This window comes from Arvicola amphibius, chromosome 4 (genome assembly GCF_903992535.2).
Source record: "Arvicola amphibius chromosome 4, mArvAmp1.2, whole genome shotgun sequence".
NCBI lineage: Eukaryota > Metazoa > Chordata > Mammalia > Rodentia > Cricetidae > Arvicola > Arvicola amphibius.
The window spans coordinates 60853897-60996300 of NC_052050.1; the positions used below are offsets into that span (position 1 = coordinate 60853897).

Consider the following 142404-nt stretch of genomic DNA (forward strand, 5'->3'; position numbering starts at 1 on the left):
TTTCCTGCTAAGCAAGGGAAAGCTGGGCTTTGACACCAGAGCTAGAGTGTGTCCTTCAAAGCCGTGTCCCTCCTGTCTCCTCCGTCTGCTTGGCACCATCCTAGACATTTTGTGAAGACTGGAACCATCTGTGAGGTGGACCACAGAACTAAGCCAGGCTTTACTTGGTTCTTGGTGCAGGGGGCAGGGACAGGTGCAGAGAAGTGGTCCACAAGGATTAGGAAGCAGCTGAAGTGGATGATGTCCTGCCCGGCTTTGGGCTGGCTGAGTGCCTGAGCAAATCTTAGAGTTTTGAATTCTATTTCTCCGTAGATCTAGCTAGCTACAAAAGGGATTGTCCTGCACCCAGTCACCTGCTCCCCACACTCCATCACCATGTAGAGCTCACCTGTATTCCCTGTTCACAAAGCTTTCCCAGTGCTGTCCTGCCTCCTGGTTTGCCTGTGCTGGCACTTGCTATACTTGGCCACCTCCTCTTAGCATTCTAAAGCTGTGCCCTTCCATACTATCTGATTTAGCCTCCAGCCTTACCCATATACATATACATACATATATGTGTGTGTGTGTGTATACACTATATATGTTATATTCATTTTTTTTTTTGGTTTTTCGAGACAGGGTTTCCCTGTAGTTTCTAGAGCCTGTCCTGGAGCTAGCTCTTGTAGACCAGGCTGGCCTCGAACTCAGAGATCCGCCTGCCTCTGCCTCCCGAGTGCTGGGATTAAAGGCGTGCGCCACCACCGCCCGGCTATATTCATTTTTTTAAGTCTCTGGAAGAACTGAGGTCAGGGATCTTGTGTTGCAGTCTATAGCATCACCAGCATCAGGCATGTTCACCAAACACTTATGAATGAATAAGGAAATCTATGAAAGAATGAGTGGAGGAGGGATGCATGGTTGAATCAAAGGCTCTGGGGGCTTTGGGGCACCCAGAGGAGCAGTGTTGGTGTAGAGAAGCTGTGGTTGGCCTGGCACTACCTCTAGGTTGTGGTGAGGGACACTGACCTGGGCTAAAACAAGATGGTAGAGGGTGTACATAAAGTTCCTTATGCCAGATGATGGTGGCGCACACTTTTAATCCCAATACTTGGGAGGCAGACGCAGGTGGATCTCAGTGAGTTCGAGGTCAGCCTGGTCTACAAAGCATGTTCCAGGAGAGCCAGGACTGTTACACAGAGTAAGCCTGTCTCAATAAAACAAACAAACAAACAAGTTACTTATATTTCCTGTCCACTGTTTGCAGTTCAGTCCTGTCTGCCAAAGGACCTAACTCCTAACTTCCTATCCCTTAGGGACCACCTCTCAGGTAAAGCTTGATCCTTATGATGGAAAGGAGTTTCAAAGCCAGTTTAAAGCAGAGTTTACTGGGAAGAAGGTTTAGAATAGATATATAAGCATGGGGATTAATAAAAAGAGGTGCTCAGAAGACACAGAGAGTGTGAGGGTGGGCTTCTCAGAGGAGAGCCACACATAAATGTCGGTAGCCCATATAAGCCATTTGGGTGACTCTCAAACTACATCTTAGAGGGTTGATGACTGAAGCCCCCCCCCCCGAAAAGCGAGATGGTAGGTTGGTTCCAGATGTTATTGTAATATGGAAAAATAAACCCATGGGTTGCACAAGTGGGGGGGGGGGTGTCAAGAAATATCTTTTACTGTAAATGGGGCTTGTGAGACTCCTTAGCCGAATCTGCAGGGTTTTTCTGTTTTTGCTTTTTTTCGAGACAGGGTTTCTCAGTAGCTATGGAAGCCTGTCCTAGAACTCGCTATGCAGACCAGGTTGGCCTCGAACTCAGAGATTCACCTCTGCCTCCCGAGTGCTGGGGTTGTTGTTTTAAAGTAAAGGAGTCTACCCCCAACCGCCACGGCGAGAATTGTAGGTTTGTAACTGGAAAAAGAGAAAGGCCATATACTATCAGGCCTTAAAGCTTGGCAAAATTGCTATTTTAATAGTCCTCTTTAAAAAATATCCGTATAAGAGGAACACTGTCTCTAGGTAGGCAACTTTCACAGCAAGAGTAACTTGTCCTAGAATTCTTGATCCTCAGCTGGCAAATGTGTTACAATCATACTCTGGAATGAGGGTCCTTCTTTCCGTAAACGTCCGTGTCTTTAGCCTATTCAGAGGAAGTAGGGTGGGGTGCAGCTAATGGTCCCCAAAGGAGCAGCATAGGAGCCTCAATCTGAGGGACATCGCTTGGAGTCCCTCTGTAACCAGCAGTCTCTCTCCAATAGTGCCCTGGGACTTGTAGTCCTCCGCTTCTTGCCATGGAAGTGCGCCCCCACGATGGCAGTGTTGGGAAAACTACATTTCCCAGAAGGCCAGGAGACGTTGGGGACACCAGAAAAGACTCCCGGCCAGCCGCGCTTCCTTAAATGCCAAGGGGCCGGCACCCCAGCCAAGTGCGGGGCGAGGTCCCCACGTGTCACCTCCTGAGGAGGTTCACGGGGTGAAGAAAGAAAATACGAGCCTGAAGCTGCACTTATGAGCAGCTCGGGGCCGGGACACGATTGCTGTGAGGCTTCGGCAATTCGACTTCAGGCAGGTATAACTCGCACAAACAGTTCCGCTCAACCGAGAGGGTGGTCGAGGCGGAGCCGGTAGGCGACCGCCTACAACGCTTGGTTGGGCGGGCTACCTGTTCCCAAGCAACGATGGGCAGGGCCGGGAGGAGAGGGCGGGCCCGCGATTGGTGGTAGTAGTAGTGGGGGATGCGGGAACGTGCACGAGTTGGTCACCTCTGTTGTAGCATAGGGGAGCCTCTGTGTCTTGTGATTATATAGCCCTGGGAGATTGTGCATGGAAGGCTCTGGGAAGTTGTGAGCCTGAGGATTTGCTTGTGAGTTCCTGGAGTTATGTAGTCGGAGTTGCACAGTCAGCGTCGTGAGTGTGTTCAGGGAGGAAGGCGGCTAACTGCATTTGGGTGGCTGCTGTGTGGTAGTGTGGCAGGCGTCATTGTCCTGGCTTCATACATCTGGCCCCCTCTTTTGGCCTCCTGGTCAGAGGAGTGGAGAACGCAGTGCCTAGTCGGGACGGGATGGAAGTGGTGGACCCCTGGCCACTTGAGACTTGGTTCGACATCCTGCACACTACTGGGCATCTCCCCAGGCTTCTGATCTATCCACGTCTCCTCTTCTGCTTGTTGCCTCCTCCTCCTGCTGCCTCTGATCCACTTCATTTGTTCCCTTTTTACATGGCTCCATGTGCACGTGTCATTTATTCGCAGGCATGGTCAATATCAGAACGGAACTGCTGAGGTCCAGTTTCTGGGGCAGGGAAAAGGCTGGCCATCACTGAGCTTTCTTTCATCATGTAAGGAGACTACAGGCATAGAAGTAGTTCTTGAAAGGAGAGGGAGCTGATCTGATATTAGAAGAGCAGGTGAAGGTTTGCCTTGTGTGCAGGGAAGAGTGAAAAACATAAGCAGTGAGTGATAAGCCATTGGGGTAGGCGTTCCTTTTGGAGAGAGCAGGCACCACAGGAGGGGAACATGCTCTTACCCACTGGTGTTAAGAGCATGAAGGACAGTTGAGGGGTATGGGTGGGCATGGATGTTGGAGAAGAGTTTGCTTTAGAATATTTGTACTGAAGAATATCCTCCGTCAAGCTAGGTGAGTGGCAAGTTCCAAGTGCATCTCCAGCCTTTGCTCTCCCCCGCCTCTCCCCTATTCCCTCTCTTCATCCCTTCTCCCCCCCCCCCCCCACTTTTTTTTCCCTTGGGCATGTGAGATAAGTGTCACCCCAGCCAAGGCCAGTGAGTCATGCTTTAACGCAGTGCGTCCAGCCACAGAAAGAATACTGGCTGGAGTGGTGGGTAACCTTTGAACTTGGGAGTGGGAAGATGTGAGGATACAGGCTAGAATGCAGGGGGTAGTGGCCACACTGTAGATTTCTAGCACTGCCCAAGGGTTCTTGGCATACCCCTGGATGAAGGAAACAAGACCTGTGTAGGCCTGGAGCCAGAGAGACGGGGAATCTGTCCTCCCTGGGGATAGCACCCTGGGTGTGTGAAGCTTTCCTGTCCTCTCCCTAACCCTCTCAGTTCTAGTGGGTTTTCCTATCCTGCATGCTCCCAGCCTCATACAGCTGGAGACCCAGGGGTGTTTCACGAGATAGGTCAGGATGACCCTTGTTGACTAACATCGTGGTTTTTTTTTTCTATCACAGCCTGGTCAATCCCATTAAGCTTCCTATTTCCACGGGCTTTTTTTCTTAATAAAATTAAAGTAATAATATCACTGTCTTAGTTATTTTATTATTGCTGTTGATAAGACACCATGACCCAAGTAATTTATAGGACAGTTTCTTGGGGGGCTTGCAGTTTCAGAGGGCTAGAATACACGACCACCATGGTGGGAGTGTGGCAGCAGGCAGGACAGGCCATGGCTCTGGAGCAGTAGCTGAGAACTCACATCTTGATCTATAAGTAGGAGGCAGAGGGAATTAACTGGGAATGGCTTGGACTTTTGAAGCCTCAAAGCTCACCCCCAGTAACACACCTCCTCCAGTAAGTCCAGGTGTGGAAACACACCCTTCCCAAACAATTCCAGACTGTGGAACAAGTATTCGAACATATGAGCCTATGGGGGCTGTTCTCATTTAAACCACGACATTATACAACATTATCATTGTGCTCTTATGCAGGAAATTTTCCTCTTTCAAAATCTTGGGGTGAAATAGTTAGTCCCTTGCCCAAGAAAACTTCAAGGTTCTTCTTCACCTTTGGATACTTGCGCTGAGGTGCTCAGTGCAATGGAAGTGTTGTGTGTCCCATATATAGTTTAGACTTTTGTGCTGGGCACGTTCCTAACGTGTTCAAGACCCTGAATTTGATCCCCATCATATCAAACAAACAAAAGCAGTATTTTTTTAGTAACCACATTATTTAAGGAGAAATATAAAAGAGGGGCTCAGTAGATGGCTTGGTTGGCAGAGTGCTTGCTTGCTGTGCACACGTGAGGACCTGAGTTCAGAGTCTCAGCATCCACAGGAAAGGTTGGGTGCAGCTTTAGCACTTGTAATCCCAGCTCTAGAGAAGTGCAGACAAGAGGACCTCTGGGGCTCTCTGGGCATCCAAGTCAGTGAGCTCCAGGTTCAGTGAGAGAGCCTGTCTCAGTGGGCTGGAGAGATGGCTCAGAGGTTAAGAGCACTGGCTGCTCTTCCAGAGGTCCTGAGTTCAATTCCCAGCAACCACATGGTGGCTCACAACCATCTGTAATGGGGTCTGGTGCCCTCTTCTGGCCTGCAGCCATACATGGAAGGAATGCTGTATACATAATAAATAAATATTTTTTTAAAAAAAGAGGCTAGAGCTAATGGGCCAAGCAGTAATTTTACTTAATACAGTTTCTGTGTGGTTATTTCAGGGCTAAGCAAGCCAGGCGGCCAGGTTGAAACAAGCGGCCCTCTACAACACTGAAAACACATGTTGTGACACCTAGGCTGAGTTGGTGACATTATCACCCACATTCTCCCTTGAGCAGAAAAGTTCTCACAAAAAGGGGGAAGATGGCTGGGCATGCAACAGTACCATCTGGACCCTCGTTCCTCAGCTCTGAGTATCCCAAGGTGATCTACAAACCTGGATGCCCTAAGCAGACAGCACCTTGAGTCTCAGAAGTGCTGGCACAGGTAGGCAGGCCCTTCTCAGCCTGTTTCATACAACTGCCACACCGGGGAACGGAAAGACCTAACATCTTGATTTAACCCATTTCTATTAATCTGTGTATCGCCATGTGGTAGTGGCTTACCAGGAAAGATTCAGCATGTCTGACTCTGGCGGCTCCATGGCGGCTCTCTCTCTGACTCTGCTTTCTTCCTCCCAGCATTCCGTTTAATTTTCCCCACCTACCTAATTCTGCCCTATTAAGGGCCCAAAGCAGTTTCTTTATTAACCAATGAAAGCAACACAAAGACAGAAGAACCTCCTACACCACGTCAGCTTTTGGTTTTTTTTTTTTTTTTTTTTTTTTTTTTTGGTTTTTCGAGACAGGGTTTCCCTGTAGTTTCTAGAGTCTGTCCTGGAACTAGCTCTTGTAGACCAGGCTGGCCTCGAACTCCACCTGCCTCTGCCTCCCGAGTGCTGGGATTAAAGGCGTGCGCCACCACCGCCCGGCTAGCTTTTGGTTTTTCATCTATCAGATGAGTATAGAAACAGCTATGGACAACACTCTTCAGAGGTCAAAGTCCTGGACTCAGGAAGCTGAGGCAACTGCTCAGCCCCATTTGTGATAGCTGTACCCAAGAACACTGCTGGAGACCAAGCTTGGTGGCAGACGTTGTGTGACTTGATGATCACGCTACTCAGCTTTTCTATGCTGTGACCAAATACCCTAGGGAATCAGTGGAAAAGATAAAAGGTTTAGTTTGGGTCACAGTCTCATATACTTCAGCCCATGGTCACTTTCTCTGTTACCCTTTGGGCTGGTGGTGGCATGGTGCATCATCGTGAGGGCATGTGACAGCATGCTCTCTTCATGGTGACCAAAGCAAAAAGAGAGGAAGCGTTTGTAGTCTCCACATCTCTTTTGAGATACCCCACCGGTGACCTACCTTCCTCCCACTAAGCCCTATCTCCTGAAGCTTCTGTTCTCTTAGCCGTCCCATCAACACATGGGCCTCAGGGGGTTCCGTCAGATCCAAAGTAGAGCAACCCCTTCATGGAAAGATGGTTGCCTTGCTGCCAAAATTGTTTCTAATTGTCTCTTTTTTTTTTAAAAAAAAAGTAATTTATTAATTTTTATTTCTGTGCATTGGTGTTTTGCCTGCATGTATGTCTGTGTGAGGAATTCAGATCCCCTGAAACTGGAGTTATAGACAGTGTGAGCTGCCATGTGGGTGTTGGGAATTGAACCCCAGAGTCCTCTGGAAGAGCAGTCAGTGCTCTTAATTGCTGAGCCATTTCTCCAGCCCCCCTTTCTTTCTTTCTTTCTTTCTTTCTTTCTTTCTTTCTTTCTTTCTTTCTTTCTTTCTCCTCTCCTCCTCCTTCTCCTCCTCCTCCTTCTCCTCCTCCTCCTCGACAGAGCCTTATGCATAGCTCTGGCTGGACTGAAGCTTGTTATCTATGTAGATCAGGCTGACCTCAAACTCACAGAGGTCCTCCTGTCCCCTGGCAACTGGGATTAAAGGAGTGCACCACCATATCAGGGTTTAAATTAGCCCTTTAAAACAGAGCATTGTGGTGCACACCTCTAATTCAAATACTTTGGAAGTTGAGGTAGAAGAATTTTGAGTTTTAGGACTGCCTAGGCTACATGGTGAGACCCTTTCCAAAAACGCAACCAAACTAAGGCAAACCAAGACACCTTTCACTTTAATTACTTCTAAAAGACTATGAGGCCATAATTTAGATGGTTATTTATGAACATTTAAGGACATACATTTTGTCTTTTAGGATTTTTTTTCCACTTAAAGTAGACTAGGATGAGAGCTTTCTTTGGTATTCTTTGTAACCTTGGGTAAGTCTCAGGTGCTACTTCTGCTTCTGTTGAGCCATGTGTGACTTCTAGCTTGGCAAATAACATTGATGCTGAGGGCTGAAGACCTTGAGCTCTAGGGGTGTCAGCCTCTTGTTATCCTTCGAGTAAATTGCTGGGTTGATTTGGTATTATTCTTTAAAGATTGCACAGCTGTGCTGATGAGAAATGTAGCTTTTATTTTTCTTGCAGTATCTTTACCTAGGGTTTTTATTAAGATATTGCTGTTCAGGCCTGGGGTGGTGTGCATGCTTTTAATCCCAGCACTTAAGAGGTAGAGGTAGGTGTATCTCTGTGAGTTTGAAACCAGCCTGGTTTACAGAATGGGTTCCAGCCAGAGCTAATAGTGAGACCTTGTCTCAAACATTATCTATCTATCTATCTATCTATCTATCTATCTATCTATCTATCTATCTATCTAGCATCTATCTATTATATACACACACAACATACACACATATACACACATATTAATTTATTGCTGGTTTCATAAACAAGTGAGAAACAGTCCCTCCTCTTGCATGTTCTGGAAGTGACCCTGTAGAATTGGTATTATTTTCTTAAGTTTTTGGTAGAATTCATCCAGTGAAACTGTCTGGACCTGGAGATTTTTCTTCCTTCTTTTGATAGTTTAAACTGTGAGTTCACCTTCTTTCATAGGCAAAGTACTATTATTTCTTCTTGAATAAATTTTGGTACCTTGTATCTTTCAAGAAAGGTGTGTTTCATCTTCATTGTTGAATCCATGGGCATAAGATTGTTCATAATGTTTCCTTATTGTCATTTTAGTGAGTCAGATCTGTAGGGGAATCCTTTTGTTACTGATGTTGGTAACTACACCCACAGTCATCTCTATCCCTTCTGAGAAGACACGGTTTATTCTGGCCCATGCTCCCAAATGATGCCAGCTCATTGTGGTGGGAAGCTGATAGGGTGGCGGCCCCTGTCCTCCGTGGCAGGACCTCTAGGCTGCTCCTTCCTCCGGTGAAGTCAGGCAGGAGCTGTTAACTTACTTGTGCCCTTGTCTCCTTGTTTCTCAATCAGTTTAATTAGAGGTTGGTCTGTTGCTTTCTTCCCCCAAAGAACAGGCTATAGGTTTGGTGTTTTGTTTTCTCCCCACCCACTAGAATAGGATTGATTTTTTGCTTCTCTCTTATATTTTCCTCCTGCCTATCATAGGATGGTCCCCACTGTCCAGTGCTAGCTTTGAATCAGCATCTTCTGGTTCTTGCTTTAGGATATGCCTTCAAGAGGTCTCCTCCAGAAGATGAGAGGTGACACATTTTTTTTGTCGTAGTTAGGATCTAGCAGGGCAAAGAGTCCAAGTGGCTTGACGGCAGAGCAGCCCTGCATACCTGAACCTTCACGCTCGTAGTTCACTTCTGCTCTGCCTTCTGTGCATGGGTAGTCTTGGGCGGCCATTCCTGTCATCTCACTTCAGTGAGGGAATCTGGCCTCAGATTGGTCCTGGTGGCTGCTGTGAACTCTGTGGGAATCAGGAGGAAGGTGGAGCTTCTCCCTTCACCGGATCCTACCTCAGATCCAGGCAGGCCTCAGTGTAGCAAATATGGTGGAAGGGATTCATTAATATTAAATGTGTCACCTACTCCTCCTGGGGCATAGACCTAGATGGAAATGTCCCAATACATGGTTCCCCTCTACAGGGCAAAGGGACTGTTCCTGGATCTGCTGACAATACCAAGACACTGGGACAGCTGGGAAGAGGGTATACAACCACAGAAGTCCTCTCCATGGCATAAAAGATCCTGTTCCTTCTCCAAGACAGCCCCATTCAGTCCCTTTATCCTTGATGTGTATGGTACGTGCCACAGAGTGGCCCGTTACTGTCAGGTGATCAGGGCAACGTTGACTGTCCTGTGCTCTTGCTGTTTGCTTGGATGTCACAATGTGGCTTGCATCCTGGGTGCTGTTGACCCCCTGCAAATCATTCCCTAACAACAGGACATTGCTCTGAAGTGTGGCCAGGTCCCCAGTGCAGTAGAATTGCTGCTATGCACCTCCCTCCTACCAGCCTGTGGGGGTTCTGCAGCTGAGTTCATCACCAGGGACAGGTGACCTGAGCTGTCCTTGGAGCCCAGCTCCCATTGCCTTCTGGTTCTGGTAGGTTGAGTCTCTTTAGCCTCCAATAGGCCTGTGCCCATGAGAGAAAATCTCTTCTTAAGAGTCAGGCTTCCCTGTTTGGAGCAGGTTGAAACTGGGAGGGGCCCCTCTCCTTTCCTGAAGTGGCCCAGATGGCGCCTCTGGCACTGGCTGGAGGCAGAGCCTAGGCAGGAGAGTCAGGGTTCCCCTGTTCATGTCTGAGGGATTTGGGGTGAATTTCGGCCGATCCAGTGTTAAGGGGGTTTTGGGAGGGGGGCCTCGTGTCTCGGGTGTGGAGAGCTGGGAGCATGTTCTGCTCTGGTTTCTGTTCAGCCCTAGTCATTGCTTCCTAGGCAGCAGCTGCTTCTCCAGGCAACACTAACCCTCAAGGTGACCTGGCTTCCAGGTGAACTCCCCACCTGCTGAGGCAGGCTGACCAGGGCACTGGGACCTGGCTGTGTGGCCATATTCTGGTTTGGATCCCTATAGCTTTAACTGAATGACAGATAGATGCCAGTCTTTGTTGGGCTCAACCATGTTTACTAGTCTTTGAGTGCCTCAGTTTCCCTCCTTTGTCTAAGCTCCCACAAAGGTGGAAGCAGCATGTTCTTCCCTACCCACTTCACCCATCTTATGGTGGAGTTCCAGGATCCAGAAACTGTCTTTTTTCCTTGTCCCCTGAGGCAGGTGGCATTTCTGCCCAGGATCCAGAAGGACTGGACTGGTCAAGGCTGGTGCTGGCCCTCACAGCCTGGGCTCTGCAGGTTTCTCTAGGCCTTTGTTATCTCAACTTCGGTGGGTCTAAAGATATGTCTTTTTTCAGGACTTGGTTCCCGGACCTTGGTGATGGGCTCTAGGAATGCTCTCAGGCCTGTCATTTTTTTGGTCGTTGACACCATGTACTAGGACAGGCTTCCTTCATGGTGCTCAGCACCGGGAGAATGACACTGAGTTGAATTCTTAACAATTCCTAAATGTTGTGAGAACATTTTTTGCCCCAAAGCCCTTGGGGAAAGTGTGTGTGGGGGGTTCCCACTGTAAGGGCAAAATGCTGCCTCTGGGTGCTTCTCCTCCACCTTGCTCCCATAATATGGTTAAGCTCACGGTTAAAAATTACATTGTTTTTATTCATTTTGCATATGTGTGGGCATGTATCCACATGCCACAGCACATATAGGGTCTTATAGGACCTGTAGGCCTAGGAGGTTCTTCTGTGGGAGCTTTACAGAGGCCAGACAGTGGAGCAGACAAGTAGGGGAGTAGAGTCTGCAAGGGAATGTGGGGGCTGGGCCTCGGGCCAGGTCCAGCGCCTCAGGCCTGCTAGCCCGCCCACCTTTGTCCTCCATGCCCTCCTCTACCCCAAACCTGCATACCTAGAACAAGCCCACCTGGGGACTTCAAGCTGCCTTGGGAAGTCCCTCCTCTCCCTCCAGCTTGGCATTTCACCTCTGCCAACTCTCGAAAAGCATTGATTCATCCTTCAGCCCTGCAGAAATGCATATTTATGAAGCATAGTATATGGGTAGCTGGTGATTTCAAGTCTTGCAATCTTACAAGAAGCCATGCCTCTGTGTCTGGAGGGGCCTGTTAGTCATGTTGTCTGTCCAGCTGTCTGGTTGCTTGCAAAACTCCCTCCAGGGGCTGCTTTAGCAATTTCTTGTCTCTTTCCAAAGCCAGAGTGGAGGAGGCCAGAGGGTGGCTCAGCCATGGAGCCCCTTGGAGTTGACTATTAGCCTTCAAATTGTATTGATGATGAAACAAGGACTTCTGTTCACTTAGCAAATATTTACTTTCTGCCAGCCTCGGCAGTCAGAAATGGAGACACAAAGATCAATAAAAACGTGCTCCTTAGCTTGAGGAGAGTTGCAAGACAGGGATGATAATTAGATAATCTCAAAGACTGCACCCCAGAAAAACAATAGAGTGTCTTGGTAAGGAATAGGGGACTGCTCCACCTGGGGCTTGAGGGGGTGTGCAGGAGTTGGTTCACAGTGTGTGGATGGATGATGGCATTCCTGGCATGACAGAACCTTTGTGAAAGGATGGGTCGTAGGTGAGGGACTGGCCGGCTGTGATGGTCCACTGTGTGGGGTGGTATAGGGCCCACCTGCTGGTGTGCCATGATGAGATGAGCAAGCCAAGTGTAGGTGAGGAGGTGTGAGTGAGGGTGCCAGCAGATGTGAGGTGCCATGTAAGAGGGCTCAGAAGGCCTTTGCTATGCCCTGCGGGAGCCATGAGCACAGGGTGGTGAGGGTAAGGGGGGATTGAGTGATTAGGAAGACTGAACAGACAAGACAATGAGACAGGGGTGTGGGGCTGTGGTGCCTAAGCAATGCAAGTTTTTTTAAAAATTTTTATTTATTATGTATATAATATTCTGTCTGTGTGTATGCCTGCAGGCCAGAAGAGGGCACCAGACCTCATTACAGATGGTTGTGAGCCACCATGTGGTTGCTGGGAATTGAACTCAGGACCTTTGGAAGAGCAGGTAATGCTCTTAAACTCTGAGCCATCTCTCCAGCCCCGCAATGCAAGTTTTTGACTGGGGCTTGAGATGCAGAATAGAAAGGCGGGGTTGTGAGATATAAGGACTTCCTGCTGAGTAAGGATATGTGGTCCAGCTGAGGGACTTAACATCAGCAATCTCTGGAAGTGGTCAGGCAAAGTCAGGACCCTTGTGCCTAGGCCAGCTGCCCTTCTTCTCTCTATTTTCTGCAGCGCTCACCCCCCCCCACCCGAGTGGTTTGGCCCTTGTGGTCATGGATGCTTAATACATGTCTCTCTCAGTGGGCTCAGATTCTAGAAACTTTAGGGCTACACAGCTCCAATCCCCTCCTTTTCCAATAAGGCAGCATGGTCTATTTTGAGGTCTGATCCAGTGGCTTTGTCTCGCATGAGTGACGTGTGCTCCGGGAGCATCTTTCCTTACTCTCTATAGCCCAAGGTTGTGCCCAGAGGCCCTGATCTCATCTAGGGCTTCCTGGGACTTTGTCCAAGGGCTCTGCAAGGCAAGCTTGCCGGCTGTGTTGCCTGTGTGCTCTTGAACCACCAGCAGCCTGGGATGAGGTTGTGCCTTCAGGCTCATTCCCTGTGGGTTCCTGAGCAGGTTCTGAGTCACTCATTTATCGACACCCGAGTGTACTCACTGAGGTGTTTCACACGCACGCTCCTACACCAGTGCACTTGCCCCTTGTAGCCTGTGTCTGTGGTCTCCACAGCAGGATGGTGAGCAGAGCCAAGGAGAGTTCACGGCACTTATTTAGTCTGTTTTAGTCTCACTGCTCCTCTCCCTCACTTGCTTTTGTTTTTGTTTTGAGACGGGCTCTCACCTTGTAAACTTGGTTGACCCGGAACTCACTATTTAGACTAGACTGGCTCATGGAGATGAGCATGCCTCTGCCTCCTGAGTCCTGGGATTAGGGCTGTGCACCACCAAGGCCAGCTCTGGTTCTAGTTAATGAGTAGTTATTTTTAAACCTCTTGATGGTTTACAAAGTAATTTCTATTGGAGATGCATGTGTATTAGAGCAGCAACAGTACAGTATCTGTAGTTTGTGGTGCCAGCTGCAGGTTCGGCATCTGTAGAGGCCTTGGTGTATCCCTCGTGGATATGGGTGGCTGCACACTGGGCTTGAGAATTTAGCATCTGTTTTGCCCACCTTTGGTTCCATATCCTGGCGAGAACTGTGGCCTGATTGGGCAAAGAGCTCTCAGTGGAAGACTTTACTGCCTAGTGACTTCCCAGTAGCCCTTGAGTCACACTGGGCCAATGTGGTCTGCATGGCAGGACTGAGTCTCCCAATAGGCCGTTACTTGGTGAAGCAAGAGCCTGGGTAGAGGTTGCTGCTTTCTCTCCAGGGATGGGCAAACTCTGGCGGGGGATTGCAGACTAGCGAATGTAACACATTATTTCCTCTCCTTGCCCCAGCGTGGAGGATGAAAACACTCTTTGAAAGAAATCATTCTATCCTGACACGAAACAGCTAAGCATGCGTGAGAGCAGAGTCTGAGGAAAGCCATAGGCCTGGTGGATGAAGCCTTGCTTGCAGTTTAGTGTGACTTTTATTTCAGCTGCCTGTGGGGAGACAACACAACACGCTGGTATCGTCGACACTTTGGGCCTTTGAGCTTCCTTCCTAAAACAGAAATTAAGGACATTTAGAAAAAGAGCCCAAGGACCCAGCAGCACCACCCAGTGCCAGAGCTTCCTGACTGAAGAAAGGAGCTGGTGCCGAAAGTGGCTGGCTGTTCCTCTCCTCTCCTGTGGGCAGAGGCTCCCACTCAGAGTTTGTTTCCATGGGACATATGGAGACGTCCTCTGGTTGCCTCAGTGGGGAGGAGCTGCCATCCTCCAGTGGGTGGGAGCCAGCATTGGAGGCTGCCAGGCATCCTCGAATGCATAACACAGCTCAGGACTGACACTGGGCCCAGGCGTCAAGCCCTGCAGAGCTTTGTGTACAGATGCAAATCTTTACCATTGTGGTTGGGGCTTCACACATGGCCCGTGTCTTATTTCTCTAGGTTGGGCACGTAGGTGGTTTGTTTTGGTGGTGCTATTGCAGATGGAATCCAAGGCTGTGTACATACTAGGCCAGTGCTCTGCCACTGAGTTTATACCCATCCCCCTGGGCTATCTCCTGGGACCCCTGGTTGTCATCACTGTGAACTGGAGGGGCGCCGCTGCGTTCTCTTTCATGCTGTGTGTGGAGTCACCTCCATCCCCAGCTGCAGCCACACTGCTCCTCCTGAGACTCCGGGAGAGGTGGCCATGGCCTGTGGCCATTAACTTTTACTGCTGTCTTCTGAGGCTGAGTTCCTCTTCCCATGTGTTTGGCCACCTGGGCTCTCCTTGGGTCTCCAGAGAATCCTCATCTGAGATTTCCATCATGTCCAGGGTTAGTGTCACTTCCTTCTGAGGAGCCTGGCTTGGGAGCCATGGCCATCCTGCATACGGTGCTCACGACACCTCCGCAGTCACTAGTCTAGCACCTTCTGACAGTTGACACGGCTGACTGGTTTCCCGCCTTTTATCTTCCCTCTCACGAGATTCAAGGCGCAGTGACTCTGCCTGGACTTGGATGTCCAAAGCTTCCTCTATTTTCCCAGAGGTCTTTGCATCCTGGGTGTTGCTAGACAGGTCTCCTGCTGATGGCAATTCTGTCCTTGCAGGCAGATCTCTTCGTTATGACCTGGCTGCTGGGGTACGTGGACCCCACAGAGCCCAGCTTTGTGGCGGCTGTGCTCACCATTGTGTTCAACCCACTCTTCTGGAATGTGGTGAGTACCATGGCACTGGCGCTGGCTAGCTGGTGAGCCTGGTGTGGTGGGGTTGCTGCTTTCAGCAAGCCAGGCACATGGACAGAGGGGTAGATGGTTCTCTGTTCTTTGCCTTCCCATGCCTGTCACTGTCCTCTTCCCTTCTCCCTCCCGAGGTGGCACTCAGTGAGTGTACACTGAGGGGAGTCTCTTGCCTCTGTGGAGGCCCTGGGTCAATGTCAGGGTGATCTGGGGTGTCCCATCTGCATGGTGGAGGGCTTCCACCTGCTCACTGGATGGCCTGGGCTGTCCAGGTTCTTTCCCGTTCTCTTTCCTGGGTTGCTCTATGGTAGCACTTTTTCTTGGAGGAAATTTTGAAAGTGGTTCCCACACTGGGAGGGTTTGCCTGATGAAAGAGAGGGACTAAAACCTGAAGACAGTGATATCCAGTTCATTATAGCAGAAGGAGATAATGGAGGCCTGAGTGCTCATTGAGGCAGAGCCTGGGATGCCCTGTGATTGCCCTGGAGCTGGTCTGTAGAAGGCTGTGCTTGCTGCCGGCAGCGCACTGTTCCGACTATTGACAGTTCAGCTGTGCTGGGGTGGAACACTGTATTCTTTTCATCTGGTTTATGGCTTGGATCTTTTTTTCCACCTGGGGTGAGGATAGCAGGGTGGTTGGGGGCAGGGATGCTTGGCTCAGAGCCACCACCTTCTGAATGTTTTGTCCCTGCACTCCTGAGCATACTGGACCTGCCTTAGGAGGGGGCTCCCCTTGCTCCTGAGAAACCTTGGAGTGTACCGCTAGAGTGTGCCACTGGTTCCTGATAGGCCTTCTGGCAAGACCACACACATGGTTGCCTTGTGCCCTAAGCTTGCCATATTCACTCCTCACTTACCCTGGGCACTCTCTGTCCCACCTGTGCATGCAGAGTCTCGATGCTGTGGAGCCAGCACACCAGGCTGCAGGACCCTGTAGGGGACAAATACTGATTTGAACCATGAGAGAATGTTTCCGTTGTTTTAAAGGAGTCAGAGGACACCAGTACAGGGCATTAAAGATTCTGCTGTCCTCACCCACTCTCCATTAGATGTGGTGCACACAGAACTCCCTGCAGGAGGCTGCTGGGCTCCATAGCTGGATGGAGCCCGTGTTCTCGCTGCTGGTAGGCCTAGGCTGATTAGCAATTGCCTGAGTGTGGACTGGGCTCCCAGCACAGGGAGAACAGCTGGCCAAATGCATGATGGGTACTGGGGAATCCTTTTAGTGATGTCCAAGTTCCCTTTGTTCATTTTCCAGTGACCCTTGAAGCACTATGTCTTTGCACACTTAATTTTGAAGCTGAGTTTGGATCATAGGAACAACCCAGTTTCAGAGAAAAGTGACTGACCTGTATCTGTGCATGCATTTCTTATATAAATGGTTCCTTTTTTGCCTCATTTTGAAAAGCATTAATCCTTGGAAGTATGTATAATCATTAGTGGAAGAATGAGCGAGCTCTTTAGGGTCAGTTCAGCATGAGAAAAATGGCAGTGTTGCGGTCGGCTCAGCTGAAGCTCAGAGGAGCTGTAATGGCACCTGGAGGCCGGAGGACAGGAGGCTGGAAGCCTAGCTCTGAACTTGGTGGGGACAGGAAGCTGCTGTGAGCACGCGGATGCTGGAAGAGTAGTGCAGTATCGTACTGACTGCAGCACTGGGCGTGGCTCGCTGTGCTCAGGCTATGTGCATTTCTGCAAGGTGGCGCTGCCAGGTGCCACCGTTCTTACCCTAGGAAATGTGTTGGAGGAGGGTTTTAGTCCCTTTCTGTTACTTTAATGCGGTGGTTCTCAACCTGTGGGTTGTGACCCCGTTAGGGGTTGGACAGAGGTTGCGTATCAGATGTCTTGTATGTCAGATATTTACATTATGATTCATAACAGTAGCAAACTTACAGTTACAGTGTAGCAGTGACAATAATGGTACGGTTGGGGGTCGCCACAACATGAACTGTATTAAAGGGTCGCAGCATTAGGAAGGCAGAGAGCCACTTCTTTAGAAGAATAACTGGTGCTGAGAACTGTAGAGAAGGAAGAAAGATGTTTAATTGGCCCAACAGTGTGGTGCCAGCATCCTGGCAACGGCCCCCTAGATACATCAAAGTATAACAAGGAAGCAGAAAGGAAAATGGCCACATGCACAAGAGGCCAAGTGTGTGTGAGTAGCTTCCCTTTATAAGAGAAAGAGCGGTCCTCAGAGACCAGCACCACTCCCGTGCCAGGGGTCTGCCATGGTCAACCACCTCACGCTTGCCCTTCTTAAGGATTCGAACACCATCATGCTGGAAACCAAGCCTTTGGCACGTCAACTTTAGTGGACACATTGGAGTCATGTTCAAACTGTATCAAAGAGATTCATTCTTCAGATACTTATTGAGGGTACCAGTAAGAGTGTATGGGCCTCAGCCCTGGTGCAGTGGCCTCCTAGGAAGGGCAGTGAGGAAGTGAAGATATAATTGATCCCTCAGGGACAAAGCAGGTAAGAGGGAGAGACAGAAAGGGCAGTCAGAGGAGGTCTGTCTGAAGGGCTGGCCTTTGACTGAAACAACACTTGCATAAGAGGGCCCTGGGTTTCTGGGAGAAAAGTTGCAGGACCTGAGTTGGTTTTATAGTGAGGGCAGTGGGGAGGCAGCCAGGGTGCGTAGAGGCCCAGATGGTGGCTCGCAGCAGAATTGGGGCCATGGAAGTGGGAGAAGGGGCAAGAAAAAGCCTGGCAGGATTGCAGTAGCAGCAACGTGCCAGTTCTGTGGACCTTGTGTGGCCAGCTGGCTGAGCTGGGCAGCCGAGGAAGGTAAGGTGTGAAGAATGAACGTGGCTTGTCTCAGGGACCGTGATGTCCATGGAGCTTCAGGAGAGGCCATATAGGTCTCTTGCCTGCTGCTCTGATAAGGCAGCATGAGTGAAAGCGACTTTTAGAAGACAGAGTTTGTTTGACTTATAGTTCCAGAGGGCTAAGAGCCCATCGTGATGGGAGGCTTGGCAACAAGGGGCAAGCATAGTGGCTGGAGCAAGAAGCCGAGAACTCACATCACAAACCAGAGGGAGCCACCTGAAAGTGCTGGGACACTAAATTCTCAAAGCCCAGCCCAAATGACACTTTCTCTAGCATGGCTGGTTCGCGTAGGCTTCCCAAGCAGCACTACCATGTGGGGACCAAGTGTTGAAGCCAGCAGAGGCTGAGTGTGGGTCTGTGCCTACGGTTGTAGAGTGGCTGTCCTGGGCTGAGCCCGGGGACTCAGGTTGGCTCTTGGGTTTGTCATCCAACTCCTGGGCTTTAGCTGGAGGAAGTACGTTGGCAGCCTTGGGCTGGGTGGAGCTACTTTGGGTTGCAGCATTGGACAGGTGGAGCCATCCTTCCTGGTCCACACCCATCTCAACCCTCTGTCCCCCCTCTCACCTCGGCCTCTGCATACTTTTTCCTCGCTTCTTCACAGCTGATTTGCTTCCTCTTCCCTTGGCGACCCTTGTTCTTGAGGCCTCTAGGAGCTCTCTTGTGTTCAGCCCAGATGAGGCCTTCCCAGCCCCTTTCTGCTTGGGTCTCTGGGGACTTTCTCACCAGAGTCTTCCTTTCCTGGGGGCCAGCTTTTCTGATTCCTCGCTGCCTTCTTGGTGTTCTTCTGTCACTGGACGTGTTTCTCCAACCCCTCATATTTTTGAAGCTGGCAGATATGCACGGAGGTCCCTCTGTACCAGAGTGGAGGCTGTTTGGGAACAGCAAGAAGTGTCAAGGTCATGAAAACTGTGGCCGGGCAGGGAGGAAGGGGCCAAGATGCTCTCAAGGGGCCTCACTGTGAGGTATGGCTTTCTGTGACCCAGACTCTGCTCAGAGGTCTAAAAGCCCAGTGTCTGCAACCCATCTGGGTGCCTTTAGGACCCAAGGGAGCTGGGCCAAGGTTTTCTCAATGTACTCTTCTTTCCCTGTCCTGTAGGGGAGGTATCAGAGGGAGGCCTGACCACCATCTCCTGCTTGGACACCAGGGTCTGTCTTCACCAACTACAGCCATCGGTAGAAGTCATCGTGTGACGTCAGACCTGGGTCTGTTGCAGGCACTTGCGCTGCTCTAGCTTCTAAGCTGGTGGGTGTCACAGACTCAGGATTACTGACAGGGAGGGCAGAAGTACAGTTCTTAGCCTGGCTAGGGGTTTTTGTATCAAGAGTCTTTTTACCTGCATTCTTGGTTACCCTGGGTCCTTACTAGATGTATGGTCCCTGCTTTTCTAGGGTTTCTAGAAGACTTTTGTCTCTGTGGTCTGTGGTGACCTTTGTCAGCTCACCTCCCTGATCCTTCCCCCTCTCGACCCACCTTTTCTGACTCTAGATTGCAGATATTTGGGGTCAGCTACAGAGTCCACTGTAGCGTGATCAACAACCCTAGCCCCTGCCCAGCTGAGGTCAGGAACACAGTGGACAGTAGCCCCAGTAGTCTGAACACCCCCCCCTGTAGCTCATGCATATCTTAGTGTGGCTGCTAGCACACTGCTCCTTTTTGTATCCCAGAGTGCTCCAAAGTGCTTGCTTTTCCACATTGTCCAACCTGCCCCACAGTGTTCTGGGTAGCAGCTGCTGTGGCCTGCATCTGAGGGGTCCAGCCCCTGTCTCCTTCAGTGCTCTGGTGAGCCTTGCATAGTCAGTGCTCGAGGAGTGCTGATGTTTTCATGAACATGTGCTGGCTTATCACTTGCCTTCTGTGATGATGGCATCCAGTGAATACATTCTGTATCCATCCGATACACTTGTGCACACTTGTTCCCTCTGGCAAACCTGGGAAGTAAAGCACTCATTACAGGGTCTATGACAGGTCCCAGGGTGATGGGGTAGGTGGCTCCATTCAAGCTCCAGTGGCCACGCTTTCTTGGTCAGAGCCCTGGAAAGCCAGAGCCTGGACCCCAAAGATGGCCTTGAGCTTGGACTGTTTACTTGGGGAAATGTCACACAAGCTTTGGTATCCTTGGCCAGATGGAACAGATTGCCAACAACAGGCAGCAGCCAGCGGAGACAGCCTGTTTGGACACTAGGGCCGACTGTGATGGATCATAGAGTCTGGTCCTGAAATAGTTCATCTCAGGGCCCTGGATCTGGAGTGAGGGGGGACGGACTGCTGTTAAGACCCTTTTCAGGGGGCTAGAGAGAGAGCTCAATGGTTAAGAGCACTGGCTGTTCTTTCAGAGGATGTGGGTTCAATTCCCAGCACCCACATGGCAACTTACAACTGTCTGTAACTCCAGTTCCAGGGGATCTGATACCCTCACACAAACAAATGTGCACATTAAAAAAAATGAAATTAAAAATGAAACAAAATCTTATAACTGGATATAGTGGCGCATGCCTTAATTCCCAGCACTTGGGAGGCATAGGCAGGTTGATCTCTGTGAGTTCAAGAAGATCAGCCTGGTCTACAGAGTGAGTTGCAGGACAGTCTGAGGTACACAATGAGATGCTGTAATAATAATAATAATAATAATAATAATAATAATAATAATAATAATAATAATAATATAAAGACCCTGGTCAGGACAAGTGGTATGGCAGGGCAGAGCTCTCACAGGTCCCTTCCACGTAGTCTTGTTGCTGTAGATCCAGCCACTCCCTGAGGTCAGTGAGCTGTTGTCCTTCCCCAAAGGGGGAGGGGCATACCCTGACCTTTCTGAGGAAGTGTTGCTTAGACCAGCTACCCAGAGGCCACCAGGCTTCACAACCACCGCAGAGTAAGTCCAGCTGCAGGCAGATACCATTTGAAGCTCGGGAGGTGGCTATCTGTACTCCAGAGGCCTCCCAGCGGCTCGAGACAATGGTCGCTGTGTCTGGGGAGCTAGTTTGAGAAAGGTCTTTCCCGTTTTCAGGACTTGGGAAGAACTCTCTGTGCTGTACACAGCAGGATATTTGCATCCTGGGCCTGGGCCTGATGGCACAGGTGCCTTGGAAGAAGTTTAGGGCCGCTGGACAGTAGGTGGCACTGTGGGCTAGAGGCCTGGCTTCCCTGAGCCCCAAGGAAGAAGAGGAGAGAATGGCAGAAGGAAAGGCAGGAGACAGGTGACAGTAAGGAAAATGGAAGTCAAAACGGAGGAAGAAGTGACAGTGAGGGAGACAGTGACAGTGGGGGAGGAGGAGAGGGTGAGGGAGGAGTGAAGGTAGGGGGAGGAGGTGACAGTCAAGGGGGAGGAAGTGAGGGGAGGAAGGAGGAGAGGGTGAGGGAGGGGGTGAAGGTAGGGGGAGGAGGTGACAGTCAAGGGGGAGGAGGTGAGGGGGAGGGGGAAGAGGTGATAGTCAGGCTTGAGGGAGGTGACAGAGATGAAGTTCCTTAGAACTGGAGTGGATCACAGGGTGTGGTAAGGGTGTGCTTTGTTCTGGTGGTGGCCAGCAAGGGCCCTGGCCCCTCTGTCCCTCAGTGCCTTTCTTCTATTATCACTCTTCTGTTTTCATCCCAGCCTGCTCTCCCTCTTTTCTTTTCTTTTCTTTTCTTTTCTTTTCTTTTCTTTTCTTTTCTTCCCTTTTGATTAATAAAAGGGTTATTTATTTAAAGGGAAAAACTTACAGATCACCGTCTTAGACAACAGCCCTCTGCACGACCAGAAAAGGAGTCTAGTAGCCAGAAGTGGAGCCAGAAGCAAGAGAGCTAGTGCATGCCTACCGCTGCTTTTTAAAGCAAAAGAGACCACACCCAAGTGGGCTGGTATCTTAAAGGCTATTGGCTGAAGGAGCGGAAGGAGCGGAAGGAGCTCCCACAGCACCTCCCTCTTTTGTTTAAGTAAGAGAGTTCTAAACCCAATACAAAACAATATACACTAGGAACAGATATTAAGTATAAGATTAGAATTACAATCAGCATAAACAATATTAAGCAAGGAACATATGCTAAATGTTTTAATAAACATTCTATCCTATGGAGTCTAAGTCTTGTATAGGAAATGGCTTGGCTAGATCATAAGAGAACGGTAACTATGACTATCTAATCTTCAACCCTGTCAAAGGCCTGAGAAGGGAGATAATATTACTTGAGCAGGCAGGAAGTACAATCAAGTAGCTTCCAAAGCGAGCAATATATGACAGAGACAATTAGATACCTGAGCAATCACCCAAAGTCTCATTTTGCAACGTTGAAGCAACCAACCATTATGAGTTTCACTCTCCCTCTTTTCTTTCCCTGTGAGGAGCCTCTCAGGTGCCAGAGAAGCTTACCCTATGCATCCTGTGGGGGCAGCCTAGCTTTGTAGTCTGGTGCTGCCCTTGCTGACTCCATTGGTCTCGTGAGGTATATGCACTGAGGTCTCATCTAACTGTGGAAACCTGCGTTTTACCCAGGCCTGAACTATGGTGGATTGTCTTATCATCTTACCCTGCTCTCCTGGAGTGAGCACTTGGCTGGGTAGGTAAGCTTGGCTACCAGAGGAGAAACAGGATAGACAGATGTACTCATCACACAGCTTCCAGAGCCTCAGGAGACAGCTCAGCAAGCGCCAGGTCAGGCCTGAGGGTTGGTAGATCAGATGGTGCGTCTTGAGGCAGGTGGAAGATGGCCCATGTGGACTTTCTAGAAGAGGAGGATTGGGTGATGGGGGAAACTTGAGGGGGTTGAGAAGTGAGTGGGTGAGAGGGCTTTGGTTCCCCTAGGGGATGAGCCTGCTTGCTGGCCTCAAATTCTGGTTGTTTCCTGCAGGCTAGTGAGAGTTGCGTATATGAGTGACAGGTGTCTCATTCACCTGGAGTCAGGACAGGGACATCGATGTGCAGTTTGGGATTCTTGTTCCATCTGGTTTAGAGCTGGCACATGGGACATGACCTTGTACCCACTAGGATCAGAGCTGGAGCTCGGGGATCAGCATATGGTCTTTCCTTGCCATGAACTCGAGGTGGGCCTGGCTAGTGCTACAGCTTAAAGCAGCTGAAGCGTTTCTTTGAGCAGAGCCAACTGGCTCATGGGGCAGACATTGGTTGTGGTTGCACCAGGCTCACACCAGCCAGCCACTAATCTCTTTTGGACTGATGCCACCTGATGCACCATAGCACTCCTCAGTCTCCCCTGGTTCTGTCTCAGCTGTACTCATGATGCCTTCCTCCAGAACCAACATAGGCCCAGCCTCAGGCTGGGCTGAGGATGACCGCTTCCATTAGCAGTGACGCGGCCATACCATTTGCCCCTCAATGTTGGCTGAAGTGCGGGATGTCTCAGGGCATTTGAGTGTGTAAGCTCTTCTGAGCTGGCAGGAGATGTGTGTATAGCTGGAAGCAGCAGCCTAGTCTCCCCACTGACCCCACCCACCCATGCAGCTGTGCTGGTGGCTCTAGCACCAGGGCTGCTTTAGAACTCAGCGCCCCAGCAACCTGGGGTGAAGTGTCCAGGCACAGCGTCTCACAGAGGGTGAGCTCACAGTCTCTGCCAGGATGGCATAGAGACACACAGCAAAGAATAAAAGGAAGGAAGGCTGGGCAAACTTGCTAAGTGAGGGTTGTCCCAGTAGCAGTTCGTGCCATGGCTAGGCCCTGGCTTCACTTAGAGTATGCTATCTGGGTGGGGCAGAAGACATCTTCCCTCCATAATTACTTTGATACTGGCTATTTTGGTGTATTTGAATAGTTTGTTGTTTCAAGGCTATCCTACAGCAAAGCATGGATGATATCAATATACCTGAAAGTTGAAGGATAGGATTCTTGACCGTGTGGTTTGATATAGATGAGCTCAGGGACACAGGAAATGTGGTCTTAGTCCTTGACTGTTTATCTGTATCCCTGGCAGACCAGGCTGTTTTCCTGCAATGCCTCCTTCCCTTCTCTCTTCTCCTCTCCTCTTTCCCTCTCCCCCTCCTTCTTCCTGTTCCTTCTCTGAAGAGTGAACCCAGGGGTTTAACTGCTGGCGTTTCTCCACTGAGCCACATCTGAGCGTCTGACCTTTAGAGACCCTGGCTGCTGTAGCATGGTCTGGGAGGTACATTCATGACCCAGATGTACCTCCAAAGGGGCACTCCTCCTGTGACGTCTTCCGGAGCCCTGGCCACTTGACTTATCACCATTCTACAGACAGATAAGTCTCTACATGACTCTGGGCCTTTGGACGTTCTATCCATTCTCCCTAAAGGAATTTCCACCATGTCCTTGCTTGATTACCCTTCCTCTCTTCATTGAGATCCCTGATTCTAGCCCTTAGTAAACATGGCTCCTTTAAGGTTTTCCTGCCCATTGTGGAGCTGAGCCCTGGCCACGGGAACTGTTAATGCTAAATGTGGATTGCTTTCTCCCAGGCTGAGTTCCCGAAAGCTCAGGGAAGGATTGGAGCCCTCCACAGACACCAGGGCTGAGTCTAGAATTGGAAAGGACAGATGGATCAAGGTTGCCCTCCTTCCTGGAGAGTGAGCCTGTCGTGGCCCCGGGGAAGAGTAGAGCCGAGAGTGATCAGCTTCTACTCTACTGAGAGCACACAGACTTTCTTTCTCCACCTGTAAAAGGGCCTTGCAACTACCCCAGGGGACCCTACAAGATTCTTTTGGTGATCCATGGGGTACGACCATGGCCCTTGCAGGCCTAGAGCTAGCTGGCCGTTCCTTCACTTCACTCCATTCTTGGGTCTTCTGTTGGGCTGGCAGAACTGAACATGTTTGTTGAGCAGAGTGACAGATCCATCTGTGTCTGCAGTGTGCACTGATCATGCCAGGTTTAAGCAACACTTCAGTCTTTGTAAGCATTTATCATTGCTTTGTGGTGAGAGCCTTCCACCTCTCTCTGCTTCTTTCCAAACTTGAGACAAACTGTTGTAAAAGAGAATTCTTTACCTTAGGTGGTCCTTCTCTGCCCTCCCGTTTCATCTGTGTTTTCTCCTCTTTCTCCCGCCCTCCTCTTCTCCGACTGTATCTGCTTTAGCTTCCACGTGAGTACAACCATGCTTATTCCACCTAGTGTAATATCCTTCAGCTATACCCATTTTCCTGTCAACAAGAGGGTTCCATTCATGTGTGTGTGTGTGTGTGTGTGTGTGTGTGTGTGTGTTAGAGACGAACCTTGGGTGTTCTTCAGGAACCATCCAGGTTTTTTTTCAGACAAGTTCTTTCATTAGCCTGGAGTTCACCAAGTAGGCTATACTGAGTTGGAGTGGCCAGTGAGCCCAAGGGATCTGCTCATTTCTGCCTCCCCAGCTCAGGGATAACAATGTACCACCATATATTCATTCTCTCTCTCTCTCTCTCTCTCTCTCTCTCTCTCTGTCTCTCTCTCTCTCTCGTTCTGGGTATTCAGTTTACTTTCTCATGCTTCTTTGGCAAACATTTTATCAACTAAGCTGTCTTCTCAGCCCGGAGTTCGTTCTTCTTTGCGTGGTTGACTAGTGTTATATGCCTCATTTCCTTGTTCATCCAGTCGTCATTCACTGATGTGAGCAGTGCATAAATGAACACGAGAGGCAGGTATCGCTCGGCTGTGCTGGTGCCATTGCCTTTGACTATATGAATACTGGTGGGTTTGCTGAATCTTGTGGTAGTTTTTCTTCATGCGTGTGCATGTGTGTGCATGTGCAGGTGGAGGTTGAGAGTTGACATTGGATGCCATCTCAAATTGCCGGTGGTCATGTCAGAGGAGCAGCAGATGGCAGCTGACTTCAGGGTATCAGTCCACCAGGAGGTGAATCCCTGATGGATGAATCTCAGAAAGGAAAGGCTCTGAGACCACAGATTTCACAATGTCTTTTGTTTCTGCTGTGTCTTTCCATGTTTGCTGCTGCCCTCTTTCTCTGGTATCTGGCATGGTGTGAATGGATGTGGGGAGATCCCCACTGCCTGTAATGTGGTGTGTTTATCTCATGGAAACATCCCATTCTACTGGACATTTTACCTGTTGATTAGTGTGAAGATGATTTCTTCTTAAGTTGTATTGTTTAATTGATAACAATAATGTTACCTTAAATAGAGTTTTGATGATAAAAATATGTACAAGGAAGTGTCTCACAGATAGAACATATGAGTTTCTATTGAGGAGCTGTATAGATTGTGACTCAGGTTAATCATTAAGAAAAACAGTTGAGTCCCAGTAGCCCAACTTGCTTAAATTCTTTTAACCTTCATATCAGGAGATGTGTTCACAGGTTTCGGAGTGCATCATAACTGAAACAAAACTTTGAAAATAACTTAAAGTTAGACTACATGTTTTTGCCAAATAACTTTGAGGTGAAAACCCAAGAAGGCAATCTGAAGTTTTAGAAAGGCACGTATTTGAATGAGGAACTCTTAAGGTCAGGGAACAAGAACAAAGCAGCCCAATTATCATTAACTGATGAACCTTTCTTGCTAGGATTGGTTGATGACCAAAGGTGATGATTAATTCCTTATACACATTTCTGCCCTCAATCTCCTGATACAAAAAACAAAACAAAACAAAACAAAATACTATTGATGAGTGGGTATGCACCCTAATGGTGTAAAGTAGAGCTGAGTGATTCTTTTTCATATATAAAAGTTTAGATTTGTAATCCCTTATAAGATTCCCTTTCAAGATAAGTAATAAAGCGATCGATCCTTTCTTTGTAACTGCAAAACGCAGCCTGCCAGTAATAGAGTATCTTGTTTGCTTACACAATGTTAATCTATAACAAGTTGCTTGGGTATGAGTGTATGCGGGTTCTTGGGATGATGTGTTTTTCACCTGTAATATGTAAAATGTTTAATCATGTAAGGGATATGGAAAACATGCTGGTTTTTATTTGTATTCATTCTAATCATTCGCTTGAAAAATAGAATGCAACCACATTGTAATTTTTATACTGCCTGAAAGATTTTGCTGGGGTGTATAAGCTGTAAGGGAACGAATAAAGACAGAATTAGAAGGAGTTAGAAGGAAAACATCAGGAATGAGAAAAGGAAATCACCAGGAAAATAAAGAATAGAGAATGTGGCTGGGTGGTGGTGGCACACGCCTTTAATCCCAGTACTCAGGAGGCAAAGGCAGGCGGATCTCTGTGAGTTCGAGGGCAGCCTGGTCTACAAGAGCTAGTTCCAGGACAGGCCCAAAGCTACGGAGAAACCCTGTCTCAGAAAAAAAAAAGAAGAATAGCGAATTCAAAGGAAGAATAAAGAAAAGGTCTGAAGGAAACCATCAAGAGAGTGTGGAGTGTCTCTCCCCCCCCCCCGCCCCATAAAATAGTCACAGTCTGTGCGGACTCTGTGGGTTCCCTTTGAGCCCTGCACTGCTGGAGGCTGGTCCTCCAGACAGCGGTACTCAGTGGTGGTGAAGTACGAGAAGTAGAGGGTATAGCGAGGGAGTGCTTTCTGCAGACCCATCTACTGTTTGTTTGTTTGTTTGTTTGTTTTCAAGACAGGTTTTTCTGTATGTAGCTCTGGCTGTCCTGGAACTCACTCTGCAAACTGGGCTGGACTCAAACCCAGAGATCCTCCTGCCTCTGTCTTCAGAGTGCTTGAATTAAAGGCATGTGCCAACACACCGTCTTATAAAGGAAGACGTTTAATTGGGGGCTGGCTTACAGTTCAGAGGTTTAGTCCATTATTGTCATGGCGGTAAACATGGCAGCATGCAGACAGACATGGTGCTGGAGAAGGAGCTGAGAGTTCTACATCTTGGTCTGCACGAAGCAGAAGGAAGACTGAGATTCACTGGCCAGACTTGAGCTTCTGAGACCTCAAAGCCTACCCCTCCACTCCCCCATTTCCCCACCCCATTCCCCTAACTCCTCCATCCCTCCACCCTCTCACCTGACTTACTCTGACCAAGAGGCACCTATTTCAACAGGAGTACACCTCCTACTGGCCACACCTCCTAATAATGCCACACCCTATGGGCCAGGCATTCAAATAACTGAGCCTACGAGGGCCATGACTATTCAAACCACCAAAAGCCCTAATAATGGTAGTGTCTAGGGGTCTCAGCCTGGAAGGGAGTGGGGCAAAGCAGCTACATAGATGGATATCCTAGTTAGGTTTCTAGTGCTGTGATAAACACTGACCAAAAGCAATTTGGGGAGGAAAGGGATTATTTTGCTTATAGGTGCTGCGGAAGTAGCTCCTACAGCATACGGGTCACGGTCAGTCATTGAGGGAGGCCATAGCAGGAGCTCTAGGCAGGACTGAAGCAGAGACCGTGGAGGAATGCTACTCACTGGCTTGCTCCATGGAGGAATGCTACCCACTGGCTTGTTCCCTAAGCTTTGTTTAGCTGCCTTTCTTATACAATCCAGGACTACCAGCCTAAGTGTAGCACCGCCCACAGTGGGCTGGGCCCTCCTACATTAATCATTATCAAGAAAATGTCCCACAGACATTCCCATAGGCCAGTCTGATGGTGGCATTTCCTTAGTTGAGGCTCCCTCTTTTTAGTGGCTTATTTGTGTTGACAAAACCTAACCAGTACAACAGGGAAGGATGGGATCAGTGGCTCCCCACCCCCGACAACCACAATGCTGTCATGATACTTACACTATAATGACCCCCTTTGTTTCCCTGGCATATTCTCAAGGGACAAAACTGATAGAATGAATATATATATATATATATTTAAGGGGATTTATTAGACTGGCTTACAGGATGTGATCCAGGTAGTCAAACAACAGCTGCCTCACACTGGAGAGGCCAGGAGTCTGGTTGTTCAGTCCACAAGACTGGATGTCTCAGCTGTCCCAGTATGGTGCTAGAGGCCTGGGAGATTCTTGGGAGCTGCTGGTCTCAAGTCTATGTTGGAGTCCCCAGTAAGGTTGGTTCCAATAGTGAGTAATGCCGTAGCAGCAGAATAGATAAACTTGCCAGTGATCATGGGGACAAGCTTGCAAAAAAACCCATCCTTCTTTTATATTAGGATATAACCTATTATGTGGGCTGCCTCCAGAAGGTGCAGCTCACATATAGGGTCAGAGAAGTTCCTTGACAGGCCTGGGTCACCCACACTAGTTGGAACTGGTCCTGCCTTCTGCTGTTCTCTACCTGCCCTTATTAATATCCTCAGCCACAGTGCGGCATGCACTCCCGTACAATCTGAGATGTGGTGTGCCGTGCTGAAGAAGGGTAGGGACATGGCCTGGGGTGGCAGCGTGGCCTGGCCTGGCCCAGATATGCTGAGTACTAGGCCCTGCTGTCACCAATACCTGTCAGAGCCTGGGTGGGGCCACACGTGCCCTGCGGTCCTATAAGGATTTCTACGAGGTTTTATTTCTGGGCTGGTATGTGCTTGCCTGTGTCAATGTTTTGAGTACCTGTAGGTCTTCCTGTGGGCAGGACTGCACATGGGACAGCCTCGAAAGGTGGTCATGTGGAAGTGATGACTTCTGTGTCTTCCAGCCTGCCATCTCTCCTGGCCACCCTTAGCCACTTGGCATAGTCCTGTCTTTCCGCTTCACTGGGCCTCTGAGCACACTCAGGCCTATTGTTCCCCTCCTGCATCTTAGTACGTGGGCCTGGGCAGGACTCCTGGCTTCTCAGAGCCTGGAGTTTTCTCATCTGTAAGTAGGGGTGGGGGGAGCGGCCTGGCATGTTGCTGCAAGACAAAGAAGGTCTTGGTGAGAAGGGCGCCCAGACCTGCATTGCAGTTGTGTGCCGAGCTCTCTCTTCTTGCCTCTGGCCTCTCTCTCACGGTTGGCAGCTCTCTGGTTTCCCCAGGACTGGCCCGTCCTCTTGCTTGTAGGATCCATACAGACTTCTATAGAGTGCGCTCACCGGGCACCCACCCTGTGACCTACTCATGGGTCTTGGGTGTTGTTTGCTGAGTAGCTGCCAGCAAGGCTGGAGCTGGATCCTGGGAACTGTGCCTCGGTTTCCTTCCCAGTGAACCAGCATCAGTGGAAGCTCTCCCAATCCCTGTATTGTGTGACATCATTCCTGGGGAGGTATGAACATATAGCTGCTCACACTAGAGAGGGAACTGATGACAGATCAAAGTACCGTGCCAATGTTCTACAATGTTCTACAGCACTGGTACCCCTAACACCCAACTTGGTGAACCAGTACATTTTCTTGGGGTTGCTTACAAGAATATGGGTGAAGGAGCAGAAATAACTCAAAGACAGCTGCATCATCAAGCTCACCGCAGCATGAGAGACAGCTCCTGAAAGCCGGGAACCTGGAGCACACTGCACAGCCTGCAGGCGGCTCAGCAGGTAGAGAGCATCCTTCCTAGGCAGCTTAGGTGGTCTGAGAGTTTTTCAAGCAGTCTGGCTAGTCGCTGTTCCTTTTAGGTTTTTCAGCTTCTCCTGGCTCTTCCCGGAAGCTCTGCTGGTCTGAGCCTCTTCTAAAACCCCCAGCTTGTCTGAGGGTATCTCTTAGCAATCCTTATGTATCCACACAGAGAAGGAGTGGCCTAGCAAGGCTGGTCAGTTTGAAGGACTTCCTGAGCTTGAGGATCTTCCTTACAGGGTGGAATGCTTCACCTCCTTTCGGAACATCTTGCTGACTCACCTCCCTGGAAACATCCTGTCTTAAAATCCATTGTTTCACCTCCCAGCACATCCTTTGTCTTAGGAGTGAAGGGGTGTCCCTCCAAGATGGAAGGTTTTAATTTTGGAGGAAACAGCTACCCAACACCCTGTCTAGCCTGTAGTGAAAGGTAATGAGATAACACCCCGAGGTGAGTACTCAGGACGGTGCTGGGCAGGCTCCGGCTTGGCAGGGGCAGCTGTGAACATCGTTTGCCCTGTTCCACTGGTGCCTAGTGTGCTGGTTTGAAAGAAAATGGCCCCAAAAGAGCGTGGCACTATTAGGAGGTGTGGCCTTGTTGTCACCGTGGGGGCAGACTTTTTCAAGCTTCCCTCAGCTTGACAGTCAGTTGACTTCCTTTTGCCTTTTGGTCAAGATGTGGCTGGCTCCACGTCTGCCTGCATGCTGCCATGCTCCCCATCATGACAGTAATGGACGGGACCTCTGAAACTGTAAGCCTCCACTTCAGTGAAATGTTTTCTTTGTGAGAGTTGCCATGGTCACAGTGCCTTTTCACAGCAACAGAAACCCTAAGACACTCAGTAAAGGTGACCTGGGTACATGGGTCCTAATGATCCCATGGGACCTCGGGGCCCTGAGAACAAGTAAGAGCAAATAAGGGTTCAGAGGGAGGGCAGGGAAGTGGGGGAGAACATGGACAAAAAAGTACCGAAGGGGTCTGAGCACTTCCTTGTCGCATCTGACACACGCCAGGCTGGGTTGGAAGGCAGTTATGGGCAGCGTGCAGGGAAGGGCAAGGTGGAGCTGCATGGATGTAGTGGGTGGAGGAGCCAGGTGCTGCCTTGCACCCATCATTGATGTGGGAACAGTGTCGACACAGCTGGCTGGTTGTATGGGAGTCATAGGCACCGTGAGACTCCACCAGTCACTGCACTGCACCTTGGCTCTGTGGCACTTTCCCTCATGGGTCCACTTGGTCACCAGCACTGACATTTGTGTTGATTTCCCTCTTCCACTGTGAGTTCTGTGGCCTCTTCTTTCTGGTCTTCCTCCCAGCCTTCTGGGCCCCATGTAGTAGCAGGTAGGGCTGTGGGCTCTGGTAGACTGGGCAGGCATTTGGGACAGCATCTGTTGCTGATTTTCTGTATATATTTGGGGAAGTTCTCTGCCTTTTCAGGGCCTCATTTCTTCCTCAGATGATTCTACCTGGGTGTTTGTTTGGTGTTAAGAATCAGATTATTTGTGCCAAGGGCGAGACACATAGGTTACTGTTTTTGAGGGGTGCTTTATCCTGTTGTGTGAAGGATGCAAGGGCCAGGAGGGTAAGAAGTCACTTTTGCTTTTTGTCCAGCTGGGTACCAATTCATTCTCGTGCTCATCCTCCAGTCTAGCCAGCGCCTCCTATTGCTCTACTTGTCTCCCAGCAGGAAGCCGACTACAGTGCCAATCATTTTGGGCCTCTGGTTCCTGGCCCTGTCCACCAGGAACTGTTCCATCTCTGTTGATTGGCCAACCTGGCTGATCCCTTGGCTGGTTTTTGGCCCTCTCTTGCCATCTGAGGTACCATTTTCCCTGCAAACCCTCTGGAGGAGCAGGGCTGGCTCTTAGCTCACCTTGCCATTCCACAGTCGGGTAGCCAGAACTTTCTCTAAGATGTTACCTGTTGCTGCGTGCTGTCCTGCCCTGTCTCCTTTAGCTCCCTGTGAAGACTTGTGTGCGTCCATTGTTCTCCCTCTGACATTCTCTAGCTGTGTCTTACTGTGGTTTACTTGTCTAGGCAGTCTTGCTCTGTCCCACAGGCTGGCCTTCCGCATTCTGTACAGCTGGGAATGTGTGTGCAGTCTGAGTCTGGCTCATGGTTTTGCTCATCCAGTGCCCATTTCCTGGACATTTCCCCATGGAAAACACCGTTCTGGTAGGAGTTGTGGATATCAGACATGAACAGGAAGTCAGCCTATCTGGGGAGTCTGCTGATTGGCCTCCCTGGCCACTGAGTTCAAAGCAAGATGAGCCTGTGAAGCTGCCAGCTATCTGGCCAACCTCTTGCCTAGCTCTGTGGGCCCCAGCGTTTTATCTTCCATGTCTCATTTCCGTTTCCCTCCTGTTTAATGCGTGTGCTTTTGTCGGCTCCTCGCTTTTTATAATAAACCGTGGGACCAAGAAACAAAAGTTTCAGAGCCTAGTGTAAGATAACTGGTTGGGCTTGTGCTTGACCCACTTAGGGAAGCTGGGAAAGCAGCATGGCTCTAGCTGGCTGTGTCTTAGGTGGAATGGAGCTGGGCAGGTAGCCTGGGCCTGCAGCAGGCTACTTAGAGGTCAGGAAGGGGCTTCTGTGACTGCAAGGGTAGAAGTATGGAAGGAAAGGGGCTAGGGAAGGTAGGGGAGGGCTTGGGCATTAGAGGTAAATTATGCCTCCCTTGAACCCCTGGTCTTCAGGATCTGTGGTCTTGCTCTCTCCCTATCCCGCTCTTCTCATCTTGAAGATGAGAGCCCGTGGTACTGCCACAGTGCCACTGGGCTGTCCCTGTGCATCTGGTTCCCCATTAGCACCAGAGGACCTGCTGTAGAGTCTTTCTGGCCAGCCAAAGTGTGCCCCTCGCCTTCTCAACTTCCCCTGCTTTGTGGGACTCATCTGGCTTCTGCTAGGAGAGACAGGCTGCTTCAGAGTCCCTGCAAGTGTTTAGAGGCACACAGGGAGCCAGCAGGAGATGGGATTAGCCCTTAGCATGGCTAGGTAGTCTGATGCCTTGGGCACCTGCTCCAAGCCTTTCTTTTGGGCGGTGGGCTGTGCTGAGTTTCAGTGGCCAGCTTGAAGTTTTAGGGATGTGAAGCTGACCAGGGCCTGGCCATGCTCTGGGGAGTCCATGGTCTGCACAGGTCCATTTGTCCCTGAACTCCTAGGTTTTTTTTCCCTTATCCTGGTGCCTAGAGTTGATCCTAGCCTGCCATTTGTGGCTCCCATGTGGGCGTCATCTGCTCTCAGAGAGGGTGAGTCCTGAGGGTGGGTGCATGCACTGTGAACACATGGAAACTTTGTGCCCTTCCTCCCTGGCCTTTCACTCTTTGTTGTATGTATTTTAAAAAGTCTGGCGAAACCTCACTGACTGTTATTGGTGAGACTCTACAGTTCAAGGGCTCTTTGGTAGAGGCCCCAAGACTCACAGCACGTGTCTGCTGGCTTTGACTGTGGCCAGAACCGGGGGAAGCAAGCTGCTAGTGGAGTTGGAGTGTGCTTAAAATGTAGTATTGATGCCTCTGAAGCTGACAGCTTTCCCTGAAGCAGGCAGGATGTGGTTGGGAAATTCATAAACAGGGGTGTATTGACATCTGTTGCTCCTTTGTGGACTGTCAACAACTTCACCATGTTTGCGGATGGATGAAAGGTCTGACTTCACAGCCTGTGGCTCCAGAGGGCAGGCCCAGGTCTTCTAAAGCTGGATGCCTCCTTTCCTCTGAAACCTAGCCTCCTGCGTGTGAGGTTCTTTGGAGAGAAACAGTGTAGATAGAGGGGAGAACGGAGGCGGGGCTGAGGACACTTGGTCTCTGATAGCCTCAAGGTCCGCTCCACAAGGTCCTGCTCTGGTTTCTGCCTGACTCCTCCAGGCCACAGGTCCAAAGCCCACATTCAAATCTGCTTTAGACACTCGCTCTGGTGCTCCTCACCTGCTGCCTGGGTGTGTGCCAGGTGGGAGGGAGGGACAAGTGCTTATGAGATGCAGTGTGTTCACCTGTCATGGCCAGGAGATGGCTTTTTCAAGATGGCAGCGGGTGGCAGGAGAATCAAGGAGAGTTATCTATGCTTGACTCTCTGGTATCATTTGAACCTGATGTGAGTGACCTGATGTCTCTTTAAGTGGCTCTTCAGGGAGGTGGCCGTGCATGGGAATCTGGGAGGTGTCTGGGTCAGTCTGGTACTGGAAGTCGGGTGGACATGAGGCTCCTCAGTGTGCTGAAAGGACATTGGTGTCCCAGAGTGAGGGCTGGCCTGTAATTTCATCTGAGGTGTTTCTCTGAACCAAAGGGACCAGCATTCTACCAGGGGACCCACATGGTTGTTGATGATGGGTACCCATGAGTGTTTCCCTTTCTTCTTCAGTCTCTTGAGTCCTCAGAGCCTTCCCAAGGCGGCAGGGAGCGTCACAGGCAGGTGAGAAGACCGGGAGTCCTAATGTGTGCGTCTTATATGTCCACAGCCTAGCCTAGGTTAGCCACCTTAGGAGTATGTTCTGTTCCTACCTGCTGGCCTGGTGACAGGTAAGTGACGGGTAGAAGGGGCAGCTGAGCCTCCTTTCCTGGCCTGGGGGTGCAAGCTTCTGAGCTGTGAGGGGTCCTGTTCTGTACCTATTTTTTGTCTTTGCTTCTGACTTTGTTCCTGGATTGAGAGGCAGTAACTTTAGCTCCTTTCTGGCCTTGGGTACTAGGTCTGCAGAGAATACAGTACGTAAAAGCCTTCTGAACCTCCAGCTGGACAGGTGCTCTTCACACTCAAGTGTTTCCCTGCAGAGAGGGTTGTAGCAGGGGATTCTGGGAGCTAAGGAAGGAGCTGGGCTGCTCCAGCTAGAGACTATCACAGTGTTACCCCGGACCAACCCAAGCCTATTACCCCCACCCGTGGCTCCTGCTGAGCGAAGAGGCCTCTGGGGGAGCAGCATGTTCTCTGTTCAGAAGACAATGTTCTCAGGTGGATTTACACCTCTTCCACCGGGAGCTTGGAAAATGAGGTGTGAGGTGCTAATTTTAGACCTTTGGTCTCCATGCCAAAATGGCAGCAGGATATTTAGAAAGAAATAATGACGGCATGGCCTGGTCTCTTGTTAATTGTGGGTCACACACGTTTCCATAAAAGAAACAGGTCCATCAGGATTGCATGTTGCTATGGGGGGCCTCTCAGCATCTGGGCCTCTCAGTTGCCTGGCCTGGGGTGACTCTGGGCACCTAGGTTAGCCTAAGGTCCCTGCAGACAGCAAATGTGTTTTTGTGACAGAAGCTTTTTTTCCTACAGTGACAGAGCGTGGAGACAAGGTATCCCAAGTGCCTACTGCAGCCCTTTGGTGTAAATTCTTAATAGGAGACGAAAAGGACAAGAAGTCTGAGCAGGCAAATGAGGTCACTTGTTAGCCAGAGCTTCCGCACACGGGCCGGCTTCACATCTGAGAACACCCAGCTTTTAGTGAACTCTCAGGCTATTTTGTCCTGTCTTCTGGCTGGCAGTCTTTCAAGAAGCTCACCACCCTCCTGAGTTCACCAGGTGCCCTTGGCCCCAGCTCTATGTTGGTGAGCCTCTTGCCGCTGTCTTCAGAAGCCTGTTTGTGCTCAGCACTCCTGACCCTCATGTTACTGCCCAAGGGCCTGGTGTCCTGCTCCCCTCCTGTCCAGTGCTTTGTACCACATTTCCCGCCTCCAGGTGACTGGTTGTTAGAAGGCAGTGAGAAACAAAAGCAGCAGGAGCTGAGACAGGACCATCTGTCCCCTCAACAGTGCTCACCCTCGTAGGCACCCTTGGCAGGACTGAGAGCACAGACTTGTGGCAGCCCTCAGAAGCCACCATCAGAGCTGCTGCTGGCTCCTCGGGTGGCTGACTGCCAGTTCCCATCAGGAATAGTTTGTTGTGTTTAGTTTTTCTACAGTAACTGCATTCAAAACTTTAAAGTAGGTAGTACCTGTGTGTGACTAGTGCCACAAGCTATAGGTGAATGTGTCTCCTCTGAATCTCCCCTGCACCCTCTTGCCATTGTCTAGGGATCCTTCTTAGGTTTCATCTGTGTGAGGTGTCTCAGGGCACAAAAGAACTGCCAGTTGTCTGTCTGTCTGTCTGTCTGTCTGTCTATTTATTTTTGAGATAGGGGTCTCTGTGTAGTTCTGGTTGCCCTGGAACTTACTCCGTAGAACAGGTTGGCCTCAAACTCAGTGATTCACCTGCCTCTGCCTCTCAGTGCTGGTATTGAAGGCATGAACCACCACACCTAGCTACGACCACCTGCTTGATGTGGCAGAGTCTTGTGCGCCCTTCTGGGTCTTTCCCTCCACACATACTTGGGTATGCTGAAGTGCCAGCTGTGATGCCCCTGCCCCCAGGCATCCCATGACCCTCAGTGGGTTTGGAGGTTGTTCACTTGCTATCTGTACAGCCTCTTGGGCATGGCTGCCCATCAGTATTTTGTCACAAAGTTGCCCTCTAATTCTTGCCTCATTCCCTCCCTGGTGGCTCTTTGACGCGTTTCCTACTATAAACAGTGCTGATGTGAACTGCCTCATGCCACCCATGGGCCCCGTGGACAGGCCTATGACTGGTCTCCAGTAGACATGGAACTGATGGATGGCAGTGACATTTGCAGGGAGGGGATTGTGTTTGTGAAGGATGGAGACCCTGTGTCCTAAAGTAGGCTGCTTCAGTGTGGCGCATGCAGTCTGAGTGTCACAGGGGCCTCCAAACTCTGTCCTGTCTGTACATTTGCAAAGCACTGTGGGGCTGCTTAAACCTGACTTGATAAGCGGTACAGCAGACCTATGCCGGATCGTCCCCCAGAGAACCCGAGCTGCAGCAGGCTGTGACGAGGCAAAGAGCATGCTGTTCTGTCACATTGTGTGTCCCCCGAGCATCTTTGTCCTCTGAACCATTTTGGTATGTGTGTGCGCGGTGGTAGTGGGGGTACTAATTATCACAGAACATGATATTTAGGATTTAGACTGTACCCAGTGAGGAGAGAGAGTCCCTGTGCCCAGTTGCTGCCAGCCTCTAGCTGTCAGACACTGCTTTCAGGGACAGTCACACCACTCTGTGAAGTGGTGTGGAGATTGGGTTTCTGTGAACAGGCTGCCTTTTTCTGTTCCTCATGGCTGTGGGCCAGGGTACATACTCCCCATGCTCATGCTACCTCCCAGCCAGAGGAGTGCATAGTCTCTAGGAGGAAGATCACAGGCACAGGATGGCCACACAGGCACCAAGTAGTTGTGCAAGCACCACTTGGGCATGTGGACACAGTAGCTCTGAGACTCCTTCAGTCTGCTGTACTTCAAAGCTAAGGAACCCTCATCTCTAGCAAAAAGGAACCCTCGCCTCTTTTGCCCAAGCCTGAACAGCATGTCACTGCTGTAATTGTGACCTCTGACCTATGTCTGTGTGGAGCTGGTAGTTGTAGGAAGCTGGGTGGAGGTGTGAGAGTAGTCCTCACTGTCTCTGGTGTGTTTTAGAGACCTCAAAGTGTTCTAGAAGAAGAGGTTGTTTTTAAAATGTGCTTATCACTGCAGAAGGTTGGGACCATGGCTTGGACAGAGTCCATTGCAGGAGGAAGTCATCCTACTTCTGGACATTTGCTCAGGGCTTGGGCATCTTATGGTCCAAGAGCTCCCTGCCTGCTGCCAAGTCGGCCCTGCCACCACTCTGTGAGCCTGTGTCACCATATAACCCAGCAACACCAGTGCACCATACTCAGCTGGTGTTTAGTCTTGACTACCAGCCTGATGGGATGTAGAAAACGAACCTCCATCATGTCTATGAGGGTGTCCGTGTGGGTGTCTGAGGGTGTCCGTGAGGGTGTCTACAGATCCTTGAGGTGGTTGAAGATTATGTATCTAGGCAGAATACAATCTCTATGTATCTAAAGATCCTAATTAGATCAGCCACTTGGTACTGGTTTTATAGGCATGAAGGATGCAAGATTGACGGGGGTCATTGGATGTTGAGCTACACACAGGTCCAGAGAGCTGCTATGGCTAAGCAATGTGTGACAGGGTCAGAGTACCTGCAAGGGGCCCCAAGAGCCCATTACATGAAGCTCTGAGGTGAAGCCTGACCTGCAAAGGAGATCATAGGATTTTGGGCATGACATTGGGTACCGGAGGATGTATTGGGCTTAAAAGTAGACACAGTGTGCAGGGCCGGAGGCAGCTCAGCACCTCTAGAAGGACATGCCCTCAGTTGGTATAGATGGTCCTGTAGCCCTTTAAGTTATAAGGCCCACAGTCGTGTCTTTCTGTTCTTTAGAAGGGCAGGAAAGCAAAGCTAAGCCTAATGGACCAGGGCCCGGGTCATCACAAAGTCAATGAAACGGTATCAGCATTCCCAGGACTGTCTCTGTGAGAAGAACGAGACAGCTTTTATTGTTATGCCCTTTCAGCAACCAGCAGCTCATTGGGAATTTCTAACCTGCTTCCAAAGTATGAGCCCTGGGGGCCACCAAGGACCCATCCTGCCATGATACTCTTCTTGGTCACGCTTCCCTACAGGAGAATATACTTGGAGAGTGTAGGGTGGGGACTAGGTTGAAGCAGAGCCAACAACTCAGCCTTGAGGTTGGTGGCAGGCTAGCAATGGTGAATGGTGGCTGTGGCTGTTGGGTGAGCAGGCACCAGGCCACCCTTCTGAATGTCTCTTGTAGCTCACAGTTCTGTGGGTGCTTCTCCTTCCTTGGTGCCATGGCCGACCTGGCTCAGATCAGAGCGCTGCATGCTGCTTACTTCCTCACAGCCACAGCCCCTCTGCCAGGCCACAGGCAAGCAGTCCCCGTCTTCTGCCTGCTTTCTAGGTAGGATTAGGATTCTTCTTATGAACAGACATGCCAGCAGGTTGCAGCCACAGGGCCTCGGCCAGGCCACAGGCGAGCAGTCCCCACCTTCTGTCTGCTTGCATCACACTGTGCTTTCTGGATAGGTTTAGGTTTCTTCTTATGGACAGACATCCCAGCAGGTCACAGCCACAGGGCCATTCCTGGGAGCAGTCACAGCACGAGCCACCCGATGCTGGGTCTTGCGTTCTGAGTTTTGGCCTAATGTCTTCCACTTGACTCAGCCCACTGACAACAAAGCTCCTGGGCTCCTCTTGTCCTTCCTAGGGGCTGGCACATCCTTGACACCTTCATTTTTCATTCCTGAACAGTCCCTATGCCATTTTTTTTTCTCAAAATGTTCTCTTTTGTGATAATGAGCTTTTGGTGGTGCAGGAAATGCCCTTAGTTTTAGAAATGCTATGATGAAATAATCTAACAGAGATAGATGTCCATGATGTCAGCAAATACAGAAAGTTCTATGATTTTCATTCCAGTCCTTGGAGGTTGGTTCTTTCTACTTTTATGTGGGTTTAAAAATCTGTCAATGAAAAGAAATCCCTTTCTACCTAAGAAAAAGTTTGTGCTGGCAGGGCAGGACGAGGGCCTGTGGGACGCTACTCTACTTTGGCTTGCCCAGGTCTACTCTTCCCACGTCTTGGTCCTCTCCAGGTGCAGACTTAATGGAGCAGCAGGGTTGTCTTCATTGGATTCACAGAAGGAAGTTCAGCTGGGGCCAGGTTCCCATGTGCTGGGATCACAGGCAGCTACTACCGTGCCGATATGACATCATTTCCGTTCTGACAACTTCCCCTGTGTCTCTGAAGAATCTTCCCTGAAGACACTGTTGATGGACTGTCTGGTGGTTTGTCCTTTGTTGTCCCCAGTAGCTAAGATTTGTCATGGTTGTTTATTTGTGTGTATACATACATACTTGTACCACAGCGCATGTCTGTGTGAGTGTGCGTGTGTGCGTGTGTGCGTGTGCGTGTGCGTGTGTGTGTGTGTGTGTGTGTGTGTGTGTGTGTGTGTAGGTTAGAGGACAGTTTTTGAGAGTTGATTCTCTCCTTCCACCACGTGAAACCCAGAGATTGAACTCGGATTGGTTAACTTGGTAGCAATCCCCTTTACCCATAGAGCTGTCTTTCCCGCCCAGCCATCGCTTTAAAATAATCTAGCAGAGATGATTTTAAGAACCTTGAGTTTGTTAAAGCAATCTCATAAGTAGCCAAAAGCCTGACATATAAACAACAGAAAACATGAATAATTTTAATAAATCATAAAATCTTGTGGTTTTGGTCCATTGTGAAAATGGCACTAAGAGCAGAAAATATTCTGAAGAAGAAGGTCTTGGTTTAGACATAATGAAATATATAAGTAGTTTTATATTGATATTTTAATATTAGAACATTAAGACTTTTGAAAATAGGTGAATCTTATTTCATTATTTCCCGAACTGTAGGTTTTTATCATTAGAAGTGGATACCAATTTCTCTCTTGTATTCTTCTTAGCTTTGGTCTACACCAGAGGTAAAAACAGACTAAATTATCCGTATAAATACAAAAAGACTCAACAGCATCAACTAAGTGATGTTTAAGTTTTAAAGTCTGAGGAGCTGTTTATGGTTGCAGACTGCTGTCCAGCTTTCCGGGTCTCCGGCAACAAATGTCCAAAGAACACATGTTACTTCTGAAACAACCATCCACCTCTACCCACCGTACATCTCACGAGCAGAGCAACTGATCAGCCTCCCTTCCCAGTGTCCTCGGGACTTTCTGGTTGTGAGAGAGTGGGTGACGCAGAAAGAAGAGCCAACTTCTAAATGTGTTCTCAGCGTGTATCACTTCTATCTTGAATTTTTCAAAGGTTGAATTGCATTTAGTTTTAGACTCGCAAGTATTTTTAAGGTTTCTATAAAGACCAAAATTTAAAGAGAATCGGGTGACATTCTTAAGTGATGATATTCATATAATTTTGGCAAAATGGAAACTTAAGACATTAGTTAATTATTTACCTTGAAATCTGAACTTAAATCTGAAAAATTATAAACACTTTGAAATGAGAAGTCAAGGCCAAATCACAATTATATTTCTAAATCATTTGATAGGTCAAAACTCCGAGTGTTTATGGAGGAAAAGGATGTTTGCAATCTGGATGACCTGAGTCTGATCCCTGGAACTCACTGTGGAGGGAGAAAATGACTCTCAAAAGCTGTCTGTGCACACACATACACATATGCACACACACATACACATATGCACACACACATACACATATGCACACACATACACATATGCACACACACATACACATGTACACATGCACACAACATATGCACCATGCACACGCACACACAATGATGATGATGATGATTATACTGGCTATTTAAAGTCTTTCAAGTTAAAGTCAGGTTTTATGGGGGAAGTTCCAGCTTTCTTCCCTAAGATGTTCCTTGTTACCAGAGATATTTCTTTTAATTGGTGCAGAGGGAGAAGGAGTCTGTTGCTCTCTTTTAAAAGACTAACTGCTGCCAGGCAGTGGTGGTTCACACCTTTAATCCCAGCACTCAGGAGACAGAGGCAGGGGGATCTCTGTGAGTTCGAGGCCAGTCTGGTCTACAGAGCGAGTGCCAGGACAGGCTCCAAAGCTACAGAGAAACCCTGTCTAGAAAAACCAAAAAATCAAATAAATAAAACAAAAACAAAAATCACTAACTGACAAATAGCTAAACTGCAGAGTTTTTAAAAAAAATAAAAAGAAAAGACACAGGATAATGAAGATAAACAGTCTTTTCTGAAAATAGCATTTTGTCCTTTAAAAATGCTAGTCCCTTCTAGTGAGAGTCCACACACAGCCTATCCAGTATCCAGCAAGTATACAGGACACAACAGGAGAGAGCCCAGCTGCAAACATAGAAAACTGTCAGCATAGACTGGAGTAAAGCCAAGTGTTCAAGCAGTCAGGTTCCAGAATACCATGGAAATAAAACCATTTGAACAAAATGGAAGTGGAAGGGCTGTTCAGGTGAGGGTGGAGAAAGGAGCGCTAACTCCTGGTATTGTTACATTAGAAGAAAGGAGATGGGCTCGCCACTGGCAAAAGCTGAAAAGGAAGAGTCAGCTCCTAGATAGATTTTGGGTGTTGAAACCTGTCATATGTTGTTGGTACCAGTAAATACATACAGGAAACCTTTGGCAGTCATGAGTTCAGAAGCAGGTTTGTGGGAAGGAGCAGATGGGGGTTACCCTCAGGAGAGCTTTGTTAGGAGAGAGGCTTGTGAACATGGGCAGCAATGAGGGCCTTGACATAGGTAAGCGTTAGGAGCAAGGGGAGGCATCATGCCCGCAGTAGCATGAGGGGACCTTGCAGGGAGAGAGCCTTTCTTTCAAAATCCTAGGAGGGGCTGCTTTAAGAGTGATGTCATGTTTAGACTACAGGGGTCCTGAGGGAGAGAGCCTTCAAATCCCCAGATGTCAGGTAGAACAGCATGGCCAGGCAGCCATTTTGGAGCCTTGAAAACCAGAGCACAAAGGGGCTTTCTGACCATTACAGGTTTCCAGAGTGGGTGGGCAACCTTTATACCGCGAGCCCATCCTGTGAGACTCCTGGCATGGAGGCAAGCACCAGGTGGGGCCGTAGTCAAGAGTTGCCTTTGTCCTAGACAGCAGAGAGGATGCTGGGCCTGTTTTTCTTGAGTTACAGCAAGTTCCTGTCTTCCTTTGTCCTAAGGGACAGACTGTGGGTGGCAGTGCCTGATTTCTGGGAGAGAGAGGCAGCTGGAGGGTCTGTTACATAATGTATTGTATCTATCCTAAGAACATTCTTCTTACAAACATGAATAATATTATGCTCATTAGCCTAATAAGTGAGACTTTGGTCCTCTGAGAACAATACTGGTTTTATCTTGATTATTTTACCAAGTACATACAGGAGACAAGCATTAATAGGCTTAGGTGCTTGAGGATGAACCCTGTCTATAACAGAACAGACTAAAAATTAGCAGGTAAATAAAAATAAACACATATAAAAGGTGCTTTGCCCACCACGATGGCAAAGCCTTTCCTTTGCATATGTTCTATACAGTGTGAACTCATTCTTTGCATACATTGTATACAGTGTGAACTCATCCTTTGCATACACTGTATACAGTGTGAACTCATCCTTTGCATACACTGTATACAGTTATTTTTGCATACATTGTATAAGTTAATGCATCCTTTGCATATGTTGTATACAGTGTGAACTCAATCTTTGCGTACAATGTATACAGTGTGAACTCATCCTTTGCATACACCGTATACAGTGTGAACTCATTCTTTGCATACACCGTATACAGTGTGAACTCATCCTTTGCATACACCGTATACAGTGTGAACTCATCCTTTGCATACACCGTATACAGTGTGAACTCATCCTTTGCATACATGGTATACAGTGTGAACTCTTCCTTTGCATACACCATATACAGTGTGAACTCATCCTTTGTATACACCGTATACAGTGTGAACTCATCCTTTGTATATACTGTATGCAATGTGAACTCATCCTTTGCATACACCGTATACAGTGTGAACTCATCCTTTGTATACACTGTATGCAGTGTGAACTCATCCTTTGCATACACCGTATACAGTGTGAACTCATCTTTTGCATACACTGTTATATAGTGTGAACTCATCCCTCTCATCAGTGCTCTGAGTTCCCGGGAGAGACAGATATCAATGATATCTCCATTTCCCTTCCCACATTATGGTTCCCCTTGCTGAAAGAGTCTCTCATCCCCTTCCTGTGGTTGCCTACAGATCCTCGCTGCCAGCATCACCTGCTTATCTAGCTTTGCACTCTAGATAAAAGAACATTAATTTCGCCTTTTCCCTTTCTGTATCTTGGGTGCTGACAGGGAACATTCTCTCTCTGATGAGCCTACTCCCTCCACTTGCGTCACATAGGCTTCTGCCTTTGAACCTGATATTGCTCTTCCAAATTTCAACCAGTCTTTGAGCTTCCTTCTGGGTCCATTTCCAAATCTATCAATGAGCTAAGAGTCTTCAAAAGGAAACTAATTCCTGGTAACACACTTAGATATTATCATACCCTTTTTTTTTTTTTTTTTTGGTTTTTCGAGACAGAGTTTCTCTGTGGCTTTGGAGCCTGTCCTGGAACTAGCTCTTGTAGATCAGGCTGGCCTCGAACTCACAGAGATCCGTCTGCCTCTGCCTCCCGAGTGCTGGGATTAAAGGCGTGCGCCACCACCGCCCGGCTTATCATACCCATTTTTAAATCCTGTAACATTATTTACAGCAAAATGTGTTATCTACTAGTAATTACCCCAGTAACAAAATTAACTCATTTCAACATTGGCAAAATATATGTGTATTTCATATGGATCAATGCCCAGAAATTCTAAATAAATTTTATATTTTAAGTTTGCTAGTAAAAAGCAGTTTAGATATTTTCCTGACCATTTAGTAAAAGCACATATTAACTCTTGTTAACTAAGTAAGGTCTTAGTTTATCGCTTTTTGGTAAGACTTAAAGATGTAGCTTTTATTTGTTATGTACAGAACAAGCTAGCATGGATCCTCAATGTTATTGTTTATAGGGATTTTTTTCTTCTATATTTTTATTGTAAAAAGGAAATGAGCAATGTTTTTTGACAAACATATATCCACCATTTTTATATTATAGCTTTAATGAAATCTCATATTTGTCACTTGTATATTAAGAATATCTGTAAAGAGAAAACCATAGCAATAATCTAACAAAATATTTTTCTCCCTGCCTCATTTTCTAGAATATTTGTGAAAACATCAAGCACCAACATTCTTGTAGATGGAAGTTTCTGTTCTGCCCAGTCCCACAGCCATTCAGTGAAGAAACACATGGAGGCTTATGTTAATTATAAACTGTTTGGACAGTTAATTCAGGCTCATTATTAACTAGCTCTTACAATTTAAATTAACCTATAATTCTTGTCTATGTTTAGCCATGTGGCTTGGTACTTTTTCTCAGTGAGCCATTCTCATCTTGCTTCCTCTGCATCTGGCTGGTGACTGACTCTGCCTTTCCTCTTCCCAGAATTCTCCTAGTCTGGTTGCCCTGCCTATATTTCCTGCCTGGCTACTGGCCAATCAGTGTTATTAGACCAATACGAGTGACAAATCTTTACAGTATACAAGAGCATTATCCCACAGCACATTTCTTTAGCAATGACACTCACAACTGGTACTCCAAATAGTTAGCATTTTACATATGAAGTTAAAGTTCAGCATTCTTTTTGGTCTCAAATTCAAAATTTCCAAGTTTTTGCATCATTATTCCCTCTTTAAAGGAAGAAGCAAACAAGCAGAAATAGAAAAGTAAAGGCTCCTCTAAACACTCATATTAGTTTATACACATACTCATACAGGGTAGATCTGTGTATCAGGCTGGATTCTCTAGAGAACAGAACTGTTAGGATGAGTTAATTAAATAATTTTAGCTTACATTTAATGACAACAGCTAGTAGCAGCAGGTGTCTCACACTCTAGAGGCTGAGAGTCTAGTAGTTGCTGGGTTCTTGAGGCTAGGGACCCTGGCCGTTGGAGGAGTTCCACAGTGGTGGTCTCACATCGGAGAGGCTGACAGCCTGGTAGCTGCTTAGTTCATGAGGCTGGGCACCTCGCCACTTCCATTCTAGCACAGGAAACCTGGAAGGTTCCTGGTGAGCTGCTGCTGGTCTGTACTCAATGACAGAAGCCTGGAAACACTGGTTGTGATATCAGTGAAGGAATCATCGTCAGTGGCAACAGAGTAAATCACTGCAGTGGAGAGAGGGAAGTCAGGTGAGCAAAATGCAAGTTGTCCTCTATCTGATCATCCTTTTTATCCCCACTGCTAGCGGAAGGTGCTGCCCACACTTGGGGTGGATCTTCCCACATGAAGCAAAGCAATCAAGACAATTCCTCAGAGGAGACCCCTTACCAAGGCATGGTGGTTTGAATAGGAATGACTCCCATAGGCTTATATATTTGAATACTTGGTCATTAGGGAGTAGCACCACTTGAGAAGGATTAGGAGGTGTGGTCTTTTGGAGTAGGTGTGGCTTTGTTGGAAGACGTGTGTCACTGAGTGTGGGCTTTGGGGTTTCAGAAGCCCAAGCCAGACCCAGTGGCTCTGTCTCTTCCTGCTGTCAGTGGATCTGGATGTAGAACTCTTAGCTCCCTCTCCAGCACCATGCATGCCTGCATGCCACCATGCTTCCCGGCTTGCTGATAATGGACTAACCCTCTGAAACTGTAAGCCAGCCCCAAATAAATGTTTTCCTTTAGAAGAGCTGCTTTGGTCTTGGTGTCTCCTCACAGCAATACAACACTGACTGAGCCACCAGGTGACTCTAATTTGTGGCAAGTTGACATTAAAAAAAGAAATCAACCATTACAATCTGGGACCTACTGCTTTAAGTAACCAGGTGGATACTCCGGGAGAGTCAGGCCATGCTCCTTCAGTTACCACGGAGGACAAGGACTTGACAGGCGCCTCTGTGACAGAGCCCTCAGGAAAATGAGCCAGCCCCTCCCCCTTGCAGCTGTAAGATACATGTACTCTTACCTCCTGTATGTCTCTGTGGCCCTTGGCACACAGGGTAGTCCAGGCTAAGTCATGTGGTACAGAACATCTCCCAGCCCTGAAAACCTGTGAGGGTCTGAAGGCCCCTTTGCCCTGGGATTTGAAGGCGATCCTTCAGTCTCCCATCACATATTTATGATAGCTGTCTCTCCTAATGCACTTCCCTCCAGGGCCCCGTCTCTCAAGGATCTCTTCTGAAGGCTGCCTCCTGTGAGCTGAGAGGCAGAGCAGTGGCTGGCCGAGCTGAGCGGCATCCCTGGTTCTGTTTTCCTCTAGCCAGCCTGCTCATCAGCTTTAGGAAATGGTTAAAGAAACCACTCACTCCCTATGATGTTCAGGGGTCAAACTTAGTGCAGTCAGAATTGAAAAAGGCCTTGAAGTATCACACTGATAAACATCCAAATGAAGAACAAAGGTCTAAACAGGCTTCTAAAGCTTATGAAGTTCTCTCTGATTCCAAACAAAGGGACAAAGGAGTGATTCAAAAGGGCAGAGCAGGTGGTAGCTTCAGCACCCCATGGTCATTGCCAGTATGTTCTTTGGAGAAGGAGGAAGGATGCAGACAGGGAAGAGAGGGAGGAATGGTGTGCAGAGGCTCTCGGGGACCTCAGAGGACTTGTGTCATGGTGCAGCAAGAAAACTGACTTCGGAAAAGAGTGTGACTCGTGCTGGAAGTGAAGGCCGAGGTGGCAAGGAAGAATAGTTAGTAGAGGCACTGGCATGCAAATAAGGATTCATCGGATAGGGCCAGGAATGGCAGTGCAAGTTCAGACTGTCATGGAGAACGGCTCAGTAGACGCACGTAAAAAGATGCAGTGGAAGAAAGGTGCTCTGAGAGCAGCCTTTAGAAGTTCATATTGACAGAGCATGAAGGACAGCCAGAGGATAACGTCCATGGTGAGGGAGACCTCAAGCCGGACTGCAGCCAGGAAGGACCATGCCTTTTCTACTTGAGGAGGAGAGCTTTACATGTGTATGGACTTGGAGCTGATTAAAGCATTGTGTGGCTTCCAGAAGCCAGTGTCCAGTCTTGACAGGTGACCCACAGGCATCATCTCTCATCCAGTGTTGAGGATGGAGATGTTAGGTCCTAAGTGAAGCCATGTCAGTATACTGTGGACCATGAGAAAAAGAATGTCTAATCATTGAGTTTAAGGTAAACATCACTGGAAATGGTTCTATCTTCTGATAAATTCTCTTTGCTGGAAAACTCCTTTCTGAGAGCAAGGATATAGAAGAGACTGGTGAAATCCTTTAGGTAGAGCTTGCGAACTCTCAGCCAAATCAAAGCCAGTGCCATTAAAATGGAGAAGACTGTAAGGATGGTGAGCATCACTCCAGTGGTGGCATTCTGCGTCAAACCTCTCACTGGGGCCAGTGAATAACACTCCCTGCTGGCATTTTATATGCAGTAGTGAAATGGATAGATTTATAATCATAATATGCTTGCTATTTGGCTATTGTTTTGGTTTTAATACTCAACTATAGTAAGCGCTCTGACTTTACCTTGTCTATACACTGATTGCCGTGTGTAAGAAGACCAATACCTGTAAAATGGCTTTAAAAGCTCCCCAGTGTCTGTTAGTTACACCGTGCCTGACTCAAGTGTGCATGAAGAAAATCTTAGGCTGATGCTCGAGATGCATGTGTTGACTTCAATTGATGACTCTTCATTGTTAAGCTATGAAATTAAAAGTCTTGTTTGGATGGTAATCAGAAGAAATTAAGTAGAAATATGTCAGTCTGGTTATATGATGTGGATTCATGGTGACACCTCAGCTGTTGCTTGAAGGTGGCATAATACAATTTACATAGAAATGAGACCTTCCTCAAGAAGTTTGTCAGCATAGGCTGTTGCTTAAGTGCTTGTATTTCTAGACTGCATTCCCTCTGTGGCACCATCTTCTCTCTCTCTCTCTCTCTCTCTCTCTCTCTCTCTCTCTCTCTCTCTCTCTCTCTCTCTCACACACACACACACACACACACACACACACACACACACACGTTGGCCAGTCCTGCTACATTCTCCCCCACCCCTTTGAACTACAATAAGCCTTTGAATAGCAAATTCCAAAGCTAAGTACCTTAGAAATCATAGGGAAGGGACCTGTATGTGGAGAGGTGATTTGTGTTCTAACCCAGGAAGATGTCCCAGATACGTCACCACCACTCACTTTAAACCCCTTTGACTTAGGCTGCTGAGTAAGTGCAGTTTCATGTTGGTAGCACAGCAAATTGTAGGCAGCTTTAATTGTATGTATAAAGTTACATGTGTTCGTATGCTTAGATATGGATACCAGAATTTAAGCAGTCATTGAAATGTATGTCCAACCATCTTCTAATAAACTGATTCAAAAGCCCCCAAAATTGTGGCAGTAATTGTAATCACAATTTCTAGTGCATAATGAGTTCAAAGAAATGCAAGTGGCCAGAGGGATTTTTTTTAAACTTAGTTATTTTTAGGAGTTCTGTGGCAAATATTGGTTTTGCCCCATTGATGTTGTAAGAAACAGTCTTATGTTTGTGAGGGATTAATTAGCTCTAACTCTCCCGAGGGGTCATGGTCACAGGAGCAGGAAAGACTTAATATTTTTCACCGTTACACACAAACACCCTTTTTTCTGTCTCGAATGAACTGTCTAGAGAACTTGGTGGCTCAGACGTGAGGCTCACACTTCTCCTTGTCACACAGCAGATGTCTCAACAGTTGAGCAGAATCACAACTTTGCCTGGAAAAGCCTTCTTAATTGGCAAGGAATGTCTTACAAATAGCCAAATAGTTCCACACAAGAACCCCAGCAGTTCAGCTGAGCCCCAAACAGACAGGAAGGCAAAGCCTGAGTCACACTGCTGGGGAAGAATCTCCACCAGCCAGACTTTCTGACGAATTCAAAACAAATTCCAGATCCTTGTTTATCTGCTCACCAGATAGAGATGTAAAAAGCAGCTGAGGCCGGCTAAAGTGGGGAGATGAAAAACTGCCCCCAAGTAAATGATTCGGCAGCTGCTTGAAATGCTGTTTTCATGTCCGCCCAGGGTCAGCTTGTTGCAGGTGGCAGACACCCCAAAATACATCTTCTCTTCCATCAGGGTTGCCAAGATTCTTAGGGTTATTAAGGGTCAAAGGTGGGGTCCTGAGAGCCCCAATAAACTAAGTCCAACTGCCAGTCCTTAGTAAGCCAATTCAACAAATCAGTATATCAAAAAATACAAAAAAAATTTAAAAGGAATTATTTAATATGACCACACTGGGAAGAGGGACAAAGAGTGCCTGTGGCCCTTTCCTGACAAGTCCATTTTCAAGGTGAGGTTAAGGCTTAGGTCAAGGGCCAGAGGACCACACAGCTAAGCCATCCTGGCCATGGTGCATGATCCATCATTGTCCCTGTTCCAGTCTCTTCTGTAAGATGGCCTGAAAATTATCAGCACGTGACATCTCTTTTCCAGAGACAAGCTCTCCCTGTGGCTGGCACAAGGCTTCTTTTCTTCTTTTTCTTCTCCCAGCGTGAGATTCTTGGAAATCCCAGCCCACTAAGGTCTTCTGTTCACAATCTGAGAGCCAAAAGGAGTGACCTAAGTGTCTTCATGCCTGCCAGGCTACAGGCTGCAAAGTGGCCTTGCTCCAAACAGGTTACAGAGGTTTGGACAGATGTTATCCAAAGGCCCATGTGTTGAAGGCTTGGTCCCCACCCAGCCTGTGTCACTATTGGGTGTAGTGGGACATTTGAAGGTTTGGACCAGCAGGAGAAAATCAGGTCTTTTAGTGGGACTCTAGCCCCCTCCTCTCCCTGCCTTGTTTCCCAGCTTCGTTCTGCCACACGTACCTGCCACAATGTGCGGTAGACCTGAAGCCACAGGCCTGGCTGATCGTGGATGGAAACTGTGAGTTGAGACTGACCATGGACAGGAACCTTGGAAGCTGTGAGGTGAAACAACCCTCTGTCACTGCCATCAGTCACCTCTGGTGTTTGAGATCGTGTTGGGGAACTGCCTAACACAGCAGGAATGCAGCCCAGGGCACACAGACCCCACATGGTGGCTGCCCTGTGGAAACTGAAGACACTGGGTGGCTTTGTGGACTAGGAAATGCCTTCTCTCAGGGCACGTGGACCTGGGGGTCCATCTTGGCCATGCTCAGGAGGAAGGCAGCCCTGGAACTAATCCTCCCAAAACCCGGTTCTGTACCACTTGGTGGAAGAAGCTCTGCAGATTGGGCGTTGGCCTGGGGTGTGGTGGCTCAAACGCCTGTTTGGGCACCGATTGTATGTGTGAAGGATGGCCTGAGGTATCACAGCCTTTAGGAAGGTGGCCCTGGGTCTCCAGCAGAGGGTAAAGATGTACAAGAATAGCTCTATTTGGCCTGAGCTGGCTCTGATGTGTAACATCAGTTATTGACTGCACTCAACCCTTCTCCCAGGTGGCTGCCCTGCAATCTCCTCATCCAGTTTGGCAGAGCTGGTTGCAGTAGCAGGAGGCCATAGGACTTAAGTGTGGCATGAGGCTGCTCTTTCCCACTCTGCAGCTGGCTGGGTTTCGGCAAGTTCCTGAGCCCCCAGTGCCTTTGTTTCCCCCTTCTATACATTTTCATATTTGGCAGAGGAGTCTATTACCTGTCTGTATCCATGAGGGACACTTACAGACTCGTCTGAGCTGTGCCAGTCCCCTGTTGTGTCCCCACATGACCGGGAACAAGGCTGTGTTGTGAGGTGCCTCCAGATAGGAGCTCCATCTTGAAATTCTCCTCCCTCCAGTGACAAAGCTTCACATTGTCACTAGGAACTGCAAGTCACCAACTACATTCTCGGCCAGCCTCAGGCATTCTGTTTTGGGTCAGAAGAGTCATGAACTGGGCTTGCCCTTTGCTGAACACAGTCTGGTCATGCAGGTGTCTTTTGCCCCCCTGCGCAGACTTAGTTCCTTGGTTCCTAAGTAGTGTTTTTCCTTCAGCGACCCTGAGGAGGCGCTATATTCAGTTCTGCCCCTTTGGGGTCTACCCATAGTAGTGTATCTGACTGTGGTGAAGGGACAGGCTCTTTTGTACTGATGGTGTGACAGTGTGACAGCATGCTCACATGACATCTGTAGACGGAGAGCTGGAAGAGGAAGCATGGCCGAGTGATGGGGGCACCTGAGGCAAGAACTTCCCAGCCATGGAAATGGCTGTAGGAGTGAGTGGTTCATGAAGTGTATATGTGAGGGCCTTAGAGCATGATGGGAATGACTCAGCTCTTCCCATAAACTCCTGGGGGTGGATCAAAATGCAAGTTCTGAGGCCATGTTCTGGTGGAGCCTGGGAGTCTGCATTCTGACAGGCTCTGTGGTGATGCTGACCTGGGAATCATGCTGGGTGCAAAGGGTTTTGAGAAGGGGAGAAGGCCAGCCTAAGGGGAAGCAGCTGCAGAGAGCAGAGCTGTGTCCCAAGGCGCAGTGTCAAGATGTTCCAGCCTGGATGGTCTGTGGGGATGGTGTCCAGGGAGCGGCCTCCGGCTTATCTTCTTTCCCCACGGCTGCTGCAGGCATTGCAACTTCTTTGCATCTCAGGAAGACGGTGTGCATGCTCTGACTTCTTCCACTCGCCAAAGTCCACTGAGGACCAGAGACAGACTTGTGTATGTGATGAAGCCCCAGGGCCCTGAGAGGTACCAGGAAGGCCAGAATTGTGGCTGCTGCCTTTTATCTTCTGTGAAAGATGATCCTGTCCAACCACAGAAGCCCCGCTCTGTAGCTGTCCTAGTCTTTGCTGTGGCTCAGTGTTCTCAGCTGGCTCCGCTCAGGAGGCCGAGGCCTTTCTGGCTCCTGGTGCTCAGAGCAGGCAGTGTGGGGCAGATGGGTGCAGAGAGGTGGCAGCAGGTGAGATCTGGGGTAATTCTGGGAAAATGTGGTGGGCCAAGGATGCCAGGCAGATGCCTCAGCTTACCTGAGCTGGCCCTCTTTATCCTAGGCCAGCATCGCTCTGGCTGTGACATAGGAGCCCACAGTTATTGCCCCGCCTCACCCGTTTCTAGATTAACTGCAGGAGCTCCTCTCATTCACACTGCTTTCACCTTAATAGCAGGATTAGCTGTGCCCTTCTGCCCAAGTGTTGGCTTTCAGGTTGTTTCGCTGGCCCCTTCTCGGGGGCAGCACCTAGCAGGCTGTGCTTAGGGCGAGCCCAGGACTCTATGCTCAGGGTGCCTGACCACAGAACCAGACCCAGCAGCTTCGTCTTCTGGGGAAACCTTTATGTCTGTCAGAGACTCTGGTTTCTCTGGACAAAGCTGACCGAACAGCTTCAGGCATCTGGGCAACAGTTTCTTTGTGTCTAGCGCTGTGTATTCCTTCTCTTGACTCCTGCGCTTTACTCTCTGAAGGTCAGAATCCATTCCTGGAAAACAGACATCACAGTAATTACCCCTTGAGGCCCCTTGTTGCTACTCAACATCCCTAGTTTCAGAAGACTCTTGAGACCCAGTGAATGGCCTCCATGACTTGTGAGATCTGGCAGGGGACCAGGCTCCCTGTGGAGGAAGGCCCACCCCTGTGGAGGAAGGCCCACCCCTGCGGAGGAAGGCCCACCCCTGTGGAGGAAGGCCCACAGTGCCGGAGTCTTCTTATGCTGCAGCTGCTACTGTTGGTCTCATCATCTCTTGTGAGCCTTTCCTCCTGGGAGCCAGACCTGCTAGTGGAGACCAGTAACCCTCAGTCACTACCGACCCTGTCCCTACAGAAGTTTCTCTGCTCCCTCAAATGATGAATGAAAAGCCTGGGTCATGGGGGTGTCCTCCGTACAGAACAAGGGTTCTGCAGGTTCTGGGCAGGCACACTGTAGGGATGGTGGGAGCAGATACCATAAAACTAAATGTTTGCTTTCCTGGAAGTGGTTCTAGCCCCTGCTTTACCTGAGCGTCTCATATGAAAGGGTCATGCCGATCAGATAGCTCTGACTCCGGCCACTGGTTCTGGGGTTCTGGTCAGTTGAGGGTCAGCCAGTGTTTCCTGACATCTTCGTGATTAATGGTTCATCTGGGGACTCAGCTTCTCTGGTCCTCTGATAGGTCCATTGTTGGTGTACCACCTTCCCCTCTCCTTCACACCACGAGCTCACCTGAGCCTCAAAGCAGGCACTGGAGAACTGTCTACTTAGGATACATTGGCAAGGATTGTCCCTGTGCAACCTGTGGCCTGGAAGAAGCATCTACTGCTTTCCTTTGAGTCTCTTAGGTGATGCATATGGAATGTCCTGACTGCCTGGCCAGGGCTCAGTCTTACCGTGTAGCTATCCGGGACTTTCTTGCCTGTCCTGCTGGGCAGGGCTGGGTGGTAGTGGGTAAGTGGGGCATAGGAGCCTTGGTGGAGAAGGAGAGCACAGTCTTGCTTGAGGTTTCCTTGACTTTAAGGAAGGACCTCGCCACCCCTGCTTAGCAATCGTGGTAACAGCTCTATAGTTGCACTCAGATGAAACTCCATAGCCTCACAACTCTGCATTGCACATGTCTGCTGCAGCTGTGCTTAGCAGCAGCCTCTGGGTCAGCCTGCGCCATGTATCTATCTATACTGTGGAATCCCTTGCAGATACCCAGGGAGCAAGTCACGAATCTGCTCACACATCACAGGGACATCATGTGATGCAAGGAGCCACAGACCCCATGACTGCATTTCTGGAGCACACAAAACAAAAAAGGGGTAGCAGCCCCAGGCTAAGGACTGGAGAGGGGACAGACCTGGTTATTCCAGGGATTTTTCAAGGGGTGGACAAGTCCATTCCCTGTCTTGGCAGTGTGTATATGACTGCATTTATTTGTCAGAATCCTTAGACCCTGTGTATCAAAGATACATTTGCTGGGCATGGTGGTGCATTCCCGTAGTTAACAGCACTCGGAGAAGGATCGAGAATTAGAGACCAGTCTGGGCTATATTGCAAGACTCTGTGTTAAAAAAAAACTGAATTTTGTCTCGATAAATCTGACCTTAAGTTTAAAAACAACACAAAACATCGTCCTCAAAAAATCTGCCTACCTTTCTTCAGAAAAGAAAAACAAAAAACAAAATAAGCCTGCAATTAAAAAACAAAGTCAACCTGTAAGCCGATTGCAGTAGGCACCACTGGCTTGATGGTGATGAATATGTGACTGCCCTTTGATTCCTGTGACAGGCTGCTTAGGGCCAGGGCCTGGCTGCTTATCAGGGCAACCACTCCATTGTTCACCAGATACTTGCAAGTTTCCTTCACAAGGCAGGCTGAAGTCCATGTCAATATTGACGATAGAGGCCACCGGGTTTCACCATATTTGGTTAACAGTGGAAGAGTCATCTCTAGGATAGTTTCCAGTGGCTTTGCACGGGTGGGCTGTGTTTTATTTAGAGGAAAGAGAGCAATCTAAACGAGCTCGTCTGAGCTCAAGGTCACTGTGCTAGAAAAGCCACAGGTGCAGATGAAGCTCCGTGCAAACCGTTCACTCTCTCCTTTCCTTTTCGGTGGGTTAAGCAGGAATCTTTTAAAAAGGAATATGTGCTTGAGAGCTGGAGAGAGAGCCCAGTTTGTAAAGTACTTGCCACACAATCGTAAGGACCAAGTCAGATCCCCAGCAGTGAGATGTTAGGAATGGTGGAACACACTTGTAATCCTAACTCTAGAGAGCTAGGCAGAGAAAGGCTCGTTGGCCACTGGGACTCACTCATCACCCAGCCTATACTAACCAGTGAGCTCTAGGCTAATTCTCAATAGACAAAGGTGGACAGTGTCCGAGGATCTCCAAATGCATGCATGTATATGTGCATATACATTCGCCTCACATACACACACACGGTATATGTTGACTGGTGTCAGTAGGCCTGTGGCCTCCATGGTACACAGTCCTCTGGAGGAGTCGAGGAACACTGATGGAGTGGTGTGGTCCCTCAGCCGTTCATTCTCCAGCATCCCACATCTGCCTTTGTAGGACCTGAGGGACCTCAGGGCCAATGATGCCCTCTTGCAGAAAGAAAATGGGCTGGGAGTTAGGATTAGCCAGATTATGGGCACCAGGAACCAATGTGTTCTCCTTCAGAGGGATTTTTAAAAGTTTTTAATTTGTGTATATGGGTGTTCTGTCTGCTTTCATATTTATGTACCACTTGCATGCCTTGAAGGCCAGAAGAAGATGCTGGATCCCATGGAACTGGAATTATGTCAGTTGTAAGCTGTCATGGAGGTCCTGGGGATTGAATCCAGGTCTTCTAGAAGAACAGCCAGTGTTCCTAACCACTGAGTCATCTTTCTAGTCCCCGAGGGCTTCTGGAGGTGGCAGCTTGGACAGAAAGATGAAGTCCTGCCTCAGTACAGCTCTATGACCTTCTTCCAGGTCTGCAGACGTTCCCCAAGCCACCTGAAGGTTACTTTTCTTGTACCCATGTTAACCCTTGTGCAAGCTATCCAGATCTCAGATTCCCTTCCTAGAGGAGGCTTAGGAAAGGTCTGGCAGCGGCCTGCAGTCCCCACCCATAGGTCAGGTGCCTGGGCTGACAGATACCTCTTTAACTATCTGCTTGTCTGCCTGGCCAGCCCCCACAGCAGAGCTGTAGGCCCCAAGGTCTGTGGAGCCGAGACCTGCCTCTGACTTCCTTCTTTCATCTCTCCCTCACCTCATCTTTCCCCGGCACCCCCAGACCTGCCTCTGACTTCCTTCTCTCATCTCTCCCTCACCTCATCTTTCCCGCACCCCCAGCCCTGCTCTGGTTTGCTTCCTGCTGCTGTGATAAACACAACTTGGGGAAGAGAGGGCTTATTTCAGCTTCCTGTCTGTAACTGAGGGAGATCACGGCAAGAACTCAGGTAGAAACTGGAGAAATAAGGTTGACCATCTTGCTCACTGGCCTGTGTTGAACTAACTTTCTTTCTTTTTTTTTGGTTTTTGTTTTGTTTTGTTTTTTTGTTTTTTGAGACAGGGTTTCTTTGTAGTTTTGGAGCCTGTCCTGGAACTAGCTTTTGTAGACCAGGTTGGTCTTGAACTCACAGAGATCCGCCTGCCTCTGCCTCCCAAGTGCTGGGATTAAAGGCGTGCGCCACCACCACCCGGCTGAACTCTTATTCTGCCCAGATCCCCCTGCCTATGAAGGTGTTGCCCACAGTGGGCTGTGCCCTTCTGCGCCAATCATTAAACAAGACAACTCTTTGAAGACATGGATACAGGGCAGTCTGATTAGGATGATTACTTAACTGAGGTCTCCCCTTTTCATGTGACTCTGGGTTTTGTCAGTCTTACAAAAATACTAACCCGTATATCCTCTGCCCCAGAGACAAACACCAAAGCCGGCGACAGAGAGAGCCATGACTGATGGCCAGCTGAGCAGTTAGCGGAGTGTTCCTGCCCGAGGCTGGTGTTGGGACCAGGGCTAGCTGTGGAGAGGCAGATGAATCCATGGATCGGCAGCTTCAGGGTGCAAACTCTTCAGCTTTGGAGGGTTTCCAGGAGGATAGTCTGCATGGTTGGAGTAATGCGAGGGGCCACAGGATCTCAGAGCTCATGGGCGCTGGCTGGTGGGAGAGAACGCAGGTTCATGAATTCTCTCTTCTACTATGTCTTCTACAAGGGGGCCAGTGGTGCCCGTGGAGCTCTTGGTGGGGTGTGATAGTATCCCCGGGCCCCACCGCTCCAGAAGGAAGATCAGCAGCACCTAGATGGCTTTTGAAACTTAGGGGTGGTCCCTTGCAAGGCCTGAGTTTTTTTTTTTGGGTAACCAAGGACAGAGCCTGAGGTCAGTCAGGGAAAGGTGCTCATTGCCTATGCTCACCCCCAGCTCCGGCTTGCTGGGTTCAAGAAGACTTCTAGGACCCTGGGTGATGCCTGAGTACAGCCTGTGCTGAAGGCTGGAGGACAGCTCTCCTGGGGACTGAGTCTGTGTGGACCCCCACATCACAGCAGGAGCCAGGCAAGTCAGGCCAGAAGGGCTGTAACTGGGACCAGACCCTGGGGCTGATGCACTTGCTTACTGCCCTTGAACAAGTCCCTTTGTGAAACACACTGCTATCCCTTGTGGGGATGGACTCAACAGAATATTCATTCGTGCTTTACACTAAGTATAGTGACAATGTGGGCCTCATGGCCGCTGTTACCACCTCACCAGGTCTCTTGTCACAGATAAAGATGGTGCTGGGGGCTGTGGTCACATGGAATAGAGTGCAGAAGTGGGGAGATCATCACCATTTCTCTCTGTGTATGTAGGTGTGTGTGTGTGTGTGTGTGTATGTAGGTGTGTGTGTGTATGTAGGTGTGTGTGTGTATGTAGGTGTGTGTGTGTATGTAGGTGTGTGTGTATGTAGGTGTGTGTGTGTATGTAGGTGTGTGTGTATGTAGGTGTGTGTGTATGTAGGTGTGTGTGTATGTAGGTGTGTGTGTATGTAGGTGTGTGTGTGTATGTAGGTGTGTGTGTGTATGTAGGTGTGTGTGTGTATGTAGGTGTGTGTGTGTATGTAGGTGTGTGTGTGTATGTAGGTGTGTGTGTGTGTGTATGTAGGTGTGTGTGTGCGCGCGCGTGCACGCGCATAGTCTGTGTCACTCTCCACCTTAGTATTGAGAGCAGGTTTTGCACTGAACCGGGAGCTCACTGATTTGACAATACTAGCTGACCAGCAAATTCGGGGATCTTCATGTCTCCCCCTTTCACAGCTGGGATTGCAGGTGCACACAGCCACACTCAGTTGTTCTTGTTTTTCATGTAGATGCTAGGGATCCAAACTCAGGTCCTCCCGTTTGCATGGCAAGCACTTTACAAACTGAGTTATGTCTTCTGCTAGGGCTGTGAGCACACCCAGCCCCTCAAGTCTCCATGAGTATTTTGTGAGGTCCTGCCACCCCGTTCAGCTGCCCTCCATCTGCTTTCTGTCAGTAGACAACACTTTACATTTCAGAAAGGTTTTTTTTTTAAATAAGTGGAATTATCCAGGATGTTTTCAGCCCTGTTTCTTTTACTCTGTGGTGGTGTGTGATGGTCATTTTTGTATGTTTCACTAGTTCCTACTGCACAGTACTGTCGTGTGTGTGCACACTTCATGCTGTCCCTGGTTCCTACTGCACAGTACTGTTGTGTGTGCACACACACTTTATGCTGTTACTGGTTCTAAATTCCCGAGCCTTGAGGAGGAATTTGGTGAAGACATACCATTGAGGACTGAGTTCTCTAGAGTCTATCACACTCTCTACATTGCCCAGGTGTGGCTCTCTCTGTTAATTCCCATCTACAGTAAGAAGGAGCTTCTTTGATGTGGGTTGAGCAAGGCGCTGATCTATGGGCATGGCAGTATGCCATTAGGAGTTGTTTTATTGCTCTGTTCCTTTAGTAGAATAATAGTATTAGGTTTCCCCTAGGCCCGTGGCCTTAGTAGTCTCAGGTTCTTGGCTACTTCAGCAATGTTAGGCATGGATTCCAACTTGTGGACTGGGCCTTAAATCCAATCAGAAAGTGGTTGGTTACTCCCACAGCATTGTGCCACTCTTGTGCTGGTGTATCTTGCACGCAGGTCACTTTATAGATCTCAAGGTTTGTAGCTGGGAGACATTGATGATTATCTTTTCTTCTGGTAGCATGCAAGGTACCGTGAATTGCTAGTCAGTAGGGGTGAGGTTTCTAGTTAGGCACCAGATCATCTTCTCTGCATTTGATGGCATATGTAAGTGTTGTCATCATAGGTCCTTACCATCAGCTTGTGGAAAATAACCAATAGCCTTGGCAATAGTCAGTGATGTTTGGAAGTTTCCTTGGGCCCCTTTGGCCATCAACTCAACAAGATGTAACCGGTTGCTGGCACTGAAGGTTTTACTTGATGGCGTAAGATGTCTTGTTGGAGCAGCATCACCCCTGTTATTTGGTGATGCCATTTAGATCCTTCCCACACGTGCACATTTTAGGATGCTTTTACAGTAGGTTTCCATATGGTTTCGTGTTAGCTATCCCTCCTCATCGTCTCTCTTCTACCCCTCCCTATTTAATCCTCCTAGCCTAGTCCCTCCTTTGTCTAAGAACACATTCTATCACCCCTTCCTTGGGAGAGGTTAGGAGTACCTAACCTCTGTGGTTATTTAGATTGTAGCACACATGTTGAAGGCTGAAAAGCTAACTTCCACATAGAAGAGAAATTATACATTTGTATGTTGGGATCTGGGCTACCTCAGTGTGATTTTTTTTCTAGCTCTGTCCATTTACCTGAAAATTTCATGATTTCATTTTTTTAACAGCTGAGTGATACTCCATTGTGTAAATGTATCATATTTTGTTTATCCATTCACCCATTGATGGACCTGTAGGCTGTTTCCAATTTCTGGCTATTATGAATAGAGCAGCAATGAACATGGCTGAACTTGTGTCTCTGTAGTAGGGTGTTGAGTCCTTTGGCTATGTGCCCAAGAGTGGTACGGCTGGATCTTGTGGTGGATCTATTCCCAACTCCCTGAGGAACTGCCACACTGATTTCCGTAGTGGCTGTACAAGTTTGTACCCCCATTAGCAATGGATGAGTGTTCCCCTTTCTCCACATCCTTGCCAGCATGAGCTGTCATCCGTTTTATTGATCTTGGCCATTCTGACTGGTGTTAGATGAAATCTCAAAGTAGTTTTAATTTGCAGTTTCCTGATGACTGGGGGTGTTGAACAATTTAAAAAAGAGTTTCTCAGCCCTTTGTGTTTCATCTTTTGAAAATTCTCAGCTTAGTTCTGCATCATATTTTTAGAGTGGGCTTTTTGTTTTCTTAGTGTTCTGCTTCTTTAACTCTTTATAAATTTTAGATATGAACCCTCCCTTTATCAGATATGTAATTGGTAAAGATCTTTCCCCATTCTATAGGCTGTGCTTTGCCCCAGTGATGGTGTCCTTTGCCATACAGAAGCCTTTCAGTTTCATGAGGTCCCATTTGTTGATTGATGCTCTTAGTGCCAGGGCTGTCGGTGCCCTTTCAGAGAGGCTTTCCCTGGGCCATGAGTTCGAACCACATTCTCCTCTGTCAGATTCAGGGCATCTGGCCTGAAGCTGAGGTCCTTGATCCATTTGGAGTTAAGTTTGGTGAAGGATGATAAGTAAGGGCCTATTTGCATTCTTCTGCATGCAGCCAGCAGTTTCTTTATTGTTTTTCTTTAGTTGCTAGTACTTTTAGAATCATCCGGAGAAACGATCCCTTAACTCAAAATCATGACGCTTTATATCACTGTTGTCCCATTAAGAATGTTCTGGTTTATGTCTCATCCTCAGATATGTCATTATTTTGAGTTAAATGTGTAGAAGGTGCAAGTCAGGGTTCTGCTTTGTTCTTTGTGTGTGGCTTGTTGGCGATGGTGTGTGCTGTCAGCAGCCTGAGGAGCCCTTCCCCTTAGGGACCTCCACTCAGATAAAGCTGAGTTCTTGATTGCCACAGAAAGGAATTTCAGGATGAGCAAAGTTAGTGAGCTTATTAAGTAGAGATAAGAGAAAACACATTTTTCACAGTTAAGGGCAGGTATGTGTAGAGAGAAGTGGGAGAGAAGGAGGGGAAGTTATTTATTGGGTTAAAAAGACATTCTATATGCAGGACAGGGTGTGGGTTCTCAGAACCAGGTAGCACTTGGTGTCTTCACAATGACTGTGGAGAGGCTGGAACGGTAGCTTAGTGGTTAAGAGCACTGGCTACACTTCTGGAGGACCTGGTTTGAGTCCTAGCACCCATGTGGGAGGTCACAACAGCCTATAACTGTAGCCCCAGGTGATCCAGTGCCCTCTTCTGGCCTCCCAGGCATACATGGTGCATGGAGGCAAAAAATACACACAAAAATAAAAATATAAAAAGTCTTTTAAAATATAAAAAATCTTTTAGAAAGTGAGATAGCAGTGTTTTCTTAAAATAATTGTATATAAGATTCTATGCCTTTTAAAGTCACATTGCTTAAAGGATGTAATTTACAACAAGGTTGAAAGAGTAAACAAAATTTAAGTCAAAATGCATGAGCAGGTTTACCTGTTTTTTTTTTGTTTTATGTTATAGAATCTCCTCTTGTACATACAGCTGTGAGGTGACTTTGGTGGCACACTTTATTTTCAGGACGGGAGAGACAGATGTGCTGGCGTAGACTCAAGGCCGTGACACTCGGCCCAGATGAACACAATTGCTGTTTCTAGCAACGTGGTTTGAGGTGTCTTGGAAAACACTGTCTCTGTTGGCTTCATTAGCTGTGTTGAGGATTCTTGACTCTCAGCCAGTAGGAAGCTCAAATAGATTCCAGGCTGAAGGGCTTGTCTTCCCATGGCCCCTTAGCTCTCCCCGACTTCCTTCCTGCCTCATCCCTCCATTGCCTCAGCACTGTGTTGAAGGGATTACTCTCTCCCTGTTTGTCTGGTTTGGTGCCTGGTGAGGAAGCAGTTGGTGAGTATATGAGAGTTTTTCTGGATTCTGTATGTTCGTTTTTATGCTAGCACCATGACATCCGTGTTGATGGCTGTCACTGGCAACAAGTTTGAAATCAGGACGTGTATGTGTTCTCCAAGTCCTCTTTCTCAAGATTGTGTTGGCTGTTTGGATGCCCTTCCATACGAATGGTTTATCCTATTAATTTCTACAAAGAAACCAGCTGAGATTCTTCTGTGCACCCTTTTAAAAGAACACTATATGCCGGAGTGTTCCGACAATGATTGTGTAGGCATCTCCCTTCCCACTTGCCGGCAGAGTCATTCTCAAGGGTGGGGCTGCCCATGACTTCTGATGTACTCGGGAGTGAGCTCTGTCTTCATGGGATGCTACAGACAGTTCTGTTGCCAAAATTAGAATCCAGATAATCTGCCGGACTTCTTTAGGGTTTTCCCTCCTGCGCGCTCTCTCCCCTCTCTCTCTCTCTCTCTCTCTCTCTCTCTCTCTCTCTCTCTCTCTCTCTCTCCTCTCTCTCTCTCATCTGTGTGTGGGGGCAGTGTCTCCCCGCATTACAGGACCATAGCAGGTCTGCCTCCCTTGCCTTTTGCTGCAGCTCCTTAGGTGGAAAGTGAACTCAAGCAGTGGGCTGACTGGAAATGGCAGCCAGTACTAGATTAGCTAGGGCTTTGTGCCCTGGTTGCCAAGTGTGACTGAGACCCTCTCCAGGCAGCCCATTGCACAAGTGAATCTGCACAGGGGGAGGAGCCTGGCTCCCCAATCAGTTTGGTGGAAGCAGAGGATAATTTCATCAAAGGTTCCAGCTGGGTTCCATGACAGTAGCTTGTAGAGGATTCAAAGTTCCAAGGCGGAAAATATCCCCTGGCAAGACAAAGATGGGCCTCAGAAAGGAACTAGTCTGTCAGTACCTGAATGGCAGGCGGTACTGAGTGTTGGGAATCGCGACTGAGAGCAGGGCCACATCAGGCTGAAAGCAGCAAGGGGGCATGTCGGATAGGGAGGCCTGGGTGAGACCTTGCTCTCTGGCTCATGAGAGTGATGAAGGGCTCTGGTGGGTGCTGCTGAGCTCCCACTCCACACACCCAGGCAGAGTGAGGAGTGATGGTCCAGACCCTGCCAGGGTGTGTGCTGTTGTGCATCAGCTGGCTGAATGCACAGGTGTGTGCCAGCATCTGTCCTGGGCTAGGAAACATGCACATACAGGGTAAGCTTTCTCATGATTCTGTTCCAGTCTCTCTAGAACTATTGGGACAAGGGACACTTGGTGACCTTGGCAGCCTCAGCTGTGCCTACCACTCCTCTGGGCCAGAGGTGTCCCAAATCCAAGCCCTGCTCTAGAACCCTGAGCATCTGGTGAGAGAATGGGTTGTGGAACACTAGGTCCCCCACAGGGAGTCTGGGTTTCTCTGGAGCCTGCCTTGGGCTGAGGGAGGCAGGAGCCACGGGTCCTCAGGAATGTCTCCTTCTCTTACCTATTGTCCTCTTCATGTCATCGTGCTCCATGTGGGGGAAAACTACGCCCTTATCTCAGAGACCAGAATGAAACAAACGACACCTCCCCCAGTGAGCGTCATGCTCCCAACACAACTCCAAGACTTTCAGGTGCAGTGATTCCTTGTTCCTCACAGTGACTCTGAGGCAGATTGCTAGTAGTTCCATCTTACAGAAAGGGAAGCTACAGCAGAGAGACAATGAATCACCTGTCAAGGCAGTGTGAGAGGAGCTGGTGCTGGAGCCCGGAAGCTAGTGCTCCACATACCCATGTTCTGCTGTGCGCCGTCTAGATGCCTAGCAGCTAGTTCTTCAGTGAACACAGAGAGCCCGTCTCTTTTCCAATGGAGCACTTAGAATATTCACCTTGGGGCTGGAGAGGTTAAGTTAAGACCACTTGCTGTTCTTCCGGAGGACCCAAGTGCCGTTACCAGCACCCACGTCACGTGGCTTCAGCAACCTGGTACTCCAGTTCCAGGGGCTCCAACTCTCTCTTCTGGCCATTCACACACGTCACACCCACCCACCCACATCCACAAAGGAAAATTAAGAGTGAACCTTAAATTAAGAAAATTTACCCTCACTAGCCATTCCTTCCACAATTTCTTGGAGCTGTGAAAAGTAAGCAAGAGGAGGTTTCCAGAAAATAATCTAGTCCCCAGAAGCAGCACTGCTGGCTTTGTAGCTCTCGCTGGGTTGGAAGAGCCAGCCAGCTCTGATTAGTCAATTCCACTGTGCCCAGTGGCTCCCTGCGGGAGAAGCCCGTGCTGCTGTTTTCAGTAATGAGACACATTTGGCTTTAATCACACTCATGGCATAAAAATAAGAGCGCCATCGCTGCTTTTGTTTCCTTTTCAAAGCACTTTACTGACTGCCAGTTACTGACCTGTAACAGACCCCAGGTAAATGGTGGCTGTGTGGGTGGGATGACACACGAATATAAATGGTGGATGTATAGGAAGGTGGAGAGATGGATGCTTGGGGGTGCAAATGCATGGTTGGCTGGATGGATGCGTGGGTGGGTATGGATAGACCGCAGGTGGATGGGCAGGGTCTGTGTCAGTAGATGAACAGAGTGGATGAGTGGCATCGTGGGAGGATATTTCCTGTAGCCTTCTTGAGCTGGAGACTGACTCTGTGCTCTGGGCTATGAGCACTACAAGTACACTCACAGGATATCCTGCAGGCCCTGGCCTTCTTTGGTCCTACCCCCGACAGAGCTGCCAGCATCCTGGGAGAGGGCACTGGAAGACACGATTCTCTGTGACGGTAGAATGAATAGAAGTATCTATTTCCCAAGCACTTGCCTGGTTCTGAGCTAAGCATGTTTATAGATCTGGAATCCCCCAGGAACTATGATCGGTGCAGTTATTTTAGCAGAGAAAATGGCCCAAGGTCACCTCGTTTGTAAGGACTGACTTTACACACCAGGCATGGGTCTCACACCTTAATCCCAGCACGGAAGCAGACTCCATGATCCATGATCCGAGCATGTTGGAAATCAACAGCAGAAACAGCATTTCCTTGCTTGCACTGGTGCCTCCTGGTGCCGTTTCCTACATCCAACATCCTAGCATCTGTGTGGCAGGGACAGGTCCCCATGGGCGTCTGAAAGTTCCTGGCTCTGATGTCATACATTCGCACTGCATAGGATCATCACGAAGACAGTTTTCTTTCCTGTGGGCACTGACCAGGACTGTACTGCACGGGGTCTGGCAACAGACCAGGTTCACATATGAGGCCTGCTGGAGGCTGTGTGGGCTTCTGGCATGCATGAACAACAGCAAAGGCTGATGGGGCTTCGTAAGGGCTGGCCACAGTGGTCCCATCATAGAGATTTTCATCACAGTGTAATATGAAACTTCAAAATGCTTGATTGTTGGATAAAATATGCTTCATCTTTTTTTCTTCTTGGCAATGCCAAGAAATAGGACCCAGCACCTTGTACCTGGTAGGCAAGCACTCTACCACTGAGCCACACCCCAGCTCCAGTCCTAAATGTATATTTTTAGTGCTTTGAATTTGACCAAAACTCACCATGAGCTACTAGTTAAGACCCCTGTCTGAGGTAACACCAAGAGCAGAGTCCTGGAAAGTTCAGTGAGGGTCATCCCTTCTGGCTAAAATGGCAGGTGTGTGCTACCGCTATGGCCAGACTGGCATCATTACCATGGCCAGAACACCTTCCTAACCTGAGCAGGACCAGGAAGAAAGAAGAGAGTGTCCCTGCTCATGTACCTATAGACCCAGGGAAGATACAGCATTCATACCCCCTGGGAGAGATACTTGTGCCAGAATGTTCCTGCCCATCACCTGGTCTGACTCTCCCGCCGTGCAGGGAGGTAGCTGAGTCAGCGTGGTAGCAGACTGATGACCGCCACATCCCCGGGTGAATGATCTCACGAGTGCTAATGGGCTGCTTCCGAAGTGCCCACAGGATTTCCTGTGTCAGCAGCTGTCACTGCAGCCCTGGCTCCTTGCCTCTTGGATGAAGTGTGTAGTTCAGCATCCAGCAAAAGGACTGCAGAACGGAGTCACCCTGGGATCCGGGAGTCTGACTTGATTGGCTCAAATGAACAGATTTTTGATCCAAGTGATGGGGTTATTAGTGGTACCTTTTTCCCATTTTTTATGAGGCCTGTGGTGCCATTTTGTTCAAAAAGTACATTCCTCACTTGCTCTCTGACAGGCTAAGTGACAGGTGGGGTTGGCAGTGTGAGGGAGGCCCCGGTGTGACAATGCTCAAGGGGCCCTCCTAAACAGTAGAGCTTGGGTGTCAGGGACCCAGGGCTTGTCTGGGCTTTTCTGGGCTCAGTTTGCTTGACTACAGGGTGGCCTCCCTCCTGCTGCCTGAGAGTATTCTTGTAGTTTAGGGGTGTATACTGAAGGGCTCATTAAGCCAGGAGGAAAGACCTGCTGCCTTCAGGGGATGAGGAAGGGCCTGCAGGGTCCATATCATTAGCTGTCAGTCTCAATCTCTCATTTGACCCAACAAGGATGTGGCTTCTAACAACTTCCTGGAGTACGTTGTCCACACAGTGAAGTGTCCATACCCCAAGTGCACAGCTTCCCCAGCCTTGACAGATGTCACCACCGTGTCATCATCAGAACCCTTCCATTCCCTTTGGCTTCTTCCTAGGCCATTCCTAATGCCTTGTTCGCTGGTTCCATTCAATCGCTATTGGGATTCCTACTCTTCTTCCTTCTTTCCCTCCCTCCCTCAGGGAAGTCCCCCAAACTGTGACTCTCCATCCAGGATCTTTGTGTGATGCAGGTTATGGGAGGGTCCCTTAGGGACAGAGATAGTTGTCGTGTGATCCCATATGTCCTGAGACTTTTATATCTGAGGATATTATCAACTGGGAGGAGAAATATCAGTGACCCAGAGATGGGTAGCCCAGTGACCACATGTGTGCTGGCTTGTCTTATGTCAACTTGACACAAGCTAGAGTTATCTTAGAGGGGGGAGCCTCAATTGAGAAAATGCTTCTATAAGATCTGGCTGTAGGGGATTTTCTTATTAGTGAGTGACGGGGGAGGACCCAGTCCATTGTGGGTAGGACCACTCTGGACTGATAGCCCTCGGTTCTATAAGAAAGCAAGCTTAGGCCGGGCGGTGGTGGCGCACACCTTTAATCCCAGCACTTGGGAGGCAGAGGCAGGCGGATCTCTGTGAGTTTGAGGCCAGCCTGGTCTACAAGAGCTAGTTCCAGGACAGGCTCCAAAGCTGCAGAGAAACCCTGTCTCGGAAAACAAACAAACAAAAAAACAAACAAACAAACAAAAAAGAGAGAGAGAGAAAGAAAGCAAACTTAGTAAGCCTTGATGAACAAGCCAGTAAGCAGCATCCCTCCATGGCCTCTGCATCAGCTCCTGCAGGTTCCTGCCTTGCATGAGTTCCTGCCCTTGCTAACTTTGGATGATGGATGAACTGTTATATGGAGTGAAATATCCTTGTGTACCACCACAGCAATAGTAATGCTAATTAAGGCAACAAGCAGACATGCTGATTAGGCTTTTGGATAGAGAGACTTCTAGGCCGGGGTCTAAGGGGAAGTCTCCATTTGTGGGCAGACATTTCCCATGCATTTGGCTTGTTTTGAGACCAAGAAGAACAGTGACCCCGCAGCTGATGTTTTACTCGTAGTGTCACTAACAATGGGTTACCAACCCTCTGTCCCATCCAGAAGGTCCCTTGGCCGACCTCAGGAAGCTAAAAGAATTCTCATTTGATCCTAGCAATTGCACCCTTAGAAGAAAGATAACACGTGGTAACACATGCCCATAAAAAAAAAAAAAAAAAACAGACGTGAGTGCTCACTGCCAGCATTATTCAAAACAGCCCAAATGACATTCCCTGTGACTGGAAAGGTGACCAGAGTCCATGTACCTGCCGTGGGGCTGTGTGGAGTGCTGGAATGGCAAGTCTCTGGAGACGGAGAGCAGGCTGGTGGGGAAGGAAGGTGGGGTGGGTATAGGCTTTTCTGTCGGGTGATGGAAAGGTCTGGAAGAAAGGCACAGTTGTTGTGGCACAACTGAAAAACCCTTTTGAATTTCGTTCCACAGGGACACATGAAGTGGTCCCAAAGCGTATGCTGAAGTGACTCTAGGCCATAGGCATTTGGGTCATGGAACCTCCCCAAAGCCCTCCTTCCTTTTTCCTCCTAAGAGAGAACCCAGCGTCCCGTGGGGCTGAAATGAGGGGTACCTTCCAAAAGGTCTAAGGGCTGTTTTCCTTCCAAGAGAACTGGCAAACTGCACCAAGAACTGGTGAAGGAGAAGGCCTGGGAAGGAGCCCCTCCCCCTCCTTCCCTTATATGGACTCTGAGGATAGCGTCTCCAGGGATGCCAGAGATTCAGCGGCTCTAAGCCAATTAATTCATCAGTACCTGGAGCTGGTGAGCCCTTCCCCACTAATCAGCTTCCCCAAATGGCAGGCCAGTTTGGGAAATCAGCTGGGCAGCAGGCAGCAACTGTAGGGCCAGGATGGTGACAGATGCAGCAACTAGCCCTTGTGTGTTGTGCCCCAGAATGGCGGGACTGAAAAAGTGCAGTTGCTATGAGACATGGTTCAGTCTCTCCTCAGCAAATTAAAATTACTGGCAGTGTCAGCAGTGTGGGGGCTTTGGAACCCCCAATGGATATACGCTTCTTATGGCAGCAGTCTGGTCTGGGCAAGCCGTAGTAAATTGAAACTATCACAAATCATAAATAAAAAATTTCTCTAGGGGCTTGTGCGTTGACTCAGCAAGTTAAGGGGCTTGTTGCCAAGTCTGGTGACCTGAATGCGATCCCTAGAGCCCACATGGTAGAAGGAATGAGCAGTTGTCTTCTGGCTTCCACATGAATTCCATGGTATTTGTGCATGCATGCATGCCTGCCTGCCTGTGTGCTTGCCTGTCTGCGTGCATGCGTGTGTGTGTGTACAGGTTTCCATACCTATACACGAACATAGTAATAAATGTAAAAACAAAAACAGACGAAAACCCCCAGTGAATGCATTTTTTTGCTGCGCGTATGCGTGTGTGTGTATGTGTATGTGTGTGTGTGTACAGGTTTCTGTACCTATACACGAACATAGTAGTAAATGTAAAAACAAAAACAGACGAAAACCCCCAGTGAATGCATTTAACACATCTAACCAAATAAGTATCTGAGCTCGGCCACTCTTTCTATAACAGGCCAAGCTTGGCAGAAGCACAACCTACTTTATGATAAATTGTTGACTAACTCATGTCATTTATTTACTAAGTGTAGCGTCCCCTTCCCCCCCCCCCCCCCGGCCAAATTCTGCCTGCATAACCCACTGTAGAGGAGCAGCCAATTCCCCGATGACCGATGGAGCTGTACCTCAGACACTGGTCAGCACTGTGAGCGGATCAGATCACATGGCACTACTCTGGGAAGAACTGAATTCACATTTAGAGTGTGGGCTCTACCAAAAACATCACTTTTGTACCATTCTAAAACTGAACAAGTTCCAAGTTGAGTTGAGGGCCATCCATGCACACATACACAGACACGGGGATGGACACTCGGACACACACATACACATGCATGTGCACAGACACATGGACATGCACATGTGCACATACATACATGTGCACACACATATTCACATTCAGGACACGGGAGGGTGGATAGCTCACTCTCATCATTAGGCATTCAGAGTGTATGCTCTTTGGCATCCTCCCCACCCCTTCCTCCCTTCTCTGCATCAGCAGAGAGTTCATCTGAGCACCTGGGTCAAGCACAATGCCCCAGGAACCCAGTGGGGCAACCCTGGCAACTTGCATGGAATGTGTGCAGGGAACTCAGGTCTGCAGAGAGTTGAGAGCTGCCCACTTTCTTCTTCTGGCTACTGAACGCAGAGTTGAGATGTGACTAGTTGGAAATGAAAGGGTTCTAAGGCTGAAAATTATACATGTGCAGTCTGTACCTTGGGGCGAGGCCAGGCTGAGCGCAGAGTGAGGGTAAAGGACCGCCTCTCCTTTGTCTTGCCCCTTGAAACAATCCTGTGAGAGCTCCTGGTGGTGACAGGAAGAGGCCTGGGGCCCCCATTTCTGGGCTGGATCTTGTCTCTTTCTGAATGATAGGAGCCTCTAGAGCTGCACGAGATGGGTTACAGAGCTTCCAGGACTGCCTGAGAATGGAGTCCCCACATTTAGGCACGACTGCCAGCCTGGTAGCCACCCCAGCCTGCCTACACAAGGGTTGGTGGAGATCCCGTGAACAGCCCTGAGGTGTAACTGACTCCCAGCTGACCACAGTTGCTGTGCCCCTATCGTTTGCCTTCCTTGGAACTGGGCCTGCGCACCCAGACCTGCTTCTTCCACCCTCCCTGAACCCCAGCAAACACCTCACCTCTTGCTTTTATTCTCGGCCCTTCATGCAGGTAGCAAGGTGGGAGCAGAGAACTCGCAAGTTGAGCAGGGCCTTCGGGTCCCCCTACCTAGCCTGCTATTTCCTGGGCAGCAGCATCCTGCTTCTGAACGTCCTCCGCTCCCACTGGTAAGCCCTGGGCCACCATGAAGGCAGTTGTCCTTGTGAAAGTCATGGTCAGGAGAGGGAGGCCAACAGGTCCACCAATGTCTGGGAGTTCTGTGTCAGAGTGTCCAGAGAGCATTGCTCCCAGAGGCCTCAGGCCATTGTCAGCCACCTGAACCTTTGCTGGCAGAGGAAGCCTGGTGATTTGGAATATGACATTTCATTGTCCAGTGAGAGGAACAGCTTGAGCAGAGGGGACGACATCTGGGGAGAGTCCCCTTGCTTATAATGCCAGAGCTCTCTCTACCGCACGCCAAGATGGAAGACAGACACTGTAGCCAGGAGGCCCTAGGGGCAAGGACCATCATTCAGAAGCCATTGGCCTCTCTGTTGACTTGGGACATGTTGCCTTCCTACCGTCAAGGAAAATGGCTGGAGCAGTTGATGATGGGGGTGGTGAGGCAGGGAGCATAGGCTCCGCAGAGACCTCCCTTCTTGGTGTGGGCCTAGCTGAGCTAACACTGCACCACGGGGTCTCAGGCTGTGCAGGAAGGCAGCAGAATCTATTGTCCAGATGTGGCTCAAGACTAGCACGGCTACTTCTGAGCCTTGGGTCTGCTTTTCAGGTCCCTTGGATTTCATCACAGGCCTTGTGCATACATAGGCTGGAAGGGAAGCCTGTGTTCTGCTTTAGGGAATAAAGAAGGTGGAGGGCAGAACAGTAACTCATTCCTGGCTTCATGTTGCAGTTTAGAAGTTGAGCGTGCAGAGGCTGAAGAAGTGCCCTGTGTGGACCGGTCACTGAGGCCGATCCCTTAGATAGGACGTGCACACCTGGCCTGGCCGCTCCACTTAGCCTGGCTTGGCTCTATAGGTGCATGATGTACCTATGAGGTGGCCATCTAGTCACCCGGGGTCTGGTGTGTGGGAAGCCAGGCAGGCTTCATACCTCATACCCACATTCTGTAAGCTGACCCAAGCTTCCCCATGGCAGGATACTGTAAACTCAGACCCTTGGATTTTTTCCCCTCCTATCGGTCAGGAGTGTGGGGGTGGGGCAAGGGTCCCACTCAACTTGTCTCTCTGCCAGAGCCCAGTCTATGCCTCCTAGACCTGAGGGCTTGGGCTGCTCATCATCTCCAGTTTGGACAAAAATAAATGTCACTATCCTTAGAGGGAGCAGGTCCTTTGACACCTATCCTGGGTTGGCACATGAACACTCTTGTAGGGTGGCCTTTTCCATCCCCACAACAAAGTAAAAATGTGGCTTAAGGCTGTACCTCTGATTCCCCATGCCATGTGACTGGTCCTCCATTCTGCTCACTATTCTCTAACCTGATGAAGTCAGTCTGGTCTGGGAATGCTGTCGATATGAACTTAACCAATCAGTTATTCCCTTCCTAGGCTTCTTTAGAAATGGATGCCACTAGGTACCTGGTAGGAAGGCATCTTTAGGCTCCTCAGACAACCTAGAGAGCCCATTTCCATCCCAACCCTTAAAGGATCCTATCAAGTCAGAGGTTGTTCCCCTGCCCAGGGGTTTTCAACCCTGGGCCATTTCAAACCTCAGAGGGCCATGCTGGCCTGCCTTGGTCTCCAGGGGTCAGCCTGGTGTTTGCTTCTTTTTGTGGTGCTAGAGATGGAACCCAGGCTTCATACTGCCAGGCAAGTGCTGCTCTGTCAATCTACATGCCCACTCTTGTTCTGGATGCTTCCTCTGATTCCATCCTCATCGTCTGGGAGGCAATGCCCTGTTGTAGGAGACCACTGGTTCGTTTCGGATGCTCAGACCCAAAATAACCACACTGTATTAATTAAAATCACTGCTTGGCCCATTAGCTCTAGCTTCTTATTGACTAACTCTTACATATTAATTTAACCCATCTCCATTAATCTGTGTATCGCCATGTGGCTGTGGCTTTTGAGTAAAGTTCTGGCATCTGTGTCTCTGACTCCGCCTCCTTTCTCGCAGCATTCAGTTTAGTTTTCCCCACCTGGCTCTGTTCTTTTGCCCTATCAACAGGCCAAGGCAGTTTCTTTATTCACCAGCGATATTCACAGCATACAGAGGGGACTCTCACATCAACGACCCCAGGTGGTGTGTGCCTTACTGTGTCAGCATGGTGGGAGAACATGTATGTGTGCACTTGAGCCAAGTCTGCTTGCCTCTTGTGATGCCAGGACTCCACAGGGGTTGGCCAGTCCCTAGGACTCATGATTTAGCAGCTGGCCTGCACTAGCTGGTGGTCTGGGAAGAGACCAGGGCCGATAAGCTAACTTGTTATTTGGAGGTAAAGGCGAAGTCTAGACTCAAGGGAGTGATTAGCAAAGAACTGTTTGCTCTGGCTGGGCCCTGGCTGGGTTCTGGCTGTGTCTTGAGTAAGGAGGGAACCTTCTGGATTGGGAGGCATCCATTGAAACCCCTCCCTTAGCAGCCTGAGCTGCAGTCTTCTCATGGGCCACAGGCTAAAGAAAGGACTCTGGGTAGTATGGATGACCAAGCAGGCTGGGCACCAGGGAACCACTGGAACCTCTTCTCCTAGCTGTTTCTTACTGGAGGTCCCTGTGCGTGGCTGGAGAAGCAGAGACGGAATCTGAGTTGAGTTTTCTGGATCCCAGGAAGGTTGGGGGTGAGGGGAGGCCAATCAGAATGGTACCCAGGTAGAGCTGAATCTGTCCTCTCAGCTGAGGCCCCAACACAGCCTGGAGTGACCGTGCTGTATGTCGTCTTTCACGCGGTGAGGCTGAGGCTCCGCTTGTTCACCGGCCAGCTCGTGGCCTGCCTCCAGCCCATATTGCCGCCCCCTCCTCCCATGTATAGGAGACCCTCTGGATGCTGCTGGGCTCAGGAGTCCTTGGGAAGATGCTTTGGTTAGTGTGGCATGGTAGCCATAAACTCGGGGGTGGTATAGGGAATAATGTGATAAGCTGTTGATTTTCTGTATTAGGAAATAAGCCCACATGATGTCTCGTTCCCTGGTCTTGCATGGCCTGGCTGGACTGTGAAGAGCAGGTGAAGAGAAGCCTGAGATGGAAGCTCAGGCCACCCTGTGCATGGCTGCCTGCAAATGCAGCCTGCTGGTGAGGCTGCGGAAGCCTAGGGACAGGAGGGAGCCTCTCTGGAGCTGTGCACACCTCAGGTGGTCTGCTGGGAGGAGCAGAGTGCAGGAAGCCTCCATCTCATTGCTGAGGGAAAGTTCAATTCAGTTTAAAAATTAGAACTCAAGGGGCCAGAGAGATGGCTCAGTGGTTAAGAGTGCTTGTTGTTCTTCTAGAGGACCTGGGTTCAATTCCCAGCACCTACCATGGTGATTCACAACCATCTGTAACTCTAGTTCCAGGGGATGTGACTTCTGGCTTCCACAGGCACCATGTATACAAGTGGTGCACAGACATATACATGCAGGCAAAACACCCGTACATATACAATAAAATAAAAATTTACATAAAAAATAGAACCCAGAGGCAGAAATGAATCTCTCTCACTGGCATACTGTGCGGAATTGCTCTGAAGGAAAATGGCTCCTGTTAGCCTCTGCTGTGGAGGTGGCTGCAGGGCATTTGCTTCCAGTTAACTCTCCCTGTGGAATGGACGTATAGCCAGCCACCTAATTAGGCATCAATTTAGTAAGCTTCCATGTGCACATGGTGCGTGGGCCACTAGGCTAGAATGCACCACACACACACACACACACACACACACTCCACCTCCTCTACACGCATGCCATCTCAAAAGACTGGAGCAAGTGACCCATGGTGCACTTTGCCTCTCTGCCCCACTCCTCTTCTAACCACTGGGGAAAGGCCACCAGTGGTGTGACAGAGTCACGGTAGACGGGCCATCCTTGGGCACAGGGGCACTGAGTCTTTGAGGTGTCTGCTATGGGCCCTGAACCTTGTCTGCAGTCTCCTCCCTTCCCAGCTGGGTCAGAAACGCTGGTGGGAAGGAGGTGTCTGCAGGTAGATCGTAAGACTCAGCCTGAAGGTCTGGTCCATGTGTCTTTCCCACTGCACGTGTGTGAGAGGGAGAGCAGGAAGGGCTTGAGACTGGCAATCTAATTTTCCATGGCCTCAGCAGCAGGATCTGCAGGGTGGAGGAGTCATTGTGCTGTCCAGAGAGTGCGCTGTAAGTGCAGCAGCCTCTCACAACCCTAGGTGTGAGTGATGGCACCTAGCTCCATGGCAGCTACAATTACAAACCCATCTCAGAAGTTCACCCTGGAGCTGCAGGAGAACCCTGAACCAAGTTAGCTGAAGATGGCTGAGTTTGCCCTGACGTTGTGCATTGTTGGTCACAGGTCACCTGTGGGTTTGCCCTGACACCATATACTGCTGGTGGCAGGTCACCTTCCAGCCTCTGCAATGGTGTTTGTTTCAGACCCTTGTCCTCCCTCCTTTCTCGTCTATCTCCTGACCTGTGCTGAGAGCCAAAGCAACTGTGTCCAAGAGCTGAACATCAGATCGGTGGGGAGAATTCGAATGAGGCTATGTTTAGTGTGACCCAGGAATAATATCACAGCAACCACCTTCTCCAGAGAGTGAAGGATGTATTCTGCTAAAAGAGCCTGGGTGATGGATGGGTCTCTAGTGACTAGGTTAATGAATGGAAGGAGAAAGGACGGATTGTTGATGGGAATGTGTACGGATTGAGGAAGGCATGAATGGATGGGGGTGGGGAGTGGGTAGCGAGTGAGTGGGTAGATACATGGATGGACAGACAGATGGGTGGGTGGATGGGTGGACAGATGGGTAGGTGGTTCAGTGGGTTGGGGGAACCTGTAGAGAGAAGTATATGCAGTTGTGTGTGAACAGCAAATCTCCATGTCTCCTCTTAAGCCTTGTGACTGTGGACAGAATGGCAATGTGTTTGTACCCGAGTGCTTGCCTTACACATTCTTCTTTTGTACCGTGTTCATATTCAGCACTTCCTCTCGCCATTGCCCACACTCCCTCCTGGTGAGGCCCAGACCCCTTACCAACCTGCTTCCCTAAACCCTCCACCCTCTTCTGTGTCGGTTGCCACAGAGAACCCAATCCTCCAAGCCCACCGACTCTGCCATTGTTCACATGAGTCTCTCTGCTCAGACTGGCCTTTGAAGAGGGCCTGCGGTCACTTGGCACAAAGCCTAGTCGAGGAGGACATAAGGGCCTTTGATGGGACTGGAAATTTAGGCCAGTTGCCCAGGTCTGGCTTGACCTAAGCAGGGGCTATGGCAAGCAAATCAGCATGGGCACAGCCTTCCTCAGGCCTAGATTTGTAAGGAGAATGGTAGCCATCACCACACATAACCCATGCCAAGCTCAGGCTCCAGGTGCTGGGCTTGCTGTGTTCCCTGTACTGCACATGTACCCGTTCTTCTATCGACTTAATCCCCATGCGCAGTACCAGCTGACAGAGCCTTAATGTGCACACTGGTGGCTCTTGGATTGAACCCTGCTAATGTGCATGAGGTCACAAATGATATTTTGCATTTATGTCAGAATTTGTGACTTCTCATTGAAAATATAAGAAGCTCTGGCAGGCCTGGGTCTTTGGTCTTGTGTAGTCCTCAAGACACGGAAGACTACACAGTTCATGCCAGAGCCTGAGTCCTACCTGTAATGCCTCGGTGGTTACTGAGTGTGTGACCCCAGGGCTGACAACTCTGAGAAAGGCAGGAGACTTGCCATATATGCTATGACATGCTGTGTGCCCTTGTCCCCTGTTCCACAGCTTCACACAGGCCATGATGAGCCAGCCCAAGATGGAAGGCCTGGATAATCACACCACCTACTTCCTCGGCCTTGTGCTCCTCGGTGGGGGCATTGTATTTGTGCTGTCCAGCTTCTTTGCACTGGGGTTCACTGGGACCTTTCTAGGTAAGACCCTGAGGTATGGGGTGACCTTGGGCAGGTACACTGGGGCTCAGGGAGGAGCAGAGTCCTGTGATTGTCATCTGCTGTCTGATGTGCTTTGAGAAGCACTGGGGGACCCAGTCTGTCGTGGTTAGGACAGATTCAGTTTTACCAGCTCATTGGACTCTAGAACACCAAGCTGCTTCCTATGAGACAAGAAAGACCCTAGTCCTGGGTGATGGGTCCCAGAGTGCTCTCCTGGGTTCAGCTCCCCTTGAAGAAGGCCCTCAGCTCTTGTTTGCATGGAAGAGTGAGGTAGTAGGTTGCCTGGGTATACAGGGTGCGCAGAGTGCAGCTGGAACTGGGTGAGGGCAGGCGGGGTGAGGCCCTCTACTGCATGACCACTCTTGGGTTTGCTTAGCACACTTAGCTACCAGGTGGTAGGATCTTGGATATGGTAAGTACAGGCAAAGCTTGTACAGGCCCAGGATGGGTGAAGGGTAGAGGGATGTGGTCTCTCCTCCATCCTCCACTCCCTGGGGCTCTGGTACTTTGGTCCTGGGAACCCAAAGTGGTCAGGTCTGGCCAGAAACTTCAACCCATGACAACAGTGACTTCCATCATCTTGAAAGCAAGAGAGGGCAAGCTCAAGAAAGACTTCCACAGAAGAGACTGTGGTAAGGGGGCCTTTGGAATGTTGACGGGCGGGGGGGGGGGGAAGGGAGTGGCCCCATCTACAAAGGTGCACATTCCAGCTACCAGGATGTCTCTGGGGCTAGCTAGCACAGCGACAGGAGAGCTGGCTCTGCACAGGAGCCACCAAATTTGGCCTCTCCTGGGACTTCTGGTGGTCTTCAAAGCCCTACTGTCACCCTAGCTTTCCAGGACATACATATTGGCCTGGCCTCTGCAGTTGGGACAGGGTTAGGGAGCTGACAGAGACCCTGACTCCTGACCTCCCAAGGAGGTAGGAGCCTTGGAAAGGATCTCAGCAACAAAGAGTTGGGGGTGGGGAATGGTGGGGCCAAGACCAGAGCCTGGAGCCTCATGTCGAAACTGGTCCTCCTCAGAGAGATAGGGGGCAGGGAGCAGCAGGAAGGTCCCCCTAGGACTCGTGCATGCAAAAGGGGCTGAGGCCACCTAAGGAAGAGATGAGGTACTGTCAAGTCCTAGAAGATGGGGTAAGCAGGACTGAGGGGTGGGGGTTGGGGCTGCAGGCAGTAGGGGTTAAGAGTCAGGGAAGGAGCTTGTGGAGCTACCCGGATGTTAGAAGACAGATGGGCACCCACCACGGATGGTCAGGGCCAGGTGAGTGAGTCAGAGGGGTGCAGGCAACTCTGATATGGCTTTTGGTAGAAATGGCCTAGAAGGCAGAGGGTCCTGCCAGCTTTGGAAGTAGAGCAGAATGCTCCCTCTTCTATGACTCAGCCCGAAGCGGGTTTCTGTGTCACCTACCGTCAGGCCCCACTGCCCCGCTTCCTACTTCCTCCCAGTGGTCCCTATTGTCCCTGACAATGACAGTGCCATTTCTACCAGGCCCCTCCTGCAGGAGCTCCCCTTGTTGGGCTGGCTGCCCTACTTTCTGCCTGGGATGGAGCTGCATTGTCTTTCTGGTCTAATGGGAAAGGATGCCCTGGCACAGTGGAGACACTCACCATGTAGAGCGTACAAGCCAGAAGCCTTGCTCTGTGAGAGTGGCCTGGTTGGGTGGATGAGTGACTGACTATCTGTGGTCTCCCTCCATGTCAGCTCCCCCAGGCTGACCCCCAGAGTGACAGGAGGTACGGGGTGGACAGGCTGGAGCCACAGCTAACCTGTCCCAGTTTGTTGCTGCGATAAACACCATTAACTAAAGCAGCCTGGGAAGGAGGGCTGTATCTGGCTAACATGTTACAGTCTGTTGCTGAAGGAATCCAAGGCTGGAAATTAAGGCAGGAACTTGGAGGCAGGAACTGAAGTAGACTATGGGGGAGTGCGGTTGCTGGCTGGCTTTCCATGGCTTGCTCAGCTACCTTTTTCATACGACCCACCCAGGACCACCTTCTCAGGGATGGCACCACCCACACTGAGCTGGGCCTTGGCCCTCCCACAAAGATCATTAATGAAGAAAAAGCCCCACAATCATGCCCACAAGCCAGTCTCATGGAGCCAATTTCTTAGTGAAGGTTCCCTCCTCCCAGGTGACTCTAGTTTGTGTCAAGCTAACAAAGTGAATGAGCACACACCCTACCATCCGGCACCTCAAGAGGAAGACTGAGGCTTAGGGGATACAAGGGGGAGGCAGCCGGGGTGGGAAGAGGAAGAGCCAGGCAGATGAGGGAGAACCAGTACTCTGAAGGTACTGCTGGGAAGGGGCTCTGAAGGAGGGAGGGACACCCCAGGAGGGAGCTCGCCACAGACAGGTAAGGCTTCTCAAGAGAGGGACAGGCAAACACAGAGGCACCTGATGGGGAGAAGGGGGAGACCAGTGGCTGGGGCTCAGAAGAGGACCGAGCTGGGAAGCTCAGTGCCTAGCTCACTCATGAGCTGGCAGGGAAGGTGGAGCTGGCGGGAGGCTTTGATCCTGTAGCTGTGGGCTCTGACCCCACCACTAACTGGGGGCCTCCTGGGGTTCAGGGCTCCCACCTCACGTGCAGCTCTTCCAAGGCTCACTGGGAATTTCCTCCAGTAATAGTGTGGCCAAGGACATAGATGGCTAAGTGACCCTCACCTCCTATCCTGTCTCACCCACAGGTGACTACTTTGGGATCCTCAAGGAGGCCAGAGTGACCACATTTCCCTTCAACGTGCTAGACAACCCCATGTACTGGGGGAGTACAGCCAACTACCTAGGCTGGGCACTTATGTGAGTACTTGGTGCCCTGAGGACCCCCAGGTGTCCAGACCCAAACTGAACCCTCTTCTACCCTCTCACCCTGCCACCTCCTGATCTCCCAGAACACATAGTTCCTCTCCCATGCTGCATGATGTTGTCCCTTCTGACAGGAACCCACCTGCATCCATCCCTAGTCCATTCTTCCAAACCCAGCTGATGGTGTCGCCTCCTCCAGGAAGTCCTTCCTGCCTCTAGGCTTCCAGTGCCCCATGCTGGAGTCAGTGACCAGTGGCCTGTCTGCTCTCTTATGGCTGAGCCGTACACATGTCCCTCTGTGTCACCATAGTGCCCAAGAGTGAAGGTCACTCCAAGCTTGGAGTGGCCAGGCCAGGGTTCTGAGGCCTGTGGTAGCTCTGACAGCGGCCTCCAGAGGGCCCTGATGCACACTGCTAAGACACGAGGCCCAGCACACTGGGGATGGAGCCTTCACCTGAGGGCTGACTAGAGATACACCTTTACCTGGCCACAGACGCTGACCCAGTAGGCCTCCCACAGCCTGTCTCCTGCTTCCCAAGTCTCGTTCCCACATATGACTCCCTAGGAGACAGGGCAAGAGACACAGGCCCTGGGCCCCTCTTTCTCCAGTCCTACAACCAGGAGTGGAGGACTCTGGGCTCTTGTCTCCTTGGCCCTGGGCTTTGTGTGATCATCCGCCAGTGGGACTGCCTTGTCTACCCTGAGTTGTTAGGAAATCAAGCTGGGCCACGGTGACAGTGAGTGCCAGGTTTTCCTGGCGATGGGGGTGTCAGGGAAGCAGCTGACAGGGTTGTTCGTGCCCTTTTCTCTACCTCCTAGCAGGGCTTCAAATGTGCGTTTACCATGGGCCTGGTGTTGCTAGCTGAGGCAGGAGGAGGGGTGTTTGTTCACAGCACCTCACTACTGCTGGGGAATTGCCCCCCCAGAGCCCTTGGGAGCACTGTCACCCCCCCCCCCAGTGCCTTGGGTGAATGCAGGGGAAGTTCTTTCAGAGTCTCCCACAAGCCTTTGGTTGGGGTCACTGCAGTGACTGTTGTAGACAATTAAAGACTTGCTTCATTTAGGAATCATGACAGCAGGTCAAGGCCAACGAGGCCACAGTGGGGAAACTGAGGCTGAAAACTGAGTTCACCTCAGGCCATAGAGTAAACCTGGGGCAGAGATGGCCTTGGTGCTTAAGTTCCTGGCTCCAAAACCTATCCCTTCAGGTCTGCTTGCTTTTCGTGTGTAGGTAGTGAGCTGTAGGGTCATGCTCACTGCCAGCTTGACGTTGAGGGCTCTCAACACACCAAGCCCAAGGTTTCAGCCATCTTCCAAGGTCTTCCTTGACCCACAGAACCTCATGTAGCCAGAACCACAGCTGAACCCTGGCTAGGGACAAAATGCCTATTTAGTCAGGACAGAGGGGAAACATGGCCATCGTCCCCCTCGGGCCATGACACAGACATCAAGACCTGTTCCAAGTTGAAGGGGACAGCAAGGACAAAGTCCTAGTTGAGAGCCCAGCTAAGTTCTAGGGGAGGCGCACGCTGAGAGCTGAGAGTTGAGGGCGAAGTTGAGCTCAGGGCCTGGGACAGTGGCAGAGGTGGTGGTCGGAGTGAGAGAGCACATGAGCCCCACAGATATTCTGCACTGTGCAGTGAGGGGTCCTGTGCCCCTGCCCTTCCCAGACAGACTGGCCAGTGTGAGGTCCCAGTGGGCATTAGCGAGTGAGCAAGGCAGAGGGCCTTGTCGGGCACACACTCTCTTGTGCCCTCTGCCCTTGGGGTATGTGTGATGGGGGTACAGAGCAGATTCCTCCTGTAACCCAAGGCTAGTTCCCGTCCTTTCTGGTTCATTCCCTTCCTACTATAGTGGATGCAGCAGCCCAGGCCCTGCAGGAGCCAATGGAGCCAGAGGTAACCATAGAAATAGCCTGGGCGGGGGGGGGGCAGCTCGACAGCAGCTATTTCTAGAAACCTGAGGCAGGCAAGCTCGGGCTCCTCCCTGCTGTTGCTAACAAGCTGTCTGCATTCATCGGCACAGTGAGGTCAGAGACTGGTCACCTGCAGAGAGCCATGACAGATACTCTGTGTACATTCTGCTGAGAACGTCTGTCCTCTGGGCTATAACTGCTAGGGTGTTGGAAGAACAGCTCAGGGCCCGGGGCACAGCAGAGGTGATAGCTGTACCGCAAGGGCGGGCCTGAGTTCTGCGCTGTACAATTGAGGGGTCCTGTGTCCCTGCCCTTCCCAGACAGAAACATAAACTGACCAGTGTGAGGTCCCAGTGGGCATTAGGGTGTGAGCATAGCAGAGGGTTACTGTGAGACCGCTGGCTATGAGGGGAAGAGCTTGCTGTGGGAAGACTATCTTTACCATAGCCAGGGCCACCCCAGATGGTGGCTGTGGGCTTCACCTCTGTACGGGCAGAGCTCAGATGGCAGAACTCGCCCATGGGACCATGTGCTCACGGCAGCCCTGGGTTGGCTTTTTACAAGAGACTCATTTTCTAAAAACACTGTCTGGTGGACAGTGGGAATGTTCCCTGTCCCCGAGTCTTGGTCTCAGCAGGCTAGGAAGCAGGGACTGCCTGACAAGGTGTCCTTCCTCCCCTCCTGTCTCTGTGATCCCCTCTACAAAAATCACACTTAGGAAGAGACACCTCCAGGCTTAGTTCATCCCAAGGGATCCCGGTATCAGCCAAGGACCCACCCACTATGTTGGCAGGAGTGTCTAAGTTCTTTCAACTGATGGTATGTCTGTCTGCAGGCACGCCAGTCCCACAGGCCTGCTGCTGACGGTGCTGGTGGCACTTGTCTACGTGGTGGCTCTCCTGTATGAGGAGTGAGTAGAGCCCTGGTGGAGTGGGAGATGGATGTGATGGCCAGGTTAGACCATTTAGAACGGCTTCATCTGGCCGGGCAAGCTTCACCAGGCTGCTGCCCGCCCGGCTGAAGAGACTGGGGGTGGAGAGGGAATGCCTGGTACCTGACAGGCAGACAGGCAGGTGGTGCTGGTCCCTCCAGGCCCCTCTTGGTCTTTGAAGCCTCTGGGAGACACTGGGAATGTGGATCCTCTCCTCACTGGTGGAGCAGGTTCTGGTGCTGGAACAGCCCACTGGAGCCTTTTCCTGTCCACAGGCCCTTCACTGCTGAGATCTACCGACAGAAAGCCACCAGGTTGCACAAAAGGAGCTGACGGGGCCATGGGGGATCTGTGAAAAGCCGGACTGGCCTCCCGCCTGCCCCAGGCATCAACTGTTTTGGGGGAGAACAGCGCTGGCCACTGCACCTGTGCCTTGGAAACCAGTCATGGAGACCCCGGGCGTTATGCCCTGTGACCACTGAGTCTCCCACCCTCATCACGCCCCAACACACTAATAAAGGCACTGTGACCTCAGCACCTCTGTGGGCCCCTTTCCATCTGGTCCCAGGAGGGAGGGCAGGGCAGGGCATTGGATTCTAGGCTGTAGGAGGGCTAAGCAAGGCAAGCACTGCATCCCTGGAGGGCTCTGGGCCAGACTGTTTGGCCCTTTCTCTTCTGGGCAGCCTCCTGATGCTAAGATTCATGGAGTACTTTCTCTCAAAAAGACCTCAGCAATAGAACTGACTGCAGCCACAGCCTCTCCTGGGCAACCGACACCCTGGATCACCTGCTACCCATACCCCAGCCCTTGCAGGACATGCCCTCACCCCGGGAGACCCCGTTCAACGTCCACCAGCCTGAGGGTGAAGGTCTGTCAGGTTAACTGACGCTGTCATTCCACTTAGATTGCCACCCAAAGGCAGGATGTAGTGGAAAACGCTGTGTCCATCTGAGCTGGGTCAAATTCAGCGGGAGAGATGGTGTAGGCAGGGCACAAATGACCAAGAAAGTGTGATCAGACGTTGACGCTGAGGCACCAGAGGACACCAAAGGACGACCTTCCTCTGCTCCTCCTGGCACTGTGTCGCCATCAGAGCCGGACCCACCTTGACCCCCAGGACTCCAGGTTCCTAACAGATAGATGGCTTAGGAGTACCTAAGCTTGCTAGACTTCGGGGTGATTATCCCAACTCACCAGGGGTCCTCACCCCTTTAGTCTCAGCTGCATTCCTTTGTCGGGGCTCCTCACTGGCCCAGAAAACCTAACAAAATTTGAGGGTCCAAAGGACCAGCTTATGCCCATTCCAGTCCAAGGCTATGCAGCCTTAGGGACTCTGGGACAATATCTAAGTGCTGTCCCCACCTAACATCCTGTTATCATCACCCGGTCCCTGGCCAAGGCTTGCATGGGCTTTTACAAGTACCCTGGGCCTACCATCTCTGCTCACAGGTCTCCTGGCTCACATTTCCAGGCCTTCCGAGGCTGGAGCCCAGGTTAGGCAGACAAGGACGACACCTTTTATTAGTGTGGCCTCAGTCTTGTTGCCCTGGGCCCTTGACAGGGTCTAGGGCTGTCACCCTGAGCCTTGTCCCTCCCCTACACACCTCTGGGGAATGGAAGCAATCAATCTTTACCTGTGTCCTCACTGCAGATGAGTCCCACGCAGGTCCCATCCCACAGCCCTGGCAGATGTCCTGATAAGGCCAGGCCAGAAAACATTGGGTCCGTTGATACAGATGGGGCAGAGATGGCTCCCTCTGCCAATGCTGTCCCCTTTTCCAGTCCTCTGTACTGAGGGGGGCTCAGCTCTGATCCCTGGCGTCTCTGCACAGACCTACTGGTTGGTTGCCAGGCTGTGGGTATAGTCAGAGGGAAGAGGCAGCCCCGGCTCCCTGGCAGCTGGGTGGCAGCAACAGCCAAGGCAGACATGGAGGTGACATGGCTTCAGAGGTGAGAGGGGGCTGCAGAGGGCTCTAGTGAGAGGAATGGGATGTACATTTTTTTTTCCCTGAGGACAGAGGGCCATATGTGGCCTCGTCATGCACTCAACAGGACCGGACGTGAGTCTGAACTCCAGCATGTCAGTCACAGTCCAGCAGGAGACAGAGGGGATGGAGCACTCTGGAGGGTCAGCAGGCCGAAGTGGTCTGGTTGCCAGAGAGCTGGGGCTGCCTCCCGATTAGTTGGTCCTATTGCTTTGAGCCCAGATCAAGACAGTTTATTGTGGTGGGACCACATAGTAGGGTAAGCTGCTCACCTGATGGCCAAGAAGGAAATAGTAAATGAGAAGGGCTGGGGCCCCACGATCACATTCAAAGGCAGACTCACAGTAACCTGAAGGCTGCCCACCCTGCCACACCTCTTAAAGGCTCTGCCACTTCTGAAGAGCACACTCTGGGGACCCAGACTTCCAACCTCCAGACTCTGGCAAGTGACGGTATTTGGTGAGGTCCTTGCCTGTGGAGACTGCAAAATCCCAGAGTGGCCCCAGGGCATTGCATGACAAGACCACATCCTGACGCACCTCCCTGCTGCTCTTCCAGTGAAGCCCCAGATCCATTAGACCTTATGCCCTCTTAACCATGACCACTCCCAGAGGGAGGTCCTCCAACGCCTTCCAGTCAGCTGCAGTTTTGGTGTGCGCTTTGGTGGGGGCACTCTAGCCATAACAGATCCCTTTCCTTGTTACTGCTGAACACTCCACTGTGTGTAGACAGTGTCTTATTTACTCATCCAGTGGGTGGACACTGGGTGGTTCTCGCTTCAGGACTATTGTGGTTACCACACCGTTTGTGAACGCTTGTGTACATCTTTACACATAGAGATGGTTTCATTGCTTTTGGGTCTGTGCTTAGGAATGGAGTTGCTAGGTCGCCAGTAACACATGCTTGATAGTGTGAGTCACCTCTCAACAGTTTAAAGTGTTGTTATCATTTGATTCTCTCTTTCAATGGTCATCTTTTCTGAGATGGGGTCTCTCTGTGTAGTCTTTCTTGTGGTAGTGGGGATTGAATCCAGGGCCTTGTATCCCTCTCCACCCCTCCACTGAGGTGTGTTCCCAGGTCTTCACTGTGTGGTCAGATGGTTCTGTGTGGTCAGGTTCTCTGATGGGATGGCATTGAAGTTGAGAGCAGCAAGCAAAAGGAAACAGACCGAAGACCAGTTCTTCGAGGCAGCAGGGGTGATATGTGTTGAGGCCCAGAGGCAAGAGCTCTAGAGGGCTCTTGGAAGGTGCTGGGTTATGGAACTCAGGTCTCACTGAGCCCAAGGCTACCAGTCCAGCCTAAAGGACCTGGCCTTGAAGACAGACTCCTTTGTGGTTTGGGAAGTTGAAGGGTCCCTCTCCTACCTGACCCTCTGCCTCACACGTCATTCTGTTTTGGACTCCGAAGGATCCTGAAGGCTGATACATGAGGGTTTAGAAAGGCTGGGGGAAGCAGGGCCTGGCTTGCTTTGCCGAGCCAGCTAGCAGGACTGTGGTCATGGGGAAGAAGGGATGGGGTTCGGGAGGAGGGATATTGTGTGCCCCACTACTCTTTCATGGTCCTGGCTCCGTCCCAGCGCTCCCTAGATCAGTGACTGCAGGAACCACTCAGGCATGCCTTCCCAGCTGCCAGGGCCTCCTCGAGGTTCTTGCGCTGTTTCTGGAATCCCAAGTCTGTCTCAGTACTCGCCTCTGCTCGCATTCCATTACAGCTGGGGGTTTACTTTCCCCACCATCTCTGATGGCTGGGCCAGGGCTGGACAGCTCTGGGCTTCATTACCCAGGGCCCCCAGGTCACAGAGGAGGAGCAGGGGACTAGGGCTATAAGAAGTGGGGCAGAGATGAGCCGCCGGGGCCTCTTGTTGGCAGGAGTAGGCTGTGGGGTAACACAGTGGCACCAGGTGCCTTTCTCCGTGACCCAACTTCAAAGAATCTTCTGAACCCTGCTTGCCTCTGGATGGAGCTGTGTGGCTGGCGTCTCCAGGTCGTAGCCACTTGCCATCTTGTGGAGCCCCTCGGCATTTGATTGGGTGTCGAGTTCAGTCCTAAGCAGGAAGCTCGGCTCTGCCAGGGACCTGAGTGCTAATAGAGCATGGCCGTGGCAGCGAGAGCTTCCGGGAACGGAATGCCCCTGCCGGCTTGTGGGGCAGCATACTGGGGCCGGCGGTGGGAGTTGGCATTGTGTGGGACTGCACTGCCTGTCTTGCACACTCCGGTGATCATGTGACTAGATGCTAGTCTGCATCACAGAGCATCTTGGGTAAATGAGCCTCAAAGGTGTCAGGAAACCACCGTACCTACCACTACCACCTTGCATCTACGAAGGAACTGAGGTGTGATGTTAGGCCCAGTCTTGACATCGACTGTGGAGGGAGAGGAGGCCATGAGTCTAAGCTGAGCCTTGGCCCTCTGGATGGCTGTTGGTGGAGCTGGACCACATCTTTGACCCTGGCACCCTCCTAGTCATTTTTTTAAAGAATTTATTATTTATTATATAGTGTTCTGGCATGCATGCCAGAAGTGGGCACCAATTCTCATTATAGATGAGCCACCATGTGGTTTCTGGGAATTGAACTCAGGACCTCTGGAAGAGCAGCCAGTGCTCTTAACCTCTCCCCAGCACCATCTGTCCTTATCCCTTGGATCTTCCTGGGACTGGAGACCCAGGAGAATGGTGACATTGACTCTAGCTGTGCTGAGTCAGAGCCCCAGCCTCCCACACAATGTCTTCTAGAGGCAAAGGCAAAGGGCCTCAGTCTGGGACGAACAGCCTTCGCTTGCACCCTTGAGCGGCCCTCCCTGCAGTGAACACCCTGTGCTAGTTACTGTACATAGCAGTCCTGTGTTTGGGCTCAGGTTCTTCTCACAGATGCAGCCAGACACCCCAGATGGAGAAGGGAGGGAGGTGAGCAATAGCAGGGGCAAGAACCAAGAGAGGTGAAGGACTCACCCCACCTGGCCTGCCCCAGATCTAACTGATGAGGCTCCTGGTTACTCAGTTGCTATGGATGATGAAGCAGCCTGGAGGGAAGGGGAGTGGATATGGAGTCCTGCTGGACTGAAATGGCCAGACAATTGCAACAGCCTCGGTAGCTAGCGGACACTGTTGGGGGGTGTGTGTGTGGGGGGGGGGGGGATGCACAAGCAGCGGTGAAGATGGGACAATTGAGAGCCAAGTGGCCCAGGGGCTCAAACCCCAGGCCTACTTCCCTACTCTTCATCTGTAGAGTACAGAGTGCTGCCTCTCTCGTCCAGGGAGTGCATTATCACAGGCCCAGGACCACCAAATCAGCACCCCTGGGCCAAGTGGCCCCTGGGCAGGATGGCTGCTGCCGAGATCCTGGGTCACAAGGAAGGAATGAAACCTGGGGGGAGGGGGCACTATGCAAATATCTCAGTAGGTGGGAGTGACAGCCCTGCCCGTGGGGCACAGAGACTGCCTGGTAGGGTGAGTGGCATCTGTCAGCTCGTGGGTCTCAGGACTTGTATTCAGGCAAGGTCAGAGCAGAATGAAAACACAGCTTGACATGGTCACCACAAGCAGCAGCAGACACATCCTATTTCTCCCAAGCATTGCTCAGGCCTGGTTACTGATCAACCTGCTGCTGGCTTCCTCCTTGGGCAGCCTCCCTGGCACTATACACTTTTATTGTTCTGACTAGGCCCTGGTCTTGGAAAGTGTTTGCACTTGTAATTTGACAATCAAGGAACCAGTGTCATCTTCCAGAAAGGGAAACTGAGCTGCGGAGAAGGCTGTGCTCTCAGGCCTCCTCCGAGACTTTTGGCCTCTTTCAGCTCCCTCAATGCAAAATGAGATGACTGGCCCACAGGAGGGAAAAAAACAGAAAGCCATGGGAGACTGTGTGTGGGGTGGGGGGTGGGGGGAGATGTTGACCTAGGACTGTTTTTTTGTTTGTTGTTTTTTTAAGACGTGTCTCTAAGTATGTCGTCAGAGACAGAGAATGGTAGCTCTCCCTTGCTGAGGTCCCCACAGACCAGATTATCTGTAGCTGGGAGAATATAGCACAGCGCAGGAGTGGGGGTCGGTTTTCGTTGGCTATCTGCCTTAAATCTCCTGGTCGGGCTACAACCCTGGGCCTCCCAGCACGCCCGCAGGACTCCCTGCTTCCCTCTGGTGGCAGAAGCGTAAAGCGCGGACCTTAGCTCAAGAAACTCAATCCCCCACCACGCCCGGAAAGGCAGCACGGGTCCTGGGACCCGAGGAGCTGGCGCTGGGGCAAATTCCCAGCACACCTGCTATTATCACCGGGTCATATTTTCTGGGAAACTGAGACCCTAGGAAAGTGAGCATCCGCGTACTGGTGTTGAGAGAATTGGGATACCAGAGGTCAGAGAGTCACCGGCATAGCCAGGACCCCTGAGACCTCTTAGGTCCCTGAGGCCAGCCCTGGATCCTCGTCTGGCGGTAGTTTGGACTTAGTTTTCCTTCCAGCGCACGTAGGGCTGGAGTGGAGCCGCAGGCTGCAAGGCGGAGGTCGCTGAGCCTAGGAGGAGCAGGGCGCGCCTGGGGGGCGGGACGTGACGCACCTTGGCTGGGAGGCGCCAGCCCCGGCGCTCCGGCAAGCTGCATATAAGGGCGGTGTGGGGCGCGGAAAGCCAGAGCCTGCTGTCCCCAAGAGTCAAGCCAAGCTCGAGCGGTCTCCAAAGACAAGCTCTTCTGCCACTCCCTAGCCTCTGCCTTCTCTCGGCCCTGCATCTGCTCCCGGAGCCCCTCTGCCCAATGAAACTGGCCGCGATGATCAAGAAGATGTGCCCCAGCGACTCTGAGCTGAGTATCCCTGCCAAGAACTGCTACCGGATGGTCATCCTTGGCTCATCCAAAGTGGGCAAGACCGCCATCGTGTCGCGTTTCCTTACGGGCCGCTTCGAGGACACCTACACTCCTACCATAGAGGATTTCCACCGAAAGTTTTACTCGATCCGCGGCGAAGTCTACCAGTTGGATATACTGGACACGTCCGGCAATCATCCGTTCCCCGCCATGAGGCGCCTGTCTATCCTAACAGGTGAGTGTGGGGGGGGGGGGGGGCGACTGGGATCCCGGGACCGGAGTCTTGGGGAGGGGGTCTGGTGTGTCGCGCATGGGGCCGCCGACGTGCGCTGTTCACTCCTGACAGCCGCCCTCACCTTTCCCTCTCATTCCCCTATAGGAGACGTTTTCATACTGGTATTCAGCTTGGACAACCGCGACTCATTCGAGGAGGTGCAAAGGCTCAAACAGCAGATTCTGGACACCAAATCTTGTCTCAAGAACAAAACCAAAGAGAACGTGGACGTGCCCCTGGTCATTTGCGGTAACAAAGGGGACCGGGACTTCTACCGCGAAGTGGAGCAACGGGAGATTGAGCAGCTGGTGGGCGACGACCCTCAGCGCTGTGCCTACTTTGAGATCTCGGCCAAGAAGAACAGCAGCCTGGACCAGATGTTCCGTGCACTCTTTGCCATGGCCAAGCTGCCCAGTGAGATGAGCCCCGACTTGCACCGCAAGGTGTCTGTGCAATACTGCGATGTACTGCACAAAAAGGCTCTAAGGAACAAGAAGCTTCTGCGTGCGGGCAGCGGCGGCGGCGGCGACCACGGCGAAGCCTTTGGAATCTTGGCGCCCTTTGCCCGCAGACCTAGCGTGCACAGCGACCTCATGTACATTCGTGAAAAGACCAGTGTCAGCAGCCAGGCCAAGGACAAGGAGCGTTGTGTCATCAGTTAGGAGCCCCCAGCGTCGGCCACACAACCTGAGGACCTTTTTTGTTCAAAAGTCAAATTGGACTCCTGGGCTAGCCCCGCGCGCTCGGTGCCATGAGGGCGCCAACTGGCCTCCTCCCTCGCTTCCTGCGACCCAGCCCTGCGCACTGGGGGACGCTGCCAGACCATTAAGGGACAGTCATCTGTTGTGAAAGGAAAGAGAACTGGCTAAGACTGGACTCTCTCGCCACTGATACCCCGCTGGTGCCTGTCCTTGCTTCTGGGATGCCAGGACCCAGTAGAGGGGTACTTGGCATTTTTCTCTGAGACCTGAGAATGAGAGTTTGTGAAGTTCATCAGCCTGTGAGACTTCTTGTAACTGTCCTGCCTGCTGGAAGGCCAGGACCAATAAGGCATTATCTTGTCTGTGATTGGTGTTGCCATGACAGCAACCTCCGCAAACTGGAAACTTTGGCGCGAGGTTGGGGGGGGGGGGGTTCAATCATAAGCAAGAGACTTGTTTACAAGTGTGTGTGTGCGTGTAATTGCTCAAAGATAAGCCACAAAACTTGCACTTTAATTTAGTTCCGGTGTCAATATGACATGAACAAAAATCTCTACATTTCTATTGTGTGGGGTCTTTTATTATTTTTTTAATTTAAAATAAAATAATTTTAAAAATGGAAAATGGCGTTTTCTTTCCTCTTACTTTTAGGGAGCTGGGTTCCTGCCTCAGTGGCAGTGGTCAAGCAGAACTGAGAATGGACCTTGCCTTCTGAAAATGGCCTCTCAGCTTCAAAGTGGGACATGCTCTAGATCTTTCTGGCATTCTCTGTCCACCTTTTGCCTATTCCAGAGGGCCTAATTTCTGGAGATATATTCACACTCCCCTTCCACACAATCTGTTACTCAACCGTGGCAGGCTAGGGAAAACTGTCACTCTCCGAACTCTGACCCTCTGACCCGGATTCCCCAGGTAAGGGGTCCTGCCCGAGAGGGTACTGGAAGATGCTAGTGCTAGGTGCTTAGCCCCTGCCAGGGTTGCCGCAGGGCCTAGTAAAGTGCAGAGAACTTGCAGTGTAGTTCCCAAAAGCACTTCCCAGGTGAGGCCCATCTCCTCTGCACTTAGATGTCTCCCTCCGTGGCTAAGGGCTCATGGCTTCTGACCCAGATCTCCTTGCCACTCCTAAGGTCAGCTTGAGGCATGTGTCACCTTCCAAGCCTCCAATTTTGCAGCTGAGGAACAGAGAGACATGCTGTGTGGGTTCAGCATGGTATCTCAGAAATCAGCTCAACTGCTGTACCCCATGAGCCAAGTGTTTGGTGGTTTTCAAGATGGTCTTGATGCTCAAGACTGTCCTTGAGGGTTGGGACTTCAACCGTGTTTTGGGAAGGGTCACTTCTAAGGAACTGCACTTCTCAAATCACAGAAAAGCATTCCCTTTTCAACAATGGCTGGCTGGCTGGGCTGCCCAGGGCCCCTGAAGGAGACATGCAGGTTTTTATGTAGTCAATAGATGCACATGCTGGGTGGAGGAAGGAGCACAGAGAACATTTTGCCTCTACATTGCTACTGCTCCACACCCCACTCGAATTCTTCATTATAAAACCTGCAATCCCAGGGTTTGACTCCTAACACCGCTGGAAAATAGATTATAATAAAAAGACAGCAGGCAAACCATGTGTCCTGAGAGCAGAGCATACTTTATTCCCATGTCTGCAGATGTGACAGGTCAGCACGGGGCAGAGAAGTCTCCACCTCCTCCAGCCCTCTGAGGAGCCTTTCTCTCTGCTTAGCAGGAGGGTCTGAAGCTCCTGTGTGAGGTGTGCTATGTGCTTCACAGAAGTGGGGCAGAGCCTTAAAACTGGCTCACCCACTGCTCAAATTTCCAGAAAATCAGAAAGTAACTGATTCAGTTAAATAACAGTTCCCAGGTAGTCGTGGCTTAATTGGCTCTCCTCTCAGCCTCAGAGCCCAGTTTTCTGCCCAAACAACTGCAACTCAACACCCTCTTTCACACATCCCAAGTCCCAACTGTGAGGCATCCCAGATAGGCAAGTACCACAAGAACCCCTACTAAAACCATCTCCAGCCGGCAGGCACCTGCTGAGTCCTCAAGCAGTCAGCCCAGGCTGTGCCCGTCTCAAGGTCCAAACAATACTCTGCACTTCTCACCCTACTCCTGAGAAAGGGCCACCTTCCCTTAGACAGCCCCGGGAGGAAGAGAACAGTGTCTCTCTGGGACTAGCTGGGCACTCTCTACAACTAGAGCACAGGTATGGAGCCAGGCTTAGCTCTCCCTGCCCTTCGGACAGGACTCAGACCACACACACCCCTGGCTGAGGAATTGCCCCATTACCCTTCCAGCCACTCTGCTCCACATCATATGTGTGCAGGGACCATGTGCAGAGGAGCAAATGAGGCTGACTCCTTGGCTGGAGGAGAAATGACGTGGTAAGCCAGGGCTGATGAATCAGGGCAGAGCTGCTTGCTTAACAGCCCCTTTGAGCCAGTGTGGGAAGAACAAAGGGCCCCAGGCAAGCAGTGCTTTGGCTATTCTGAGCACTGCCTGGAGTGATGGAGATAAAGGGGGCAAGAGCCTATGAGGCTGGAAACTGGAGTTGCCAGCCACTGGCTGGCAGGCAAGGCTCTGGGCTAACGCCCCAGAGATAGTTTCATTCAGTAGCTCAGTTTTGGGGGAGAAGCCACCCACCTTCTGGCCTTTCAAAACAATGTTCACATGCTCCCAGCCTTCTTTAATTATATTAAATCCATGCCATCTCAGTGTAGGCCTAATTTACCCCACAAATTCTATGTAAATGCTTCATGAAACTGCTGTTAATGGGAACAGTATGTACCTGATATACGCTGATGATATCGGGAGTGGGAGGAGCTGAGGGAAAGAAGGGAACAGCTACGTCCTCTCCTGTGCCCTCTAGATCTGCTGATGAGGCCCAGGCGTAGCTAGTCGAGGCTAAGTACAGCCAATGAGGCCCCACACCAGGCACATGTGGCCTCACAGTTTAGAGCTAGGCTCCCAAGGAGCTGGACACCACAGGTGGGATGTTTTCAGTCCCTCGGCAGCTGTCCTGGGAGCTGGCCCTACTCCTTGGGGATCTCAAACATGCAGAGGCTCTTATATTTCTGCAGAAGCTCATTCTTCGTCCTGACTTGCTCTCGGAGGCTGTGTAGCTGTTGCTGTTGCTGCTCAGGGCTCACGTGAATGCCGGGCATGGTGCCTATGAGCTTCCGCATCTCCTGGAACTTTGTTTTGAGTGCATTCAGGTCCTGGTGGAGATCTGGGCTGTCCTTGTCCATGCTAGGGGCAGCAGGGGAAGTAGAAGGCAGTCAGTTATTAGCAGGTGCAGCTCATCTCCACCACGGCTTCTAGTCCTACACCCTCTGACACCTTTCGGAATGTTCTGTTTGACATGTCTAACCCGTGACTAGGTTGTCCACCCCAGAAGACAGGGATTGGTCACTTTGGTTTTTTCTTTAGCTTTAAGTTAGATCATTAAAACATTCCCTTGACCAGCACACTTGACAAATCAGATACTTGAAGCTCTCGGCCCCCCTGAGGGCAGGAACTGAGCTGGCTTCATCACATGTGTCTTGCTGGTCCTGACCCCATACGTAGGACACCACACTCAAGAAACAACTGTGGATAAAGAATGCTTGCACAAATATGACAACTTGAGTTTGGAGCCACACCACCCATGGAATAGCAGGGACACATGTGTCTATAACCCCAGCTCAGGTGGGGTAGGGTATAGAAACAGGCAGATCCCAGAAGCCAACAAGTTTAAATAGCAAGCCTCAGGTTCTGTACAAGGGCATACCGTGAAAAGTGACACGGGGCACCCAAAGTGCCCTCCTCTGGCTCTCTACCACACACGCACACACACAATACACCAACTTAAGTTTTCAAAACACCACCTGTCAAAAGAGTGAATGACTGGAAAGCAAGGCCACAGCCATGCTAAATGAATACACCATTACCAATCACCAGCTGACTGCTACCCAAAACAAAGAATCAAAACAAACTTGCTGACATACTCCACTCCACCTGACTGAGCCATTTCTAGGCCAAACAGGAGACTTTGTGAGTTAGCAAGACCTTCATTTCACTGAGGTATGATGCTGGCTTGGGCTTTTGTTAATGTAAAGATGAATTCCCACAAAGCTAGTCATGAATTTAACTCTGCTACAGATCACTGGAAGTTCTCAGCAGACAGGCTCTCTTCTACCACGGTTCCGCAAATGCCTTCTTCTGGGTCAAGTCCCCTTTGAAGGCAGATCGTTCAGATCCATTCACAGCTGCGATCCACTGCAAAGATCCCTATTCCTGCCATCAAACCAGAGGCAAAAGAACAAAAACCCTAAGAACAACCGGGCAGTGCTGGCGCACACCTTTGATCCCAGCACTCAGGAGGCAGAGGCAGGAGAATATGAGTTCGAGGCCAGCCTGGTCTACAAAGCAAGTTCCAGGACAGCCAGAGCTATTACATAGAGAAACCCTGTCTTGACAACCCCCCGGCTCCCAAACCCCAAAAAACCCTAAGAACAAAAGAATCACCCATGGAAGCCAGGAAAGATGAGCTTCGGAACAAGTCCCAGCTCAGAGCACAGACACTGGGTACTGCCACTGATCAAGTGTTGGAATTTAAAATACTCTTAAGAAAACTGGTTCACATCACATAGAAGGATACAGTAAAAGCAAACAACAACAAACCCCACAAAAACCAAAATGTGGAAGGAGGTTTATAGTAATACAGTTCCTGAAACAAGCCTAACCAGCTCCAAAGCTCTGGTTCAGAAAGGGAAGCATGGGCCATGTGTAAGACACTCGCTTCTGAAACCCTCCAAACTCCAGATATCCATTCTTTACCAGATGAACTTTGAGGGAAGAGCGCAGATTTCAGGTAAGAAACAGAAGGTAGGGAAAGCCATCAGGAGGGGAGTTGGGCTGCAGGCCTCTGCAGCAGGCTGTTCACCTGCCCTAGTTGGTAGTGGTAAATAGAAGTCCTGGGGGAGGGAAACACTATTCAGAAACCTGTCCAAACTAAGAGGGGACTTGTTATGCCAGGATGACAGTGAAATAGTGACACCCCAGGCCTAAAGAGAAGGGTCAGGCTTGACAGTGAGGGAACAGAAGTCGAGAGCTCTAATGGGCCTGCCTTTGTGATCAACATTAGTCACCATCCAACTTTAGAAGGAAAAGGAGAGAGACTAGGTCGGGAACGATGGAAATCACACAAAGACCAGTTAGAGCTCCATGGTTTCTACTGTGCGTCCTTAAAGAGTGGGCACGGACACTACAAACACAGGGCACGGAGGGCAGAGCATCCTCCTAGCAGCCAGCACAGGCATTTAGGCACGAGTCCCAGGCTCGTGAACAAAAGTCTAGGAACAATGGGTGCATCTAAGAATTTGCCCTGATTTCTCCCAGTTTCTTTTTTGCACAGAAGCAAATTGGCAACAAGTGAGCAGTGTGTCCTCCAGCAATGCAGAAACAAGGGGAGGCCATGGGTCAGCAGGCCAGCCTGCTCTCACACCTGACAGTCACTCTCCTCACCTCTGGGTACCCTGACCTGGCTGCCTGCATCCTCTTACAACAGACTTCTGTGCTCCTCGGGAGCATGCCCCACCTGTCCCTGCTGGCCAGCCCTGGGACTAGTGCCCCTCAGTCCTCTCTGTCCACAGCTTTCCTCCCGCTGGACTGACTCCTGTGGCTTTCACATCCCCAGATCAAACGTTTCTCTTAAATATTAGTAGATGCTAGAGGGAAGAAATTAAAATAGCTATCAAGGCTTTAGAAAGGGGAAGTCCTTTTAGTTCCAAGTCCCAGAGCCACCTGTGTTAGCATATAATGTAAACTGCTGTAGATCATCTCAACATGTGTAGTAACATGCAACCATGTGTGTACTTTTGTTATTCTGGCAGAGCGTATCAAATGTGGTTCTCATTCTTCTCTTTTCACTTAATCCATATTGGATGGAGGTCTTTCTACATTAATATGCACTTGATTACATCATGAAATTATTTACAGACCATCATCTGGAATGCTTGTAATTCATCAAAATGGCAGTGGACTTCGTACATCTGCATCTTTACATAACTCTAACTCTGCAAGTATTCTGGAAAGATAATGTCCTATGGGATGAATTCTGGGTCAAAGGCTTTATATAATTTATGACATATATTGCCAGAATATTCTCTCAGCATAGCAACACACACCTATAATCCCAGTTTCTTAGGAGACTGAGGTAGGAAGACCAAAGTTTGAGGCCAGTCCAGGAAGACCCCATTCCAAACATAAACATATCTCCTTAAAACTCATGACTGTCTCTCCTCCCCTGACTGTAGGCAATCTTATCTGGCTATTAGTGGTTACTTCCTGTCTAGCTGTGATCTGGTGTTCTTTGTGGTTCTGCCAGCACCCACCAGGTCTTTGGTACAGTGGCACTGAACTTCCCAAACCAGCTTTCATTAGCCACAGGATTGCAGGGGTTTTCCTTCTCTCCAGTGATCAGTTAGAGAAGGTTCTGCTACTTAGAGAAATTTGAAAACACTGTCCTACAGCATGTCTTTGGGCTTCTTCCCTCACCCCAAGCAACTCCCACAGTCCTCTTTCCCAAGTCTAGCTCCTCCTAGAGCATCCAGATTTTCTCTGGAGTCTGAGGAGCCTGCAAGCATCCACAATGGGACTGCCATCTGCCTGCCTGTCAATATCCATAATGGGACAGCAGCCCCCACCCACTAAGGCTGCCCTCTCCAATTCTCCCAGCCATGTGTCCAGCCACTCCCCCTCCCCCTCCCCCACACTACTTCAGACAACCATTGCCACTGCTTCTTAGCCATCCAAGTCCTCTCCTGCTCCTAGTCCCTCTGTCCCACCCACTTTTAGAAATCCAAATCTGCATAAGTCACTATGGTGAGCTGTGGTGGCTCTGCCCCAACATACCCATAGGGCAAACTGTGAGGAGACCACTGGGGAGCACTCAACTTATTCTTCCCTGGACTCCTTCCCAAACAGCACAGGGAGGCCACCCCCATGGAGGCCCTCAGGACCGGGTCAGTTCTACTGTGAGTCTGAGAACTGGCACAGACACAGAGGCCGAGATACAGCTCTTCCCAGTAGTCTCCAGACAAGCTCTCAGGGCACCCTTTCTGCTCCAGGACACAGCGGAAAGAGTGGGCACTGGGTGGACACAGGGCAGCAGAACTGTGAATCCCAGACATGGCCTGTGGGGGCACTTCCTGCACAGTCCAGCAGGCCTCAGCTGGCAAGGAGCCTGTGTGTGGGAAGAGGCAGGTCAGCGACACCCTGTTCCCAGAACAGAGGTCTCGCTGACCTGCCTGGAGCAGGCGGGAGGGAGGCTTGCACTCATCACTTGAACTCCCGGTGCCAGCTTAACAAGGATGGTCAACTTAAGACATTTGACAGAAGTATGACATTTAGTAAAGCCACATTGCGTAAGTATCCAAATCGACAGGGGTGGGCCAAGAGTGGCACACAGGCAGGGACACTTCACTGGCAGGCTGGGATGCTTAGTTTCAAACTCAGATGAGAGGACTTTGAAGGCCACATTTCACTCCTCCTTTCTTGTCTATGTCCTTTGTAGCTGCACCATAGACAAGGAAAGGCCTCAAAGAGTGGGGTTTATAGGAGTTCTTACAAGCATTTCCTCTCCTCATTCTTTCAAACTTAAAAAACTAGGCCTGGTGTAATGGCACATCCCTTTATCTCAGCACTTGAGAGGCAGAGGCAGGCATTTCTTCAGGAGTTCAAGGCCAGCATAATCTACATAGTAGTTCCAGGACAGCCAGGGTTACACAGAGAGACTGTCTCCAAATAATCAATACACAGCCTGTAAATTCTAGTATTGCCATTCAACCTAGGGCTTCATGACTGACAGGCAAGCACTAAGCCACTAAGTTACACCCTCAGTCTTCTTTTTGCTATTGCCCACAAAGGCCTTGAACTCACAATCCTCTTACCCCGGCGGCCCCAGTAGCTGGACTTACAAGGCTGCACCAGCAGGCCTTGCAAACATGCAGTTCACATAACTGTTCATTCAACTCTGGGAATGGTGATGGGAGGAAAGCCAGTGTTTAGACTCCAACTCTAAGCAGGGCTGTTTCAGCCAAAGTCTCCAGGTACCAGGTGGAGTCACAGGGTGCAGTGGAAAGTTCTGGCACAAAACTCTGAGTGTAGAAGGTGGCCACTAGGTGAGTCCATAAAGATATACAGGTTCTATGAGTGTTTTGCCCAATCAAAGACACATGTAACGACCAGGCTCTGCAGTGGCAACTTGTTCAGTCATATGACATGGTCTGCTATGACCCCTGAACAAAAGGCTAAAAGTCTGCACTCAATTTAGGAAAAGGAAACTCGAGAAGCTTTGAGGCATGGTCTCACCACGTAGCCCAGGCTAGCCTCAAATGAGATCCCCCTATCTCAGCCTCCTGAGTGTCAGCACAGAGGTACTATAGTGTACAATATACCAGAAAATTTTGGGCAGGGAAAAATGTACTTACAGAATGAATTGAAGAGAATTGAAAGGCAAAGAGACTAGTTAAGAAGTGGTGGTGCGGGCTGGAGCGATGGCTCAGAGGTTAAGAGCACTGGCTGCTCTTCCAGAGGTCCTGAGTTCAATTCCCAGCAACCACATGGTGGCTCACAGCCATCTGTACTGAGATCTGGTGTGCGGGCATACATCGAGGCAGAATGTTGTACACATAACAAATAAATAAATCTTTAAAAAAAAAAGAAGTGGCGGCGCACGCCTTTAATCCCAGCACTCGGGAGGCAGAGGCAGGTGGGGGAAATCTCTGAGTTTGAGGCCAGCCTGGTCTACAGAGCTAGTTCCAGGATAGCCAAGGCTAAACAGAGAAACCCTGTCTTGAAAAACGAAAATAAAACAAAGAACTGACTGATCCCAAACTGAGGTTACAGACCTGGATGAGTGACACCAACAGGTTTGAAAGTACAGTGCAGGTCTAAACGCACAGCCCATGAGCACACACACATGGTTATCGGGAAGCTGGGCAGCAACGTAGGACGCCACAGGAAGTAAGCCAAGCAAGAACAAGAAGGAAAACTAGTTTAAGGAAAATAAATAAACCATAAAGAGCTCAGGACTACAATACCTTAGCATCAGTGATGTCTGGAAGTTCAGAAAACATTTGGAGACTGAGTATATGACTTTTGAAGGCAGCAATTCAAACATGAGTTTGAAAGTCCATCCAACCATTTACTCTCTACAAAAAAGTATTGTAGCCGGGTGACGGTGGCGCACGCCTTTAATCCCAGCACTCGGGAGGCAGAGGCAGGCGGATTTCTGTGAGTTCGAGACCAGCCTGGTCTACAAGAGCTAGTTCCAGGACAGGCTCCAAAGCTACAGAGAAACCCTGTCTCGAAAAAAAAAAATATTGTGGAAACATCTAAAAATTAAAAGTAAAAAATCAGAACCACAATAGTTCTACCAGAAGGAGATCACTAAGACCTTTGTTTTGAGCTAGGTGTGCCATACACACCTTTAATTTCAGCGTTCTGGAAGTAGAGGCTGCATATCAGGTTCCAGGACAGGTAACCAACACTACATACAGAAACCCTGTCTCAAAAACCAAAAATAAATCAAAGACTGTTTTATTGTCGTTTTAGAACGCTGGGGATAGAACCCAGGACCTTGTACACGCTAGGCAAGTGCTCTAACACTGAGCCACACCTAGTCCCAAAGCCTTTCTAAGCAAGATTCTGTTATGGTTTGATACAAAATGTCTCCCACAGGCTAATATTTTAAACACTTGGTGACACTGCTAATGGGAAGTTCTAGAAACTCTGGGGGTGGGAACAAAGCTGAAAGAATTAGGACACTGGGAGCATGTCCTTGGGGAATATTTTGTCCCTACTCCTTCTTTGACTTCTCTCTACTCCTGGACATCATGGTGATACAACTGTACTAGCCAAACTCTCCACCATGAGGACAGACACTCAGAAGCTGTGAAGGAAAAGCTGAGAAAATTTGATTACATCAAATCATGATTTTAAGTAGGGAAAAAAAATCACCGCGACCATCACCAAAGACAAAGAAAAGTCAACAGTAACTTACATCTGGAAGGCAGAGACAAGAAGCTTGGCTCAACAGAAGCACAGGAAACTAGAGGGACGGGTACGTAAAACAAGAATAGCAACAAAAAATTAAATTTGCAAGCCAGATTTGATGGTACACGCCTTTGAATCCAGCACTCAGGAGGCAGAGGCAGGTGGATCTCTGAGTTGGAAGCTAGCCTGGTCTACATAGCAAATTCCAGACCAGAGAGCTACAAAGTGAGACTCTGTCTCAAAACAAATTAAAACTGCATACATATGAAAAGATGGCATACTAAAAATAACAAAAAATACCAACTGATTACCATTTCTGACCTATCTATCAGACAAGCCAGTTAAAAGTTTAATGGTAGCAGCAGAGGAATGGAGGAAAGAGAAATATACTGGTAACAAAGCATAAATTGACACATTTTCCCAACTTTGCTAATAGTGACAGGAATGTTATATTCACATACCACATAAGTAGCAATTTCTTGAGACTCTAGAGAACTCACTGGGAAAGTGCAGACCCGGGTACTCATTCTGGCTCCAACTACAGGAGCAGCATGCGTATGCACAAGAGTCGAGTCCATAACTGAGGACTCACTGCTACACAGAATCTGTACAGATCTGGGAGAGGGGGCAGTGGAGAGTGCTTACAGAGGTGTGGGGAAGGCCAGTCAAGGCAGCTGCTCCAGGGTCACGTGAGTCAGCCCCCGTGTCCTTTTAGACAAGCCCACGTAATCAACTGCCGTCTTTCACAGGCATGCACCTTAGAGCTCGCCCAGTTCTATGAGAAGCAGAGTTGGCTGCCCAAGGCTACCTAGCCATAAGTCAGAGCTGTAGTTTGAACCCATTATTCCTGGCTGGCCTGGAACTAGACATGTAGACTAGGTTGGTTTCAGTTTCAGAGATCAGCCTTAGTCTCCTGAGTGTTGGGATTAAAGGTGTGCACCACCATGTCCAATTCAGATCTACTGACATATAGAGACAGGAAAATTACAGCCTGGGAAGACTAAGTATTCACAAAAGTGGTAAGGCAAGCCTCAGCACACAAACTTGAACTCAGACCCTCTGACTTCATAGCATGTTCTTGGTACATCTCACTTCCTGTCACAAGGCTAGCCCAACCCAAGTGCTCTGCTGGCTTGGGAACATTTGTTCTGCAGCATAGGTGGACGTGCACCTGTGACTTAATTAATCCATGTATATTTGGGTTACTCTGGGTAACTCCAATATTTCAGCATTGCCCTGAGATGGTCAGGGTTTTTGTTTTTGTTTGCCTTCCTCTCTTCTGTCTCACCTATGTATCTGCCAAAAGCTAACATAGGGGACAGTCTGCCTTACCCTACGTACAGGATGTTCATGTCGTCTGACACCAATAGTCCATTGTGAGACCCGAAGCTCTGCGGTCACTTGAATAGATGAGCATTGTGCCTGCTGTTTGTGTCAACTTGACAGTTTGCAGACAGGAGGAAGCCTCAACTGAGAAAACACTTCCACAAGATCAGGCTGAAGGCAAGACTATGGAGCACTGTCTTAATTTGTGATTGATATGGGAGTGCCCAGCCCATGGGTGAGCCACCCCTAGGATGGTCTTGGATTCTAGTAAGAAAGCACACTGAAGCCGGGCATGGTAGCTCACACCATTAATCCCAGTACTCGGGAGGTGAAGGCAGACGGATCTCTGAATTTGAGGTCAGACTGATCCATAAATAAGTCCAGAATAGACAGGGCTATGTAGAGAAACTGTCTCCCAAAACCAGAAGAAAAAAGACAAGACAGAAAAGGAAAGCATGTTGAGCAAGCAGGTGAAGCAGGTCAGTAAGCAGCCCTTCCATGGCCTCGGCATCAGCTCCTGCCTCCAGGTTCCTGCCTGGCTTCCCCCCAGTGATATGGATGTAAAAGCCAAATAAACCATTTCCTTCACAATCTGCTTTTGGTCATGGGGTTTCATCATACAATAGTAACCCTAGCTACGGAAAGCACCACGCCAACATACTGCAAGGGACCTTGGCTGCCTCAACTCCAGTGAAGTTGGCCATTATAGGATTTCTAAGCCAAATGGCAATTCCTTATCAGCGAAACATCAAAGGGCACGTTCATAAAGATGACTGGAATTGTAATCCTGTCTTAATTTTAGTATTTAATGGTTTAGTAGCGGTTACAAGTTCAGGGGTTTGCACCTAGTGTCCTGTGCCTATCCAGTCATCGCTGAATAACCTGATCAATGCCAGATCATACATATAGTAATAGTTTAATGGTTACAATGTAACCAAAACCTTCCTTTGCCTAGTGGCACAGGAGCTGTGGTAACGCCGCCGCAGAATTCATCACTCACACTAGTGTAAAGAAAAAAAAACCTACAGTAATTATTGCCAGGTATAAAAGTATAGCATATAGAATTACAGGTAGTGCCTAATGCTTGATGATAATAACGATGTCATTAGTTTCTGCATTTACTGTAATGTACTTTTTCTGTGATTTTAAAGCACACTCCCTCCTACGAAAAGATTCACGGTTGCTAGGTGTAATGGTGCACACCTGTTGCCCCAGCACTCAGCTGAGATAGGAGGATCAAAAGGTCAAAGGTAGTCTGGGCTTTGTAGCAAAACCCTGTCTCAAACAAAATTCCCCCTTTTAACAGAATGTCTTAAGACACCAGCAGCAGCTTTTATACACCCTATGTTACCAAGACTTTTTTGTTTATTATGTGTGTGTGTGGGGGGGGGGGTGTTATTCAGGTCTGTGAATGCCTGTGAGTGTGCAGGCGGGCATGCTGAAGCAGGGTGTCTTTTTCTGTGGCTCTTCACCTTACTGCTTTGAGACAGGGTCTCATGGTTAATGGGAAGCTCATAGTATCAGCTAGGCTGGCTGGCCACAGCTCTCAAGATGTGTTTGTCTCTGCCCTGAAATGTGGGGACCACAGGGCATGAGCAGCCATGACTGCTTTCTATGTGGATGCTGGGGATTCAAGCTCGGGTCCTCTTGCCTGCACAGCAAGCGTTCTCACCTGCCAAGCCATCCAACTCTCTTACTGTTACCAAGAATCCTGGCAGCACCAAGAGTTTATCAAAGCACACTTGAGATGAGAATGCTTGCACAACAGTGTCCCTCTTAGAAGTGACACAATTGTATATGGAGATTAACAACAACAACAAAAAATACGTAAGCCATCTTGCAGACTGGAGACCTGTGGCCAAAAAGACGACACCCACATCCTTAAATATTCTGTTAAGGTTAATACTGAGACATAATCATTTGGAGCAACTTCCGTGTCTTTGTTTCAAATGTTTTCTAGCATCACCCTCTCCAGTTAACTTTTTTTTTTTTTTTTAAGTTTTTCGAGACAGGGTTTCTCTGTGTAACAGCTCTAGCTGTCCTGGAACTCACTCTGTAGATCAGGCTGGCCTTGAACTCAGAGATCCGCCTGCCTCTGCCCCCTGAGTGCTGGGATTAAAGGCATGCGCCACCGCCTGGCTCCCTATCCAGTTTTAAAAACGCTTGTTTTTCTCTGCTTCTATCGGGTAAACCCTGTGACGGTGAATTGCTGGTTCCTTTCCGGTGTACATCTGTAGTCCTTAATTGTGCCACACAGGTAAAGATGTTGCCTAGCACTGAACTGTGTACAAGGTGAAAAATCTCGCATCTGAACATCTAAAATTCCCAATATTAGAAAACTTTTAAGGGCCTACATAATGGTACAAGTGGGAAATTTCACACCAGGATTCATATAAACCACCAAAACGCAGGTATATTAAAACTATCGTATAAAACTGCCTTCAGATGGCAGGGCATGGGGGCACACGCCTTTAATCCCAATACTCGAGTGAGGCAGAGGCAGCAGGCGAGTCTCTGAGTTCAAGGCCAACCTGGTCTACAGTGCGAGTTCCAGGACAGCTAGGGCTACACAGAGAAACCAGGTCTCGAAAAACAAAAACAAATTCCCTTCAGACTATGTGTGTAAGAACTTGAGACTCATCCCCAAGACGCCGGGGGATCTGGGATGTAAACAAGAGTGCACCACAGAACCTGTGAATTTGCTCAGTCTGTGGGCTTCACCCGGGTGCACAGTGTAACTCTCCAGGCTCTGGAGTTTGCTGAACTCACAAGGCGACTGTGTGGCCCCTCTGGGAAAACGGGGCGTGGCCCAGAGCGCCCAGGCTTCGGCTGCTCGGACCGAACCAGCAACATCAGAGGCCGGGAAAGTTGGTGTCTTGACCTCTCCTAGGCCCTTACCATTTGATGACATTGTGAACCAACGGTAAAAAGGAGTAATTCTCCTCCTTCACGCCTGCCGGGGACTGAGACCGCGGAGCCGGCGGTGGCGGGAGCGCGGCGACCGGTAGAGGCTGAGGCGGCGGCGGCGGCTTGGACTCCGGTAGCAGCTCGGGCGGTGGCTGCAAGGTATCTTCGGCCTGTCTCCCACCCACCACTCCGGAGGAAGCCATGGTACCAAGCGTGCGGTAGCTGCCAAGAGTCGCGGAATGCTTGCGTCACAGCTGTGCGCCCGGGAGACCGGGCGGGAAAAGGCCTTGAGCTTGCGCCCTGGGAGAAATTGTGTTGCTAAGCGACAGGTGTCAGGACAACTAAATTAAGTAGTCAGGAGTAGGGGACCTAGTTCAGTCATCTTTTCCCAGTTCACATGACAGGGAAGGGTCAGAACACCAACGAGGACCGCTCCCCTACCCCGGGACTGGAAAGAAAAACGGATGACGCCGGTGAGCCCCGCGTGAAACTGGGACTCTGAGGCAGCGAGCATCTAGATGGCAAGGACCTACGCTTCTTTGTGTCATGCCAGTCTCCAGGAGGGCCCCTGACTGCTGGCAACAAAACACACCATACAAACACATTGTCTCTCCAGGTCCCACATTCTGGGAGCAAAAAGGAACAGGAGGGGGCTGGAGAAATGGCTCCATGGTTAAGAAGAGTGACCACTGCTCTTCTAGAGGACCAGAGTTTGATTCCCAGGACCCACAAGGCAGCTCACACCTATCTGTAACTTCAGTTCCAGGGAATCTGACACCCTCACAGGGACATACGTACAGGCAAACACCAATGAACACAAAATAAAAATAAATCGTGAAAAAGGGAACAGGAATGTGGAAGTTCATTCACAGTGGCCAGTCCCAAGCGGAGCAGGGACATCTCTGATTTCAGCCGCCTTGGGGAGGGCTTATGCAGCCAGATCTTCCAGAAATGAAATGCTGGAGATGTTTTGAGGTTTTTACGTTATGGATCTCAGAACTATTTTCTTCTGAGCTGTGAAGAGTGTCCCAAACAGAGGAAGTGGAGGAAGTGTGGGGGAAAAAATTAATTACACTGTTGCATAAAGGAACTCAGAAACAAAGTGAAATTTGACAAGGTGATTTCCTTTTGAAAAAAGGACCACACCAGAACCTGAACCAAAACAGCAAAAATACTCACGAAAATGCCCACTGCCTTTTAGCCCTGACTTAGGTGGAGACTGCATTCCACCCCATTGGTGGGGCACAATAGCGCCTGCACAACAGAATGGTACGCAAGCCAGAAACTAAGCTGGAGACTTACACACACACAGAGAGACAGGGACTCAGGCCATTCTTGATACAAGAATGCCAACTTTGTTGTGCTCCAGGGAAGCTTATATAGGGATCCTTAACTGATAGCCACGCCCCAGCTCTCAGGATCTTTCAGCTGCAGGCCTCACCAGAACCCACTCTCCTGCCATCAGGGTCTCGTGCTCAGAGCAGCTGCAGGCACAGGTAAACAAGTTGTTTACAGGAAACTCAGGGTCTGGTGGTCTGCTGTCCCCAACAGGACACAGCTTCACAGCATGGCATGACAGACCAGTCACCCAAAGGGGGGAATCCAGGAAAGATAAGCCCGTGTGGCACTAAGTGTCTTTGATAGAAAGATGTTTCTCACTGCATGAAACTGTAGAGTTTCCTTCTAGCCCAGGACCTCTCCACTCAAGGGGAGGTTCCTAAGTTTTGGGAGAGAATGGAGGTCTGTTGAGGTTGGAACAGATGTGCCAGAAGAGAGGAGACACCTCTGGAGACCTCTGGAGGAAAGTACGGTTAGATAGCAGTTATCACTACCGCTCTGGAATGAATGTGACAATAAATAATCAAAACCCTCCTCTAATCCCCTGAGAAACTCTGGGAGAGACACTTTTTTATTCTATAGAGAAGGAAACTGACGTTAACAAGGGCTCTAATAGCAGCCCCAGGATCACAAGGCCACAGAGCTTCCTTGACACCAAGTCTATGGTCTAAAATCTACAGATAGGTGATCTCAGGTTCTCCCTAATCTGTAACTCTATAATTACAAGTGTTAACGTGAGTTTTTATTCAGAATTCAAAAAGCAATCTAGTAGCCACCAATAATATCCTCATGATATGTCATCCCCCCCACAACGTGTTTTATAACTTAATTACAAGCCCCAAATTTATCATTGGCAGAATGAGGGCATCTCTTTAAAAAAAAAACCTCAAGTTATAAATAGATATGGCTAAAAAACAAATTGGGAATGTAGGAAGCATGAATAAGTATGGTGCATTGACAGTTTGCCCTAAAAATAGTTAATATAATTAGTGGCAAAGAATAGAGCTGACTTCACAACATTGGAAACAGATGTCAGAAAAACGCTCCCTATGCTGGCTTCATTAAAGCTGAAATTGCTGCAAATAAGTGTGTGTCTGTACAGCCATGCCGATGAAAGTTAGAAAAGAGGGGTACCACTGAGATGTGGAGAGATTGTGTGAGAGACCTCACCCAGTTAAGCTGCGGCTGGACCCTCTTGGGCAGGTTTACACGGCTTCTCAGGGTACATTGTTCCATCAGGTTTGTGGCTAAAAGGCCAGGCTTGAGCAGCCTGCATGCCTGGTATGACTTTGGACAGTTGCTTAGCTTCACTTAGCTCCAGAGCATAATAGGAAATCTGAGTGGGTTTTTTTTTTTATGTATTGCAATAGCAGGACTGTGTCTCCAAAGTTCATGTGTGAGAAACAACCCGATGGTCAAGGGTAACACCTTTATGAGTCATTAGTTGAGTCGCTTGGATGAGTTCATGTTACTTTAGAAATGAATTCTCTCGAAGGGAATAGGTTTGCCCTAAAAGCACATTTTGCCCTCTCTTGCTCTCTAGTTACACAAGGCCTATTGTCATCTTATGACAGAGCTACAAGCCCCAAGGACAAACATGGCTCCTTAGCCTTCTCAGCCTCTGCAGCTGTGCACAAAAATCTCTTCGTTATTAATCATCCAGTCTGTGCTTTGCTAGAATACAAAGTGTTCTAATACTTGGGATAATTATCTGTGTGAAGTAATATAAAATATATTCCCACTTGCATGTGGGGCGTTCTTCCTTTTCCTGTTAACAAAACCTAGATTGGCAACAGATTAAAATATCATCAGGGGCTCAGAGTTACAAGCACTGGCTGCTCCTCCAGAGGACCTTGGTTTGATTCCTAGCATCCACTTGGGCAGTTCACAGCTGTGTGTCACTCCAGTGCTGGGAGATATGATATGTTCTTCCAGCATCCATGGTCACGAGGAGTTCAAATGATGCACAAATACACAGTAGGCAAGACACCCATACAATGAAAGATAGAATAAATTGTGAATAAAATGAAAATACACCCCAAAGTTAATGCTCCTAAAACATCATCTTAACTTATTTAACTAGGATTTTAAAAATATTTATTTTTATTTCATTTACGTTGGTGCTTTTTCCACATGCATGTCTGTGTGAAGAGTCTAGATCCTCTGGAACTGGAGTTACAGACAGTTGTGAGCTGCCACGTGGGTGCTGGGAATTGAACACAGGTCCTCTGGAAGAATAGCCAGTGCTCTTAACCACTGAGCCATCTCTCCAGCCCCATTAACATTCTCCTGTAGAAATGCCGCATGCACCACAGATGGAAGGCGCAGGGTCTTTCAGTTCAGCAGTCTAGAAACAAAAAACTAGTGAAGTTAATAGCGTATTTGGTTAGCCGGGCGGTGGTGGCGCACGCCTTTAATCCCAGCACTCGGGAGGCAGAGGCAGGCGGATCTCTGTGAGTTCGAGACCAGCCTGGTCTACAAGAGCTAGTTCCAGGACAGGCTCCAAAGCCACAGAGAAACCCTGTCTCGAAAAACCAAAAAAAAAAAAAAAAAAATAGCGTATTTTGTTTATCGTAGTATAAAAACTATTATCATTTCAACAAAAAAAGCTAAAAATCATTACTACGGTGCTTATCCTATTTATCACACTGTCTTTGAAATCTGCTGTGTATTTTCTACCTATGTCCCATCTCCCTTTGAACCAGCCACATTTCAAGAGGTCTGTAACCAATGTGGCAAGTGGTGCCCCCACTGGGTGGTGTACACACACCAAAGACATGGCCATAGGCAGAGTTTGCCATCACAGCAGTAGAATTGGTGGAAGAACCAAGTGGCTCAAAAGAGTTCCCTAAGCAGTGTATTACAACCCAAGTCTTTACTGCCCCCCAAAACACGTCTGGGCAAAGCACATCTGACTTCAAAGAAAAAAGATTGATTTTGCCACACGTTTGGGAGGGGTTAGAGCAGCCGTTCTCAAACTGTAGCTCATGACCCCCAAGGACCGTTGGAAAACACAGATATTTACATTATGATTCATAACAGTAGAAAAATTACAGTTATGAAGTAGCAATAATAATTGTATGGCTGGCAGTTAGTGGCACATGCCTTTAATCCCAGCACTCGGGAGACAGAGGCAGTTGAGTCTCTATGAGTCGAGGCCAGCCTGTTCTACAAAGTGAGTTCCAGAATAACTAGGGCTACAGAGAAATTCTGTCTCAAAAAACAAAATAATAATAACAACTATTTTTTGTTTTTTTTCAAGGTAGGGTTTCTCTGTGTAACAACCCTAGCTGCCCTGGAACTAGCTTTTGTAGACCAGGCTGACCTCGAACTCACAGAGATCCGCCTGCCTCTGCCTCCTGAGTGCTGGGATTAAAGGTGAACACTACCACTGCCCAGCAACTATTATTTTTAAGGTAGGGGTCACCATGGCATGGGGAACCATGTTAAAGGGTCCCAGGATCAGGAGGTTGAGAACGGCTGTGTTAGAGGATGACCAATTGGCCCTCTTGCCTTAGGGGCAGCAGTGAGACAAAGAGTGCCACAGGGTGTAGCAAAATGTTCACCTCATGGCCAAAATGCAAAGGAGAGAAAGGAGGAAGATGGGACCAAGGGCTCACAATCACCCCTTTAAGGGAACTACTCCAGTGGCCAGAAGACCTCCCATTAAAGCATCTGTCTATATAGCACCAGGGGCTGGGAACTAAGCTTTTAACACACGTGCCTCGAGGGCACATTTATCCAACCCATAGCATTATGCAAATGTTTATGATATGAAAACTCACACCATATATTATCCTTAGACACACGCATATGTACGTGTGTGTGTGCGCGCACACATTGAGAAAAGGAACTGGAGGAGCACCCCCACCCACTAAAGGGACAGGGAATTGGAATACGGTACATATGGCAGGCACAGCAACATTTGTTGTAGTAGTTTGTTTCTTTCATAAGTTTCAAGGGGAGGGGCTGGAGGATCCAACTTCAATTCCCAGCACCCATTGCATCTAAGGCTCTCTTCTGACCTCCTTGAGCCCCCACATGCATGGGTATATGCAGAAACAGAGGTACACTCACATCCACAAAAATAAACTCTATGGGGACTTAGCCGTACAGCCTGTGACAAGTTAGCCTGCCCTCCTGCACCTCCGCTTCCTCTTCTGCAGATGGGCCCATAAGAGCACTGAGCTTTAGAGCTCAGTACCACTTACTGGAGCAAGTGTGTGCAGCTCCGTGATTAGTGCTAGGTGCACAGCAAAGTTCTTTTCAGCTTCAAACAGCCTCATTGAGAGGAAAGAAAACCAAACCCAGACTCGAATGTCCAAAGAGCTGCATCCAGATACCTAAGAGTTTGCTTGTGTTGAGTTCTGTACCAAGTCCAAAAACACTCTTGTCTCCCTCAGATGCCGTCATCACGTGACGGGGGCTTCTTTAACTGAGCGTGTTGCTACCCGTGATTCCTCTTTTCCTTTTTTTTTTTTAATCTGATATGTTGGGCAGGTGGGGAAAGCTTTGCTTTTTGTGAAGTTTTTCTTAAGCAATCATAGCTCAAGTGAGAGGAAGTTCTATGTGTGTCGAGTTGACCTGTAATCCGTGAGCTATTGCTGACCCTTGGATGAATTGTGTGCCCCAGCCCACCCAGCCTCCCTGTTAGTTTTCTTCCTTTCTGTTCCTCTCAGTCACTTCCCCTTACCAAAGAGACTCCACAACCTGATGTCCCCAGAAGCCCTCGTGTGTGCATCGTTAAGCACAGAAAAGCAGACTCTATTTTTATTAGACTCAGAAAATTTTCTTTTAGTCCCTTGCTCTCCTTTTTGCTATTTTTCATCCAGTTTCCCTGCATTTCACCAAACAGCTTTTAGTAGAACACAAGCAAGACCGTAGGAACCAGCTTCTTCTAAAGTGGTTCGTTATTGTTCTGAGGTCATACTCCTGAGGTTTTTACCAACCCATTTTCATTCAAATCATTGGTTCGCCAAGCCTTTTTTTCCTGGATGCTAACTGCTCCAAAGCTTCAGCCTCCATTCCTTCTGTTAACCCTTAAAGAAACAACCACCCTTCTCTAGTTGTTTGTCCCTTCTCGCTTGTCACCCCCACCCCCGCCCCAGCCCTGTTGGACTCCTGTAATTTTCCCCTGGACTCTCAGCTCCAGTTTTGAAACGACAGAGCACATGCTCACATGGAGCAGCTCCTGCTTTAAACCCCCAGCTGCTCAAAACGTGAATTCTAACCTAAAACCAAAACTGATGTTGCACGAGGAACGGCGAAGGGTGCGGGCACAGGGAGCACCCTGAAGTTGCCAAGGTGGTTGGCTCTGCGGCTAGGTGGTCAGACTCCCGGGATAGGAGGGAAGACCATGGGGTTCAGTGTCTATCTCTAAAGCGACAGAACTGAAAGGAGGGCTGAGATGCGCTTGCCTCAGGCTCTCACCTCCTTCTGAAGCTTCCTTGAACACACAGCCTTCCAGCTTTGCAAGCCCCACCCACCCCTGTGCCCCTGCTCCCAGCCACTGTGTACCTGCCTGCCTGAAAGGACAGGATGCACACAGCCCTCTCGCCACTCTGTCACTGTGTCTCATTCTTTGTGTACAAATGCCACACAGAGCATGGAGAGAGTGGTGCCCTCCCTTTGCCTGCCTTCCTCCCTTCCGCTTTCCTTACTTCCCTCTCCCTCCTCCTTCCTTCTCCCTTCGTGGTCTTGATGTAGAAGAAACTCAAAGTAATATAATGATGTTATAAAGGATGCGCTAATAGATTTGCTTAGGAGATATTAAACCACACAAATTAGAATTTAGCTGAGGGAGCATTGCCTCCAAAATACCCCAAAGGTAAATAGTGTGTTCATCATGCCTGTTAGAAGTAAACAAAATTAGGATGCTAAGCTGTAAATGTTTGTTCACTGGGATAGGCTCGTCCCATATCAAAGAACATGCCTCAAAAGGGCAGCCTAAGTGGACAATGCAGGGGTCACAACCACCATTGAGTCCTGGTCTGTTGTGGACTATTACGTTAACTAGGCAAAGGTGTGTTACATTTGTTTATGCTGTGGACTATTTAACTGTGTAAAGGTGTGTCACATTTGTTTATCTGTGGAATATTTCTTTAACAGTGTAAAGATGTGTTACTTTTGTTTATGCTGCATTAGTTTAATTATGTAAAGATGTGTTGCTATTGCACCTTGCCTGCCTAAGGCACCTGATTGGTCTAATAAAAAGCTAAATGGCCAATATCCAGGCAGAAGAGGGATAGGTGGGGGCTGGTGGGCAGAGAGAATAAGTAGGAGGAGAAATAAGTAGTAGGTTAGAGAGAGAAGAAAATGAAGGAGAAAGACAGGGACACACCCAGGGTCAGAAATCAGGCAGCTGCCAACTAGACATGAGAAGCAGTAAAAGACAGACATACAGAAGAAAAGCAAAATGTAGCAAAAAAAAATACTAGGCAAAATGTAGATGAAGAGAAACAGGCTAAGTTATAAGAGCTAAATAAATACAATAAAGCCGAGCATTCATAACTAATAAGAAGTCTCTTAAAAGAAAAAGTCTGGAACATTTGGTGTTGAACATGGGGCCTGAATTTCCACAGAGGGCCCGAGATAGCTTTTCCTTTATTATCTCTAAGTGTGTGGAGGTATATTATTTTATCACAGTCTTCCCTCCTTTCCTCTGCTCTCTCAGGCCCTCCTTCTCCCTCCTCACTTTCCCCCTTCCCTCTCTCCCTTCAGGGTACAGGCTTGCTACAGAGCCCAGGGTAGCTTGAACTCTCATCCTCCTGCCTCAAGCCTCCCCAAGAGCTAGACTCCCAGGCATGTGTCACCTGGCCTGCTGAGAGAGCTTTATGTTGGCTTACTTCCTCCTCACACACTCTGAACTGTCTGGACTTCCAGTCAGGGCTGGGGTGGGCTAGAGACCCTAGGGGTGACCCCTCTACCACTCACGTTTCACCTCTTTCTGCCCCAGGAGCCATGACTCCTTTGCCCTTCGGTACAGTTTGCTTGCTTTCTGCTGATTGCCTCTTCTGCTTCTCTCTAGATGAGCTGCTTGCTCTAAGCTGTGGGGACAGTGAATGACACACTCAGGGAAGCAGAAGGGACAGGCACGAGGTTTGAGAGCAGCTGGAGCTAGCACTGGCCGGCCATTGGGTAGAGCTAGGCACCCCTATCGCACCTCACTGTGCTCCACAGGGCTCTGGTGAGGCACTACCGTCCCTGAGCCTGTCCTTCTCCAGGGCCACTCTCTTTTCAGGGGACACAAACACCCTTTTGCTGTTTCTGTGAAAATGCCACTGAGGTAAACCAATGGCCAAGAAAGCCCTAGTCTGGCTACCTTCTACCTAAAGGATAAACTCTAGGCCTCATAGTGTGACCTGGGAGGAGTGAGGACATGCCCTCTGCTGACCCCTTGGCACTCAGTTTCCAGCCAGGCCAGTCCTTGCTTGTAGAGGGAGCAGAGGGAGGGAGAGACAAAAGGAGGTGTCTCTGAGGAGACTGCGGGGCTAGACATGCCTGGAAACCCCATCTCACCCTGCAGATGAAGAAGCTGAAGCCCCAAAGACTGAGTCACCCGAGGTCATGCAGTCCACAGAGAAAGGGCAGGCATGGAAAGAGGACACCTGCATAATCCTGTCCTTGGATGAAGCCTTACACAGATGGTGTCCAGGAAACCGGTGCTGTTTCCAAACTGGGCACTTCCTCCCAGCCTCTTTTTCGTTTACAGAATATTTTTATTTTCCTAGAATTACATACAATGTATTTTGATTATATTCACCTGCCTCCCCCAACTCCTCTCAGACCCATCCCCACCACCTCCCTACCAACCAAATTCCATGTTTGTTCTCTCTCTCTCTCTCTCTCTCTCTCTCTCTCTCTCTCTCTCTCTCTCTCTCTCTCTCTCTCTCTCTCTCTCTCTCTCTCTCTCTCTCTCTGCCATCTGTCTAGTTGGGGATGCCCAAATACTCTTGTGCGTGGAGCCTGGTGGAACTTGTAGGAGTTGCTCCTTCAAAGAAAACTGACCCCTTTTCCCAGCAGCCATTGGTTGCCAATAGTTCCTTAGCTAGGGCTGGGATTTGTTGCCCTCCATGTGTCTCCCTGGCCTCTCAACTCATCTTAATTTTGCAGGAAAGGTATGTTGTTGGTTTTCCTTCTTTAAAAAAAAAAAAAAACAGGACTAGTACAAGTAGTGAGAAGAGTTTCCGCCAGCCTGCAGCCAGCTCGCACTGGTGTGTGGATGTCTTGAGCGTCTAGGTGGCCTTGGTGACAGTTGGCAAGGGGAACTCTTATGTAATCACCTGGCCAGGGATGGCTGCAACAGAACAGCAAAGGCTAAGAAAGTGTGCAAAGAGCCATCCTCAATGCAGGGAGTGGAGTCGCTTCCTGCCTGGGAAATTCACCACAGCGGAGCAGAGGGCCATGGTGGCAGTCTGTCTTCCGGGAGCACTTTAAAAACTAGCTCTGGTTATGTGCTCCTGCAGGACAGTTTCCTCCAGGTTGGCTCTGAACTGCACATTGGGGTTGAGCGTGTGGTTACCGTCTGATGCATCTCCCAATGGTGCAGTGGAACACTGATCCTAACTTTCAAGGCTATGGCCTTAGGGGAGGGAATTGGTCAAGGTGGTACAGCCCTCAATCTGGGATTAGCATGACTGATCATGGGTGTTGTTTGGCCTCACGAGGCATGAGGCCCACTGTAACTTCTTAAGCCTAAGTTGAGTTTGGTGAGGCCTAGGGTAACTTCTTGGGCCCAGCTCAAGTTTGGAGACCTTTCTCTGGCTACCCAGCCTAGGCCCTCCTCTGCCTGCCGCCGCTAACGTGGCAGAATATTATTGGCCCTTGTTCTTTGCTCAGCCTTGGCCCATCCCAGGCTTCTCTACACAACCCTATAATAAATCCCTGCTTGATATCATCAAATGAGATCCTGCTTTGGCAGACTCCCGACTCAGTGGGTATGTTTCTCCCTGGTGCCCAAGTTGGGAGGGCTGAGTAGTGACACCCGCCATCCCGTTCAGCCCCAGGAGAGTCCTGAGGGTCCAGCTCTGCCCCCACTCTTTCTGCCAGAGAACCCAGCTGGGGGCAGGGTGTTAGCTATCAACTTGACTGGAATCACCCAGGAGATGGCCCCCTGAGCATATCTGCAGCGGATTATATTGTGCTCACTGAGGTGGCAAGACCTTCCCACTGTGGGTGGCCATTTTCTGGATGGGATCCTGGACGGTATACATGGAGAAAGAGAACTGAGTACCAGCATGCATTCATGTTTCTTTTCTTTTCTTTTCTTTTCTTTTCTTTTCTTCTCTTTGGCTTTTTGAGACAGGGTTTCTCTGTGTAACAGCCCTGGCTGTCCTGGAACCAGCTCTTATAGACCAGGCTGGCCTCGAACTCAGAGAGATCCGCCTGCCTCTGCCTCCCAAGTTGTACAGTTCACCTGTACTATGTGTACTATGGTACTATACCCATAGTGCAGTACAGGATGGTTTGTAAGTCTCAGGTAAGGGCCTAAAGATTTAAACACACACACACACACACACACAGAGAGAGAGAGAGAGAGAGAGAGAGAGAGAGAGAGAGAGAGAGAGAGAGAGAGAGAGAGAGAGAGAGAGAAACAGGGGTCATCCTTGAAACAAGAAAGCCCCCTTTATTGTGTTTAGGGGCAGCTTATATAGGGCTCTGGCCATGCCCCGGCTCTCAGGATCTTTCAGCTGCAGACCCATTAGAAACCACTCCCCTGCCATCAGGGTCTCGTGCTCAGAACAGCTGCAAACACAGGAAAACAAGTTGTCTTGCTCAGAACAGCTGCAAGCATAACAAGTTTTTTACAGGTAATTCAGGGTCTGGTAGTCTGAAGTCCCCAACAGTGACAACAGCAGCCACTACAGGCCATGGTGAGCCTAAAGTCTCTCTCTCGGCCAGGGTGACTCCACCAGGCATGGTACTGACTGACTGGGCCGGGGTCACATGCCTTCTGCCGCCCCTGGGAGAAAGCTTGCCACTCTCTCCACAAACTCCTGGGTGCTGCTCCTGGCACTGCCACCACCTTCTGGGTCTCTCCACGAGCACTCACAGCAGTCGGCTGCCTCCCTCACAAAGCTCTGCTCCAGCCACCCTCTAGTCTGAGTTGTTCTTGCTCCCGGTTTGTATGGGGAGCAGAGCAGGACTCCAGACCAAGACGCTGCTGCTGCCGCTTTTCTCTGCTGCCTCAGTCGTTGCCCACAGTGTGCCCCCCCCCCCCCCGCAACTTCCAGAAGGAAATTTGGGCATAGTTCTCTCTCCAGACTACTTCCTGCTGTTTATTGGGTGAAGTATGTTTGTGGACCCTTCATGGTGACCTTCAGGGGTCTGTTCTCATCTCCAGCCAAAAAAGAAAACACAATAATTCAAAAAACCAAAAGAAAACACAACAACATACATCTGTGCACATTCCATCTTTTAAAGGCCTCCAATTCGCCCTCCTGCCTCCTCTTTATTACTTTTATTTCCTGCTGGTCAGCCTTCCAGAGGGCATCCCTCAGAGAACCTTTAGTTCCCCATCTCAGCAGTGCCTCCTGAGGAGGCGCCTGCACCACCCGGAACCACTATCGGGCAAGAGCCTGGGGATTAAAACGCATATGCCCATCTTCAATCCAACCTCACCATTCCCGAGGGTGATCTCTCAGCGTCTCCCTAGTTCCCCATCTCGCTGGGGCCTCCACTTGTACCTTCCGCCTGTACTACATGTACTATGGTACTACACCCGTAGTGTGGCGCCTGCCCTACGAGATGGTTCATGAGTCTCGGGCAAGGGCCTGGAGATTTAAACACACAAAGATGCACAGACAGAAACATGGGTCATCCTTGAAACAAGAACACCCCCTTTATTGTGTTCAGGGGCAGCTTATACAGGGCTCTGACCACACCCCAGCTCTCAGGATCTTTCAGCTACAGACCCATCAGAAACTACTCCCCTGCCATCAGGGTCTCATGCTCAGAGCAGCTGCATCCTGCTCAGAGAAGAGGAAAACAAGCTGTTTACAAGAAATTCAGGGTCTGGTGGTCTGCAGTCCCCAACACCAAGTGCTGGAATAAGAGGAATAAACTGCCACCGCAGCCACCACCACCCGCTGTGCATTCACATTTCCATTTCCTAATTGTGAATGTGATGTGAGTGGCTACATCAATCTCCTGCCACCTCCAGAGCCTTCCTCACCATGAAGGACGGAACCCTTGAACTGTAACCTGGAATCAGTAACCTTAAACTGTAACCTGGAATAAACCCCTTTTCCTTCTCTTTAAGTTGCTTTGGTCAGAATATCCTATCATAGCAACAGGTATTGAGGGAGTGTCCACACACAGCAGGTGGGCTAGACTGTCAGCCTTCAGAGCTGTGAGCAACAAAAGTTACTGTTCATGGGCACACACAGCCCATGCCCCTTCTGTCACAGCAGGGCATACAGACTAAGGGTAATTCAGATAAAAGTTGGGGAAGGAAAGAGAGGAGTCGGGAAGCCACTGGGGAAGCCAGTGAAGGTCAATTCTCCAGAGAGCACTGGGTTGGGCCAGGCTCACTAAGCACAAATCAGGAGGTGCAGTTACAAGGCACACATCTGCCAGACATGGCTGGTGACTGTGCTAACCATCTGTGCTCGGTGTAACAAGTAGCTGAGGACCAGCTCCAGTGTAGGAAAGACTTGGCTACGGCTTTCAGGTCACAGGCCCTGATGACTTAGGCCTGTGGGAGCTTAGGCTATCACGGGAGCCACATGGACTGGAAGAATCTGCTCACCTCATGGCAGCTAGGAAGCAGAGAGGAAGAAATGGAGTCCCAGTGTCACCTTAAAAGAGCTCACGGATGACTTAGGCTTTTCTCACAGGACGACCCCTAGGACACCACAGCTGAGGACCAAGCCTTTATCATGTGAGCCTTCTCCCTCCCTTCTCCTCCTCCTTCCTTCCTTTCTCCTCCCTTTCCCCCAGCCTTCTCGTCTCCTCATCCCCCTCCCCTCCTCTTCTTCCTTTCCTTTCTTCCCCTTCCTCTTTTCTTTTCTTCCCCACCTCGTTGTGTGACAAGACTTTTCTTGAGGAGAAACACATCTGCTCAGCCCAGACTGGGAGCCACAACAAACCAAAGTACAGATACCACCAACGTCCAGCTTGGTGAACGAATGGGTTCTATTGGGGTCACTAGATTGCAGGAGCAGAGCCGAGAGTTCACGGCACAGCCTGCAGGCAGCTCACCAGAGAGTGTCCTTTCCAAGTGACTGAGTTGGACTGGGCTGGTCTCAGGTCGTCTTTGCTGCTGAGGCTTTTCTGAAAGTGCCTCTGTAGTCTCTGTTGTCTCCTCTTGGAAGGGAGGGGCCTGGCCAGTCTGGTCACTTTTGGGTACTTTCTGAAGCTATTTTGAGTTACCTTCTGTCTAAAGGAGCTTCCCTGGGAGATAGAATGTTTCAATCTCAGGAGAAACTGCTACACAAAACGACTTTTCCTCTTCCCTCCATGTCCTCCCTTCCCGTCTGTCCCCTCCCCTCCTCTACTCTCCCCTTCTCTCCCATCACCTCCTCTTCACATTTTCACAACTCTTTTCATACACTTACATGTGTCAGCATTTGACATCACATATGACCAGACTCATCACTTCCCACGGGTGATCCGGCCCTTGCCTCAGGGATGAGAGGCCAAGACATCAGCCCCTGCTCTGTGCAAAGCCATGTTCTCCTGCGCTGGGGTAGGGGTGAGGGCATACGAGGAGTGGGGTCTGTCAACAAAACATCCCATGAATGGCAAGCCTGGATGGTGGCAGCCGAGACGCCATCTTTCAGGAGCAGCTGGTTGCTCTCCCTCGTCGTGTCCACGGTCAGGTGCTCCCTAGTCTGGTCTAATGGCAAGGACCTTGCCCAGGAGCCCAGCCAGCTGGGCCTCCTGCATGAACACCAGCAGGAACAAGCTCCCAGGACAGGGAAGCTGATTTCTTCAGTGACACAGGAACAGCGGGAGAGAAGCATCTGCAGCAAGCAAGGTCATTCCAGATGGCAGCGACAGCCAAGCCACTTTAGGGCTGACGCGGTTTAGCTGAAGGATCTCAGAGCAACATGGATGACAAAATAAAACCCTCCAACATCTAAAGCCGTGATCCAAACCCCAGGCTCGCCCCAGCCAATGCCAAGGAGACCGTGCAAGCCCGGTGCACTTGACAGTGACTGCAGAATCCAGAGGCTCACAGAGCTTGAGCCAAGGTATGACTTTAAATCTTCCTCCTGACAACCTTTGCAGACACATGGGCTCCCCAAAGCGTCCCCAGCATTGCAGGATAGCGGCACTGCCGTCATCCTCACACCTGTCACTCAAGAGCACTTTCCAAAACCCCTCCCAGACACTGCTGCTCCTGAGACAGGGTTGCTGGTGCGGATGTGTAGAGGAGAGCAGATGGTGGAGAGATTTAAACACTCTGTAGCACAATGGGGTGTTTCTGGCTTTTCTTTTTGTCAAAGATCATCCATGCCTGACATACTTTATCCACCTCCGCTCGGGTTCCAGACAAAGAAACACAGCGACAGAATGGGAACAAGCTGTGGCCACCACACTCACCCTGGCTCATGACTAGACTAGAGGTGGCCAGAGGACCTATCATTAGTGACAGAAATCAGTTGAGTGGCACCTGCACGATGATTTCCATTTTCAAGGGCAAAACATGTAGAAAGCCATGACAGGGGCTGCTACATCCTCCCTTTTCTTTCCCCATGGAATGTGTAAGTGGTGACCAGAGGACATGCTGTCACACTGAGACCATGAAGTTACAACAGGCCTGCCACCATGCTAGGTGGGATTTCCATTTTGCAAGCCTTTTCGCAATCCCATTTCAGTCTCCTAAACAAAAATGAAAAATTATCTATTATTGGTGATCTCATTGGCCAAAGGAAAAAAAGAATTCAGCTTTGAAAATTAATCCATGCATATACATAAGTTTCATTCAGCTCTCTGTGTGAGTCACTACTGGCAAGACTCTCAGGCCCAGATTCAAGAGCTTGTTCTGTGTGCTGATTGGTGGAAGGGCATGGCAGAGAAAGGGGCTGACTGATTGGTGGAAGGGCAGGCCAGAGAAAAAGGACCTTGACAGCCTTGCCTGTCTGTTTAGGTGGGGCAGGTGACAGACCAGTCTTGCTGTCATCCTAGCCTGATTTTGTCACTGGCTAAACAAGCAGCAAGCCACACAGGCCAGCCCTCGCCACTGGGTGTGAAGGCTGGGCTCTTGTCTCTCCCTGGTCACACTTGAAGCTTTTTTGCTTTCCTGGAAATGGGCACCTTGGTGAATCCCTGAGGTGTGGGCAGAAAATGCAAGCCTCTACTGCAGGATGGGGGGCGGGGGCTGAGGACCCAAGAAGGGCTGTGAAGATCACCTCACACCCTCACACACTGTTTCAGAGAGACATCTGAGCACTGCTCCCAACAGCTCAAATGGCCAAACATGAGGAACAGAAGGTCAGAACTGATGCTCAAGGGCAGAGCTTGTGCTATTTTCCTGGAATTAAGATCAAGATTTTTAAAAGAAAAAAGTTTTTAAAATTAAACAGCAACAACAACAACAACAAAGAAATAAATCAAGGACCAAGTGGTGGTGGCACACATCTTTATTTCCAGCACATGGGAGGCAGAGGTCGAGGCAGGTGGATCTTTGTGAGTTCAAGGCCAGGCTGGTCTGCAGAGTGAGTTCCAGGATAGCCAAGGCTATGCTGAGAAACCCTGTCCCGGAAAAACAAAGAACAAACAAATAATAAAGCAAGCTTTAAAATTCCTAAACAGCTTCAGGATTATCAAAACTCTAAATTTTAAAATGAGAAAATAAAGTTCAGACCAGTAGAAGGGAGACAGAGAGACAGATAAACACATAGAGGCAGGAGTGGGGAGAGGCAGAGAAAGACAGACACATAGAGAGGCAGGCAGGAGTCAGGAAGATAGACATACATGGGTGGGGGACTAGCACTGATCAAAAGATATATATATATATATATATATATATATATATATATGTACATATATATATCTTGGTGATAGTAATATATATATATAGATATATATCTATAGATATAGACATTACTATCCCCAAGCCACGTCCCCAGCTCTTAACTCTGCTTTTGATAGATTGTCCCTAACTATCCCTGATGCTGTGATGTAGCAATTGCCTTTGAACCCTTATTCCCATGGAGATCACACACTGGGACAAAGGCGCATGCTGTTTGGCTCAATAAATGCTATCAAAAACTTGTCCTTAGGGCTGGAGTGATGATGGCTTAGTGGTTAAGAGCACTGGCTGCTCTTTCAGAGGACCTGGGTTCAATTCCCAGCACCCACATGGAGGCTCACAACTAACTATTTGTAACTTCTGTTCCAGGGGACCTGATGCTCATTCTGGCTTCCCTGGGCGCCAGGCATGCACACGGTGCACAGATGTCCAAGCAGGCAACAACACACAAAAAAACAAACAAAAAACCTTCCCTTCTGTTCTTGAACTCCATGAAAACATCCCATGTTGCCAGCTGCACAGAGCCACAGAAACTGGCTCTGTGACCACAGGCCTGACATCTAGTGCTAAGTGGGCCATGCCTGGGGTGAGTGTGGAGGGTGATACCCAGCTATAATGCTGAGTCAGGTTGCCAGTAGCAGGATTAATGCTATCACACAATCATGCCATCCTGTGAGTCTTTATCTGTGTGTCACTGTGCGTATATGACACATGCCTGCCAGTGTCCATGGAGGTCTGAACCAGGATCCCCTGGAGCTGGAGTTATAGTTTGTGTGAGTCACCAGTTACAGGTCCCGGGAGCTGAACTCAGATAGATGTTCAGGACACTCTTAGTCACCGAGTCATCTCTCCAGCAGCTGACATCATCCTTTGGAACACACAGCGTCAGGATGATGATGTTAGGTCTACTGCACAGGGGAGGGGAGAAGCTTTTTGTCATGGCTCCCTTTCTAGTGGTGCCCGAGCCAGGGCTGCTAAGTGCATCTGTGCCACAACCACGAGGAACAGTGACGGACTTTTCCATCTCTGTGGCCAACCTCAGAGGTTGTTTGTTTGGGTTCCTGGTTTCAGAGGCTTTAGTCCATGGTCACTTGGCATTGGTTTTCTGAGCCCATGTTAAGGTGCGGGATCATGGCAGGGACCTGAGTGAAGAATATTGTCAGCTGGATGGTGGCCAGGAGTCCAACAATGAGGAAATGGCAGGGTCTCAGTATTCCCATCAAGGGTGCATGTCCAAAGACCCAACTTCCCCCTTCTAGGTTATACCTCCTGAAGCTTCCGTTTTCTCCAAATATCCCCACAGGCTGGTGCCCAAGTCTTTAGCATGTAAGCTTTTGGCGGAACATTTCAGAGGCAAATCCAGCAAATGGGCCAAGCCAGGGCCCCAGAGTTCACTAGCTTTCACCCCCCCAGAAGCACGTGGTATGATATGAAGCCATGACTAACGGTGTTTTCTTCAAATGCTGGAACACGAGTTGCCCAAACCCAATACATGGGATGAGAGATGGCTCGGTGAGTACCTGCCCTCACTGCAAATGCCTGGCGGCCGCTGGCCATCTCTCAAATCTGTGAAAAGGTGGAAGGAGAGAGCCAGCTTCCCAAGCTGTCTTCTGACCTCACCCATACTCCTTCTCATACACAATTATAATTTTAATTTTTTTAATTAAAAAAAATGCACTCGGGCCAGGCGGTGGTGGCGCACGCCTTTAATCCCAGCACTCGGGAGGCAGAGGCAGGCGGATCTCTGTGAGTTCGAGACCAGCCTGGTCTACAAGAGCTAGTTCCAGGACAGGCTCCAAAGCCACAGAGAAACCCTGTCTCGAAAAACCAAAAAAAAAAAAAAATGTAACTTCCCATTATCAACCCTATTTCTGACCATATAGCCAAAAGACAGGCAAGCAGGACCGCACATGCTGTTCTGGATCTTCAAAGCGGTCAGCTAGCGGGGAGGCAAGCAGTGCTGGAATCCTGGGTCTGTAATCCCAGTGGCCTGGAAGGTCAAGGCAGGAAGATTGGAAGTTCAAGGCAGGAATAGCAAGTCCAAGGTCGGACTAGATGCGTTAGTTGAGACTTGTCTGAAGTTTTTTTTGTTGTTGTTGTTTGTTTGTTTGTTTGTTTTGGTACACAGCTCAGTGGTTGGGTACTTTTCTGGCATGGGTAAGGCTTGGGTTCAATTCCCAGTTCTTCCAGGTAGGGGGGAGGGAGAGAGGTAGGGAAAGAGGGAAAGGGATAGAGAGAAAGGGAGGGAGAGAGAAAGAGGGAAGCAGGGAGGGAAGGAGATGGGCAAGGGAGAGAGAGGGAGGGAGAGGGGAGGGAGGGAGAAGGGAGGAAGTCCTACTGTCCACTAGTGAATGTCCACTGATTTTTGGAAACTCAAAAGATACATGTATGAGGGGCATTAGCTGTACCAAGGAAGGAAGTCCTGTCGCGTGCTTGAAGTGATCCTCACTCGAGTGGTCCCCGCACATGAGGCATCTGGAGAGCTCAAGTTCACAGGGTTACAAAGAAGAGCGCTGGTTACCAGGGCCCAAGGGGAGATGAAGAATGTTTAATGAGTCCAGAGTTCAGATCTGCAAGATGCAGTCCTGAGATCTGTTCCACAGTGATGTGAGCCAGCTCTACACTATTGCCCTACACCTAAAAATAGCCCAGAAGGCACAGTTTACATCTAAACAGTTCCACAAAGGCTTGATCCTCAGCCTGGCCCTCCTGGGAGGTGGTGGAAACTTTACCAGGTGGTGTCTCCAGTCACTGTAGATTGTGGGACTCTGGTCTTTTCCTCTGTTTGGCTCTGTAGCCATGAGCCGAGTGGCTTTGGCCTGGTGCTCCCACAAGGATGTGCCATCTTGCCTCAGGCTTAACAGCAGTGGGCTGCCAGGTCACAGGCTGAAACTCCAGAGCTGTAAGCCCACGGTAGCTCAGGTATTTGTATCATGACAGCGCTGAGTGACCCAGACTAGCTAAATGAAAATAAAACAAGACAATCTCTCCCTGGCTCTCTTGGGATTTTCCTTCTGAGAAACTTGGAGCTGTAAGTGCAGGGCCACCTGGCAGAGAACATCACATTTATCCCATGGCTTCCGAGTGGCCATGCACCTGGAGTCCAAAAAACCAGATGTTGGAGGCAGGGCGGCCACCAATACTTTAGTCTGTGGGACTTCCCAGCTGGATCAGGTTATAATGGGGCAGACAAGCCAACCCTTTCTGCCTATCTCAGCACAGGCACCCTGAAGCCACAGCACAGGAAAGGGACCTCCACAGCCACCCTCAGCGCGCTGTGTTGCCGGCAACAGCAGGTAGAACAGGTGTTGAAGTCATTTCTGCACAAGGTTATTCTTTGCCGAGTCTGCCTGAGACATTCTGGAACAGGCCGACAGAAAGGACTGCTTTCCACACAGTTTCCCGGCAGGTGCAAGTCGTGGGTCGCATCTGTAGCTCTGCTCCCCACAGTGCAAACAGCCACAACTGTCCTTAGTCTCAAAATTCTCTTTTCTTGCCTGTCTTAGGGTTTCTATTGCTGTGAAGAGACACCATGACCACCGCAACTCTTAAAAAGGAAAAACGTTTAGTTGAGGTGGCTTATATTTTCAGAGGTTCAGTCTGTTATCATCATGGTGAGACTTGGTGGCATGCAGGCAAACATGGTGCTGGAGAAGGAGCTGAGCATCCTACATCTTGGCCCACAGGCAACAGGAAGTGAACTGTCTCACTGGGAGTAGCTTGAGCATAGGAGACCCCAAAGCCCACCCTCACAGTAACACATTTCCTCCAACAAGGCCACACCTCCTATCAGCACCTCTTCTGGGCACCAATTATATTCAAACTACCACATGGCTCATGCCAGTTTCTGCCCAGGTGTACAGGGTTGCCTGGAGAGAAAGACCATCTCTAGCTTATCTCTTCCCTTGCTGTGGCCCCCATTACATTAGGTAGGGGGATAGCGTTTCATTTAAATACACTTTACAGGGGTTTTCTCAATGGAGGAACTGATATGGGGGGGGGGGGCAGGAAGAGAAGCCAGGCAGCTACAAAGGGTGACTTCAGAAGACTCCTGTCTTGTCTGTGTCTGTCATGGAGTTTTATAAGCATCCTTTTTCCTCTACAAAGAGGAAACTTCTGTGGTCACTCTGCACTGGACTGGAACATTCTCCCACAATTCCCACAACAATGCTACAGGGTCGGGGTATGTGTGCATGTGTGTGCACACATGTGTGCCTGTATGCTTGCCCGTCTGCATGTGTGTGCACACATATGTGCCTTGTGCTCGCCCGTCTGCATGTGTGTACCCATATGTACACATGTGAGTGATGTTCTTAGCTCTCCAGTGAAAGCCTGGGGTTGGAGGGACAGATATCAGTAATCCAGTTCTGGTCACATGACAGCTTAGTGGGCACTGGCTTCTGCCCAACACATGCTAGCGATTTGCCATGATGTCAATGTTCAGCTTTCAATTTCTATGTCTGGCCACAGCTATGATTCCAGATTTTTCTGGCGGAGGAGAGAACACAGCCAGATGGAGTCCTGTCTGTGGATGCTGCTGGGAAGAAGGGCCTTGCAGCCACTGCAGGCTTGTGAGTCTGCCTCTCCTCCCTAAAGGACAAGGAGCATTCTGCTGGGGGGGACAGGTGGGTCCGTGGTCTGAAGATGAAGACTTTCAGCATGTCAGCAAGACCCTTAGATCTTAGATGCGGTACTGTCTTAAGCCAGCAACATTGCCACTTCATCAGGGACAACACTGTCACTATGTAACATGTCCTTTGTCCTCTCTTCTCACACTCTGTCCTCCCCTGCAAGCATGGGACATTTGTGCTGAATGGGCTAGGCCTGAGCAATGGGGCTGAGACTTCTGATTGCCTTTGACACCCTTCCATTCCCATTTGGCTACCCAGAGACACCGACACAGCTCCCCATGCAGAGAAGTGAGTGGCCTGTCAAAGCAAAACCAAAAAACCCGACAGCTGTTGGCATCCCTGTGCAAGAACTCCAATTCAGTAGCTACACCAGCCTCCTTTCTGTAATGTAGCTATAAAAACTAGGCCTCAACCCAAATACACTTTAATAACCTGCGCATTGGACACAGCTGGGCGAGGGCTGGGGTTCTTATTCAAACAAGGTTCCCTGGAAGAAGGACACTCAGAGTCTATTAGCCAGCCAGGTGTGTGTGGAACCAGTTTCCAGAGGGCTGAGGTGAGGAGAGAGGGAAATGCCAACAAAAGACAACCAAGGGAGGGAGAAACAGAAGGAAAACATCCAGAGGGTCTCCCCGCTGTATTCCTCCTGTCATCGATGCTGCAGCCTTGCTGGAAGACCCCAGTGGAGGACACTGTGCGCACGGGATCCTCTCTTGGGCCTGTGCAGCGCAGAGTCACCTCCACTTCAGCCACAACTACACAAGGCCAGGTCCCCAAGCAGAAAGTAAAGACTTAGAAAGTCCAGGGAAGGACTCAAGGGCCAGAATCTCCAGGGAAGGATTTAGAAAACCAGACAGACAGATGGGTGCTGTGGATCAAGCCTGTAATCGCAGCGCTTGGGAGGCTAAGGTGGGAGAAATGCAGGTTTGAGGCCAGCCTGGGCTATTTAATGAGAACACCTAGGCGGAGCTGCTCTCTGCAATGATGCTGTGGGCATGGATGATCCGTGTCTTTCCTAAGAAGGGACCGTGTCTTCATTGAGGTGACATGGTAGTTTTGTCCTTCAGACACTAATACCTGTAAGCCCCCAGCCCCCAAGAGGCAGTTAACCCTGGAAACCCTCCACTAACTCAGAAACTCTTGCAACACAGGCTTGGAGAGATAGCTCAGGGGTTAAGACCTGCTGCTGCTCCTGCAGAGGACCTGGGCTCAGCTCCCATCATCTACATGGCTGCTCACAGCCGCCTGTAACTCCAGTTCCAGGGGAATTTGATGCCCTCTTTTGGACTCGAGAGAGACGCTGTATACATGTAACACACTTACATACACACAGACAAAACACACCATCTTTTTTAAGAGAAAGAAAAAGAAATGTTCATCATACCTGTTTGAGAAACTAAAGTAATCCAGCTGTTTAAAGGGAGGTGGCACACAGCTGCTACAAGAAATTAGAGAACCTGGACTCTAGGCAGTGCTCCACTTGAGGACCTTAGGGACACAGGTACAGCCCCATGTACGTAACCCAGATACTTAGGGATCAGGGGCTCTAGGAACTGCTCCACACATCGGCTCCATGACCTTAGGGACCAGGTGCTCCAGGTACAGATCCAAACAACCGTGTTAGGCACTTAAAGACCAGAGAGCATAGGCAAGATGACTCACGCCTTTAATCCCAGCACTTGGGGGACAGAGACAAGTGGATCTCTATGAGTTCAAGGCCAGCCTGATCTACGTAGCTATCTCCAAACCAGCTATGGCAACACAGTGAGACCCTTTTTCAAACAACAACAAAGGCCCAGAGACTCTAGTCATGTGTACCCACCTGATGTGGGCCCTTAGGGATCAGGAACTGCAAACGTTGCTCTACACACCTGCTCTAGAATCTTCTGGGTCTTGGCACTCTGACCACTGCTCTTGGTGCTTGGCCATCAAATGCTTTATCCAGCCCCTTTCCTAATCACTCTCTAGCTTCTTTGAATCCAGAGTTATCTGTAAGTATACCCAGTGGCCACACTTCCCCCTCCCTGAGTGCTCAGCTCGAAACAAGGCAGGATCAATTCTTCCAGTGCTGGCACAACATGAACGTGATGGGCAGTACACAGGATCAGATCTGATAGAAACCGGACCTCTAAGGAACACTGGGATGGAACGGTCACTCCTCCTGAAGGACACGGCTGTCAGGTCCATAGACAAATGGCTAGCTGCCTGTTAGCATACCAAAGTGCATGCGGGTCTCCAGGCTCTCTCAGTACCTTGGGCTCCACTCAGCCCTTATCATCACCACCACCCCCAAAATTGTCCAGCTTGTGGGCCTCTGTTCCCCCACTTCTCGCTCCTATATGTGGAGTGGCCTCTTCAGCCATGTGCTCTCTTTGCTCTCTTGGTTCCCTTGATCTTCTTGGCTGACCCTTTTGCCTCTCTCTCAGCCCTTTGCCCTGCCCCTCTCAGCCCTGTTCAGTCTACTGGTTATGTTTAGTCTACTACTTTCTCTCCCTACTCTGGATGGAATCTTCCAGATGCCTCTGGCTGTACTCTCCCTCATATCTACAATAGAAATCGTCTCCTCAATCTTACCTTGGATCGGTCATGTCCTCACTTTATACAGTGATACTCCATCTTCATCTTCCCTCTGAATGTTGAGAAGCCCCTGATTGGCAAGGGGCAAGCAGAGCAGGTGTGGATGACAGCTCCAGGGAGTGGGGATCTATGACTCCCTTGGGAGAGTGGCGTATGGAACACACCACTCTAAGGTTGTGATTGTATGTGTGTGTGTGTGTGTACTTGTATTTGTGCATGCTTGTGTGTACTGATGCATGTGTGTATGTACCATGTTTGTGGAGGCGGGGGCCACCCTCCTGTGTTCCTCAGGAGCTTTTCATCTTGTTTTTATGAGTCTAGGTCTCTCACTGATACCTAGAGATTGTTGAGCTCAGCCGGCTGACCACCAAGCCCCAGGAAATCCCCTGTCTTCACCTCCCTAGTGCTAGGATTCCAAGCAGATGGGTGCTAGCACACCCAGGGTTTGTTTTTATGGGGGTTCTGAGCATCACAGTCAGGTCCCTGTGCCTACAGGGAGTTAGTACTTACTAACTATGCCTCACCTACACTTTAACGGTTTTTTAAGGATTATTTTGCACCCCTCTGAGGCATTCCCCAAACCTCACTTTATTCCCCCTATATTTCTTCTTTTTATGGATTTATTTTTCATTATTTTAAATTGTGTGTAGGCTATGTGCACAGGTGCCCCTGGAGGCCAGAGGATTGGATTCCCTGGAACTGGACTTATGGGGAGGTGTGAGACGCTCGACACGGGTGCTAGGAACTGAACCCAGGAACTCTGGAAGATCAGTGAGTTCCCTCAACCACTGAGCCATCTCTCCAGCCCCACTCCTCCCTTTTTTGCTTCTAGGGTGCTGGGGTGTGAGGATGTGAGACTAATGACATACAGGAATTGATCTGGTCTATTCTATCAGTGAATAAAATGAGCTCTCACCACCTCTGCATTTTAAAAAGCCAGAATCAGTTCTTTCTAAAAGTTTGCATCGCCCTGCTGTAAAATTAGGGCTTCTCTGTAATTAGGGCGATTGTTCTGGAACAATGCCTGTTCCTACCTGCTCCTCAGCTTCACAGACAGATGGTTTGCTTTTGAATAAAACCCATTTACCTTTGTCCAAATGTCAAGATGTATGTTAAATTGTATTTTGGAGACTAAGCCTGTGTGTGCCATTTGGAAGAGCACTAAGCAGCCAATTCAAACAGCTCATCCAGCCTGACCCAGTTTGGCAAAACCAGGCCAGATGAGAAGGCAAACGGGAGCAAAGATAGAACTGGGAGCAGGGCCTTCTGCTTCTGGAACCATGGGAACCAGAACCAACAATGACAGTCAGGAAGATTAGAATGCTCACCAGGATGGCCTTCCTTGCTCAGCAGCCCAATCAGGGCTTTGTTAGAGGCGCCCAGGTTGGATTCCGAGGGGGAATGGCCACTGCAATTTTCTAAACCCAAATGCCAGTTACTCCAAAAAACATACAGGCAGCCCCACTCCTGCAGGCAAAAGTGGCTATGAAATCTGGCGCTAACCTGCAGAGCCGAGCATCAGGAAGAGGGAAATCTAGAGCAGCCACCATGCTGCGCAGAGATGAAACCTGACTGCCCTCAGCCATGAAGGCAAGAACTCAAACACTGACACCTAGCTGGCTTTTGCTGGGCTCCGACAGGAAGCATTCTAAGAACACATGGTCTTTGTGGGACTTCTAAATGGAGGAGAAAAAGACGTGAATAAAAGTGTCATTTCAGATGGTGACTTCCTGGCTAGAAGTTTGAGCCCCAGGTACAGCCCTGTGGTGGAGACTGCCCTGGTATCCAGCTTCTCCCGTATGGTAGAGATCCGCATTTTACACGTGTCATCAGAACACAGTCTACCATCCCAGTCATCTTCCAGGAGGTGAAGCAATGATCTAGTGTGGCTCATGGACATACACTTAAGATGCACAGCATTTCAGGAAGGGTTGTTAGAGGAGCAGGGTATCTTCTTCCTCTCTCCCTTCTCACTGTTTAGGACATAGAAATGGCTGGTGCTCCAGCAGCTACCTTGGGCCATGGAGGAAACGTAAGCTACTTTATTTAGCTCATAATTCTTTGGGGATCAAGCGCTGTTATTCACAGCTGTACCTAATCTCATCTTTCACATTTTCAGATATTTATTTTTTTTTCTTTTTGCATTAGAAACCTGCAAGGTAAGATTCAAATTCCAGAGTCAGAATATTTGCTCCTTGGTTCTTAAAGCTTGCTTTCTGATTGTAGGTGACTTTACAAACTTGATTACTAGGGCATTGTGAATAAATCGGTGCCCTGTGCAAATCAATATTAATTTAAAAATTCCCTCTCTGTTCAAATCAGTATTGATTTTAAAAACTGACTCAGTTCATCCATGCAGTGTGTTCAGGGGATTCAGCATTATAGGGGAAGAGACATCCCGAAGCTACTAGGACTCAAGGAGACAGAGCATGGCTTGAGAACTGATACTTCTTCAGTTTTTGAAGCAATATTTTCTTCATTGATTAAAATACAATTGCATCATTTCTCTCCATTTCCTTTCCTTCCTCCAATTCTCCCCATATCCTCCACTTCCATTCTTCTCAAATTCCTGGCCTCCTTTTCTTTAATTCTATTGCTGCATACATATGCAGAAATATAAATACAACTTGCGAGTCCAGTCAGTGTTCTTTGCATGTACAGGATTTCAGGGCTGAGCACCTGGTATTGGGTAACCAGCTAGGGTGCTCATCCCTGGGGAAGGCTACCTCCTCCGTTCTCAGCATTCTTGATTGGCCTGTACTTCTTTGTCTATGGTGCCCTGTGAGATTTCCCCTTCCGTGTGAGCATGTCTGCTGGGGTTGTGCATGCTCCAGTCTTGTTTAAGTAACCATCTGGTTGAGCTATTGTAGGTGACATTTCCCACTCTCCTGCCTCTTACCCTCTTTCTGTCCCCCTCTTCCGCAATGTTCCCTGAGCTGCGGGTGTCTGAATTGTGTTGTAGATGTATCTACTGGGGCTGGGTACTCCACAGTCCATTGTCTGCCTTTTAACCAGTTGTGATTTTTCTGTAATGATCGCTATCTGCTGCAAAGAGAAGCTTTTATGGAGAGGGTCGGTGGCCATACTTACCAATGAGAATACAGATAACTATTTAGAATGCATTTGGGAATTATGATCATTTAGTAAAGTGGTTATGATAGGTTCTCCTCAAAGATCCATGTCTTCACTATCCTGGGGTAGTTGGCTAGGTTTGCAGCACCATGTATGATTTCCCTCCTGTAGAGCAAGCCTTAAATCCAATTAGACAGCTGTTGGTTACTCCTAAGATGTGAGTGCCACACTACTGCCCTATTACCTTGCCATATTGGTCACTGCTATGGTTGGTAGGCATCATAGATGGGTAGGACTATTGGTTGCTTTCTTCCCTTGGCAGCATCCATAGCACCTTCCGAGACTATGAAAGTTAGTCTTCAGGGAGGAGGCCTTCAGGTAAGGACCAGCTCATCTCCCCCAAGTCCTTTATCCTAAATTCATGGTGTCTTCAGCAATAGGGATTTACCTTCAGCCTCAGAGATACATCCAAGCACAAGCTTGTACTGTTTAGGGAGTCTCTTGAACTCCTCCAACCAACAATTTGAAAGGAGGCTTCTCATGCTTGGTATTTGGGGTGTTAGTTATGGCTCTTGGGAGGAGCATTGTTAATCTAAGTGACTTAAGTTCATCTAAATTACGCACACACACACACACACACACACACACACACTGTATGTATATTATATATTTATTATCTATCCCAAATTGACTTCCCCCATCCCCAATTAAAGTCCCCCCAATTTTTCCATTTCTCCATTTCTAATACTAACTAAGTTCCTCCTGTTCCTACCTATAATCTTGGCCCACAGGCCCAAACATTCTGAGTATGATTCCCCGGCCCTGGGACTGAGCGATTATAATTTCTGCCTGAGCGCATGCATCATAATTCCCTGGAACTTATTAACCTGTGTGGTGCTGAGCTCCACCTGTCCCACTGCTGAGTTAGCCTGAGTCTGAGCATTTGCATTTGAAGACGCTCTTAGCTGCTGCTGAAGCTGCTGCCACTACCAGCTGAAGACCACATAGGGGAATGGCACCCTCAGGATATAAGTGGGCTGCACTGTGTACACACTTGATTGTTCCCCTGTTAGCCTCCATGTCCTGCTAAACATGGAGCCAGACATCCCTCATCCCCAGCTCCCCCAACACACCTCTATGCTCACACTAGGCATGTCTCAGGGATTCTGGTCCTCATTTTCTGGACTTGGAATCTGACTCAAGGCTGTCTGCAAAGAGCTTCAGTGGAGACCTGTAGCTATTGCCCAATGGAAGGTTCATTGAGTTCCAAGTCCAGTTCTCTGCCTAAAAGGACACAATCCTGTTTTCATTGCTGAGGCTGCTCTGTAGAGTTTCCTTCTGGATCCTCCCTTCTGCTACCACATGCTACCTGCCAGTTGTAGTGCTCAGTAGGTGAGGACACTTCCCAAGTCTGGGGGAAACAGGATGATCAGTGGACAGGCAAGCTGCAGGTGGGTGGCAGCTCTGTTCCAATTCTTGGCACTCATGAGCAAGAATAGGACCGAAAGAAAGTACATGCAACACGTGGTTTTCAGGGCTGAGTAAAACCAATCATAAGGACCTGAGTTCAAACCCCCAGAACCCATGCAAAAGCCAGACAGCATATAATTAGTTCTTGTCTTTAATTCAAGTCTATTAGTTTGTATCTTTTTAGTGATTAGTTGAGGTCATTTGCATTTCAGGTCATCGTGGAAAGCGGTTTGCCCCTTTCTATAAATCTGTTGAGGGACGTTCTGTTTTCCTGGGCTACGAGTATTTCCTGTTCCCATAACAGATTTGAGGTTTTGCTGAGCTGCCTTGTCAGGCCTAGTTTTTTCTTTCCCAAGTTTGGTTTGTTTATCTGTGGTCAGGCTATCTTCCACCTTCCTCCCTGGGAAGTGTTCCAATGAGAGCTCTCTGTAGTGCTGGCTTGTTGTCAGGAACTGCCTTCATTTGTGTTTGTCTTAAATACCTTTATTTCTCCATCAATTTTGAAAGATTATTTTGCAGGATATAGCATTCCTGGCTCACAGTAATTTACTTTCAGTGTGTGTGTGTGTGTGTGTTATAATAATTTTGTCATTCATCCATGAAATTTGTTCTTCCACACGATCATCTCTGTTAACAATGATGTCTGCTCTAGTTTGAATTTTACTGGCCACCTCCTTCAAGTATTTCTGTTTGGTCACTTTTCAATGTTTTAATTTTCTTCCTAAATTTTCCTATATATTTTGAAATTTTGCCCACAGTTTATTAACTATTTTGGTTACTTTGGAGATTGTCTTGCGAAGGTCTTACATAGATTTCCTTAATTTGGGCATTTTTTTGATTCTTCCATATGAGCATCAATCCCTTTTTGAAACAATTTTATACAATGTGTTCTGACCACGCTAATCCCTCCCGAAACTCCTCCCAGAATATCCCACCCCTTCACCCACCCAACTCCAAACCCTTTCTTTTTCTCTCATTAGAAAATGAGCAAAAGAACCTTTAAGAATCCAAACAAAGTGAAAAAAATCACAAGAATCTCTGTCTCTTTCACACATCTTTCAGCTTCTCTGTCTCTTTATCCCCACCTCCCAACCAATTGTCAAAGACTAGCTTCACTTAAAACTGAGTTTCAAACTAAGTTCCTATGTAGAACAAAGAAAACGCTAAGAGCCAGCAGGACTTTATTCTTAGCCTAAGGATTATTAAACCACAGGATGTCTAGACCACGACCCAGGTCCACCCTGTGAGCAGCTGGGTCATTATAGCAATCTAAAGAGGAGACTTAGTTAAAAGCCACCTGGCTCATTTCCCAAACAGTGTTCCCTCCTCCCCTTATTGTGTAGTTTTTATCCTAAAATATTAACCAGATACTCGTTCTGCATCTGGAATCTCCCTTAACCACTGCTTTCTCAGAAAAACAAAACAAAAAACATATTAATATCTCAGGTAGCAAAAATCCCCAGAGTTGAGACAACCGTGATTTGTCTTCCCCTTCTGCAGCAGTTCTCAGATTGGCAAAGTGACTGTTGTCCCAACATTGCTGTAAACAAATTTGGTTTTTATCTTTTAATGTAAGTTTTGTCTGGTCCTTCTTGGTGGTCTCAAACTCCACAACACATACATATACACACACAATTACAAACCTAACATAGAAACAAAAGACCAATAAGATAAAAAAAATGGCCAAACAAAGCAATAAGATACAAAATGCCTACAAAAATACCATCGAGTTCATTGTGTGTTGTCCATGGGACCTATCCTTAAGTGTAGTTAATATACTCAGTGAAACTCCATTGGGGAAAGCTAATTTTTCCTTTGTGAGCCAGTGTGAATTAATGATAGCTTGTTGGTTAGGGGTGGAAACCCACGTCCACTTCCCTGGCTCAGCAGTGGGACTCCATCTGCCTAGAACCTGTCCAGGCTCAGTTTGTGCTGCCACCATCTCTCTGAGTGCATATGGGCATCAGTCTTGTGTCCGGAAGATCATTTTCTTGGAATCGTACACCACCTCTGGCTTTTACAGTCTTTCCGCCTTCTCTTATGTCTAGCTTCCTGAGCCCTTAGGAGAACAGTTTGATGAAGAAGTCCCATTTAGGACTGAGTGTTCCAAAATCTCACTCTGCACTTTGTCCAGTTGTGGGTATCTATGTTGGTTCCTATCAACTTCAGGAAGGAGGTTTTTTGATGTACGTTGAGTGAGGCACTGGTCTACGGATATAGCAATATGTCATCAGGAGTCATTTTATTGCTATGTTCCTTTAGCAGAACAATAGTATTTTGTTTTCCCCTAGGCCAACAGCCTATCCAGTCTCAGGTTCTTGACCATCTGAGAATTGTCCTACATGGGTTCCATATCTTGGAGTGAGCCTTAAATCCAATCAGGGAGTGGCCAATCATTACCACAATCTTTGTGCTACTATTAAACCATCGTATATTGCAAGCAAGTCACCACCGTAAGTAGCAATGGTTTGCAGATCATTGTAGGGTTTGTAGTTGCATTGATGGTCACCTTTCTCTCTGGTAGGTTTACAGAGTACCTTCCAGTACCATGAACATGCGTCAGTAGGGGTGAAATCCCTAGTTAGACACCAGCTTGACTACTTCACGTTCAATGAGATATGTAAGTGTGGCTTCAGCACCTTACCATCAGTGTGTGGAGAGCAAACAATAGCCTCTGTAATGGTCCAAGATGTTTGGGGGTTCTCATAGGGCCCTTTGACCAACCATTCAATTAGGTGTAATGTTTGTTGGGGAAGGTTGCTTGTTCATTTCCTGGCTGCTCAGATTCCCTAAATAATTACAGAAACTATATTATTTAAATCACTATGTTATTTAAATCTATATTATTTAAATCACTATATTATTTAAATCACATTTCTATTATTTTATAATTTACCATGATGCTGGTGGCCTACCGGCAAGGTTCCAGCCATCAGCTCACGTCTTTCTCCTCTGGCAGCTCCATGGCATCTCCTTAATTCCACCTACTCTCTCTCTCTCTCTCTCTCTCTCTCTGTGTGTGTGTGTGTGTGTATATATATATATAAAATATCTTCCAGCCTGGCTATATTCTGTTAAGCCATTGACCGAAAGCAACTTCTTTATCCATTAACCAATAAAAGCAACACATATACAGAAGGACTTCCCGCACCATTTCCCTTTTCTGTTTAAATAAAAAGAAAGGTTTTAATTTTAACATAGTAAAATTACATATAACAGGTATTAAGTAAGAATTATAGTTACAATATTTATATCTACTTTATATTTTATTATAACTAAGGAAAACTATAACTATAATTATCTATTCTTCAACTCCATCAAAGACTCCAGAAGGATATATCACCTAAGTAAACTGGAAGTGCATTGTAGGCAACTTCCAAAACTCTAGAATTGACAGAGATTTCTCACTGCCTGGACAGTCACCCAAAGTTCTTCTGTACCATTGGGGCATCCATCCAATCTTCAGCCCACAGGCCCATGTATCTGGCAGACTTTTTTTGTGAAGCAGGAAATTTCAAAGACAGTTTTGCCTATATTGACAGTTTATCAGTCACTTTCTTCTGTGTCCTACAGAATGTCTGGCAGACTCTTTCATGAAACAGGAACCCCGAAGGACAGTCTCACCTTTAGGCAAGTTCAGCAGTCATTTCTCTGTGGGTCCTGCATGTCCAGTTCATACAGCATAACATCAAGCAGTCCAGGCAAGAGCAGTTTCTTGCCCAAATGGCTAACAAACTCCATAAGGAGCCTCTCTGATGCCCATCTTCCTCTTGAAGTAACTGGTACTGCCATAAGCAGATGTGTCTCATATCATGAAAAGTCCTAAGTTATTAAAACATCTTAAATGTCATATTCTGAAGGTCTTTGAAAGATTTAAAGAATATCTATCTAACTGAAATATATCTCTATATGTCTAGAAAACCTAACTAACATGACTATAAGCTAGACTCTCTATTAACCTATATTTCTTAATTATACATTGCATTTTTTTTTGGTTTTTCGAGACAGGGTTTCCCTGTAGTTTCTAGAGCCTGTCCTGGAGCTAGCTCTTGTAGACCAGGCTGGCCTCGAACTCAGAGATCCGCCTGCCTCTGCCTCCCGAGTGCTGGGATTAAAGGCGTGCGCCACCACCGCCCGGCTATACATTGCATTTTTAAATGAGCTCCACACACAATACCTTAATCAAGAGCAGAAATACACATATAACAACATTGATCTTAAATTTTATCAATAGACCAAGATCCATACCAAAGCAAAATATTCATCTCTATATCATACCCCCTTTTAAATGTAAATAAACATTTCTAAACAATATTTGGGAATTTGGGTGTAGTTCTCTCCAAACTGCTTTCTGCTTTTTGTTGGATGAAATAATTTTTGGGGGCATACACAGCAACCTTTCCAGGCGCTCTTGGTCCATTAAACCATGTTAGACTAGAAGGATTCCATAGGTTTTCATCCTCTGTGGAAACAAAAGTAGAACCTCTTTTCCAAAGCAACATATCCTTAGACCCATATTTTGAAATCAAGATACCTTTAAAGTATATATGTTGGTGTAGCTTAGTAGTCCCAGAATCAAATATCTCTTTGCAGGCAAAAAATTCAAAGAAAACACAATAATATACTTAATCCAGACTCTCTGTGTATATTCCATCTTTATGTGGCTTATTTTTCTTTATTCCTATTTTTCTACAAGTTTACTCTGTCTCTTTAAAGATTTTGTTTTATTATATTTTTTTTAAAAAAAACCTACTTCTTTTTATAACTCTCTATACTTTTTTTTCTTCTCTCTCCCAAGCCTATGTACATTTATCCAACACTGTAACCATTTAGAGGCCTTTTTTTTTATCTGAATCTCTCTTTATTGTGTATCTGTAATCCTTTTCTGACCAGAACTGCTTCTTAAAATGCTAAGCAGGCATGTCTAGGGCCAGCACAGCCCTGCCTGTTTGCTCTGCCCTGTCCAACATGGCAGAGGTCCGTTCACTGCCTCTAGACTGCCCAATGGGAGCCATGCTCACTACCTCAATTCAGGTAGCCAATTCGACCCATGCTGCCACTAATTTGCAACACGCTGCCCACAAACCCCATTCAAGTGCTTGGCCTCCTGAAAGAGCCAGAATTTGTGCTGGCAGCACGGACCAGGAAGCTGCCATTTTGAAACTACACAGTTTTGTTGTCGTTGCTGCTTGTTTTGTTTTTTGCTACCGTTGAATCAGAAAGACCTCTCTTAAGGGAGCTGCAGCATGTTGACAGCAAACAGAGCAAGAAGCTGTGTTAAAATCTTGTGTGTGTGTGTGTGTGTGTGTGTGTGTGTGTCTGTGTGTCTAGAATTCCTTCTCAAACTCTCTCAGGTGTTAAATGGATTTAGTTGGCCACATTGGGTGCCAATCTGTTGGAGAAGGCTGCTTGTTTGTTCCTGGCTGCCCAGATTCCCAAAATAATCACACAAAAACTATATTACTCAAATCATTGTTTGGCCAATCACTTAAGTGTATTGCTAGCTAGTTCTTATGTCTTTGGTTAACCCATTTCTACTATTTTATATTTTGCCACAAGGCTCATAGCTTACCATCAAGGTTCCAGCTATCAGTTCACGTCTTTCTCCTCTGGCAACTCCCTGGCGTCTCTTTGAATCTGCCTGCTTTCTCTCTCTCTCTATATATATATATATCTCTTCCAGCCTGGCTATATTCTGTTAAGCCATTGGCCAAAAGCAGTTTTTTTATTCATTAACCAATAAAAGCAACACATATACAGAAGGACTTCCCACACCAATGTAATCCATTTCTGGGAGTGAAGGTTTCACTTAGAAGCAAAAGATGTCTTCTAGTTGGAATATTAGCTCTCCCATTATTTGGTAACTCCATTTAAATTTCTTTCTTTCATATGTACGTATGGAAGAAATACTTAAAATATATGGAAACTTCAACAGTATTAGGTTTCTGTATGGTTTCTCAAATGACCCTTAGTGCTAATTGTCCCTCCTCATATTCCCTCCCTTCATCCTCTCTTTCATCCCCTCTCCATTAAACTTTCCACTCTAGTCTCCCTCCGCATCTCTCTGTAACTATACATTCTGTTTCCCCTTCCTCGGGAGAGCATCTCTTTCTTCTAGTCCCTTACTCGATACCCCTTCTGTGGCCATACAGTTTGTAGCATGCATGTCTATCAAAGGCTTAAAAACTAGCATCCATATATAAGAGAAAACACAGTATTTGTCTTTTGAGGTCTGGATTAACTCACTCAGGATTACTTTTTTAGATCTATCCACTTACCTGGAAATTTCATTGTTTAACTACTGAAAATATTACATTATGTAAATGTATTTCATTTTCATTTTCCATTTATAAGTTTTTGAACATCTAGGTTGTTTCTAATTTCTAGCTATGATGAACAGAGCAGCAATGAACATAGTTTAACTAGTGTCTCTGTAGTAGGATCCAGAGTCCTTTGGGTGGATGACCAGGAGAGGTACCTCTGGCTCTTGAGCTGTATCTATCCCCGGCTCCCTGAGAAATTGCCACATGGGTGTTGAACATTTCTCTGCTTCTCAGCCATTTGTGACTTGTCTTTTGATAAATAACTGTTTAGTTCTGGACCCGTTTTTAAGTGGGTTATCTAATTTTTTGATGTTCAGTTTTTAAAATTCTTTCTGTATTTTAGATACTAACCCTCTATCAGATGCGCAGTTGGTAATGATTTTTTCCCATTCTATGCCCTGCCATTTTGCCTGAATGTTGGTATCCTTTGCTGTGCAGAAGCTTTTCTGTTTCACGAGGTTTCATTTATTGACCGTTGGTCTTAGTGCCTGTGCTATTGGTGTCCTGCTCAGATGGTTTTTCCTGTGCCTTTAGTTCAAGCCTATGCCCCACTTTCTCCTTTATCTGATTCATGGTATCTGGTATGTTTAGGCTCTTGATCTGCGTGGAGTGGAGTTTTGTGCAGGGTGATAAATATAGATTTGTTCTCATTCTTCTACCTGCTGTCACCCAGTTTGATGAGCATCATTTATTGAAGATACTGTCTTTGTTCCAGTCTGCATATATTTGGGTTATTTGTCAGAGTAGATGTCTATAGGTGTGTGGACTTATGCCTGAGTCTCCAGTTCTATTCTGTTGATCAATGTGCCAGTACCATGCTGGTTTTTTTTTTAATAACAATATATCTGTAGTATTATTTAAGATTGGGGATGGCAATCCCTCCAGCAGTTATTTTATTGTTCAGGATTGTTTTAGCTTTTAATATTCTTTGTTTATTGTGTACATTTAGTGTTTCAATTATTGTGTGTCAAGGCGAATTTGATTTCTTGTCCAGCCTGGTGTTCTGTCTGCTTCTTGTATCTTAGTAGGCATCTTCTTCTTTAGGTTAGGAAGATTTTCTTCTCTAATTTTGTTGAAAGTATTTTCTGTGTCTTTGATCCAAGTTTCTTTTCTTTCATCTATCCTATTATTCATAGATTTGGTCTTTTCTTAGTGTCCTAGATTTCCTGGATGTTCTGTGTCTGGATTTTTTTTTTAGATCTAACATTTTCTTTGACTGTGGCATCCATTTATTCTATTTCATCTGCAGTGCCGGGGATCGTCTCCTCCGTGTCCTGCACTCTCTTGCTGAGCCTCGCCTCTGAGGTTTTGTTTGACTCCCAAATTTTTCATTTCCAATTTTGTTTCGATTGTGTGTTCATTAGTGATTCTATTTCTTTGTTAAATTCTACTTTACTGCTTTGAGTTGTTTTCAGTATTTAATTGAACTCTTTGTTTTCACAGTCTTCATTAAGTGATTTAGTCATACCCCGTTAAGGTTCTCGAACAAATTCATATTGCGACGTTGAAGCCTTGTGTTGTGCTTCAGCTATTTCGCCTACTAGGAGGGTTCCTAGGTTCTGGTGGAGGTATATTGCCTTAGCTGTTAGGTTTGTTTTCTTATACTGGTGTTTAGGCATTTGGAGTTTTGATGTTTGAGGTGATTCTAGGCGTTAGTAACTATTTTTGTCTTTGTTCCTTGATATCTGTTGCCCTCTCCGGATCATAGTGACTGCATCTCCTGGTAGAGAGTGCTTCTGAAGGTGGGTGGGTGGCAGAGAGAAATAGAGATGGGCTGGGAGTAAAGGCTGAGAGGGGTTGAGGAAAAGAGCAAGGGGATCCTGTCCACACCAAGGGATGAAGTCCCCAGAGAGTTCGAGGGGCACCATCAAGCAGGCTGCTACAGGCTTGAGTGTAAGACAGGAGAGGTCATAATGGAGGAGTGAGCATTGCTTGCCCGAGTTCCAGTCCATTGTCGATCTCTGGTAGAAAGGGTTTCTAGGTTGAGCAGCTGATACAAAGGAATGAGGATGAGCTAAAAGGGAAGGCTGAGGGGTCTACGGGAAAGAGCTAAGCTAGGAAAGTACCAAGAGATGCTGTCCCCAGGGAATTAGCATCAAGTCTTTTGGATAAGACTCTAACTTCAAGGAATCTAAAATGGCTGAAAGACACTTGACAAAATGCTCAACATCCTTAGCCATCAGAGAAATGCAAATCAAAACAACTCTGAGATTTCATCTTACACTTGTAAGAATGGCCAAGATCAAAAACACTGATGACAACTTATGCTGGAGAGATTATGGGGTAAAGGAACACACCTACATTGCTGGTGGGAGTGCAAGTTGGTACATCCCCTTTGGATGTCAGTATGGCAATTTCTCAGAAAATTAGGGAACAACCTTCTTCAAGACCCAGCAATACAAATTTGGGGTATATATCCAAAGGATGCTCTACCATATCACAAGGACATGTGCTCAACTATGTTCATAGCAGCATTGTTTGTCATAGCCAGAACCTGGAAATAACCTAAATGCCCCTCGACCAAAGAATAAGATAAGGAAAATGTGGTACATTTGTACAAAGGAGTACTACACAGCAGAAAAAATAATGACATCTTAAATTGTGCAGGCAAATGAATGGAGCTAGAAAACATTATTTTGAGTGAGGTAACCCAGACACAGAAAGATAATTATCACATGTACTCACTCATAAGCAGTTTTTAAACATAAATCAAAGGAAACCAGCCAGCCCACAAACCACAATCCCATAGAACCTAGACAACAATGAGGACCCTAAGAGAAACTTACATAGATCTAATCTACATGGGAAGTAGAAAAAGACAAGATCTCCTGAGTAAATTGGGAGCATTGGGGACCTTAGGAGAGGGTTGAAGGAGAGGGGAGAGGCAGGGAGTGGAGCAGAGAAGAATGTAGAACTCAATAAATTTAAAAAAAGGAAAAAAGACTCTAACTTCTTTCTCAGACAATTGGCCATTTGTGTAACTTTGGGTTCCCTGTGGTGATTGGCCATGGGTGGCTGTGTCTTAGTCCTTGCCTTGCTTTGTTGTGTTTTAGTATCTGATGGAGCAGTTTTGTTTTGATTTCCTCTTCTATTTGGATATTCTGTTCTGTGTCTGGTAGAGTAACATTTCATGAAGTTCAGCTACAAGGACTGGGGAGCTTGGTGTTGACCGTGGAATAAATTTGTGACCTAATCCTGTCTTGGCTACATGCCGACAAGACCAAGGGTAGGGCTGCATGTTAAACACCAAGATGAGCAGATGGAGCCTACACCTTGGTCACCTCTGGATTCTGTGAACCTGATGAAGGCAGAATACCTAACTTCAGACCCAGTGAAGCCAATATACTACGAAGGGGCTGTGGTTAGAGCCAAAGGCCCAAAGTAGCCTCTAAAACCACAGAAATATAGACTCCAAGATCTGCAGGGTCACTTAGCATCTCAGACACAAGAACTCCACCCCATATTGACCTCAGAGACCACTAGGACCAAACTTGATCCCTCGGGGACTCTGGGCAGTAGAACCAAAGCTCAGCCCTGCACTGACCTCTGAGGTCACTGGTCTGGAGACCTGGTTGCGAAGAGCTCTCTGGTTCTGTGGAACCTGGAGGCCTGGTCACCAGATGTTCTCTGAAGCCACAGAAGCCCTGAAAATCTTAAATAGAACATTGCAGAAATAAATAATCTATAAGGGTCAGAGATCTATTCCGAGAAGCATGACTGTCCCTGTACCTCTCCTTACTGCCCGGGAGGTGAGTCATTTCTCCATCCCTGCTCACTCTTAGTCATTCAGTGGCTGCCTTCATGACCAAACAAGCTGTTAGCACAGTGGCCTGTCCTTTATTTAATAATGTCCCCTCTGTGCAAGGAGCAATGCTGCTATGCTACACTGTAGAGTTATAATTGAGCTCTTTTATGATTATTTATTAAAGTTAATCTCTTACTGTGTCTAATTTATTTTTATTGCATATATTTGTGTGTGTGAGAGAGCACACGCGTGTCCTAGTTCACATCTGCGCCATCTTGTTCATCTGGAGGCTTAAAAAAGAACTTGCAAGAGTCAGTTCTCTCGTTCTACCATGTGGGTCCAGGGGATTGATCTCAGGGCATGTGCTGTGGCACACACACGCTCACATAGAAACACCACATGCACGATAAATACCATGTAGTAAAAATAGTTTTAAATTAACCTACTGTGTGGTGTCTAAACTCAGGAGAGCCAGCTGCTGTGAAGTCATTGCCAAATGACTTTTTGTGGCCTGTT

The 142404-nt window shown here is 48.8% G+C and overlaps 3 protein-coding genes across 3 annotated transcripts; 2 read left to right on the forward strand and 1 right to left on the reverse strand.

The window, feature by feature from the left end:
• Positions 1–9410: 9410 nt before the first annotated feature.
• On the forward strand, positions 9411–82256 carry Pemt (phosphatidylethanolamine N-methyltransferase). Its single transcript, XM_038327389.2, has 7 exons — positions 9411–9597; positions 14746–14853; positions 70099–70214; positions 75904–76049; positions 78759–78870; positions 81627–81701; positions 81998–82256. Exons 2-7 carry the CDS (start codon positions 14761–14763, stop codon positions 82053–82055), a joined length of 600 nt encoding a protein of 199 aa, XP_038183317.1. The 5' UTR covers positions 9411–9597; positions 14746–14760; the 3' UTR covers positions 82056–82256.
• Positions 82257–87885: 5629 nt separating this feature from the next.
• Rasd1 (ras related dexamethasone induced 1) lies at positions 87886–90098 on the forward strand. Its single transcript, XM_038327470.1, has 2 exons — positions 87886–88734; positions 88879–90098. Exons 1-2 carry the CDS (start codon positions 88449–88451, stop codon positions 89433–89435), a joined length of 843 nt encoding a protein of 280 aa, XP_038183398.1. The 5' UTR covers positions 87886–88448; the 3' UTR covers positions 89436–90098.
• A 995-nt stretch (positions 90099–91093) lies between these two features.
• Med9 (mediator complex subunit 9) lies at positions 91094–103973 on the reverse strand. The gene is made up of 2 exons (XM_038329006.1): positions 103744–103973; positions 91094–92730 (listed from the first exon to the last, which is right to left on the reverse strand). The coding sequence occupies exons 1-2, from the start codon at positions 103953–103955 to the stop codon at positions 92514–92516; spliced, it is 429 nt and encodes a 142-aa protein (XP_038184934.1). The 5' UTR covers positions 103956–103973; the 3' UTR covers positions 91094–92513.
• Between the last annotated feature and the right edge of the window lie 38431 nt (positions 103974–142404).

Bases quoted from the DNA above. Each gene is read 5' to 3' on its own strand.
- Med9 (XM_038329006.1), bottom strand. From the start codon at position 103,955: ATGGCTTCCTCCGGAGTGGTGGGTGGGAGACAGGCCGAAGATACCTTG. The intron at 92,731-103,743 runs GTAAGGGCCTAG...TGCTGCCCCTAG, and splicing joins GTTCACAATGTCATCAAATG to CATGGACAAGGACAGCCCAG.
- Pemt (XM_038327389.2), top strand. From the start codon at position 14,761: ATGACCTGGCTGCTGGGGTACGTGGACCCCACAGAGCCCAGCTTTGTG. The intron at 76,050-78,758 runs GTAAGACCCTGA...TCTCACCCACAG, and splicing joins GTTCACTGGGACCTTTCTAG to GTGACTACTTTGGGATCCTC. The intron at 81,702-81,997 runs GTGAGTAGAGCC...TCCTGTCCACAG, and splicing joins GTGGCTCTCCTGTATGAGGA to GCCCTTCACTGCTGAGATCT.
- Rasd1 (XM_038327470.1), top strand. From the start codon at position 88,449: ATGAAACTGGCCGCGATGATCAAGAAGATGTGCCCCAGCGACTCTGAG. The intron at 88,735-88,878 runs GTGAGTGTGGGG...ATTCCCCTATAG, and splicing joins GCGCCTGTCTATCCTAACAG to GAGACGTTTTCATACTGGTA.